This window comes from Phascolarctos cinereus, unplaced genomic scaffold (assembly GCF_003287225.1).
Source record: "Phascolarctos cinereus isolate Bilbo 61053 unplaced genomic scaffold, phaCin_HiC Scaffold_3;HRSCAF=262, whole genome shotgun sequence".
NCBI lineage: Eukaryota > Metazoa > Chordata > Mammalia > Diprotodontia > Phascolarctidae > Phascolarctos > Phascolarctos cinereus.
In genome coordinates, this window is record NW_027555736.1 from 197,188,966 (window position 1) to 197,333,144 (window position 144,179).

Consider the following 144,179-nt stretch of genomic DNA (forward strand, 5'->3'; position numbering starts at 1 on the left):
CTTTAAATCTACTGATTTAAATGCTTAAAACAAATCAATAAATATTAGATGTACTGCATCTCTCTCTCTCTCTCTCTCTCTCTCTCTCTCTCTCTCTCTCGATATATATATATATATATATACACATATATATGTATATATATATATATATATATATACCCAGACTATAATATATTATATATATATAAAATATATTATATATATATGTCTCTGTCACTTGAATGACAATGTAAATAAAATCCAATTTAGAAAATCATCTTCAGAGACTGCTAAATTCTCTTACATTTTCATTCATTATAAACTATAATTATATATAAATTCATCAAATAAATATACTTTTAAAAATCTTGATAGCCAGAGGTAAAATGGTCCCTTCCTCATTCCCACCCCATGCTGTATATGCTACATTTACATCTTATCAATATAATTCAAGATTATTCCCAGATATTTCTCTGAGGTTTTCCAAAACCTCAGTATCAGTAAGCATATGAGATAGAAGCTAATGTAAACTCTGTGTATTCCATTAACAATATGTCAACAATGAACCAAAAACAACAAAGTATCACTAGAAACCAACAACTTTCATGGAAAGTAGATGAAGAATTTCAGCAGTTCCTTCGTCTTCTGTTCACACCAGCAATAATCAGGAAAAAAAGTCAACTTCATATTCTCACTCAGTTAATGCTCTGCAGCAAGACAGCTTTTGACTAGGCTAAACAGAAGAACTGATGATATTAACTCTCTACAGTTGCTTTTTCTCTTAAAGTAAAATGTCACTTCATTTGAAGGTGACAGTTTTATCACCTATAAAATGGAGTAACAACCCCAAGTTACCTCTAAGTGTCAAAGATTATAAAGCCATTTCTAAATGTGAAGTTATTAATAATAGCAATCACAGGCAGATTTTCACTATTAGTCACCTCCTCTTAAATAAAGAGAAGAGTCCTTATTTTAACTTCTGCATCACATAGTTCTGGCTACTGAGGATTATACATAAGTTCGTCTTTCAGGGTCAAGGATACCGAAGTGATTAATGTGGAAAAGGGCATCCAGAGGGATCATATCATTCAAAATCATATTTCAGAGAATACACGCTTCTGATAAAGTCCTAACCGCATGCCTCTATAAAAGTCCTACTCAGATGCATTATTAGGATATTACAGTACACACTCACAGAGTGGTTTCTCAGGAAGCACAAATTCTAACAGTTTCTATCAAGGTAAAGAGCCATTAGAAATTATCTAGGCTATGAACGGTATCTGCTATTTAAAAGACAGGCTGGAAAAGTCTTAAAAAGCTCATCTCCAGTGAACTGGTTAGATACCAATGTAGTTCAATGAAAGAATACTAGCGCTACCATCAGCAAACCTGGGTTAAGCCCAATCGCTCATGCTTACTTACTTCCTGGGTGAGTTTAGGCAAGTCACTTAATCTTTCTTGTCCTCCTCTTTATCAGAAGAAAAATGAGGGAGCTGGACTAAATGACTTCTGAGGTTCCTTCCAGGTATAGATATATGGTACGATGAGACAAATTCTTCAGCCATGGACACCCATAAAAGAAAGAAAAAAATTGAATGGTCATTAGAACCAAACCGTGCTTTTTTTTTTAGTGGTCATTAGCGCTAAGTACTAACTACTTCCATTTCCAAAATAATGGTAATGAAGTGGTTAAAAAGGAGGAGAAAGGAAGAACCAGAAGAACAGAGTACTATGGTGTATGAAAAAAAGAATTGGAAAAGAATGGAGAGTCTCATTGATTTACTTTTGTCCATTTTTCTCTCAAGAGAAAGTCTCTTGAGGCCAAGGACTATTTCATTGTTGATTTTATATCCCTAGCACCTGGCACAATGCCTGGACATAGAAAGCACTTAATTGAAGCTTATTGTTTGATTGACAAGAATTCTAATGGAACTTTAGTGCAATCAAATGCAATATTCTGGTGACATTTTATGGGTTGAATTTCATTTATTCAAATGCAAGGAGTTGCAAAGTAAATTTAATTGATTATATTGATAACTGATATTGTCTGTGCTGAGTCATTTCTAATTTCACAAAAAACATGAAAGATACCGGGACAGATAGACATCTATAAACAGTAATTTTGCTATTAGTGCTGTCATGGAAGTATTTTAAACATGAAAAGTTTTAAAATTTTGTCTTTGTATTCCAACTGCCCAGGATAGGATCTTACATATTATAGGTGCCTAATAAATGCTTGTCTAATGACTGAATGACCAAATAATGGATTTGGCCTGTAGGAACTGAACTACATCTTTGTAGATCATTTGTGACATAAATGAAATCAAAAGATGTAAAAAAAAAGTTGAAGGTAAGTGAAAAAAAAACACAGCTTACAGAAGTTTTTAACCCTGAGTTCATAAACTTTTTAAAAAAATTTATTAACTGTATTACAAGGTTCCTTTGTAAGGTGTGTGTGTGTGTGTGTGTGTGTGTGTGTGTGTGTGTGTGTGTAATTTTATTCACTTAACAACATTATTATAGGAAGGGATCTATAAACTTTTCTAGACTGTTAAAGGGGTCCATGACACAGAAATGGTGAAGATTCCCTAGTTTATAACTTCTCAAGAAGGTAAACAAAGATAATGTACTCAAAGGCAGTATAGAAAGCATTATTTCAATAGATAGCTCCCCTTGCATTGCTTATGATAATATAAGCAAAAAGACCAGAATCTGTTGCAAAGGATGAAGAAATAGAAAAATTATATCAACTAAACAACTAAATTACATTGAGCAATTATTAAGCTCCTATTATGTGTAAACTCTACTCTTAGGGAGGAGGATGCAAAGATAAAATTCAAAAAGTTCCTGTTCTGAAGTCATTTACTAATGGAATTACATGCATGAGAGGTAGTGTGGCATAGTGCATAGAGAGCTGACCTCTGAGTCATGTAAAGAAGGTTCGAATTCTCCCTTAATAACTTTAGTAAGTTGTAGGCTCCCAAATTAACCCTAAGACTCAATAGTGTTTCTATATAATAATAACAAACTCCAAGGGGACTAATAGAAAGAGAAATTCCATTTTAAATAATTACAAAATTCATAAACTCTCTGGCAATAAGCTGCCAAAACACACAAAATACTTACATAAATTTAATTATAATTTAAAGAAATAAAGGACAATTTTAAAATAGCTAGAGAAATAGTGTTCATGGCTGGAAGGAGTACCAATATAATAAAAATAAGTATGCTATCAAAGTTAATTTCTGCTTTAATGTGATGCCAATCAAATTATCAAAGATCTATTTTATAGAAATAAATAAATAAGAAGAAAAGTAATTTGGAGAAATCAAAGTTCTGGAATTTTGAGGGAAATAATGGAAAAAAGGAATGAAGAGTAGCACTTCCAGATCTCAAATTAAAATCATCAAAACCATGTGGTATAAGTTTAAAAAAATATATAGGTAGGTCAATGGAATAGACCACACAAGGGAGAATCTGATATTGGTGGAATGCCATAACTCATTCTTTAATAAGCTGAAAACCACAAATTACTTAGGTAAAATCCCCTATTTGATAAAAAAAAAATTGTTGGGAAAACTGGAAAATGGTCTGGGGAAAATTAGGCTTGGACCAACACAACACCATACCCCATAACACATTCTAAATAGAGGTGTGATCTTCATATTAAACATTAAAGGTAATATAAGAAAGATTGGAAAAGATCTTATATCATTCACAGCTACAGGCAGACATTCTTAACCAAATAAGGAATAGAGGCAATAATAGAAGATAAAATAAACAACTTTGATTACATGAATTAATGTACTTAAGATGAGAAGGAAAGTGGTTGAATGAGAAAAGCTTTTGTGCCAAATATCTCTGGTAGGGTCTTGAGATCCCAGATATATAAATAACTAAAACACAGAGGGCAGCTAGGTGGTACAGTGGATAGAGTATCAGGTTTTATGTCTAGAAGACTAGAGTTCTAATCCAGCTTCAGCACTTACTGGTTTTGTGTGACCCTGGGCAAGTCTTTCACCTCTGTTTGCCTCCTTATCTGTAAAATTAGGATAATTGTAGCATCTACCTCTCAGGGCTATTGTGTGGATCAAATGAGGAAAAAAAAATGTAAAATTCTTAGTGTAGTTCCTGGCATCTAATTAAGTGTTATATAAATGTTAGGTATTGTTAGCTATCCTATTTATATGCATTTAAACACATATGCATATACACACACAAACCTTCCTCCACTAGATTAATAGTCAAAGGACATGAAACAAGTTTTTAAAAAATTGCCAGGGGCAGCTAGGTGGCTCAGTGGATAGAGCACTGGCCCTGAAGTCAGGAGTACCTGTGTTCAAATCCGGCCTCAGACCAAACACTTCACACTTACTACCTGTGTGACCCTAGGCAAGTCACTTAACCCCAATCGCCAAAAAAAAAAAAATTGCCAATGATTAGCAGCCATATTAAAGGATACTCTAGATCACAAACAATAAGAGAAATGCAAAAGAAAAGAATTCTGGGATTTCACTTCACAGCCTGCAAAGCCGCAAAGTTGAAAAAAGATGGGAATAGTCAATGGTAGAAAGATTGTGGAAAAGTAAGCATATAAGCATATTGTTGGTGAGTCTGTGAATCAGTCTAGCCATTTTGGAAAACAATTTATAATTATGCAGATAAAATGAATAAAATATCCACAACATTTGACCAAGAGATTCCATTTCTAGACTTCTATCTCAAGAAAGTCCTTGATAAGAAGAAAGTCTCCATATACAACAAGATATTTACAGCACCACTTTTGGTAATAGCAAATATTTGGAAGAAAAGTGGATATTCATCAATTGGGGAATGATCCAAAGGTCCCCACCCCTTTGGCAGAAGAGGTCTGTAAGTATTTTGCATTGCATATATTTTCAGGTTTTTTGAATTTTATTAATTGTTTATGGTGATTTACTTTTCCTCTTTTTTTTCAATAAGAAAACATTCTATAGAGTGGCTCTGTGGGAGGGGAGGAAAGAAGATATTGGGAGAAATTTTGGTGATGTAAAAAAAAAGATATTAATAACCACTTTTAAAAAAAGTATTGAAACCATCCTTTGTGCTTTATTTGCATGGGAGCTGAAGGTTCCTCCTGTTGGCATCATTTCCTGGTTGCCAATATAAAACCATCATGAAGAACTTTAACAGTGCTTTGATACTTGGTTGGTGGACCACGATGGGGAACTCATGCAAGGAACCTTTGCTTAGGTGAATCAACACAGCGTATCTTCAGTGCCTATCCTTTTGAAATATCTTTCTCATGCTATGGCTACATAATTCTCCTTTCATTAATCATTGAACAAACTATGAGTACCCCATTTTCTTCTAATATCTAACATAAACTGCAAGGGAAATGGCCTAAATCAGACCCAGCCCAGGTAACTATCTTTCTCTGAAATCTTCATTTGTGGTTTCCCACATCAACATATTTCATTGTTTTCATTTACCATGATTTATTCAATTAGTATGAGGACTGAGAAAAGGTGAGCTTATGTAGTAGTTAAAAATCATCTACAAATGGAGAGATCAGCTTAAGTAGAGGAGATAAGATCTTAAGTTGTAAGACTCTGAGAAATGAGTGGATGGTGAACTAGAGGAGGCAACATGCATAACCATTTCTATGAGTTTGATAATGAAACTGAGAAAAGAAGAGATAATTGCATAAAAATATGTCAGTTCAAAGTTGTTTTCTTTTGATGACTGATGAGACCTGTGTATGGTTGTAGGCTGTGGAAGAGGAACAGATAGTGAGAAGTTGAAAATAAGTTGATAAAGAATGATCAATTGGGTAAGCTCCTGAAGGAGACAGGGGTGGATAGGGTTAAGGGTATGAGTAAAGTGGTTAATCTTGCCAAGGAGAATATTTTTCTCAAAGACTGATGCAAAAGAATAGATGGAGAAAGAAGTAGATGATCTTTCGGTGTGGAGATGGCAAAATGAATAAGCTCACAAGGGATGACCTTAGTTTTCTCATTGAAGTGGTACATGAGGTCATCTGCTGAAGAACAGTGATAGAGTGAGATTTTGTGAGGCTTTGTAGAGATGAGGAAATAGGAGTAATTTTGGAATGGTCAGTTTGGTGAGAATGATAGATAGTAAATCAGGGCATAATATAAGGATTGCTAACAGCCCAGCTGACGTTAGAATGAATTTTTAGTAGTCACAGTTGTGATGGACTGTGCTACTATTTCCAATCATATTCAGTAAGATAGGAGTAGGAATAGAGAACATAGATGATGGGAGCATATAAGGGCTAAAGATTAATAGGGTCTTAATCATGGTAAAACAAAGAGAAGGAATTCAAAGGTAGAGGACATTGCATCATTAAACAAGTTAACTACAGGTAAATATATTGAAGTGGAGAAATTTAATTCATCACTTAGGAGAATAGGAAGGAATAAATACTATTTGGGGTCATGATAAGAATGAAAAATAGGTTTAGGAAGCATGAATGAGGAGGAGGGAAGGAAAGATGAGAGGTTATGATAAAGAAGGGAAATTCTAGAGTTCCAGATTTTGGTGGTGTCATAATTTTGGGCATTGGTGAAATTTGTGTTATGACCGCTATAGGTGACTAAAATGCAGTACAGATGTGCATGGTAGATAATGAGATTAATAAAATGGGGGAGAACTGAGTTCATATGATCATAGAATCATTGAACAGCTGGGAAGGGACCTCAGAGGACATCAAATACAGTCCCTTAATTTTAGAGATAAGAAAATGGGAGCCTATATGATTTTCTCAAGGCCACACAAGAAAACTTATGATCCAGGGAACTGAGGATAAAATTCCTGAACTACTTAAAAAAGAATGCCGCGTGCCCTGGAGAGTGATATGTTGTATCAGTATGTAAGTAGGCCAAATGATACAGACAAATTGCATGATACTTGAAGGAGCAGTTTTTGCCAAGACATGAAGCACAGAGAGCATCTAGGGGTACAGCAGTGAGTAAGAAATATACTAAATCATATTTCTTGTATTGGGACATTAAGACGTAGAGCAAGGAGACAGATAAAAGAATCAATCTGTTTTGGGAAATGATGATACCCTCTGGGGAAATCTAATTTTCTTTGAGTACAAGAAGATGTGAAGAATGTGAGAGGAAGGGATCTAGACTTAAAGACGATTTGTTAAAAGCATGGCTGTTTAAGACAGTACAACAGAAAGGAGAGAGACAGAGAGAGAGAGAGAGAGAGAGGAGAGAGAGAGAGAGAGAGGAGAGAGAGAGAGAGAGAGAGAGAGAGAGAGAGAGAGAGAGAGAGAGAGAGAGAGAGAGGAAAGGAGAGGTAGGACTGAGTTGGATGGGGATGAGTGCCAGGAGAGAAAATAGCAAAGGACTGTTTGTCTTGTCAGACAATGATAAGGATTAGGGGAGAAGGAAGTGAGAATTTTCTGAGTTATAGGAAATGAGAACTATGACATCACCTCTTGGGTTCTCTTGCAATCAAGGGCAAGGTAGATTCTGAGACAGGAAGGGACATTGGCACTCATGATACGTTCTTTCGTCAAACACAGGGGAGCTTAGATTGGGAGTGGTGAGGAGTTGCAGCTAGGTTTCTGAGCCATTTGATAAATGACTGTTGGATCCCACAGGACTAGAACAAATGATACCAGCTCCATAGATTCTCCCTAAGATGAAGGGAGTGAGACGATACTAGAAGATCCTTTAAGTGTGTAGTGTGATCTCAGACCAGATCCAGGTTGGGCAACTATGGTAGGTAGCTGTGGCCTGGGTGGCTCTTAGACCAGGTGGTTCAGGTCTAAGTTATAGACAAATAACTCTGCGCTAAATGATTTTAATCTAATCAAGAAGACTCCAAGAGATGATATTCCCCAAATCAAATCAAAATATCCCTGGAAATAAGCAACTTCAGTACGAAGATGAACACAAAAATCGGGTGGAAAAGCTGAATCATCAAGTCAAAATCAATACCCAGTTAGAAAGAATGCTAAAGGTCAGGGGACATTTTATACAATTAATGTAGCTATAAGTCAATATGTTTAAACACACTGTCGAATGGGGAAAAGACAAAGGAAAAAATGTGCTCTGTCACCATTTCTAATTGTTTAACCAATATTTTTTCCATCAAGATGAAAAGATCCAAAGACAGCCCAAACTACCATAGGCAGTAATCATTTGATTTCTATGTCAGGTGCCAAGACATGACAACTAAGTGCAACACTAGTTTAGAACACTGAGTACATTTGTAGAACATCACACACTAGGATGGTGGAGGATCTTGAGCAGTAGCAATGCCTCACAAATCAGAGAAAAGCAGTAAAGACAAAAATGAATCTACAGAAAGCTTGGTGTTACAGCGATATAATTCAGATCATTCCAACAGCATTTATAAAATAATAACTGACATGCAGTTTGCAAAGCACTTTACATATATTAGCTAACCTAATTCTCCCAAGAGCCCTGAAGTAGGCATACATAAGGAAAATGAGGCCCAGGAAGGTTAATTGACTTGCACATGCAAATGTCAAAGGTTTTATTTGTTCCCAAGTCCCTGTTGATTCCAGGTCTGTCCTTTGTTCCACTACATAAGCTGTTTCTCCTATAGGTGAAACTAAAAAAGAAAAGGAGGGAGGAAGTACCACAAAGAAATATGGTTTGAATGGGTTACCCAGCATTTTGCAGTGATATAATTGCATCATTGATGATCATCTTGGGCCTTTATCTAGGTTTTAATTCTTTCAATTCTTTTTGTTTTCACAATCACAGCCTTTCTCTTCATAAGGGGAATGTTTCTTAGTTCTACACCTTTGTTTTATGAATGAGGAAAATGAGGCGCTTAAATGTTGAGTGATTTGACTAAGGTCACAGAGGTTAAAATAGTAGAGTCAGAATTGAAACTGAGTTCTATGGACTCCAAATCCAATTTTGTTTTTAATATACTATCCTCCTTGATAATCATGACAGGCACAAAATTGTATATGAATTGTTCTACTTTCTCTGTCTTCTGTCAATAGCACTGTGCTTTCCACATAGCCAATAAATATTTGTTTAATGTTGAAACTATTATCTTCATGTGATCAGCCCCTAAGAGTGTGTACATATATCCCTTCCCTCTGCTTCTTGCTACAAGATAGCTAAAGAAAGCCATTTTCCTTTTCCTCAGCATTTTTTAAATCCTTAGCTCCTACTGAGCTTTATCCTTCCTGATGCTATTCTTATAAGTCCACGCCACATTTTTGTATTCATTCTCATTTGTCTGTCCTTACTTCCATCTTTTGAATATGACCTTTTAAAATCTGAGCTCATCAGAGAGCTCCCCATGGAGCAATATTGTTCTCTTTGCATGCCTCCCCCTTTTCTTTTTCATCAAAATCATTCATGGCTGCCTTGTCAGAATTTCTTTCTCAAGATTTCCCATCCCTTATAAGCTTATTTCCCTTTTAGCATTTCAAACCGTGGGCTCAACTCTTTCTTCTCTGAACGTTCTGAAATCCACAATACAAAATCTAGGATACATGTCAGACAATGTCCAGAATTCCCCTCGGCTATCACAAATGCTCAGATGACATAATTGATTTCTCACATTGTTTGCAACTCAAGAGGTAGTTTTTCCTTGTTATCCAGAGTTAGGTTCAGAATACCAGTTTCCTTATTTACTTCTTTTATCTTCTGAGAGATGGAATTATCAGCAAGGTACATTAAGCCACAAATGGATCAATTGCTTTTATCTTAGCTGAGAGACACCTCCCATAGATATTCATAAAATTGTGGTCTCCCATTAAAACTAAATGTTTCCTCTGTATCAGGGTTCTGATCTACAGTATTCCAAGAATTCATCATCAATTTCTTCCAACTGGCCAGGCAGTTTATAATTTTGTAATATACTCTTAGAGCTATATCATTTCTTTTCTCTTACTAATTGTTGGACACCTTCCCTCCTTCTTTGTAAGCTGTTTCAGCATTACTCTCCACTGGATCTAATTTAGTTATTGCATGTGTGCACCTTTTTTAAAAAACATTTCATTTTATTTTTTCAATGAACAAACGTCTATTTTCTCTCCCTCCCTGCTCTGCGTAAGATTGATTTTCCTTAGCCAGTGCCTTATTTTGGCTGCTGTGATACACCTCATAGTTTGAGATGGAACTGATGGAATTTCTGCCTCTAGAAGTGAGGCAAAGTGATAGATCAAGCCTGAATTATTTTGTTGTTATTATTGCTATTGTTGCTTATTGTCTACTGTAACTTCTAACGCAACCCCCATTTGAGGAGACTTCTTTCCTAAGCAGAAGAAACTTTTATATTGAAAATATAGTTTATTATGATCTTTTTGCTTTCATGCTAAGAGTTAATCATTTTCTCTGAAGACACTTTTAGCATCATAAATTCACCTGTCAAAAGTGCTACAAGATACTTTTCTTCTAACTTCTGCCAAACAATTTGCACACACATCTCTACCACACCCACACTCATACTCACACACCCACATCCCTACACTCCCTCACATACATACACAAGATAATATTAGCACTTGATGAAATTATTTTCAGAACGTTTATTGATATCTAAGCTGAGCATACTTACCATCCTGAGATGACTCTCCCACCTCCCAATGTCACTGATCATATATCATCCTTAGAAAAATTATGGGAACTATTCCTTAATATCTACCCCTCCTATAATAGGACCCTACATGTAAGTTACTTGTGGTTAGAGACCAATCATGGGTACAGATTGGACTGTTTATAAGCTAGGCTTCTGTACTCTCACCAATTAGCATTGAGAATAGAAAAGTTCAGGCATAGAGCATATGGTCAACAAGCAATCATAAGTCTCTAAGAACACTTGCAGAGCGAGGGGCCTCATTCATAAAGATTGATATCAAAGGCAGAGTTGGGGTTTCCCCCTCAATATAAGCAGATCTATATAGCTTCAAATTATATTGCTACCAAAGACTTAGATACCGGTACTTATATATTTAAAGAGAATGATAATACAAAGTCAGGATAAACACTATAGTCCAGGAACAGTAAGTACTTCATCTGAAATCACCTGATTGGGCTGTTGGCAATATTCTCATCCCATGAGCTCATTATCTATCTAATATCTGACTGTCTATAATTCATCTCTGCAATATTCTATGTTCTATAGTAAATCTCCCTACAATATGTGTGAGGTGTTTATTGGATTTTGTTTTCATCTTTTAGTGGGATGGTGTTAATGATTAACATATTCACATTCGTTACCATATTTTTACCATATTTATTTTTTCCATCATTACCATATTCAATTAGAGCATTAAGTATTAAATGTGGGGAAAGAGTAAGGAGATCCTGATCCTCTCCAGTGCTTGGTATTAGTCCCACGACCCTAGATCACTTCCTCTCCATTTTCAATTTAGAGCTCTTTTGCTTAGATCACTAAGCCTCCCAAGAAACATATCCTTTCTGGCCTTCATTATTTGTGCTTCATCCATGGCAAAAATCTCAGCATTCCTGTACCTTAAACCCATTTACCAACATCCTGTTAGCCTGGCTGCTCCTATTGCATATGGTCTTTCTTCCAACATACATACAGTACCTTCATTTAGAAACAAGAAGACACTGGACATGTGCCCCAAGTCATTCGGTTTTATGGAAATTCTTTCAAGATTTCTTCTGGTTATAATTCTTCCGCATAAGAGTCAGGAGAATTGAAGTAGAATAATATAATTTGGTAAATCTTGGGAACCTATGAATCACACTCTAGATACATGAGCCCTAAAGAGGGTAAGATCCTGATAGACAATATTAGTTCTAAATTCAGCTACCATGATAACCTAAGCCAGAATGTCTTTCATGGGGCTGATAACATATTTCCTTAAAATTTTCTGATACCCGTGGCTCTTCTTTATCATTACCTAGATCCTGGGACGCTACTTCCTTCTCAGAAGGTCCATATCTACCCTTTATGGCAAAAGTCTCTTACTCATTATAAAACTTTAAGGTATAATATTATTGTCAAAACTGGCACCATTTGCTGAAATAACAAAGCCACAATGAAAAGTAGGTTCAGGGGAAAAGATAGAAAGTTAGTCTTTGAACAAGTTGTATTTGAGGCATCAAATAGAAAGCCTGAAGTGAATGGCTATTTCTAACTAAAAATGTATACCTGGAAGTTGGGAGAAAGGCCCAAAAGTGATGCAAATTTGGGAATAATTCATATAGAGTTGATCATTGAAATTGTAGGAGCATATTAAATTGCTAAAGGAAATGATATAGCAAAAGAGATAAGGAGGCTAAGAATAAATACTCCATAATAATCTAAATTAAGGGAATGTGAGTAGAAAGAAGAACTATTGAAAGAGGAAGAGAAAGAGTAGTCAATGAAGTAAGTGGGGCAGCATGATGTAATGGATTAAGTGCTGGACAGGAAGTTAGTAGAGATCTTGGTTTGAATTTTCTTCCAACATTTGAAAGATGTCGGACTCATTTCACTCTTTCAATTTTAGTTTCCTCATCTGAAAATGGGGATAAAGAAGCTGTAGTATCTGCTTCACAAGGCCATTGTGAAGCTCAAATAAGATAATGTATGTAAAGCACTTTGCAAACATTAAAGCATTATAGAAATGTAATTAATTAGTATAATTATCTATCTACTTGTCTATTTTTTTATTATGTGGAAGAGGAGGAGGAGAACCAAGAGACTGCAATGTCATAGACGCAGAGGAGAAAATAGTTTCATAAAGAAGGGAATTGTTCCACAGTGTTTAATATTACAGGCAGTTCAAGGAAGATGAAAGTTGAAAAAAAATGACATTGGATTTGGTGATTAGAAACTCAGTGTTTGCCTTTGAGAAAGAATTTCAGTAGACAAGGGAAGGACAGTAGAAACATAGTGTCCATTGCAAGGGATTGAGGGAAAAGTGTGGTGAGAAAGTGGAAGGTGTTGGGTGTTCTTTAACCAAACTTGGCTGTGAAAGGGGGCAGAAATTGTCACTCTACAAGCAAGACACTAACTAGAAGCCATAGGTAGTGACTGAGATTTGAGTGTGACTTTCACATGTCAAGTGGCTTGATATATCTGGTCATCATCATGCCCCATCATGGTTTTCCATATTTGGTCTCTGGTTGGGCACTCTAGCTCCCACCAGTGGCCCTGGGTTCCTGAGGGGTGAGTGTTCTTTATTATCTAGCCTAACTCACACAAAGTACACTGCTTTCCAGTCACCCTATGGCTATGTTGACATATTTATACCTTTCTCCCCAGAAACAGCACTTCAGAAACAGCGAACAAATCAACACTAGCATTCCTAGAAAAATACTTCACAATCTATAAATCCTATAGATATACTCTCTATCTCCTGTAACTTCTCAAACCAAAATTCCCCTTACTAGTTACCAGGCCCTCATCTGTACTGTCTTCCATATGTAAAATATAAGCTATGTAAACACAAAGACTGTCTTACTTTTTGTATTTGGATTCCCAGCACTTAGCACAAAGTTTGGCACATATACTTCATTCATTCATTCATCCATTCATGCATATCTCAAAAAAGACAGTTATTTTTCTATGAGAAAAGATCAAACTGTCATCATCATGAATCCACATATGTTTTATAGGACCAGAGAAATATCTCAAAATGCCTCTGTTCCCACTGGATGTATCCACTGCAAGAATGATAACCTTATACCAGCTACTTGCAAAATTAATGAGTTTCTACTTAATTCATTGAGTTTGATGGATTTATGGACAGGAACTTTATCTGAGCTATCATTTTTTGCCTCACTATATTCAAGCAAAAGTTCAGACAACAGGGATGATGGAAATTACTAAATATGCCACCAAAATGGATTTTTTTCAGGAGATTGACCAAGAAGACTCATCCAGTTTTTCATTGTTCAAAATGTCTCTCCCTGTTCAATAGGAGACAGTACCACTGAATTACTAGGGAGGTGATGTCTCAATATTTTCTTCAATTGTCTCCATCTAGATTTCCTGAAAACATAAGATAGTTAAGAAAATATTGTAGATATTACTCTGTACACTTTTTGTTCATGTTTGCTGCAGGAGTTTCATTGTTTCTAGCATCTGTGGGATGGATGGATTAAGAAGGATTCTTGTCACTATAAATAGTCATAAAACCTATATTATATGAAGTTCATATTAGAGAATAGTTCAATATAGCCATATTGATCAATTGTAAAATCCTTCCTCCTAGGATAAATTAAAAATGCATATTAACAAATTTCAAGTTATTAGGAGCATTTCATTTAATATTTTGGCATTAATATTACCTGACAAAGTACACTTTAAAATTATTATTATTATTCATAAATATAGCATGTAAATTTTTACCAGAAGTTTTCTCTATTAAGTTCAGGAAAGTAGATAACCACTCAGTTATTCTCAGTTCTCCTGAAAAAGAGACAACTTTTTGTTCTACATTTTATGACAGAAAAGAATAGTAATTAAAGTCCACATAGATATAAGATCATAGATTTAGAGGTGAAAGGAATCTACAAGGTTTTCTAGTCTAAGCGCTTAATTTTTGGAGAAGAATAATGAGATCCAAAGAGGCTGTGACCTTTCCGAGGTCATACAGGTAATACAATAAGTAGTAGAACAGGGATCTGAACCTAGGTCCTCGTACTGCAAGTTCAGGACTTTTAACATTACACTGCGCTACCTCTCAGTCAGAAAAGACCGTCTTGTTTTGAAGAATGATTTCCTTTTGAATATTAATAAGCAAATATAAATGGAAGATTTTCTTGTTTTTGTTTCAGCAATTAATTTTATGATTAAATTTAATTTGAGAATGAAATATTTTATAAGCTAAAGCAATAAAGTACTAGCTAATAAAAATATTTTCAACTCAAATGTTTTACTGACAATGACTAACTACTCATCTTTAGAAATTCTTTGTAAGACAGGTAAATACTGTGTTTTTTTTCCCCTCAGACTTCAGTTGTGCATAAAATTTTAGGGAAAAAAATCTATTGCAGTTATTATGGACAATTGGTTAAAGACCCATGATTGAGAAGTTCCGTTATTTAATTTATAGAAGGTGACAGCTGTGTATTACATGAATAAGTAGTTATGGACTTTAGAACATTTATTACTTGCTTGATGGTCTGTAATGGCTCTGAATGGTCTCCTACGTAAGTACATATTTAGTCATTTTGAAAAACACATATTATTTACTTGGTAGATCTTGTACCAAAGTACGATAGAAGAGGTATTGTTTACTCAGTACTGTTCTGGGGCCATGCCAAGTATTCATAAGTGATTCTAAAACATGTATTATTTACCTAGTACAAGGTTTGAGGGTTTATGTAAGTGCATTTAAAGTGTACATTGTTGCCCAGACTCCTTTAAATAACTGCATAAGCTTGCTGACTTCTTTATAGCAAGAGAAACTACATTCATTTTCCTTAACTTGGGTTGTGCATTTCAACCTTGTCTTTTGACAGTAACAAATATTTAATTGTTATCTTATTTCCTCCTTCCTCTTAGTTCTGTTCTTCTCATGCATATCATCTCTACCTATAGTTTTGATACTCTCTTTCCCAGATCATAGCATTTCTTCCACCTTCTGCAATCTGACTTTCAAGCCCCTCACAGCACCCAAACAGTTTCCAAAATAGTACGTTATGTTACATTTCCTTGATCTCTAGAACTCCGTTTTAGTGCTAATAATTCCTTTTTTACTCTTTAGAACTTTTATTCCAATTTCCTCATCATTGTTTTAAAAAGTCTCAATTCTTTACTTTTTTCTTTCAAAATGTTCACTAAACTGCACTACTCACTTTCATTGCTAACTTATCTGTGCTAATATATGCAGGAACGCATTCATAACTGTACCTGGAATTACAGACTGTGAAAGAAAGATGGACAAGAACTTAAGACCACACAGTGCAAATCCCTCCTTTTATAAAAGAAAAAAAATCAGGTTCTAAAGACTCCGAGTAAGTTGCCCAAGGTCATACAGTGACAGCTTTCCTCATCCTTAACCCAGTGCTCTTTCCACCAAATGCTGCCTTAATGATCTATTATAGAAAGTTAGTGAAGGCAATTTTATATTATCTTTAATTTGTAACCAAATTCAAAATGATTGTTGATAATTCTTTGGTATTTCTTTCCTTGACCTCCCCCCAAACCCCCATCATTATTTATACATCTCAGTGGAAGGAACAATAAAAAGAAGGATGCAGTGTTCACCACTAAGAGATAGGGGAAAATGAAAAGAAAGGCAGATCTTGAAGATTTAATTTGACAAAAGATACTTCCATGGGGCTTCAGAGAATGCAAATTAAGTATTTAAATAAAAAGGTAGATAGATAGGTAGATAGATTGATAGAGATAGATAGATTGATAGAGATAGATAGATAGATAGATAGATAGATAGAGATAGGTACATAGAGATAGATAGGTAGATAGATAGATAGATAGATAGATAGATAGATAGATAGATAGATAGATGGATAGTAGTAGATAGATAGATAGATAGATAGATAGATAGATAGATAGATAGATAGATAGATGATAGCTAGATAGATTGATAGAGATAGATAGGTAGATAGGTAGCTAGATGGATAGATAGACAGATAGAGATAGATATAGAGATAGATAGATATAGATAGATAGATATAGATAGATAGATAGATAGATAGATAGATAGATAGATAGATAGATAGATAGAAGATGGATAGATAGATATACTAGGGTCATAGGATCATAGGTTCATAAATTTAGAATTAGAACAGACCTAGAGGTCAATCTAGTCCAGCTGTCTTACTTTGCAGATGAGAAAATCCAAAAGAAACTTGCTTAGGCTTATACACTTAGTTAATTGAAGAACCCAGTTCTTCTGACCCTAAATCCAATACTTCATTCATCACAAGACAAAGTATGCGTTCTGGTTGAGTCAATATGTTATTACCAAGAATACATCATTTGCTTGCTATTTTGGCCTCAGACTCATAAATGCTTTTTGTTTGTTTTTTGTTTTTGTTTTTGTTTTTGCAGTACCTTTCAAAGAGGGGTTTTTAACCTGGAGTTCACAATAGATTTCAAAGGTCCTATAAACTTAAATAAGGGGAAATATATACCTTTATTTTACTTTCATTTCTTTGGTAATAATATATGTTTTATTTTATACATAACCTGAACCCCAAAGCCCATTGGTACAAGACTCATTATTGGTGGATATCAGTGCTCCATGCCTGCACGAGGGATGGGATGGGGGAGGAAATTGGGAGTGAAGAGATATGCTCTTGAGTCTCTTTGTGCTCTGCAATTTCTTTGGGCTCTTCTGGCTTTTAGCTTTAAGAGAGAAGGTGGATGATATCAACTCTATTTCAGGTTGCTGAATGGAGAAAGACTCTGGGAAGAAGCTGACATAAGAGGAGTTGGCTGTCTCCATCATATCACTTTCCCCAGTGTGCTATACTAGAGACTTAGGGGAATTTCCCCTTTGGATGAGACCTAGGACATTGTCTCTCTTGGTTGAGCTGAGTTCTCTCACTCCCAATAGGAGAGCTTCTTCACTCTGTTGTCTGGTATATATTCTCCTATGTACACAGCTATTCCTTCCACGTCTTGACTTTCCCCATCATGGTTTCAATGTATTGCGGATTGGCATAAGAAATTAAATGGGAATTTGGGGGGATTTCTGCAGATGACATGCAAAAACCAGTGGACAGCACAGAAAAGTGTGGAAACTCAGAAATGTATAAAACATATGTATAGTATTGTATAATATCAACATATTTTATCTTTTAATGCCATCATAATTCAGACTTCTTCTCTGGTACAAAAGGAGGGCCAAAAATTTGTGCAGATTTTCCAGATTGTGGTGACATCATGCTCCTAACCCCTGTGATGTGGAAGAGATAACTGTACTTTCATTGATTTCTATATTCTATGTATGAATTTAAAAGCATTATTCTGAGAAGGGGTACATAGGCTTCACCAGACTCCCACAGGAGAGTTTAAAAAACAAAACAAAACAAGAATCTCTGCTTTAGAAGATCCATTCTCTCTTTATAGGTAAGAACAAAAATAACATTTATATATTATTCTGTCTGTATGTGGGTTTGAGTTTTCATTTTGTCATTCCCTAGTTTCTCTTTTTCATCCTATAGAACCAGTAAGTTTTAATATATCTTGAGTTGATATAATGAGAACCATGTCTCAAGGAAAGTTTAATCAGAGGATCTGTGTTCAAATCCAATTGCTATCTTTTACTACCTATGTGATCTTGGGGGAAGTTATCTAACTTCTCTGGGTAGCAGTTTCCTCATCTGTGGAATGAGAAGATTTGTCTAAATGGCATCTAAGTCAATTTCTAGTTCTAAATCTATACTCCTATGATACTGACTGAATTTACATTTAAGAAATGTAGATGTTGGTTGAATGAATTTTTGCTTCATGTATGTTTTACTTTATCATATGTTTTCTATTTCTTTAAATAGTATAATTTTTAACAACTTTAAAATTGAGATTTATAATTTTTAAAAAAAATTGACAAACCCATATCTGAGACTTAATTAATGTACATAAGTGGCCATTTTGATCATATGTAGCTGTCATATTGTAAGTTAATATAGACTTTCTCACAGTTAAAGTAAATTACTCTGACATTGGCTGTACTGGCAAGACTAAATATACTTTCCCCTAAAAAAAAGTCCTGTCTTTTCTATTAATTTCAATGTGTAACTGTATATAATTAACTGAGAATCAAATTTCACATTTATATCTTGACAAATTAGTTTAATGCTGCTAAGGAGATAATGTAAACACAGTAGTCTGAATCTGTGTTGCCTTCTCAAATATAACTACATAAAACAGCATTTACTCAAGGCAGTGGAAATTCACTTTTCTCTGGTACAGGGTACTCAAGTAAAAGTTCTGGAATTTAAGAAGCACTTAGTAGCTGCATTAGGCCATTTAGGTTGTTTCAGCCTCTCAAATGACTGTAATTCCAATCTGCTCAAGTGCCCTGTTAATGACCTTCCATCTCAAAGCAAGCGGAGGAATTCAGTGTTTATACTTTAAAAAAAAATACTATATCACAAACAGACTGAAGGACAAGTTCTTTTCATTCTATCTTTACCATAGTAGAAGGGTGTAAACTGTTACCACTATTTCAACTTGGAAAAGCTAACCTTCTGTGGCTCTTAATGAAAGCCCTCATTGACAAAACAAAATCGACTTGTCCAGGTAGAAGGGAGCTACATAAGTGTTTTCCATTTCTTATTATCTAACATCCAGTAATTATATGCATGGAGTTTATATAACCAGTGAAATTTAGCCATGTTTACACACTTTCATTCCAGTGAAATGAAGTAAACAGGTAGGTCTCTAGGCTTCCTTCAGGCATGTCATTCTAACATCTAAATATATACACAGTTCTAGGGAAAATGTAAAAAGTTGACCACTGGGGCACTGTGACAAAGGAGACCCATATACAATCAATATACTCCCCTCTTCTCTCCCGTCCCACTTCCCCCTCCCCCGCCACTACACCGGCCCTTTGGATATGGCAAACTCAAAAAAAATTTGTATTTTGTATATTGGACTTTTGGCATATGGAAAACCAGTATCTACTCAATGCTTACTGTACCAAAATTAAGTTTAAAAAAGCATCTATTTTAGTTTCTCCTAAATTGAACAAAACAGACAACAAATGGATATTGAAATTGTATGCAAAAAGCCTTTGTGTTCCAGAGCCAGATTCAGTTACTGAATTTAATGGGAACCTTTAATGTCAAGCTCTAAACAAACAGTGTCGTCTTTCTTCATAAGTATTAAAGAAGAAAAAATATATTTTCTTACATATTTACTCTACAAATGATTTATTTTCAGTAAGGCACAATAAGATCCCTTCAGTTTTCCAACCTATGAAAAAGAAATCCATTTCCCTTTTGTTGAGCATGATTTTGTATTCAAAGAAAAAAATATGAAGAAAAATATCAGAAAACTTAGCATAATACCCTGCACCTTGTCAGGAAAAGTATCAAACAGAATATGTGAACTTTTTTTTTATTTAGTAGTTACAGTGTTTTGTCAAAGAATAAAACAGTGATACCATGCAATTTATTAGTGTTACGAAAAAAAAAATTTGTTGAATTCTGGAGATCAGCTGAATTCTCCACAGAATGATTATCTTCCACGCCCACCCCCTACACACTCTTTTCACATCATAGAAATGAAAAATGAGAAACTAGGTATAGAATTATAGAATTTTACAGCCAGAAAAAAAATCTTGTAGAATAGCTAGTCTGGTTCTTTCATTTTGTAGAAAATACATGTATAGAGTTAGAAGGGTTCTTGGGGATCATCTAGTCTAAACCCCCATTGTACAGGTGAAGGAATTGAGGCCCTAAAAGATTAAGTGATTTGTTCATAATCCAACATTCAGTAAAGTATCAGATTCAGGATTCAAACCTGGGGTGTGGTTTCCCTCCTTTTTTCTACCTCCTGGCTTCCATAGCTTTCTTTAAGTCCCAGATAAACCATACTTTCTAACAGATGTCTTTATCAATCCCTTTTAATTCTAGTGCTTTCCCTCTGTTAATTATTTCCTATTTATCCTGTAAATAGCTTGGTTGTACATAGTTGTTTGCAGGTTGTACCTCCATTAGATGGCTAGCTCCTTGAAAGCAGGGACTACCTTTTGCCTTTCTTTGTATCCCCATGGCTTAGCACAGTGCCTGCCACATCGTAGGCATTTAATAAATGTTTATAAACTAACTAACTCTATGTTGAGTCTACTTTTCTCCAAAATAATATTTTTCTTTCAACAACTTGCATTTATAAAACACTTTAATACAGTTTTCTGTTTGAACTGCCCCCCATCCTATGTAGTAGTAAAGATATTATTATTATCCCCATTTCATTGATGATAAAACTGAGGCTCGGAGACCTTAACTTACTTGCCTATGGTCACATAACTAATAAGGATACGGAATCTATACCCAGTTATTGCCAGAGCTAAAACTTCAAGACAAGGCTTCAGAATACCAATTTGGTGTACTTTCCACTTAATTAAAACAGTACTGATTCTATAGTTGAGGACCTGGATCTAAATCCTGACTCAGTTACACTGGACAGTGATTCAACCTCCCCAGACCTTATTTTTCTCAAATATGAAAAAGGAGGTAGACTAGATTGCTTCTAGTGTCCCTTTTGGTTCTAAATCTATGATCTTATGATCTCATAAAATAACATTACAAGAAAAAATATCACTCATGGAATTAACATCACAAGTCCAAATAACATCACAAAAAGTCAAAAAAAGACTCATCAAATTAACAACACAAAGAATAAAGAATAAACCCTAAAAGAAATATAGAGGTTATAAATAGGAAATTATCACTGTGGGTTGTAGTGATTGGTAATATTTTCATGGAAGTAAGACTAGGGTTTGGCCTTAAAAATACGTAAGATATGGATAGGTAGAAATGTGGAGACAGGAGCTATGAGTCAGAGCGAATTGTTGAGCAAAGCTAACGAGGCTGGAATAGGTGGACAAATTTTATACATTAGTGAATAGCCAGGTAAGAGTCAAGAATATGGTTCATGTGGAAGATGAAGTCCTATCTATGCTTTATTGTGAAGTTAAGATGGCATTTGGGGTCATAAATGTTACGTCAGTGAGGATTAAACTCTGGCATTTTCTATGAAGTTTGATAGACTTGGAATATGATACTAATACTTAGGCAGAGTTTAGGATAAAATGGCATCAAGATTACCAATTGGAAATAAGAGGACAGACAGGAGTCAAAGATGGTTCCTTGACTTTCAACTTGGGTAGCTGAGAATGATAATGTCATTTATGAAAAATAAAGAAGCAAAGGGAGAAAGCCATGTTAAATTTAGATGAAGTTTGATTATTCTTTTTGATATGTTGAGTTTAAGTGATAACATGACAGAAAAGAGAAAATGTCCAGTAGGCATTTGGAGATTTGGAACTAGATCTTGAGAACAAGTTCAGGTATGTAGATCCAGATTTGGAACCACCCTCTTTGGGGTCAATGTTAAAGCTTTTGAGTCTGAATGGGTTTTCTGTAGGTAGATCTGTGAAGAGAGAACAGAAAGTCACTAGATAAGTCTTTGTAAATGCCTATAATTGTTGGTAGAATTATAAGCCATTGAGAAAATCAGGAAGGAGCCATCAGAGATAAGAGAAAGCAGAAGAATCATGATAGTGTAGCACCAACATCTCCCAGCTCCCCACTCCTCACCCTCCCCACCCTGCCAAAATCAAGGAAACAGTGAGTTTCAAGAAAGTGGTAAGTGATAAACAATCAGAACAGTTCATAGAAAATTAGAATTAAGAAAAACCCAATTGACTTGATAATTACATTATCTTCAAGAATGGTTCAATTTATTGTTGAGATTGGAAATCTCAATCTTGGTCTAAAAACTAATTCTCACTAGATCAGCCCCATCATTTAATGTTTTTTGGTTATATTGTTAACATTTATTTCTTGTTTTCTCCCCTAGATCCTTAGCAGGACCTGAGGACCCCACCATAATGCTTGACAATTATGAAATTTGAAATTCTAAAGTGGGTGTAGTCATTTAACCTAACTTGTTAAAAAGCCAGGGTACATAAAATGAAATCCTAGAATGGGCCAAAGTATTAGAAAAATAATTTTCAAAGGGGTCTTATAGTTAGAACTCTCTATCCTACTGATTTTATTTTTGTATTAAAGGAAAAAAAAATACTCCTAAAATAGAGTCCCAAAACAACGTTCATCTAATACTTATTCTAACACCATATTATAGAGACATAGTTGAGATGCTCTTAAGAACTTTTTACTTTACCATAAGACATTTCTGATTGATAGAAATCTCAAATAAATCTAATAAAGAAAGACCTGAGGATCTTTCTAACTATGTCTGGTGCCAGGAAGAATAGCATGAATCACTATTATATTTACTCAGTGGTATGACTACATAATTCTCATGCAAACCCTGAAGAACCCTTCTAACTACATGTAATATTTCAATGCATTGGATCTATTTCTATTAAGCATGGTTTTGAGATATACTAGTCCACCTGGAATAATAATAGGATCATTGAAAAAAAACCAAACCTGTGTACTGTACTTCGCCAAAGATTGTCTGAGACAATTAATTTATTAATATAGTAGCATTCTTGCTTGGTGAGAGGTTCAAATGGGTAAAGCTTCCACCTATTCAAACACATTTTATAGTAATCAAGAAACAAAAGACAAAATTCCACATCAAAGTCAGACAAGAGTACGATGTTTGGTTTTTTTTAATTTGCTTACGAAGGATATTTATTATTATTTTTATTATTAGCTAATATTAATATAGTATTTCAAGCAAAACACTTATAAAGCAGTTCACACATGTTATTTCATTTGCCAACATTTCATGTTGGCAAAATTTTGGAGAAATTATCTTCAGAAAAATCAATTATTCATTTTTTTAATCGCTCTTTTTAAGAAATCCCATTTCAACTTGTCAAAGGTTACCAAAGAGATACCTTTCTAAATTATATTAATCAAAAGATGATTCTATGTTTGGTCCAGGCACCATAAGTAAGATTAAGTTCCTTGGTTATAGGGAATCTAGTTCCCTCCTCTCTGAAACTGATTGGCTTCTATTCAAGGAAGAGTGATTAAGTCTTTGATTCTAGTGAGACCAAGGACTTCAGGTCAAGACATTGTCATAATATTATTTCTAAATATTTTATAACATGACTGAGGCATTAGTGAATATCTTTCATATAATTATATGGATAAAAAAGAACCCAGCTGTCTAGCACCATAAACTACTGCTGGCCCAAACCCAGAAGGTTGGCCTACATAGGGAAGCTATAAATCTAAAAATAACATGCTCTGGTTTTGGTTCTCAACAGTCATTCAGTTGGGACAAGCTTAAGCCAACTGCACTGTTGCTTGTTCGTTGTGTATAGAAATAGTTACAGTGTCATGCAAACTTAAGACCTGACCAGCGGAATGGTACAATGGAAAGAACATTAATCATGGGGTCAGAAAAAATAATAGATTTAAATCTTGCCATTGATGCTTACTACCTGTGTGACCCTTGGAGGGTTATTCTCTCTGGTCCCAATTACCTCATCTGCAAAATGAGGGGCCTGGCTTAGATATAGTACCCTCTGAAGTCCCTTTTAGCTTTAGATAATAATGTAAGGGTATGAATTGAATTCAGGAAAGAAGAAAAGAATAAAGGAAGGAAGGAAGGAAGGAAGGAAGGAAGGAAGGAAGGAAGGAAGGAAGGAAGGAAGGAAGGAAGGAAGGAAGGAAGATTTATTGTCAGGCAATATGCTAAGCACTTTACAAATCTCTCATTTCATCCTGGTCACAATCCTGTGTGGTAGATACTATTATTATCTCCATTTTACAATTGAGAACACTGAGGTAAACAGATTTTAAGTGACTTGCCTGAGGTTATACAGATAATAAGTGTCTGAGACTAGATTTGAACTTGTCTTCCTGACTCCAGGCCCAGCCCAGGCCCCTGCAACACCTAGCTACTTCTGCTTAATTTAGTTTATTACATTGTTGTTGTTGTTGTTGTTGTTATCATTGTTAGGGTTTTGGGGACTGAAGTTGTGGGAAGATGGCAAGGAGAAATATTTCACCTCAAGTTTAGTGATAGAAAGAAAATGGAGCTTGGGATTGGGAGTTCAAAGAAGACCCTGAGGATTGTGTGCCAAATGAATTAACAGGAATCAAATCTCTCTAAAACTTCAAAATCTTGAAATACATTGGAGTCTTGTCTGAAAAAACAGTAAAAGACAAGATATAAAGAAAATACATCTCAATTTGTAATGCATTTTCCTGTGCTTTAGGAGTAGCTAGAGAAGTTTTACATTATTTAATACTGCATGAAATTACCTTGAGGAGAACAGGGTTCACAACTCATAAATCAGCCATTTTTTCCCAAGCCTAGTTTTCCAAGAACATTTATTGTTGTTGTTGTTTTTAATAAAACTGGAATTAACCAACCAATCAACAAGAATTCAGTACCTTCCTAGGCCAGGCACTATACAAGGTACTGGGAATGCAAAGGCAAAAGTAAAACTGTCCCTGCCCACAAGAGGCTTCCATTTTTTGAAAAAATAGATTTTTTAAAAAAATCCTATCTTTTATTTTCATATTACCTAAATTTTGCCCTATCTTCTTCTAAACCATTCCATAAATATAACCATTTAGAACCATTCCCTAAAATGAATAGTTTTTTAAACAAAGAAAAGCATAATGGGGGAAAAAAATCAATAAAAGCCAATTAACATAATGAAAATATCCAGAGTCACATGTGATATTCCTCACTAAGAAGCTATATTTTAATTCAGTAAGAAATAGGTATATGAAAAAGTATACATAAATCGTATACAAATCAGTTACGAGGTAACAAGGGAAGGGAAAAGGGGGAGAGAAGAACAAGCAATTTTTTGGAACCAGGAAAGGCCTCAAACAGAAGGTTATATTTGACTTGAGTTTTTTTTTAAGGCAACTAGGGTTAAGTGACTTGCCCAGGGTCACACAGCTAGTGAGTGTCAAGTGTTTGGTCTAAGTCCAGATTTGAACTCAGGTCCTCCTGACTTTAGGGCCCATGCTCTATCCACTATGCCACTTAGCTGCCCCCTTGACTTGTGTCTTTAAAGAAACTAGGCGTTCCAAGGGGCAGGAGTGACAGTCAGGGCAAAGGCATGGAGGTGGGAGATATAGTGCCGTATGTGAGGAATAATCAAATGCATATAAGCAGTAATTTTATTTATTTGAAAGATCCAAACTGATTATGAGAAGGTTGTTTCTGAACATTTCAGTAGGTATACTATGTTCTTTCAACCACACCTTCTACATTTTGACTTTGGCATAGGTGTGGGTTTTTATTGATGTATGATGAAGTATAAAGGAATTTTCATTGTTGAAACTTGGTTCATTAAGAATGGTGGGTCTCTCATCTCTCTATAATGCTAGCTGTGTGACTCCAGGCTTAACCTCTCTTAGCCTCAGTTTCCTCATCTGTAAAATGAAGAAAATAATCATACTTACCTCCCAGAGTGGTTATGAGGATAAAATGAGATAAGACTGTAAAGTTCTTTTCAAACTTTAAAGAAACTATATAAATGCTAGTTATCACCATCACCCTCTTCCTCATCCTCAGCCTCATCATCATCATTAGGAAGTATTAGGCTGACATTGTCAAAATCCGGTCTATCTAAAGATAGAATTAGTCAAACTGTTGCCATCTTTAGGGAGGTAAGGAGAAGGATGAGAGAGAAGCAGAAACTGTTTCCTGACACCAAGCATTTCTCTCTTTGGGCCTTAGCTGAAGCTCTTCTACCACTAGACTGGCTTGGGATTGAACTGAGTTAACTTCTGAAAGTACTTCACTATTTAAAGCCCCCAGGGAAGTGTTAGTTTCTTTGTCTAGACTACCTTGAGTCATTAAAAAAGAGTTCCACCTCATAAAGTGTTCACAGAGCAGAAGACTTCTTGTTCACACATTTAAGACTTCCTCACTGTGACCATCTTCATATTTCACGTGTTGTAATTGGGACTGGGGTGGACCCCAGTTTTTGTTCTGCAAAACAAAATAAAACAAAAAGAGGTTAGTATATTATTTGACTTCTAAACCCCTTCCTTCAAACAAGAGCATCAGAAGAAAGGTAGATAGGAACAATTATTAAGAGAAAACGAAGTACCAGATTCAATTCTCTCCTTGTGTTTGGTGGACTACTGTTTTTGTTTTGTGGTTGTTATTGTTATTTTTTGTTGTTGTTTTTAATGATAAAGAGAGATCTGTGGGGTAAAAGGAAACATAAAATTCCTTTTTACTGAGGGATATTAAAAAAATTATGGACTCAAGATTTAAAGGAAGTTTAAAAAATAAGGAAAAGTGAAGGGAGAAGTGTTTATTTATAACTAAATTCCCTGACACTTTAAAATCCTTTTTTGGGGGGGGGATAAGAGGGAGGGACTAGCAGTGCAAAATTACATAAATGTGAGAAAGCATTAAAAAGCTGACAAATACTCCTAGCAAGTTCATGGGTAAACAGTAAAGAAATAAAATTACTTTTATCTCTCAATATCGAGAGAAGGAGCAGGAGAATTGAATAAAACCATTGGAATGGAAGGACAGAAATGAGAAGACTACAAGGGTGAGGTCCTTGCAGCAAAAGGAAAAAAAGAAAAGATATTACTAAAAAACAAAACAAACAAACAAAAAAACCTCAAACATTTCTATGGGGGGACATGCAGGTGAGGCGGTGGGTAGAAAGTCTACAGTTAGTAAGACTCATCTTTGCAAGTTCAAATCCAGACTCAGACACTTACTAGCTCTTATGACCCTGGGCAAGTCATTTCATCCTGTTTGCCTGAGTTTCCTCATCTATAAAAAGAGCTTGAGAAGCAAATGGAAAACCACTGCAGTATCTTTGTCAAGAAAACCATAAATGGGGGTCACAAAGAGTTGGACATAACTTAGAACCCTGAAGAACAAAAATGGGAGTGTCAGTGCATATCCGAAGTAAGACACTGGGACCTTATCATTAGTTTTCTTTGAGTTCAGAGTAAAGATTTGCATGTTAGAAGAATACCTTCTATGATAAGGTCCTATGCTTCTTGCACAGCATATCCCTATATGTGCTGTAGACAGCTCCTACTTGTTATAGAGAGCTGATTGTCAAGTTTTTGGGTGAGCATTTGTACATTAGAAATCAGCAAACACTACAAATCAGGGTTTAAGTTTTTGTTTTCTTGATTATCTGGACGTAAGAAACTGATAAAGGATTTTTCTTTTTCTTCTTTTTTTTTTTTGCCTAAAGAAAGTTACTAAACATTTATTTAGCACACCAATAGTCCTATACTTTATCATTGTTATTCTAGAATATTCTATGTATACTTCTGAGATTATCCTTCAAGAACACATGAGAAGGAAACAGACAAGTTTTTATGGATTATTTTCTACAACAATTTACATCCTCACCATTGTGGAACTAGCTATGAGGCATAGTGAATACAGGATCTTACTGTATTTATTATCTGTTTAAAAAAAATTGATTCAATTGAAGAAAATGCTGTCCTCAAATAATATATACAAATAGATAAATAATATACTTCTCAGATCACAACATATGGTCCATTGAATTAGTCCCTCAATATCTAGGCAGTCTCGTTGAGGTAAGAAATGAGTGGCTTTGAAATTTAATAGGAGTAAGAGGTTAGACCATATCACCCTTGGAAAAATGCCACCATGTCTTTCAGTGACTACCAAGCTACTCACTTCTATAAAAGGCCATCACATAAACACCATTATTCTTCTAGTGACGCTATACAGCAACAAATCAGGGAAAAGTATGATTTCAGAATAATCTTAATTTCTGATGACCCAGTCATGCAGCAAAAGGACAATCCTATTAGTAATCACCCATGAAATAGTAAAAGAACCTGAGGAAGATTTCTAGCACATTGTAATACAGTTTGAGGGTTCATACTGCTAACTTTTTTTCCTCCCCACTTTTTTTTTATTATTTCTCTCGAAATTCTTGAACTTTTGTTTTTTTAGATGGTTTTGTTATTATTCTTTCTGTCTATACAATCATCATTTGGTAGTTTGATTGTTAAGATACTGAATAAGTAAGTTAATTTAGGCAATATTGTCATTTTTATTATGGAGACAGAAAAATGGAGGGTATTAGAAAAGCGAGAGGTTAACTATGGGAATTGAGTGAGCCACATTGAGTATCTGGTGATTCAGTTCTGAAGGTAGTTCAGTTTCTGTTCAATTACAGACCTAGTCCAGTACCTGTCTTGTGAGAAATTGATTCAGTTGTGGGAATTGGGAGAAAACTTTATTGCATCGTTTGAACCTAGCCTTGCGTGGCTGGGAAGCTGGACCACCTCCACCTACAAGGATCTAGGTTATACTGACCAGAACCCCAGTCAGATCCAAAGAGTGATGCAAGGAGTTTTCTCACAATTGTGCATCTCAAGCAACTCACGTGTCTTATCTGAAAACGTGCCGCATACTGAGCAGTTATTCTTACAATGTTGCTTGATAGTTTATAGAAACTTGGGGAGTAGAAAACCTTTCTTGAATTCTGGAAATTGAACCTGTTCAATCTCTCCCTCTCAACTTGGAAAGTCCCTAATACTTCATCCAATTAGAAATTAGATTACCTAATGTTATATTGCTTCATTTTAATTAATTGGCCTTATTTGATTAATTGTTTTTAATGTATAGAAATCTGTCTCCCCCTGTATTCAGGAACCAAGCTTAAGCTGAGGAGGTCTGGTTCTGATTTGTCAGTCAATTGACATGCATTGTTTAATAAATTAATATGCTCAGAAGATCAAACCTTTGTTTCCTCAGTCATTTCATCTTTCACCCACAACATGACCGTTCTCAAATTGATAAATAGTCAAAGACGTAAAAAGAGAATTTTCAAGGGAAGAAATCCTAGCTGTCAATAGATGTATTAAAATGCTCAAAATCACTTATAATTAAAGAAATGTACCTACTTGTACATGTTAGATTGGAAAAGCTAGCAAAAAAAGGAAAATGACAAGTGTTGGAGGGGCTGTAAGATAATGTGCATTAATAAACTACTGGCATAACTGTAAATCGGTAGAGCTATTCTGGAAAGCAATTTGGAACTTTGCCACCGAAGTTATTAAATCATATATGTTTTTGACTCCCCAATACCATTATTTGGCTTATACCTCAAAGAAACCGGAGAAAAGGGAAAAGGACCCATAAGTAAAGAAATATTTATTTTCATAGCAAAAAAAAAAACCCAAACAACTGGAAACAGCCATTCCCCAGTAATTAGATAATGCTGTAAGAAATGATGAAATGAATAGGTTCAGAGAAATATGGGGAAACTTGTATTAGCTGATGTAGAGTGATGTAAGCAAAGCCAAGAGAATAATTTATACTAAAGTAACAACACTGTAAAATGCAAACCACTTTGAACGACACTGATCACCACAACGGCCAGCTATTATTCCAGAAGTCTGATGATGAAGAGTACTACCAAATTCTTGATACAGAGGTGAAAGACTTGGTACGTAGAATGAGGCACAACAATACACATTTTTAGATATGGTCAATGTGGGAATTTGTTTGCTTGACTATGTATATTTATTATGAGGTTGTTGTTTCCCAGGGAAAGGTAGAGCTGAGAAGAGATAACAAAAATTTGTTAATTTTTAAAAATTAATTTAAAAATATATAAAATCAGAAAGGTCTTATTAAAAAATGTATGATGTCTCACTTCTGGTGGCAGTGAGGATTCATTTTTTGCCTTGCTTCCTTTAGAAGCAGCCTCTTGTAGTTTCAACAAAACTTTATGTCTGAATAATCAATGTGTTAGGTGTTTACTTTCAATTATGTCTAATGGCAGTCAACCATGGAAATCAATAAGTTTATTTGTCATAAAAATAACATAGGATATCACTTAGATTTGGAATCCAATCCTGTGTTAAAGTACTTTAGGGAAAAGAAAAAGAAATAGTACATGCGTAGCACTTCATCTGAGCAGTGAAAGTTGAAGAGGCGTGCATCACCATTAATCAATTTGAGACAGCTGTAATAGATGCTATTCAGGTTAACTTCTCTTCATTTAAACAATGTCTTTTAGAAGCCTATTTGGGCTTAACTAGGTCTTAACAAAGAGTATTTTGATTAAAGAAGCCAGAGACATGATACCAAGTCTTTGCCTCAGATCCTATCCATATTCTAAATGGCCGCAATTGCCTCTATCAACATATAACCTTCTTGATTTTGAAGTGGCTGGATGAAACTGCCTATGTTTACATTGGTATGTGCATAGAATGAGGCACAGAAACATACATTTTTAGGTATAGTCAATGTGGGAATGTATTTTCCTTGACTATATATGTATTTGTTACGAGGTTGTTGTTTCCCAGAGAAGGGTAGGAATGGCAAGAGAAAATAAATATTTACGAGTAGCTATTGAATTATCATTGATGAGTTAATACTGGTTTTCCTATACCTGACAGTGTCTGGATTTTCTTTGTATTGTGTGATGTCCTCCTGAAAAGGGAAAGTAGAAAGACACTTAAAATGTGATTCAAAGGTTAACTACCTTAGGGTCTCACATTCTCTCAAGTAACTCCTTCACCAGTGTACGATGGCATTGCCCTGTCCTCTGAAATAATTATCATTGAAGTCATTCCTTTGGGATAATAGAAAAAAGCCAGAAACATTGCCCTTAGAAGGCTACTGTTAAAATGATCATATGCTACACAGAATTGATAGGATGTCCTAAAACTCTCACCAACAAATTAGCTTAGTTTGTCTGACCAACTAATTGTTGTTGTCTTGGGAAAAAAAGAGAGAACCATAATCAAAAAAATAATAATAAAATTGGTTATTGGAGTCAGGCAGGAAATGAGGGAACACAGGAAAATTTCATTTCGTGTGGGTAGTAATCGGTAACCTCCCTAATTAAGAGACAACTATGATTAACCCTGGGAGGATTGACATTGGTATAAGAATGCCGGGGTAGGAAGTTTAGATTCTCAGTTGAAGAAGGCCCAAGACTGGAATGGAGAGATGCTAGGCTCCAGAAAACATAAAAATACTTTGATAGCCAGAGTCTGGTAAGGATGTCAGAACCTCATCCCACAACAAGCTAAAATATGTTAAGATGTTCTGATATGATTTCTTGGGCATTGTAAACATCAAGAAATTGCTTTTCATGTCAATATGAAAGACAACTGTTAAGCTTCCATATTTTGTCTTTTGGTACTTTCCATCCATCTAGAAAACATCATTTGACCGAAAATTACATCAGAGTTCTATTCACTGCTTTGTAACTAATTGTGTGACTTTGAGTAAATCACTTAGTCTCTCCATAGTTTCATTTTTCTCACTGGTTAAATGATGGCTTTGAACAACATGAGCTCAAGTACATCCATTTTATAAGTCTGAGAGCTTCATATGTATTTATATGGCAAATCTTGGAAATGACAAAGAAATAGGTTTCAGCAAACGAAGTCAATGCCTTAGATAACCCATGAAGTAGACTCTGATTTATCTAAGAATTAGACAAAACCTTATAAGTGTCAGTCCTCCAGACAACTTCTTTGTATTCGCAAGGTCCTACTTGACTGGACTAGCCATTGTCCATATTCTTGACTGCTTGCCATTTAAAATTCAGGTTTCTGTGGACTATACAAAAATTCACTTATGAGACAAGAAGACAGAGAATTGGAAAATTATTTCTCAGGTCATATTTCACAAAATATGACAAACAAGTTATTCTAGAGCTCTTGAATATTCTCATACCTCCTTAAGTTCCTCATGAATTCAATTTGTGTTTGATTTAGTAATTTGGTGTCATGTGCCAATACCTACAGAAATAAAACTTGAAATTATGGCTTTCAAGTTTCCATTGTTCATGTGTGAATTTAATATGCAGTTGGGTTTCTTACTTGAATTGTAATTCAGAAAGCTTAGTGGCAGTGCCCACTTTTTCCATCAATGTGACATCCAGGTGTAAAAAAAAAAATAATTGAAGTAGCTAAGCTACTTTGCAGAGATGGTCTGGAACATGTCTGAGAGATCAGGTATTCAGGGCCCTCTTCAGTGTCTGAGATAATACGGGGCTTCTTATACTTGCAAAGTTGGTGGTCTGGTAATTAACTTTCTATTGGCAACTCCTGTGTTTTCATACAGTAGCTCTCAATAAAGGAACCTAGATGGTCACTTGACTTTTTTTCTTTTTTGGCTGGGGACCAAATTCTACCTGGGGATACCAAAAGCAACTCTGTTGCTGCTTTCACTGAGCATTAGTATCAAAGGGAAGGACCATTTTCCTCTCTATTTAATTGTGGAAACACTACATGAATAATTTTAAAATCATCCTATAATACTTACACAGAATAGAAAGAATTGTTTTGAATATCGATGAAGGCCAGCAGTGGTGTCATGTAAAAAGGAATCTGAAAAAGAAACAAGATGAAACGATTAGACTTTCCTTTTTTTAAAAAAAAAATTTAATGAGAGCTTGTGTTTAGATAATTACTTTTCAGTAGCTTCACATGTTTTCTCTTCCTTTGACTTTGAAAAGCAGCTCCAAATTCTTTCATTTAATTTTAGCCTTAAACTACTGTGTTGTTGCTGATAAAACAGCAACTTAAACTGTGTCTTTCCTACTACATTATCTAACTAAATACAGTTTACAAAATATACTTACAATGCAATGAGTGGACAAATGCTGAGGCAAGTTTGATCTAATCTCCATTATTTTTTTAAGGTCTGTTTCAAAGATCATTTCAACTTCTTAGGTTACTTCTCTCAAATACCCTAGACGTCCTCTAGAAGCTACTTTATTGTGATAAACAATTTAATCAAAGCCATTCCCGAAACCAGTTGGCTACTTTTCACTATTTATTTTGCTTTGAATGTACCAGACATCTAAGATGTCAGGCCCTTGCAGGTACTTGGATCAGAAGTGTTAGAGAAATCAGTACAGTTGTCTCCTTCCTTCAATTTGTATGTTCGAACAAGTAAGACTAAAATAAGGAATCCAGTGTCGAACAATAGCATAATAAATTCAAATCATCACTCAACTAAAAACTGCTTTCTCCAAAGTTACTAACAATCTCCTAATAGAAAAATCTGATGTTTTTTTCCCCACAATTCTCATTCTTCCTAACCCGTTACTTTTGATACTGTTAACTACCTTATCTTCCTTGATACTCTCTACTCTCTGGGTTTCCATGTTACCATTCTCAGTTTTTTCTCCTACCTGTCTGCAGAGGCATGCTGCAAACATTTAACCACTAGCTCTCAAACAAATATACATATGCATGACATACTGTTATGTTTAACCTCCATTATTAACATTTTCTCCATTATTTTCTTAAGTCTAGACAACCAACAAAACAATAAATTAAGCCCCAATTTGTACTGTTTGCCAATTTCCAACATATAAATGCTCTCATTAAAAATTAGCCAGTCTGAGTTGTCTCCAGCACTCTCAGACCTGGCTGACCAATTCTTAGTTTTCTTTGTTAGTTCATCCATATCACACCCCCTAACTGTGGGTTTGCTTCTGTCTGGGACTCTGTTCTCTTCTCACTTTTCACTTGGTCTCTTGATAACTTCGTAAGCTTCTATGAGTTTAATTATTATCTCTTTGTAGCTACCCATGGATGTGTGTATGTGCGCACACACACACACACACACACACACACACATATATACATACCTATACATGTATGTATGTATACACACATGCATAAGTTTATACATACATGCATACATACATACACACACATACATATTTATATAGCTCCAGTCTCCCTCCTGAGACAAACTCCTATATCACCAGCTGCTTACTGGACATTTCAATCAGAATATCCCAGAGATATCTCAGACTCAAAATAGCCAAAACAGAATGTATTATCTTCTCCTCTTTTCCTTTCCATCAAACTTCCTTGTTTCCATAGAGGGCAACACCATTCTTTGAGTCACTGGGTTTGCAAAAGTGTTATCCTTGATACCTTATTCTTCCTCACCCCACATATCAAATCAGTTGTTAAACATCTTCTCTCTACTCATGTCATCACCTTAATTCAGCCTTCATCACCTCTTGCATAGATTATTACAGTGACCTTTTAATTGGTATTTTTGCCTTAACTTCCAACTATCTCTTCCAATTTTTCCTCCACATAGATGTCAAAGTGCTTTTCCTTAAGTGCAGATCTTACCATGTCATTCCACTACTCAATGAGCTATAATAACTCCCTTTTTTCTTTATGATAAAATATAAGCTCCTCTGATTGGCTTCTTTTTTCTTTTTTAGCCCTGTACTGGTTCCATCCTAAGTTTTCCAGCTTCTTTATATTTTATTCATATTCCCACAATATAATGTCCAGCCAAGCTGGTCTTTTCTCTGTTCTTCACACATGGCACTTTCTCCTCCCATCTCTAAGGTTTTGACTCAGCTATCTCCATGTCTTGAACATACTCCCTCCTATCCTCCATCTCAATGATTACATGACATTCTTCAAAATATGACTCAACACCATCTTATACATGAAGCCTTTCCCAATAACACCAACTTGTACTGATCTCCTTTCCAAACTATTTTGTATTTATTGCATGTTTATTCCCTATATATCACAGTTCCTGCCATGTAGTGGGTGTTTAATTAACATTTACTGACTGAATATATTTATTCTACATATATTTATATGTATATAAGTGTTCCTTCCTCTGATATATATAACGGAACATATATATGTTCCTCCTCTGATATAAAGTAAACTACTTGACAATAATGATTGTTTCTTTTCTTTTATTGCTTTCTTTTTCTTTCTTCCTTTTTCTTTTTTTGTCTTTGTATCTATAGCAACTACCATGCTGTCTGAACATAGAGATGCTTAATAAATGTTAGCAAATTGATGAATTGGCTAAATAAGAGTTTAAAAATGTAAAACCAACCCCACCAGAGGGAGCTGGGTTGAGACAGTCAATATTTAGGAGCATTTCTAATGTAGGGCAGTGAGGGAAAGGTGAGGTTTTCTTTCTCCTCCCTACACTGGCAATAGCTTCTTGCAGCAACAGAAGTTCTGTTCACAGAAGATGTGCTTGTATGTTGTCTGGGAGCAGACTTCAAACATCCCAATTTCTATATATGAAAAGGTAGGAGGAAAGGAAGGAGAGGAAGAGGAGGTGTGAGGGGGGACAGAGATGAAGACAGAGACATGGATAAATGGAGGGAGAGAGAGAGAGAGAGAGACAGAGAGACAGAGAGAGACAGAGAGAGACAGAGAGACAGAGACAGAGAGAGCACGTGCACATGGAATAGGGATCTTGATGCTAAGGAGATAGGAAGCCACAGAGTCAAAACTATAAGAGAACAGAACTAGCACAGCTTCTTATTTGTTCTAAGCTTAGAGTTTTGGCTTCTTATGCTTATGAAAGCCTCACCATGCCCTAGCCAAGGATTTCAACTTGACTAGACTACAGACAACCTGCAGAGCAATGTTCTCTGCAGCTGTCTGACCCAGTGAACTCAGTAGATCAATAAACCCAGCCAAAACACCCTGACCAGGGAGGAGCAGCATAATGTCGCTGTGTGAAGATATCAGGCACCCTGTAGTACTGGATGTGGGAATCCTCATCCACATATGTTTCTCATGTGTTGGCCACTCATGTGCAGTTTCTGTACTTACTCTTGCCACTGATGATGTATATGGTTGTGGGAGAGCATGTCCTAAGTTTATGGAGAGGAATATTCTATTGCAATTTATTTTACTATACTTTTTCATAAATGCATTTCTTTTTAGTTAATTATGACTTCTAGCCTGCTACTAAAAGCAAAACAGATTCATGAGCTATATTTTATAGTGAGTGGACCCACCCAGTATCTTATATCTATGGTAGCCATTCTCTAAAGGATCCAACCTATGAGTTCAAGTAGGGGCATAGTCAAACAAGGTGCTAGATTTGAAAACATTTTGATGCTGCAATTTGTAAATTATGAGACATTGTACCATAATATGATTGTAATGGAATACTATTGCACTACAAGAAATGATAAGCAGGATGGTTTCAGAAAAACTTGGGATGACACATCAACTGATGGAAAATTAAATGAGCAAACTTAGGAGAAGAACATGTATAGTAACAGCAATATTGCAACAATGATCAACTGTGGAAAACTTAGCTATTCTGATCAAGTCAATGATCTAAGAGATCAAAGTATCTGCAATGAAAAATGCTATCCACCTTCAGAAAGAGAACTGATGAACTCTGAATGAAGATTGAAATATACTTTTTCCACTTTCTCTATTTTTCTCGTTTGTCTCTGTGTGTTTTCTTTTACAACATGGAAATATGTTTAGCATGAATTCACATGTATAATTGATATCATATTGCTTGTCTTCTCAAGGGGTGGAGGAGAGACAGATGGGAGGGAGAGAACTTGGAACTCAAAGTTTTATGAAAATGAATGTTAAATTATTGTATGTAATTGAGAAATATTTAATGAAATAAATACAAATATGTAAAAATAAAATAATAAAATAAACACAGAGAACTATGGAATGTTACATATGGAAGGGACATCAGAAATTATTTGTAAACTACCTCATTTTATAAAAGAGGAAACTGTACCCCAGAGCAGTTAAATCATGGTTATAGTCATCAGCCCATTCCCTAGTCTCATAGAAATGTTCTGCATCATCCACACAAAATAAGAATTCAGTATCAATAGTGAGGCTCTCCAAGTACTCTAATTTAAAGATACCACACCAATTTTTTCAACCCTACAGTGTTGTACAGTCTGCCTAGTGAAATCCTCAGCAATGTAAAGAAGATAGGTCTAATCACCCACCATGGAAAAATAAAGTGGATAATATACACACATTTCCCAAATATGTAGGCGGATCAGTGAATTATTCTATTTGTCTGTCTCTTCATCCATCTTGGGAAGGTACAATAGATGGATAATGAGAAAGATTCTAAATTAAGTAGAAGGAGATCAGGTTGGATTGTACTTGAAGAATTGAATGGTGCTTTCAATGATATCAAACTGCCTACAAATACAAAAATTCCATCACTTGAACATCAATACACTACTATCTACGATACTATACATATATGAATCATGGATCACAATGATCTCAGAAAAAGCAAAAGTGTAAGCAACCAAAGATTAGCAGAAAGACCTATGGTGATTGTTTACAGGCTACAATCACTTATGATGACAAGTGCTGCAAATTAAATCATCAAAGATACGAGTGACTAGATAAGAAGATGGCCTTGTCATAAGACAAGAAAAAGAAACATGGACAGCCAACTTTTACCTTGATACCCATCAATATATTAAAAGAACTTGAGGACAATTCCCAGAATGTTGAGTGGACCTTCTATAAACAAAAAAAATCATGTGATTAAGTTGAAGGTAATCAATATTGGTGGAAGGAATACTCCTATTTATGATATCACAGATCTATTGAAATCTCTATGTTTATGGGCTAATGAAAAATAGAGTCTCATATGTGTTGGCCCACAATAAGCAGAGAGTCAACATGGTTTAGTTGAAAATCAGTAGATTAAGAATCAAGAGACATGGGTTCTTGGCCCAAGTCTGGCACTAATTAGCTATATGATTTGGGTGAGTCATTTAACTACTTTGGGCTTCATCCCCAAGATAAGATGGTTATATAGATGATCTCAGATGTTTCTTCTTGTTGTAACATTCTATGTTTCTATAACCAAATGTAATATATGTGTGTATTCATATAGTATCACACACTACACACACACACACACACACACACACACACACAAATGAGGCTAATGATGTTCCCTTTATTTTCTATCCCTCCTCTTTCATCTCCTAAGAGAGCTTTCACCACATAGTATTCTCCATTCCTCTACTATGCAGACAGTTCAAATGCTACATCAAAACTGAGGAAGTGAAGCTGGCTCAAAATCTCCATGCAGCAAAATCTGTACATTACCCTCCATTGACAGTACTTCACTCAATCATGCCCATGGAACTTAAAAGTGAAGATCAAATTAAAAGAAATAGGTGCCTGGTGGCTCTTTTGAGGTATTTAATATTTGTTGGCTGAAAATGGACAATGCCTTTCACAATGCAATATCAAGTCGAGACTTTAAGATCGCCTTGCCAATAATGGTCAATACATTATTCACCGAAGTACTGACATTTTCAAACTGCAAAAGCACAATATTCCAGTACCTCATTTCTCAAAGGGGTTGATTTTCAGACCACGAGGTACCACAGCCTTGAGTTGAGAGCAGGCTGTATTAAAAAGGGGGAATAACCTGAGACAATACAATCATATAGTAGTATGGAGTATATTAGTCTGGCCAAAAAACAGTAACTCCAAACCAAGATAGAAATGTTTACATTTGCCTTCCTATAGCCTTTTACTTTTCATCTCTGTATTTCTTCAGGAGCTGGGTTCCTCTTTAACTGATAGATAAAGCTAGTGAGCTGGCTTCTTTTAAGGGCCATCAAGAACTAATTTTTCAAAGCCAATTCCAAAGTTTTATTCCAACTCAAAAAGGAAAACTTTTCCACACTCTCTAAGGTGGTAAAAGAGACTGCGGGCAGGATATTTGCACTTAGTTAAACATATTTGTACTGCTTTATCTCTGTTGTCTGACTCTAACTTTCGATGATTATTTCACCTAAACTAGAGTTGGGAATCAATCCAATTGTCAAAATGTGCTCCTTCTCCACTAAATAAGGAAAAAAGCTCTTAACCTTTAGATATAGCCAAAAATGAATAAAATTCCTCAAGAAAGTATAGGCTTACTTTTACTAGAAGTTTTCATGTAAAGACCAGTTGGTCATTTGTCAGCTATGTGGTAGGGTGGTTTTCTGTCCGTGGATGGTTTGGTTTAGATGACTTCTGTAGTCCCTTCTAGGTGCAACATTTTATGAATCTTAAGTTTTACGAAATAGATTTGGGAGTCATCTACAAGAAGGTGGGAGTGAGTGGCTTTAGCAAAGGGAATAGAACAGGAGAAACCTGAGCAACACCAATATTGAGGGGATGAAAGAAGGAAGAGGCTGCAATGGAGAGCCACTGGTGAATCAGGTATAGTGGAAAGAGTGTTAGTCCTAGAGTCAGAAAGCACTTCAGTTCACTACCTACCTCCTTAATGAGTTATATGACCAAGGAGAAGTCACTAAGCCTCAATTGTTTCATCTATAAAATGGGAATAAGTATTACTAAGTAGTACTACTAAGCTATAGCAGGGTTTGTATTAATTCTGGCACCAATATGGTAAGCCCACGAGGGAAAGAGGGTCGTCAGACTGCCTAAGGAAGGGCGAACCAATCCAAGTCAGAAATAAGCAGATTAAAACTGCCGTACAGATCAGCAATAAGGTCTTCTAATGAGCAACCACTGTACATAATGATGATGATGATGATGATGATGTTAGCTAGCAATGCAACAAGGTTTGCAAAGCTCTTTGCGTATATTAACTCATTTGATCCTCACAATAACCCTTTGAAATGAGTTCAGTTGAGGGCCTTATATTCCGGGTTAAGGAGGTTTGTTTTGAATTGTTTCCTATAGGCAACTGGAAACCACTCAATGGTTTTGAGCAGGGAAGTAACATATATTTACACCAAATGCCGACATCGTGAAGGAAGATGGGAGATCCATGTGTGCAGATGTATCCACAAGGATGAAAAGGTTTGAGAGGCAGCATAGTACAATAGAAACTGTTCTGAAGTTAAAGCACCTCACTCCAAGGACCTCTGACATTTACCAGCTATATGTCCTTGGGAAAATAACTTAACCTCCTCAGGCCTGAGTTTCTATAAAGTGAATGAGTTGGACTGGATACCCTGCAAGGTCTTTTCTAATTTAAAACTATGAGTGTATGTGGTTATTGGAAAATAGTAGAGGAGCAATGATCCTATAGAGTCAGTCAGGAACAAGGATTATGCAAACAACTGACCTGTCTTCCTGATCTGGGAGGAGTGGGAGGAAAGTTCTAATGAGACATGTATTTCAATGAAACAGAAAGTTATACATTTTAAAATGAATTTAGGCATGTATGTATGCATAGAATGTATGCAGTCTATCTCTAAAACTTTTGAAAGTATTCAGTGGTTGCATTCAGAATCTCCATAAATGTTTTTAGTATCTCATCTTCTAATTAAATTTTCCTTGCCAAGTACCTTCTTCGAAGATCTCAAGAATTATTTTTATTCATTTTTAAAATCATACATTGTTTCTTGGGAGGTACAAATGTATGTCATTTAAGCTACATTGTTGTGTTAATCTAGAAACAGTCTGCCATAGTGAATCTATAGGTAGGCTTGGAGACAGGAAGATCTACGTTCAAATGCCACCCTTGACACTGAGTAGTCTAGGCCAATCACCTAACCCCTGTTTGCTTCAGCCAATTCTCCAAGATTTATTTACCAATCTGTGAACAGGATGCCCATCTGCACTAATGAAAGGAGCTCTTATGACAACAATTCCCTATGCTGAAGAAATCCCAGATACCTTTAGTATTCAAGAAATAGCCAATGAGGCTGAGAGGGCCATCCTAGCAAACCAAACATCATACATTATTCTGTCTGTGGAAAAATATGTCTCAACTTCTGAACTACCAACTAACAAGCAAACGCTCTAACAGTTTGTCTATATGTGTTGGACTGCCTGTGTATGAACTTACACAAGGAAAACGTACTGTGTGTCTGTTTTTAATTCAACTCACATGTTTGAATTCCTGGGAAATTGCTCAAATGAACCAATTGTGTTGAAATCATGATAATAATATTTAGAATTAATGTAACACTTTACCAGCATTAATTAATACTCACACTATCGTTGCATTGTCATCTCTCTTTTACAGATTTGGAACCTAGGGGATGAAGAAATGACTTGCCCAGAGGCACTGAGGAACTTGGTGTTGAGATTAGAACTCAGAGATTCCTGGCTTTCAGATGTGTGCTACTACCACCAGGCCACACTTTTCTCTCCGGAGAGAAAATGTGTCAGCATAGAACTGCCTGAGGAAAGACATGTGAAATGGAACCCTTATATGTCTTCTAGAGTAAGGAGGAACTGGAGCTGAAACTACCAAACTATATTTGGAGAATAGGAGCAAGTCAAATGATTTTGGAATCCCATTACTGATGTCTTCCAGTGATTAAATTTAGGGGAAACAAGCTATTATTCAAAGTACAGAGACAGTTCAGACCAAAACCAAACAAAAATTGCTGAAGTTTTCATCTATAAGAGATTTGGCTTTTTTTTCCTCATATACGTGAATAATATGAAAAATTACCTCAGTTCTCTGCTTTGCCTACTCTGGAGAGATTGTTAAATCAAATGGTCTGTTTCTGACTCCTCTAAGCCAGTCTTGACCCATAAAACTATCAAGATCAAAGTTAGGCAATCCAATTTTCCTTCCCAGAAGTAGAGCACAAAAAGTTTAATCTCTAAAACCTCTCTTCATTTCTCTGTTTACTATTAAAAACTGCATATGTCACCAGATGGGTAGTCCTCCTTTATAAAGTAGTGGTTTTTTGTACCTTTCTCCTTGAAAATACACCCACGCTTCCTTAAAAATAAGTTGGGCAAACCCTGAATGTGAATGTGTTTTTGTTTTCCTAATGGAACTTCAATGGGAGCTGTACACACAGATCAAAGGCTGTACACATATTATTATCTCCAAATAATTAATATTTGCATATTATTTCCCATGGGCTTGCTATACATGAATGTGGAGGCATGGGTACTACTCGTCACAAAGTACATTGTTAGCTGGTTCCAGGGGTGCCTTTGTGAATGTTCCCTGCCAGTGGTTGAAGGGACTAAGGAAGCACCCCTGCTGTGTCCCCTCCCAGCCTCCTTAGGGGGTATGGGATAATTCTACCCTCTCCTATTGGGAAAGCAGCCAAAGGCAAAAGCAGGAAGGACAGTATTATAGTTCCTAAAGAGACTGAGGTACTACCAGTCAGAGATGGGGGGAAATGTGCATTTACTCAAGTAAGACTAACAGAAACTGTAAATTAAGGTTTGAATCAGCCCATGACAATGGAATGCTGAAGTTTGCCTTCCATGGCTGGCAACAATTAAATCATCCAACTTTCACCTTATGCTTGGCCCCCAGAACACAAAGGAAGCTAGGAAATATGATCTAATGACTTTAAGCTGCCTAGCTGAGGCTATGCGGCCAGCCTGAGGCCTTAAAAGAGAACTCACTGGCCTGATTTAACCACAACAGAGATGTAACATGATGTTTTGGAAAAGAGACTCAAACCAGGTTGTAAGACCTGGGTTGAAGGCCTATCTTCATCACCTGCTAAGCTCATGCAGCCTTCAGCAACTACTTCACATCTCTGTGACTCTCCTTATGGAGAAAATAGGGATAATAATACTTAGATGGTTATTCACAGGTTTGCAGTGAGAACCAAAGAAATTCATATATGTAGATGTATGTATGTTATAAACCATAATGCACTATTTAAATGAGAAATAATATTTTACCTTCAATTACCATGGCCTGTGGCCAGCAGACCTTTAGTAAGGGTCTCACTTCTAATGCCTGCTGTCTGTATGAACTTGGACAGGACACTTACCTTTCCAGGGTCTCATTTGCCCAATTAAAACCTCTGAAGTTTCTTTTAGCTCTGTATCTGTGATCCTACAATCTATTTGGAAAAATAAAACAGATATTTGTTAAGTTTCTACTATGTACGAGGCACTACAAATATTCCAAATTCTTCCTTTGCTTCCAATGTAGAACCTTAGATTTAATCTAACTCACCTTAGAAAAAGTAAATGAAGCTAAAGGATGTTTGAAATGATGATGGTGAGGCAGTGCAAAGTGAAGAAAACAGAAGAGGTAAGTAAAATTACTAAAGTAATATCAAGGAAAATAATATGAAAAGGCATCTAACTTACATTCAGTGCAATGACCAATTTTCATCCCAGAAAACAGATAATCAAACAGGCTTCTGCAACTATTGGTGGAGAAGTGGGTAATTATGGATGAGAACAACTGCTGAGATAGCATTGTTTTGTTGGCTTATTTTTGCTTAACAGTTTTCCTTTGTTACAGGTGGGGTTAGTGGGCAGGGACAGGGGCTGAATTATATTAAGAAATGACTGTGTTGTAAAACATAAGTAATTTTTCGTTTTACATAAAAAGTACAAAATTTGGGAATCAGAAGACCTAGGTACAAATACTGGCTCTGCTACCTGTTACCTGTGTGACCTTGGGCAGGTCATTTAACTTCCTTGTGCCTCAGTTCCTCATCTGTAAAATGAGAGGGTTTAACTAAATGTTATCATTGTCCCTTCTAGTTCTTGACCTGTGATTTTATGATCCCAATGAATGAGACTTGTACTGAAACAAATAGCAAAGACAAGATGCTCCTTTAAAGTCTGGGGGGAAATCATATCATTACTAATTGTGGTTATTTTTTTCTTTAATGGGAAAAAGCCATCCAATAATAGCTTTTCTTACATAAACAACATCATCCTTTTGGTAAAATTTTCTGCCCTATACACGCCTGTCTGTACAGAAACACATTTGTGAGCACTTAACCTTTTCATTACGGTGTAAAAGAAATCTCAGTGACCCTGCTGAACCTTTTTCTATGTTTATGGAGGAAAAGGCAAGGTGAATATTAAATAGAGTTTGGAAATTATATCAACATTCTTTACAGAGCTAAAAACTCCTATCACTCACAAGAACATTAAATAGAACCCACATGATCACTGTATATTCAAATATATTAAGGTCATAACCAGAGTGACATTTATTCTTAAATGTGTCTTAAAAAAATAAAAAATAAGAAAAAAAAAACCTCACACCAAAAATGAAGAGAAATTAATATTGTGGAAAATTCTTTGAAAATTAAGATCTCCCACTTCCATGGTAACAATGCATTATAAAGTTAAGCAGCAATCACATGTATAATTAAAGCAGTAATTATATGTATACTTATAACATCAATATACAATCCTCAATTTGTTTATCATAAAACAGACAACATTATGAAAATGAAAAACTTGTTTTTTTCTCATTTAATATCAAGCTTTAAGACCCTACCTCTTCCCACCAAAAAAAAAAATGTTGCTTGTCATTTTTATACCTTATAACCCAACCTCAAATCTAGAAGAGAAAATATTTGAGAGGCGGAGAATGAATTCAAAGAAGGCAAAATATTAACTTTGTCATATTTCCAAGGCAATAAAGGAATGAAGGCACTGGTATTTGAAAGTGAAAATTATCTATAATTTCAGGCTTTTAAATGAAAAACTGAAAAAGAGAGAATGAAAACTTAAAAACTATCCATGGGAACTGAAATGTCTTTTCTTTATTTTGACCTTTTCTGCATGGTTGTCAGGGCACCTAAACCTGGCTCTGTTTCTGACCATTTTATCCTTTGACACATTGCCTTAAAAGTTGGGCAAAAGTTGCTATGGGCTGTCTATCATTTTAGACCCCCAGCATACAGGATTTTCACAATGCTGGGGGGAAGGACTGCGACAACTAAATAACTCCTTGGATTTATCAACCTGAAAAGATTTTCATCATGTCAGCCCAAGGGGGAGAGCTTTGCAGAACCATTCCGCCAAGGGCTAAAGGTCTGTTCAAAATAGCCTTCTTCCAGTATGCAAAATTTAAATCAGCTGGGAACCAGCAGTTTTTCAGTTTGTTCAGGGAACCTAGTAATAATTACAAAGAGGAAAAGGAGGGAAAAAGAAGTAATAAAGTATTTATTAAGTACCGACTATGTACCAGGCACCGTGCTTAGTACTTTGCAAATATATTTTTTGTTATCAGGAAATAGAGCTATTGATTCCAGTAGATGCCATTTCTTCCCCATGCCCTACCGCCTCTTTTCATTTCTTCCTCTCTCTTCTACTTTGTCAATTCCCTATGTTATTAGTCATGGAGGTAGTCATCCTCACTCTAATAAGGCTATTTAAGATAGTGCTTTAGTTACATATGACCGTAGTAATGAAAGACATACCCATGTTTAACTTCGTAAGGTAATCGATTCAAAAGAAGTCCAGCAGAGATGCCCACCAGCTCTGCTGAGATATTTGCATATTATACTGAGCATATCTACAATGTTCTCTTCAGAAAGTGGAATTCATATTCCCACGTGAACTGGAAATGCTAAATCGTTAATTGCTTCCCTGGGGTTTTGGCTTTTGCTATGACACCTGAAACGATTTTTGTCATAGTTTAAGCATAGTACACTATCACAATTTAGCCTTACAAGCATGAAACTTTAAAACTGCCTCTACAAAGCACAAGGCAAAGGGCAATTGTGTGGTTAATATACATGTGATGGATGATCCAACGAGACAACACAGGCTAAAAGATCCAATTTGTGGCCTGAATTATATATGGACTGATTTTCTGCAGCAATCTGACTTGAAATAAGGAAGACCTAGGTTCAAATTCCAGCTCTGACACTTAATATTTATATGACTATGAGTAAATTACTTAAGCTCTTTGAGCCTTAATTTTCTTATCTGCAAAATGGTAATAATGATACCTATAATAACTAACTCATAAAGTAGTTGTGAATCTCAAATGAGATAATACATGTAAATCCTTTTGTGTTAGGAATCTGTAGGACGTTGAGGACCACAGGCTATTCATGAGACTTCACTGATGGGCGAAGGCCCCTCTCAGGTGTTAGTACATGTGCAGAATATCCTGGCTCGGTTCTCCATCCAAGGACCTTGCACCCCCAATCAGCAGAACTCTGATACCAGGCAAACTCAACCATAAACAATGTTGCCAGCTCAAGCACAGTCAGCTCTAGCACAAGTATGTATCAAGTATTGCCAGCTCACACATCGAGTATTGGGAACATTCCAGGAACAAGAAGTACGTGGTGTTTTTACGGGTACAGCACAGGGGAAGGACACAGTCAGGACAATGTTGCAAAGAAATGTACTTGCTGATACTTTGATTGGTATTCGCATGCGAGAAATTCTCGGTGTTGCCTATTGGTAAAGATATGTAAACTTTGTTGCTTTATTCACTGTTACATTGGGGTATGTTCCCATTAGTAAAAGATATAAAACGCTGAAGGCAGGACCAGCGGAGTTACTTACCCGCTTGAGACAATGGCTGAATAAACCTTTTGAAACTACATCTCTCTGTCTACTCCACTCCTTCGTTATCCGGGGACCCGGAAGACTGCAGGTGAGTATGACCCAGGCAGCCCTCCTCAAGTTACGAGGATGTTACACTTTTGTATAGCAGTATATCCATCAATAATGAAACAACCTGCCATTTGTAAGAACCCTTAATGGGTTAAGTGATTTGTCATGGTCACATAACTAATATAGGTCAGGGTAAGATTTGAAGATGGGTCTTCCTTATTCCAAATCCAGCACTCTACCCACTGTGCCAACTAGCCTCTCGAAGACCTATATAAATACCAGTTATTATTATTTTTGTTGTTATTCAGCTCATTCTCATCTTCAAAAAAAAGTTCAGATAGAAATAGCCATAGGACAAATTGTTACACTTTAAGTGACTCAAATGCTTTTGTGATCTCATTTATTTATGAATAATACCCTCATATCTCACTCTATCTGTGCCTACACATTTAGTGTAGCTCTTCTGTGTGTCCTCCCAATATTTAACACAGAAGGTCCCCCCAACATCCCAACATCTTCCTTCTGTTCTTCCAATGTTATGAGCATGGCAGTGGACCCTTTATTCACTGATCATCCTTCATTATAACTACTTAACCTGTTCTTCATATTTTTCTTTCATATACTTCTTTCATGACATCTCTTATTCCTGTTATTTAGTTTCTTGTTGCTTATTTGTTGCAGCCTCTGCATGCCATGTGCTTTTTCATTGCCCTTTGTGTGAGGCTCATTTTTAGGTTTACAGATGCAATGAGATTCTAAGTCTTATCGCTGTACAACAATACAGGTATCAATGTTTCCATTGAAAAAAAAACCAGACCCATAAAATTTCCCTTTTATGAGAAAGTTGGGGTCAGTGCTTTGCAGTTTTCTGAAAGCAATCCCACTCTTCCTCTTTTTCAATTATGAGCCTAGCTCATTATCTATCTGTACTGTCTGTCCCAGATAAACATATTGTTCAAGGCCTATAGAGTATCTAGTCAGATACATGTTGAAATACAAGCAATAGATTTTCTTCATCCAATGAGCATTTCCTATGTAGATAGACAAGTCGAAATCCTTTGATTGATTACAAATGTCTTCCAAGAGGTTCTGTGATATTGAGACACAATGTAACCAGCACAAAGTTATCTGCAAAAAAAGGCATTTGAAGGACCTCACAAAGCACAGGGAATCTGTCCTAGACTTGTGCTCTGTACTAGATTTCCTCCATCCCAGTGGCAAAGATCTTTGGTATTACAAAAGATGGGATCTCCCTGTTTTATGCCTCCCTGTGGTTTATTATCCCAGAGTCAGTGAATAAACATTTTTATTGTTACATATTCCAAGGAATCTTGAATGATTTTGATATGTAAATGGTAACACTGTTTTAAAAGAGCCTGCAAAGTCAGAATTTTTGTTCTACCAAGTTTCTCCATAACAAAAAATAAGCACAACGGGATCTTATGTTCTCTGATGATAAAGCTGTGGTTTATTATTAAGTATCACTTATGACAATATTATTTCCTATTAATGCCCTAATAAAAGGTGACCTCAGTTCATGTATAGATGAACCTTATAAAAACTTTATATGGGTGGGCAAGTAGGCATAAATATGTTGATAATTATTGAAGTTCCCTCATTACTTTAAAATTTTTTTGAACTAATATATGGGAGCACCCCCTCCCCCAACATACACACTTATCTTCCTTGACTACTCTGCAGCATTGTTTAGCCACTCATTCACCCTGGTACTTCACCCTTCCTGAAATTCAGAAACAATGCACTCATGTGATTCTTCTCCAACTCTTGATTTCCCTCTCTTAATCCTCTTCATTGACTTCTGATTCTTTTCCTAATCCCTTAAAATGATTTCCTCCTAAAGAGCTCATCATAATCCTCTTTTCTTTCTCTCCTTTGTCAATTTCATTCATTCATATAGCCTCAATAAAGAAGTGACCCTTAGATTCTAATCTCTCATCCTGATATCCCAGAATTCCACATCTGCATCTGTAAACCCTTACTAAACATCTACACTTGAATGTTCCTTTACATGCTGAAGTCTATGCTTATTATTGTGATTCTTATGTGGCTGCATTAGCTTTCCATCAATTTTGGTCCTATCTCTGGCTTCACTTTTTTTCAATAGAACCAACTACCATTTGTCTCATCTTCCTTGTTCAAAACCTTCATGTTACCTTTGAGTTATCCCTTTCCCTTGCATCTCCTTTATTTCCACTGCTACCACCCGAGTATAAGCCCTCATGTCCTCTCTCTGGACTATATCAATGGCCTACCAACAAATATTCCCATCTCTACTCTCTCCTCTAATCCCACTAATCCATTCTTTGTGACACTGGATAGCTCTTCATAATTATGGTCTTGTCACTCTTCTGCTCAAAAAGCTTTGGTGACTTCCTATCGTCTATTGAATAAAGCACAAATTCTCTTGGTTGAACCTTTAGGTTTCATCACATACATTTTTGTAGTATAGCCACCTGCCCTCAGAACACACCCTGTGGCTCAACTCTTATAATCTAACCACTGCTCAGATTTTTACATTCTAGCCAATAACTCACAGGTGCTCAGATTCCTTAAGAGTCTAGCCAATATGGCAGATCTTTAATAAACCTTGTCTTTGGCTGAAAGAAGGATTTGTGATGTTGGGGTTCCAGCACCCCTAAATCTCTAGACCTCATCATATAGTTTCCTGCACTGAGAATAACTGTCAAATCCCAAATTCTTCTCCAGCCAAGACTGGAAGATATGTAAGCCTCCCCCTCTCCTTAATTCTTTTCTTGCCCTGTGGTTGGAGGGGATTTCCAAGTACCTAGCAAGGCTTGGTTTGGAAGTGTTTTTCTGAGCCTGACCTCTTAGGTCGCATTAGTTCAGACAGCTATCAGGCTATCTCAAACTCAGCTTGATGCTCTCAGGCTCTTTCTCCAGTGATTCTGTTCAAGACCATGGACCTGGGCACATCTTCAGGCGCCCTATCCAGGAGCATAGGCCCAATCCTCTCAATCCTCTCAGCACTAGGGACTTGGGAAACTTAAGGTACTTCTTTGGGCTTTTGGTTTTTTTGTTTGTTTCCCAAGGCTTATTCCCATATCCTCCTTTAAAGAGAGAGGGACTTCAAGCCTCCAGGCCACAAAAGGGCCGGTCCTCTTAAATTCCTAAAGATTTGCCTTTGGGCTGTGTTTTACAAAATTGGGAAAAATTTAGTTTCTCTAAAGAACTTAAAAAGAAAAGGCTGGTGTTATTTTACAACACTGTTTGGCCTCAGTATCACCTGGAAAATTATGAGGGATGACCGATTTTTGGGACATTATAGCAACATACCCTCTCAGAGCTAGAACAATATTGTAGCAGAGAAAGAAAATGGGTGGATATTTCCTACATAAAGACTTTTGTCAAACTTTCTTGTGATGCCATTCTCAGAAAAGATTGTAGGACGCTTGTAGCTAGAGCTATCCCCAAAATGGGGAATGGAAATCAACTAGATTTTTTGGATGACCCTCTTATGGCCCCCAGTGCTAGAGTATGGCTTTCTTCCCATACTCTGTTCCCCAGCTCCTATCTTCACCCCATTCTCCCCTGGCCACCCCTCTTTCCCATGCACCCCTCCTTCCCTTGGTTTACCTTCCCTTTTCCTCTAGCCCACCTCCCTTCATATCCTGCCTTGTTCACCCTCCATGTATCCTGCCTTGCATTTCCTCCCCAGGCCCCTGTTCTGGAGGTGATTCCTACTCAGGTTTAGGACAAGTGCCTTGCCTCAGCACCACCTCCCCAGGCTCTTTACCCTGAGGCAAGGACTACCCAGGCCCCAGTCTCTATGGCGTCTCCTCTCCTGACCCCTCCCCTTCCTCCTCCAGTGCCAGCTGATTTTTCCCCTTGCCAGCCAGATCCCCTGGCTTTGCAGTCCAGTCCAGTTCAGCTAGCAGTCCCTCACTCACAAGAAATGAGACTTCATATCTCTCTTCCTCCCTAGCCCCACTTCCCACAGGGCCTTCAGGGCTTTTTCCCTTAAGGGAAGTTCTACCTTGCCTAACAGGACAATTACGGTGCATGTTCCATTCTCCATTTCAGACCTCATTCTGGTCAAGGAGAAACTGGGGCAATACTCAGAAGATCCCACTAAGTGTACTGAGGACCCAAAAATTTGGGGACCATTTGGCTAGCAATGACCCCACAAAATACCCCCTAGGAACAGCTGCTGTTCCCACTACTGACCCCAGGATGGGATTACCCAAAGAGTGAGGATAGGGCAAAGAGAGACCACATGGTAATTTGCCTGCTAGAAGTCCTAAGAACTGCATTTCATAAGCAAGAAAATTTTCAAAAAAATTAAGGAAATTACTCAGGGAGAAAAGGAAAACCCTGCCATTTTCCAAGACAGGCTAGTAGAAGCTATTAAAAATTACTGGAGATGGCCTTTGGAGTTTTTAACAACAGAGACTTAGTAGCAGCAGAGGAAAGAACAAGAAGTGAAAGGGATAGAGACAGAGAACATGCTCAATTCTTGGCTACTGTCAAGGCCAGGAAAAGACCCAAGGTGCTCCTAGCAAATCCTTCAGTGGGTAAACCTGCTTTCGATGCCACCAAGAGGGTCACTGGTCCAAAAAATGCCCCTCCAGGGCAACCCCCCCCCCGCACAGAGGGAGCTCCCATGACCGATGCCTCTGGGACCATGCCCAAGACGTGACCAGGAAGGATATTGGAGGAAGGATTGTCTCCAAGGTTGGAAAAGTGGTGGAGTTGCCCCCAAGTACCCCATCCTCCAGTCTTCTCAGCACTGGGAATGACAGGGGAGGCTGCGGCTTGGCAGCACATCCACTTTCTCCATCTCTCTTGTCAAGCCCTGGGCAAAAATCAAGGCCAAAGGTTACTCACTTTATCATAGCTCCATTCTCTATTTTAACCAATTACTCTGTCCCTACCTGCCTTTTGGCCCAGTGGGCATTGAAGGGAAAACTAAGAGATGTTTCCAGATATACCCTCTCCCCTACCTATTTGAGGATCTGTTGTTTGAATATTCTTTCCTCTTGCCCTGCCCCTTTGTTAGGAAGGGACCTAATGGTGAAGTTGGGGAGTCAATCTTCCAGTCAAGCCTCCCGTCTCCCTTTTCCCTCTGTGCACCAGAGTTCCCCATATTCCCCCAGAAGTGTGGGAGAAAGTTGAGATAATTGTTTTGCATCAGGGAATTATGTCAAGCAACTTTTCATAATTTGTTTACCATCAAAAAAATTTCACTATTATTGGTTATTGTTTTAATGTGTAAACTTGCCAAAAAGCTCATTTGGGTTTTGTCTTGCTGAGAATTTGCAAGTATATAGAAATAATCTCTAATGATTGGCTTTTTACATTAGGACAAATCTAAGTTTGAGATGTAAATCTTGGAAAAGTTTTTCCTAGGCTATGATTAGTTAAACTTGCTGTGTGATGGATCATAATAATCCATTGATAATTAATAATCCACCATCTGAGAGAAATGCCTCAAGCTACTCAAAGAGAATGTGAGACTGTTGGGAAGTTAACATCTGGCAAAGCTGAGAGGACAACTATAGCCTCAGTCTAAGATGGGTTCCTCCTGGCTCAGTTTCCCCATTATGTTCCTTTGAAAAGGAATGTTACCTACCTGGCTATTCCTGAGTCTGGCTATGAAGTGGATTTGATGGAAAACTAGAAATGGGAAAAATGGAAAATATGATTGGAAAACTGAGTTACCTGAATCCAAACAAAGGTAAGGATGTTTTGTCTTATCATATCTGGGCCCTGCAGTCATTTCTGTCAGATTTGTGTCTTCCAGACTACAGGCCATTCATCTATAGTTGATAGCAAACAGCAGGTATGAGCCAATGTCCCCCCATTGTGCCCTAGATGTAGCTTGTGCTTTGTTCCAACCAACCACCTCTTTGGGACCCCTTCAAGGCAGGGACAGCACTGTGCCCCTTCTGAAACTAGAAGCAGTTTCAGAAGCCAAGATTTGCACCCTTTACCCCGCAGCTATGGGTTCCATTTGTTTGAGGGGGGAATTATGAGAATGGGATCTAGACTCCAAAAAGGAAAACCCTTGGACTGTCCTTGAATTCTCACACTTGATCAAGAAGGAGGTTTCTGGCATTCCCGTGAGGCCATAATTCCATCAATTGGCCTTTCATTGTGGCTACACTCATCTCCCAATTCTCTGTTACCCTTGACCTAGCCTAGTCTTCCATTTTCTTACCTCCCTATGGCCCCAGGCCACTTCTCACCCTTAATCCTATCTAGACTCTTCTCCCCTGGCCAAGTGGTCCAGGTCCCTGGAGTTCTATTACTCATAGACTACTTGGCCACTCCTAGATCCCTCTCATAGTCTTTCTGCATTTAAGGTCTATCTTGTCTCCATGAAGATGCTCAAATTCTTATAATCTAGCCACTGCTCAGATTTTTACAATTTAGCCAATAGCTCACAAGGTGCTGGACACTATGGCAGCTCTTTAATAAACCTTGTCTTTGGCCGGAAAAAAAAAAGGACACACCCTGAACATCTCCATGCCTTTTGCTTATATGATTTCTGGAATAAGTTTCTTCAACCCATGTGAATTTGTTTCTGTCCCTCAAAGTCTAACTCAAATGCCTTTTTCTAATCCCTACAAGTCAGTTTTTCTTTGTTCTTCAGACCTCATATTAATGGGGTTTTTGTTGTTGTTGTTATTTTTATCTGTTTTATAATTGGGTGATCTGGAAAACTGTAATAAATGATCCATTCAATGAACCTAATTAAATTACAGGATATAAGTCTTTGTCAGAAGGGAGTACCTCCCAAGGAGCTAGACAGTCCCTTGCTAAGAAGACATATGGAATTCCTCTAATTGGTCCTCAGCAAAAGGGGCTTCTGTTTGATTATTAGTTGAATGAAACACAGGAAGATGTACTCTTATCAAAAGGCGTATCTATAAATATGTCTCTCGTAGGTCTACGAGAATGAGCTGTGGGATGACCCACTTCTTTAGCTCTTTTTCCTTTCATGTATTTACTTTTCCTTCCTTGACTCAGCAATAAAAATACTATAGCATGACTATAAAGCACATAGTGAACAAACTATGGTTTCTCAAAGGAGTCTAAAAGGAGACATTTTAGATACCTCGTTCATGGATGCTTTCTTATGCCATTTTGATTCCTAATAGGTTTATTATTCAATAATGTACATACAAGAATTCTGTATTGGTGTCTTATCCTCTTTTGTTGTTGTTGAGTCATTTTACTCAAGTCTAACTCTTCAGGCCCCATTTAGGGTTTTCCTGGCAAAGGTATTAGAGTGGTTTGCCATTTCCTACTCCAACTCATTTTGCAGATGAGGAAACTGGGGCAAACAGGGTTAAATGACTTGCCTAGGGTCACACAGCTAGTAAGTGTCTGAGGTCAGATTTGAATTTGAGAAGATGAATCTTCTTGACTTCAGGCCTGGCACTTTATCCACTGCACCATCTAGCTGCCCCCCTTATCCTCTTACTGAACTATAAATTAGTAGATTGTAAACTTTGTGTTTTCTCCAGTGACTACCATAAATCTATGCATCAGGTAGACACTAAATAATTATTTTCAAAGGTAAATTACCTCTTTTGTCGTCTCTAGTATTATGTAATTAAATAATATATCAAGGAGTTCAAAAGTCAGAAGTCTACACAGATAGAGAGAATAGAATTTTATAAGGTTGGTTCTTAGCAGAGATGCATGAGGTATCATTTTGTCCTAAGCAAATATTTTAAGCCTGATTCTTCTTTGTAAAATTTTTGTTGTGAATCTTTAATGAAAGGGACTTTGTAATAATTTGCTTAACAATTTTCGTTGCTGGTACTACCCATCATAATATAATCATTTTCACAGAACAAAAACAAGGGAAAATATATTTTAGTTTTTGTTATCTGAGCTTTAATAATTCTTTATTAGTGAGTCACAGAAATAGAATAAAGCATAAGTTTTTAAAATACATACATATTATATATGACATATGTAATACATGTTTTTTCAAAGACTTGAGATGATGTTTTATAAGGGAAAGTACTGAATGAAATAATTATTTGCTAAATGTCTTTTAAAAAATGGATGAATTGCCCTCATTGCTGCATACCACATTTTATTAAGGATGTTAATAAACTGGAAATAGCCAGAGGACAGTAGCAGGCAGACGTAATTAGCAATTTTCATACCTGCAGAAAGCTACACATGATGGGTCTTGAAATCAACTTTTCAAGACAAATTCAGTTCATAGCATAGATTTTAAAAAATAAATGACCTTATATGTCATCTACTCCAGCCTTATCATTTTATATGTTAGTACTTTTTAAATAAATAGCTATATTGACAGATTCTAGCTATTACATACAAGAGGTTAAGAGATTATGTAAGGTCACATAGGTAGTAAAGGGCAGAACTAAGAATTGAACCCAGGTCTTCTGACTGCAAACATAGTGCTCATTTCACTTTACCATGTCAGTTGAGGCAGATGGGAAAGACATAAGGTTACTGGTCCATGAGAGAAGGACTAAGATTCCTAGAATACCTCAAAGCACCTACTAGGAGGTTACCACTTAGTGGGGAAGAGAGTTGGGCCAAACCATCATATATGTATGTGTGTATATATGTAGTCATAGTGGAGAAGTGAGATATATGGTAGTTTCAGTGAGGTCCTTCTGGAATAACTATATCCTTAAACAACCACTTGGAAAAGCAAGACAAAAAGGGTACATTCAAATAACAATGGATTAACCTTTTCATGTTGTTGGATTTAAAACTGTCCAGTTAAATTCAATTCACAGGACATTTATTAATTTTCTAGAAGTGGCCAATACACGTCTTAAATAGGGCAGATGTGTTGTTAGGGATATGACAAGTGAGTGTAGCATGAAGACATAAGAAATGGGGGAAATCATACTCTAATGTATTTTATATTTCAAATATGTCTGTTCTTATATTAAGAAAATTCTACATGAGAAACACAGGTCTTAAAAACAAATTATATTTATGTACATGTATATGTACACATATGTATATATCTATATCTATATCTATATGTATATCTATCTATCTATCTGTTTAATTTGCAAAGGAATTCATCATGGGGCAGGGAGTGGAGCCAAGATTGTAGAGTAAAAGCAGTGATTTGCTTGAGTTCTCCCCCAAACCCTTCCAAATACCTGTAAGAAATGGCTCTAAACAAATTCTAAAGCAGCAGAACCCACAAAAAGACAGAGTGAAACAAATTTCCAGCCCAAGACAACCTGGATGGTTGATCGGAAAGGTATATTGTGCCCGGCTAGGAGAGGAGTACAGGCCTCAGCGAACCTGAAGCAGGCCTCAGAGGACTGAATCATGGGCAGTTGTGGTGGTTTCCAGACTTCTCAACCCATGAACGCCAAAGACAACTTAGAAGGTCAGTAGGAAAAGTCTGTGGTGAGAGAGAAGTGCGGTGGGGTCCCAGACCCAGTCCCTGCAGGTGGCTCCGGTGCAGCAGCTGCCTCCCAGAGCTTCCATACCACAGGCTGAGGGGGAATAGAGTGGCTGATCAGAAGGGGATTGCAGGGATCTCTCTTCTGGTGCAGGATTCTCTTGCTTTGCCCATGCTTGGATCTGGGTCACAGTTTGGGGTGATAGTCCTGAGGCAAAGAGGAGCATTGGCGTGGTGGAGCTTTTAGTGGCAGTGAAGAGAGAATCCTCTTCACAGTTTCAAGACAGAAAAGAGTGCTTGTGGTCACTCATTTACCAGAGCACAGGCCAGGAAAGGAGTAAACACCTTGCCCTTGAGCATACCACCTTGGAAAAACTGAAAATTTACAGGTCCCTAGAAGTATCTCTGAAAACAGTTGCACAAAACCCCCAAAGCTTGGGACAGTACATTCTCCACACTGGAAGTAGACTCCTACCTTAACAAAAAGTGTATAACTCAAGTAATTGGCTGGGATCATAAGCAAGCAATGCAAAAAAGAGCCTCTATAGACTCTTTCTTTGGTGACAAAGAAGATCAAAACATACAACCAGAAGACAACAAAGGCAAAGCTCCTACCTCCAAAGCCTCCAAGAAAAATATGAATTGGTCCCAGCCCATGGAAGAGCTCAAAAAGGATTTTGAGAAGCAAGTAAGAGAAGTAGAGGAAAAACTGGGAAGAGAAATGAGAGTGATGCAAGAAAATCATGAAAAACAAGTCAACAACTTGCTAAAGGAGACCCCAAAAAATACCGAAGAAAATAAGACCTTAAAAAATAACCTAACCCAAATGGCAAAAGAGGTCCAAAAAGCTAATGAGGAGAAGAATGCCTTAAAAAGCAAAATTGGCCACATGGAAAAGGAAGTCCAAAAGCTTACTGAGGAAAATACTTCCTCAAAAATTAGAATGGGGCAATTGGAAGCTAGTGACTTTATGAGAAATCAAGACACTGTAAAACAAATTCAAAAGAATGAAAAAAAGAGAAAACAATGTGGGAAAAAAAGGAATTCATCACATGGTTCCTTTGTTAAATGAGATTACATGCGATAATGCTTTGTGAAGCACTTAAAAAGTACTACATAAATGCAAATGATTATTAGCTATTATTTAATTCAATTCAATAAGAATTTATTAAGTATCTAAAGTGTTCCAAGAACTTTGATAATTGCTAGGGATACAAATGGCAATAGTCCCTCCCTTCAAAGAGCTTACATGCTACTTGATAGAAAGATTTAAAATATTTGTATTTATTTATTAGTATTTGAAGGATTGTGTTGTTTTCAAGATTGCTATTTCACAAAATTTAGGGAAGATATGTTCAGATAAAATGTCAGGAACTATTGCCAGTTGATCTGTTCTGATTGTTATTCATCCTCTTAGGAATGGTGGTAAGTCCATGAGAATATGATCCTATTATCCTCTTCAGAAGCATATTCCCTGCATGAAGCAAGGTGATAGGATCACCAATGTAGGGCTCATGGGAATTTATGGGTGATGTAGACCAATCCCCTCTGTTTTCAGATTGAGGAAGTGAGGCTGAGACGAGCTTAGTGATAGCCTGTCAAGTCTACTGCTTTTGATTTTGGTGTAATTAACATAGAAGTGTTCCTCAGGCAGTAACCAGGCAACAAGTACAACCACTTCCTCCATACAGCTAGTCAAAGGTAATTAGACCATGTCATTCCCAGTAGAATGGGACTCTTGTCTTTTTTTTTCTGTAGCTTGGAGGCATGAATACAATTCACCTAATAGCCATAATAGTCATGATAAAACATAACTTTGTTGGGTACCATATATAATTAGAATTGTGTCTAAGGTAAAATCAATCCTACCCATTCTTTGATACTTTCGTGGATCAATGATCTCATACTGTGGATATTCACTCCATGGATCCAGATAATCAGCCATCCCTGTCTTTTTATCTTGTCAAATTCTTGTTCATTTCATTCTCTTAATACTCTATAGATGATCTACCTCAGGGCCCTGACCTGTTTAAGCCAAGCAAGTTTGTTTTCCATTATCCTAATTTTCAGGGTGTTTGTTTTTTTAAAGGAAATAGTGCTGGCAATTTTCCATCTTTCTCCCCTATTTTTTTTTACAAATGAACTTGTACTCTAAATCAATGTTGCCTTTAGCTGCTGTGTTGCTTTGCTTGGAATGAAGATCAAGTGTTTGTTGGTTGAGGTAGTGATTGTTTATAACAATGAAACTTCTTTAAGACACAGTGACAGTCAAGATCAATGCCTTGTCTTGGTTTATCATGGTAGAGAAATGACTGGCTTTTTAATAACTATGCCAATATAGTACTAACTCTGGCATATCCTATCAAGCTGGAAAGTATGTAAGTACAATACAATAAACTGACTTTATGTATTGTCTGAGAACCAGCCTAGGATAAATTCAAGAAACTCTACAGAGAACAAGACATGATCCTCCAAATCAAGTTAATACATACTTTAGTATATTGGCTGAAATATGAAATGGGTTTGGTAAAAATGCTGTTGGAAAATATGGCTCAGGCTTAAGAAGTAAGAGCACAATGGACAGATTACTTAGAAGCCTCACACCCTCTACATCATGAATACTTCTAATAAAGTCAGAAAGCACTAGCCATGGCAAATAACATCACCCTTCTACTCAAAATATATATATACATACACACACACACACACACACACACACACACACACACACACACACACACACATATATATATACGTATATTACATACAAACAGAAAGGAAACAATTAGTTGCCAAAATATGAAGTATTTGAGAATCAGTTTTCTATTTATAGTCAGATCTTTGGGTAACGCAAAAGCCAAAATTATATATGAATTTGAAGAAAAATAAGAGTGGGAAGAAGACATTGTATTTAAAACAATTCCAAACTAATCAAATTAAACAAATTACTGACTTTGATTTGAGTAGCAGGACTTTAATATAGACTCTGAAGAAGTTTTAGCAATGACTTTGTATACTTTGATTAATAGATGGTGTGTAATAGATCAATTAGTTCTGTAAATAGCTTTTAAATTCCTTTCAACTATTTTCTCCTAAGATAAGATAGGACGTAAGAGGGATCAGCAGTCAAATAATTGTTTCTTAGACTTTCTTCTTCTTCATACAAGAATTTGTCTACCTAGGCCAAAATCTGTTGAAGGAAAAAAAAAACCTAGCATGGATTGTTGTATTTGTGCTTCATTCTCAAAGAGGACCATGACATCAAAGAGAGGATAACATGACTTGCAATTGACTTTGTTTTGAGTGACGGAGGGCTATTCAAGGTCACAAGCCTCACTTTCTTCTCCAGAGCCATCTGGGTCCAATGGCCAGATATTCATCAGGTTGACTGCAGATAGCTCAAGATGCAATGGGAAACCTTGGCCCTTTACAGGTTCTCACTTTGAGTGAGGCAAATTCAGTGAATAGGCCTCTTTAAGAAGTGAGTCAAGGGAAGGCCCTTTAATTAAAATAAAAAATCAGATGGGAGGGGAAGAGCCTTAGGGTTGCTGGCCAAAGGAGAAAGACTGTTCATATTCACTCTGAGTCAGGAGAGCCCAAAAAACAACCATTATGTGGTGCTTGGGCAGGGACCTGTTGTTGTTCTATCTAAAAGCTCAAGCTGGAGCATGGGATTGTAAAGGTATGTCCAATAACCAATCTGTAATTTGGCAATAACAAAGTATTTCCATTTTTTAAAAAAATGAGTAGATAGCACTTTGTAAGGACAAAACCTGTTGCATTAACAAATGCAAAGACTTTGATAAAGATTATTGCCTGCCACTTAGGATCCATTCTGAATCATTCTAATTGCAAAAGTTTTACTTCTGTGGGCCTTTATTAATTTCACGCAATTAATCATGTGATTAACAATTAAAGAATGAATTAAATTACAGGCTTCTAAATGGGAATAAGCCGGGAGTTTAGAAAATACAAAGACTATCAAACATTATCATTCAGAGGTGATAAGCTAGGGAAGAACTAAGCCACTCAGCTCTGCAATCCCAAAGACCAAGTGTCCTCATCCTCACCCTTGCTGTTTTCTGCCCTATTAATAAGCATTTACCCTCCCTCCTTTTCTTCTCCTCCCTGCTTCCATTTCCACCTCTTTCTCTGAAAACCGTAACCAAATCACTACTGCCATTGTCTCAGGGGAAAAAAAAATGTGTTAATGGGCTCCATTTTTGTTACTTGTGACATTCCCTGTCTTCCACTTTCCAATACAGTTTTATTTCCCATCAGAATATAAACTCCCTGAGGGAAAAGACTGTATGTGTATCCCCAGGACTTAACACAGTGCTTGGCACATAGTGCTTATTAACTGCTTTTCATGTCTTCACTTGTTCATGCATTCATTCATGTGAAGTCATTTGTTTGGTGATAAACAGAGATTTGTGTTTCTGTAATATCTCTTGTAAAAACTCAATGATACTGCTAGGAGATAAACTTGCTACAAAAAATGTTTCCTAGTTGTTTCCCTTCTAATCTTAGCTGCATTGGTTGTAAGGAATGTAATCAAATTTATAAGAATAAGAGTCATTCTCTATTTTCTAAATGGTCAAAGAATATGAATAGGCAGTTCTCAAAAGAACTCAAATATCCAATGGTCAAATAAAATGCTTCAAATAATTAATTAGAGAAATACAAATTTAAGCAGTTCTGAATTTCTACCTCATACCCATCAGATTGATGTTGAGAAAAAAAAAGGGAAATAGCAGATGTTGGAGGGGCTGTGCCCAAAATATTACCAGCCTGTGCATATCCTTTGACCTAGTGATATAAGATAAGGCTTATATCTCAAAGGGATCCAAAAAAGGAAGAAAAATACTTTTATGTACGAAATATAATAGCTTATTTTTAGTGGTTAAAAAAAAAGTAAATTAAGGAGGTACCTTTCAAATGGGGAATGGCTGAAAGGATTGTATTATATGTATATGAATGTAACGGAATACTATTGTTGCATAAGAAATGAGAAAGGAGGTGGCTTCAGAAAAACCTAGGAAAACTTGTATGAACTAATGCAGAATGAAATGAGCAGAACCAGGAGAACAATTATACTATAACAACAACATTGCATATAGGAACAAGTCTAAAAGACTAAAGAATACTGATTGACAAAGTAACAAACCATAGGTCTAGAAGAGCAATGATGAAGAGCTCTCCCACCTACCTCATGAGAGAGAAGTTATGGTCTCAATATGCAGAATGAGACAGATATTTTATGTTAATATGGGAATTTGATTTTGAATAAATGCCTATTTGTTAAAAGGATTTTTTTTTTGTTTTTTTTTTTTTCCTAGTGAGAAAGGAGGGTAAGATTGGGAGAGAGAGAAAATAATTGCTAGTTAATTGAAAAAAAAAGTTTATTTTTAAAAAAGGCAAAAAGTTAAGTTATAGGAAGCTATATCTCCAAGGCTTTCTTTCCTGCCTTCCAAAATAAAGATTTCACTGGGATCTATTTAGTCATTTTTTAAAAAGGGCACATTATTTATAGAAGTATACATACCCTATAAATGTTTGTGCAGCTTCAAGTTACTTCCATTTCTGGTGGTGTCAGTAACTTTGACTTTTTTTAAAAAATTGCATTCAAGTTATATTTTTCAGACTAAGAGATAGGAATATCAGTTCTCTGCTATTCAAGACAAGGAGCATATAATGACTGGTTTCCACCTATGTTGAGTCTGTTAATGTGAATGGAGAACTATCAGATCTTTAGACCCCATGAAGTTAATCAAGAATGAGAGAGATCTTTACTTTGTCTTAACCTTCTTGTTCTCATCATCACACTGTTTTAATTATGGGTATGGTGGCACTAAGGATCAAAATTAAGTTCATAATCAGACAATCAGAGAATTTTAGAGTTGGAAGGGACCTTGTCAAGACTTTACAGATTGGTGCCATCTGTCATCACATGTTTCAGCTACTTCAGTCAAGCTCGTCTGTCCTTCATGTTATTACTTTCTTCTAACATAGGACTTGTATATGTCATATCATGAAGTAAATATTTGTGAAAAGTTGATTACATAAATGAAAATTGTGTAGATTTAATTGTAATAGGTTTACATGAACAATTTTTGTTACTGATAAGTTGTCCATGGATCTCATCATTTTTACCCATGCACTTAGTCACTTTCTAAATTGCATGATTTCTCCAAAAGCTCTGTTTTTTAAAGGGTAATGTTTCAGTCAGTCCAAGTGGAACTAGGAGGAGAAAAACCCAGCTCTTGACAGAGGTGTCGTAACTATGAGAAGCTATGTATGGATCTTTCTGCCTCCATTTTCTGTCTGGCCAACCTATCCCTTCATATGATTGCCACATTGATTTTCCCTTTGCATAGTCCTATTTTGTTATTCTCACTCAAAAATTGTCAGTGACTGCTTACATTCCCAAAGTGCGGATTTGATTTTATATCCCTGCCCTATTCCAAAGTTCTAGTGGCTTTCTATTCACTCTGGCATAAAGTACAAAAACTCTTTGGTATTTAAATTTCTCCACCCATTTTAATGGACTCATTTTACTCAAGCAGGTTTTTGCAAGCAACATTTCACAATGTACCACATCTTTCCACTTCAAGATAGGATCCAACTGTTCTTATTGTTTGTTGATTAGAAGAATAAAAAAGAGTGTTTTATTCAACAAGATAAAATGCTGCCTTGTAGTTCATTTATTGCAAGTTGTCTCTCATTACTACTACATTAAGGTCATTCAAGATTCCTTGAAAAATATAACAACAGAAATAACCCTGTTCAATGACCTGATAACATACAATAAGCAAGACATAAAACACAGAGATGCATACTCACCAAAGGTATTCACCACTGAAGGAGGAGATCCAACATAAAATCAAGGCCAAAGAAGAATTTTCTGTGGATGACATTGTGCTAATCACTTCAAGCCCCAAAGTACTATAGACCCTCCAGAAAGAGATCCCTTTTCAGTCAGACTTTGGCCTATCCATCCACACAGAAAAGACCAAGTGGATTAACTATGTCTATAGCCCATATGCAGTTGGATTGTTATTCTAAACAGCTTATCCAACCCTACCATATCTTGTATAGACAAATTAACCAACCGTATGCATGTCTTGGATAGATAAATACAAATCGACAATGAATTGGGCCCAGAGCTAAACAGGAGAAGAGTGGGCTGGATTACCTCTGTGAAATTACTAAACTCTTTCACTTATTCCAAGCTTCCCATGAAATAGAAGTCCCAGCTTCTCAATACTTGAATTTTATCAGTGTTGTTATATGGCAGTATGAAATGGAACACTATTAAAAATAAGTAGCACAAAGAATACAATTCAGAATGCAAGCTGCATTATGTAGTCAATGACGAACTCTAAAGGACAAGAGTAAAATACATCAAGGATTTGCATGAAAGGAAGAGAAAGGTTGGTCATATGGCTAGAGCAAGGGATGACATCCAGAGTGCTCCATTCTTTAGTGATGTTGAATGCAAAGCAAGGAAGCTTAATTCACTGCGGTAAAATTTTAGGGAGTATGGATAAGAGTTGCACAGGATAAGTAAGCATGGCAGAGTGGCAGTCTGTGTCCTTGGAGGGAACTAGCAAATCACTAAAAGCACAGATCTACTTGAGTATTTGAGTACTGGAGTGTTATAGCCAAACTGGCATTCTTGCTATTCCCCGTACACAATATTCTGTCTCCTTCCTTACCTTTACAAATAGCTCCTGTCCCACTCCTACCTCTACCCCACCACCAAATGCCTGAAATGCATCCCCTTGTTATTGCTGTCTATTAGGATCTTTGATTTCCTTAAAGGTTCAGCTCAAGTACCACTTCATTTCTGAAGCCTTTCCTGATACCCACAGTTTTTAATATGCTCCTTCTCTACTCCTAACAGTACTTTGTATGTACTTATCTATGCATATGATGTTTTCCCCAAAATAACGTAAGTTCCTTAATATGAGCACATGACTGAATATTGTCTTCACATCCCCAAGGCCTAGCACAATGTCTTCTTGCATAGCAGGCATTAAATAAATATTTAGTGAATCAATCTTGAATACTTCCTTGGCTGACTCAAGGCAAAACTTGATTACTCACTTTCATAGAATCATGCAGTTACATTGAAGGGGACCATAGAGGTCATCTAGCCCAACCCTTCATTGCATTAAGTGAGGAACTGAGGTCCAGGGAGTTAAGGTCAGTAAGTAATAAGCAGCATCAGAGGGAGAATTAGGGAAAAAAAGGAAGGAAAGAAGGAGGGAAGGGAGGGAGGGGGGGAGGAAGGCAGGAAGGAAGGAAGGAAGGAAGGAAGGAAGGAAGGAAGGAAGGAAGGAAGGCAGGAAGATCTCCAGCCCCACATCACCATTTGCTTATTGGGTATTTCTGATGGTGTGTCTCATAGACATTTCAAACTCAACATACCCAAAAGAAAACTCACTATTTTCCAAAAAAAAAAACCCCTACCCCTCTTCCCAACTTTCCTATTTTTGTTTAGAGAACTTTTATCATCTCTGCTTTCATCCATCCTTCAATCTTTCCAGATTTGTCACCTCATTCATCCTCAACTCCTCATCTTCCCTCCCCATCTTTAATCAGTTGTCAACTCTTGCTAATTCTACCTCCACAAACCTGTTTCCTTCTCTCAGCTCGAAGGATAACCACTGTAGTTCAGATCCTCATAATCTCTTGCCTCAGGTCATTGCAGTTGTCTTCTTTTGGGTCTCTCTGTTCCAAGTTTCTTCCCTCTACAATCCATTCTCAATGCAACTCCCTAAGCAATATTCCTAAAGCACAAGTCTTACCATGTCACTCCTATTTTTTAAATTCCAATGGCTCTCTAATATCTCTAAAATCAAATACAAATTCCACAATCTGACTCTAACATTTTCAGACTTATTTTATATTATTCCCCCTCATGAATTCTACTTTCTCAACAAACAGGCCCTCTTCTGACACCCCATCTTTAACCCAGAGCCTTTATACAGGCTTATGCCTGGAGTGTAATCACTCTTTGAATCCCTACTTTCCTTCAAAGTTCAGAAGAGAGTGCAAGCCCCTTGAGGGCAAGGACTATTTCTGTTTTGTCTTTATATCCCTGACACCTAGAATACTACCTAGGCACATAGTAATCAATTGATAAATTATTGTTGATTGTTGGGTTATCTAAATTTAATATCTTCCCTAGCACCAAGTTCTGCATGTAGTAGGTACTTAATAAATATTGGCAGACTGAGAGCACTTGCAGAGGAGAGTCAGATTGCTCCCTGGGATTGTGAGTGGAAGAATAATAACACCTAATATTCACATAGCTTAAAATTTTGCAAGTTCCTTTATATATGGTATTTCAATTTGTCATCCCAACAACTGTGGAGGTGGAAACCGTAAGTTTTATTATTTCTGTTTTACAGATGAAGATATTGAGACTCAGATAGATTAAGGGATTTACCCAAAGTTATGAGGCTAGTGTCAGACATAGGATTTGAAACCAAGTCTCCCAGTTTACAAGGTCAGCCCACCCTCTTTCCATCATATTATGATACCTCTCCTTGACTCAGATAGGAGATAAGATACAATTAATTGGTCACATCAAAGTCTCTGTTCTAGCCAGACCTTATCCAAATAGAAATTAGTGTTCTCACCCTGGCTTAGGCCTCATCTCAGGAGAAATTTATTTTATACCTAAAATACAAAAGAAATATAAGGTCCAAGAACACTTCCAGAAGAGTTCACTCTTTGTTTCCTGGGAACATAGCAATCTACTTAACCTGTACTTCTAGAGTGGCCCATATTTTTCTATCAGTAGTAATTGAGATAGCCCAGGGAGGACATGGTCTCTAAGCAATACTGATATCTGAAGGTTGAAAATGTTTCTTCATTTCTTTAATTTCAAGTTGCATTATGAGTTTTTAGTTCACCCAAATTTCTTGCTATCTTAATCATTTGGGCTCTTGAGCATGTCTGCCTAAAAGAATTTTACAGAAGATTTGCATTTCACCCCTTAAAGCCTTTTGTTAATTTTAATTCATTTCAGAAAATGTCTAAAGTCTTTAATGAAGTACTATCTTCATTTATTAGTGCACTATAATTTGGTGAACTTTAGCAGCTGAAAGTGGAGGGATGACATAATCAATTATAATTGTTTTAGAAATGTTTTTGTCTTATTAAAAAAAAGCTGTAAGGTAATAATAGCACTTTTCCTCTAAAAAGTGCCTCACAAACATGAACTGAGAGAAAGTAAGGAGTGTTCTCTGGTGGTTAAACAAGAAACTGAGAATTCAGAGTCTTGGCTGCTATTTCTATTGCTGCTTTGGCTTCGATGACTTTGGAGAAAACCCTTAACCATCTTTATTGTTCTCATTTAATTTTTCCCACTTTAAAAATCGACTAAGAGTTCCTTCCAAGCTACATTAAAAAGTGGTTGAGTAGAATTCTGAGATCATTCTCCTTCACTTCATCTTCTCAGTCTCTCTCTGTCTCTGTCTCTGTCTGTCTCTGTCTGTCTCTCTCTCTCTCTCCCTGCTTCCCTCCCTCCCCATCATATTTTACTCTGCCATTCTTTTATTTTTCTAGACTTCAAACTTCTCACAGCTAGGTGGTGCAATGAGTAGTACACTGGGTCTGGAGTCAAGAAGACCTGAGTTCAAAGCCTGCCTCAAACACTTATAACCTGTGTGTCCCTGGGCAAGTCACTTAGCCTCTGTTTGCCTCACTTTCCTCATTTTACAAATGAGAATAATAATAGCTCCTACCTTCAAGGGTCATTTTGAGGATCAACCAAGAAAATATATGCAAACTGCTTTGCAAACTTTAAAGCACTATATCAAGGTGAACTATTATTATTTATTACTTACATGCTGTCCTTTCCATGTTTTGTAGTAAACCACTTTTTGTGACAGCTATGAGATGGTATTCTATTTTTGAGGAGCCAAGGAAGGAAGCAGATTGCAGAGAATAAGGTAGTTAATTTTCCAATTTTTTTTTTACTTAGTATCTGGGATTTCAATTCAAAAGAATCGGGACTAACTTCTACAGCTGCTAGCAGCTCCCTTCCCAAAACTACCTTATATTTATTTTGTACAGATTGGTATAAATTTTGTAATAAGAGCTGCCATGCCTGCTTCTAGATGAACATGTGTGCTAGATCAGGATTTGGGTGATTTGGGGATGATGAAGCCCCTGGTTACCTCTTGCTAGGCATGTGTAACTCAGCACTGAAGGACTCAGGAACTTTGGGGATGAGAAAACAATTCCTTTATTGGCCACTGAACAAGAACAGCCAATGACTTAGGTGATCATTTGAAAAGAGAGAAATGACATCAATTGCTTTTCTTCTTTCCCAGCAGTAGATCATGTCAAGGTCATGTCAGGTCTCTTTCCCTGAATGGGGGGAGCAAGAGGAAGCCTATCAAAGAGATTCCTTGTTTGTGTGAACTAAGCCTGTGCCTTGGGACCACTGGCCAACTTTTCCATTTATTGCGTTTCCTTTCTCCAGTATAGGTAAACAAGAAGTGATCCTGAGATAAACTTGTTTTGTCTTGGATGTAACTTTGTGAGTTGGAGGGATCAGGAAACTAGCTCCCTTGGTTAGAGATGACTGACAACAAGAGAAGCTCCTGAATTAGAGAGGGTGATCACCAATGGATGGATTAGCCCAAAATATGACCTAACTTGCCAGAAGAAATGGATTTTGAAGAGAACATTGCAGAGGGAGGCTAAATATAACAATGCCTCCTCAACAGAAACACAAAATACTTCATGATCCAATGTTTAAGTCTCACTCTCAAGGGAGAATGAAATGATTCTTTTCTAAAAGAATTTCATGAATACTTCATCTTCATGATCTACCCTTGCTTGCTCTAGACTTTCCTCCCCACCCCCCTGGAAATTGTAGAATTTTATATTCTATGGAAGGGATCTTAGAAACTGTCTAGTCCAGAGGTGGGGAACCTGTGGCCTCAAGGCCACATGTGGCCTTCTAGGTCATTGGGTGCGGTCTTTTGACTGAGTCTAAGTTTTACAGAACAAATCCTTTTATTAAGGGGATTTGTTCTGTGAAGTTTGGATTCAATCAAAGGGCCACACCTAGAGGGAGGGCCACATGTAACCTCCATGCTGCAAGTCCCACACCCCTGGTCTAGTCTAACCTCTTCATCACACAGATTGGGAGACGGAAGACCAGAGATGTTAAGTAACTTGCCCAAGATCAGAGAGTTGGTTTTAGCAGAACCAGGACCAGAATCTAGGTGACCTGACTCCATGTACAATGGGCCTTCTGCTTCATGAGGTTACCTTTTCCTTGGCTTTTTACCTTATTTTCTCCTTTATGATGATAAAGGCTGGCTGTCAGATTTAGACACTGCCTCATAGCTATTGGCATCATTTCTCCATAAGTAAAAAGCCCCATGATCTCCTTTTTATGGTTCTCATCAATTACATGAAGGTAATATATCATCAAATTTCAGCTCAAGGGACTTCCACCCCACCTCCCAGTTTGAACAGTTCTATTCAAATTATGTTTCTCCAGTTTTAGAGACAGAAGGCTAGATTCTAATCCTAGGTTTGTCACTATCTACATGGAGTTGGGCTAATCATGCTAGCTTTTTTAAACCTCAGGTCCTCAGCCACAATATTTTTGAAAAAATATGTTAGACCATGGAAAAGTCACTCAAAATCCTGGACTCTAGTTTCTTCATTTGCAAAATGAACTCCAAGGTCCCTTTCACCACCAAATCTACCATTTCTAAAGACTTCCAAATCTCTGCAATTTCACCTTACTGGGGAGGGGTGACTGGTTTTACTGTCAAGAATCCAGCACTTAGTGATCTCCTTCCTGAAAAAGAGAATTGTGCTTATAAAGACATAAATTTGCCAATGATTTTATGTCAAGAATACCTGCTGAATAATACCTAGGAAAATCACAAAGATAAGTCATCACGAGAAGACCAACCATCATAGAAACAACATGTTGTTCACATTTGAAGCTAGGCGAGATTCAACTAGAAAAAAAATGCACCACATGAAGATCTCAAAAGATATTCCTCAGGTCTTTAGCTGTTCTAAAGAGTAAGTGGCAAGTATGGAAGGAGAGGAAGAATGCCAGAAAAGTTCAGAAACTAAAGTCATAAAAATTGTATCTTAATGTAAATGGAATTTGGAGAGCCTAAGCATCCAATTAGTCTCAAACTGTTAAAACTTAACAAAGAATGAATATTCTTCATAAGTAATCCTTTGACCATCTGAAGTAAAGCAACCACAATTATCCAAGCCCTTATTACCAAATTAAACTGGTGATAACATACTCACAAAATGTATTAGTAGAAGCCATAAATATTGATCTTGAACAATCTGACACTATAAAATACCTCTATGATAAAGGAGGAATATTTTTCAATAATTCAACAATACAAATTCATTTTCAGAACTTTTTCATTTTATGCAAAAAAGCAGGTGTCAAAAGCAGCAAGGAGTTTTTTTGAAATTCTGCATTAGTTTTCCCAGAAGTCACTGATATGTGAATTGATGTCAGACATAAATATTAGACACAAGCTGGTTTTCCTCCTGGTCATAACTATTTAGGTGGTCCCAGGTGATTGGCTCTAGAGTTCCTAAAGAATAGCTTTTTAAAAGCAGCTGTCATTTTTTTTTTGGCTAGGCAATGGGGTTAAGTGACTTGCCCAGGGTCACACAGCTAGTAAGTGCTATGTGTCTCAGGCCGGGTTTGAACTCAGGTCCTCCTGACTCCAGGGCCGGTGCTCTATCCACTGCGCCACCTAGCTGCCCCTAGCAGCTGTCATTTTTGAAAGAATTGATTTGGTTTATCCAACAAAGTAAACATTGAAAACAAAACACAGACATATTATACAGAATGTGTATTTGAGTAAATTTGGGGGCGGGGGGAGAGGAGAAAATTAAGCCTATTTTCACAGTGAAAAAAATTTCACCTGACTATTTTTATACAGGATCAAAGGGCAGCTAGGTGGCACAATGGATAGAACCCTAGCACTGGAGTCAAGAGGACCTGAGTTCAAATCTAGCCTCAGACACTTACTAGCTGTGTGCCTCTAGGCAAGTCACTTAATTCCAATAGTCTCCAAAAAAGAGAAAGATAACTTAATATTATATTTCATATTTTAGAGGGCAAATAATCACCAGCTGTAATGTTATCTCACAGAACTCCTATATGCTTCATATGGAGGCTAGTAGAACACATTTTGTGAAATACAGTCAAGTAGGCCAAGATGGCGGAGTGAAAGCAGAGACTTGCTTGAGCTCTCCCCCAAACCCCTCCAAATACTCATAAAAAATGGCTCTAAACAAATTCTGAGGCAGCAGAACCCACAAAAAGACAGAGTGAAACAAATTTCCAGCCCAAGACAACCTGGATGATTGATCAGAAAGGTGTATCGCACCAGGCTGGGAGCGCAGTGCAGCGTGGGTGTGCAGGCCACAGCAAACCTGGAGCAGGCCTCAGAGGACTGAATCATGGGCAGCTGCGGAGATTTCCAGACTCCTCAATCCACGAATGCCAAAGACAACTTAGAAGGTCAGTGGGAAAAGTCTGTTTCTGTCGGTGGTCAGAGAGGAAGGCGGGGTTTCAGCTCCATTCCCCAAGAGCATGGCGGGGGGGGGGCAGCTGCTTCCTGAGCTTCTGGCCCACAGACTGAGGGGGAATCCAGTGGCTGATCAGAGAGGGACTGCAGGGATCTCTTTGCCAGTGCTGAGTCAGGAATCTCTTGCTTTGCCCGTTTGTGGATCTGGGTCACAGTTCTGGGCGGCAGTGCTGGGGTGAGGAGGAGAGCTGGTGTGGTGGAGCTTGGAGTAGCTGTGGAGAGCAACCCCTCCTCACAGTTATGGGACAGAAAGGAATACTTGTGGTCACAGGCCAGGAAAGGAGTAAACACTTCACCCCTTATCATACCACCTTGGAAGAACTGAAAATTTACAGGTCCCTACAAGTGTCTCTGAAAACAGCTACACAAACCTCTGAAGCTTGGGACAGTACACTCTCCACATTGGAAGCAGACTCTTACCTTAACAAAGAGTTTAAAACTCAAGTAATTGGCTGGGATCATGAGCAAGCAGCACAAAAAGAGTCACACTATATTATCTTACTTTGGTGAAAAAGAAGATCAAAATATACAACCAGAAGAAGACAACAAAATCAAAGCTCCTACATCCAAAGCCTCCAAGAAAAATATGAATCAGTCCCAGGCCTTGGAAGAGCTCAAAAGGGATTTTGAGAAGCAAGTAAGGGAAGTGGAGGAAAAACTGGGAAGAGAAATGAGAGGGATGCAAGAAAATCATGAAAAACAAGTCAACAGCTTGCTAAAGGAGACCCAAAAAAATACTGAAGAAAATAACACCTTAAAAAACAGCCTAACCCAAATGGCAAAAGAGGTCCAAAAAGCCAATGAGGAGAAAAATGCCCTAAAAAGAAAAATTGGCCAAATGGAAAAGGAAGTCCAAAAGATTACTGAAGAAAATACTTCCTTAAAAATTAGAATAGAGCAATTGGAAGACAGTGACTTTATGAGAAATCAAGACACTGTAAAACAAATCCAAAAGAATGAAAAATTAGAAAACAATGTGAAATATCTCATTGGAAAAACAACTGACCTGGAAAATAGATCCAGGAGAGAGAATTTAAAAATTATTGGACTATCTGAAAGCCATGATCAAAAAAAGAGCCTAGACATCATCTTTCAAGAAATTATCAAGGAAAACTGCCCTGATATAGTAGAACCAGAGGGCAAAATAGAAATTGAAAGAATCCACAGATCTCCTCCTGAAAGAGATCCCCAAAGGAAAACTCCTAGGAATATTGTAGCCAAATTCCAGAGTTCCCAGGTCAAGGAGAAAATATTACAAGCTGCCAGAAGGAAACAATTCAAGTACTGTGGAAACACAATCAGGATAACACAAGATTTAGCAGCTTCTACATTAAAGGACCGCAGGGCATGGAATATAATATTCTGGAGGGCAAAGGAGATAGGATTACAACCAAGAATCACCTACCCAGCAAAACTGAGTATAATCCTTCAGGGAAAAAATGGTCATTCAGTGAAATAGAGGACTTTCAAGCATTCCTGATGAAAAGACCAGAGCTGAATACAAAATTTGACTTTCAAATACAGGACTCCAGTGGAACATGAAGAGGTAAACAGGAAAGAGAAATCATAAGAGACTTATTAAGATTGAACTGTTTACATTCCTGCATGGAAAGATGATATTTGTAACTCATGAGAACTTTGTCAGTATTAGGGTAGTTGAAGGAAAAAAATTGTATGTATGTATGTATATATAGATAGATAGATAGATAGATAGATAGATAGATAGATGGATAGAGGGCACAGGGTGAGTTGAAGATTAAGGGGTCATATCTGGAGAATAAAATTAAGGGATGAGAGAGGATGATACTCGGAGAAGAAAGGGAGAGGTAGAATGGGGTAAATTATCTCACAAAAGAAAACAGAAAAGTATCTCACAGTGGAGGGGAAACAGGGGAAGGTGAGAGGGAATGAGGAAATCTTATTCTCATAGGATTTGGCTTAAGGAGAGATTAACATACACATTCAATTGGGTATGGAAATCTGTCTTACCCTACAGGAAAATAGGGGGAGAAGGGGACAAGAGAGCAGGGGGATAGAGAGGAGGCAGATTGGGAAAGGGGCAATCAGAAGCAAATGCTTCTGAGGAGGGACAGGGTCAAAAGAAAGAATAGAATAAATGGGAGGGCAGGATAGGATTAAGGGAAATAGAGTTAGTTTTTCGCAACATGTCTACTAAGGAAGTGTTTTGCATAACTGCACATGTACAACCTATATTGAGTTGCTTGCCTTTTCAATGAGGGTGGGTGGGGAGGGAGGAAGGGAGAAAATTTGGAACTCAAAGTTTTAAAAACACATGTTTTTAAAAAAATGTTTTCACATGCAACTGGGAAATAAGAAATACAGGAAATGGGGGTACAGAAGTCTATCCTGCTCTACAGGAAAATAGAAGGGGAAGGGGATAAGAGAAGGGAGGGGGGAGAGATAGAAGAGCAGGCAGACCAGGGGAAGGGGTATTCAGAATGCATGCCATCTTGGGGTGGGGGGGAGGGGTGAGAAATTTGGAACTCAAAAACTTGTGGAAGTGAATGCTGAAAACTAAAAATAAATAAATTTATATTAAACAAACAACAAAGAAAAAGAAATACAGTCAAGTAAAACTCTAGGATTAGAATCTGGCTATACTAATTACCTATTCCCTTTTCAGTCCTTTTCAGTCAGGCTTCTAATTCCACTACTTGACTGAAACTGCTGCAAGTCTTTTAATTACTGACTCAAATGGATTTTTGTCATTTTTCACCCTTCTTGATCTTGCTGAAGCTTTTGAAATTGCTTACCACAACCTACTTCCTAGATACTTTCTCATTCCTTGGCTTCTCCAAGGATATTGATTTTTGTGGTTGTTCAGTTATTTCAGTCATGTTCAACTCTCCATGACCCCATTTAGGATTTTCTTCATAAAGATAATGGAGTGTTTTGTCATTTCCTTCTCCAGCTCATTTTACAGATGAGGAAACTGAGGCAAACAGGGAAGTGACTTGCCATAGTAAATGTCTGGTGCCAAATTTCATTTTGAGAAGATCCATATTCCTGATTCCAGTCCCAGCACTCTATCCATTGTACCACCTAGCTGCCCCATCTCCTTATTTAACTCTTATGTACATGGTTTTTTGGGGTGGTGGTGGGGAGGTCTTCATCTATCTCCTGCTCTCATAGCCTAGATAGTCCCCAATACCTCTTTTCATGATCCTCTTTTCTTCTATGCTATAGTATCATTTCTTGGAGACCTCATCAGTTACTAGAGATTCAAAGTATCATCTCTATGCATATGACTCAAATTTCATAATCAGCCCTAATCTTTCTCCTACACTCCAGTCATTCATTGTCAAATGCCTGCTGCATATCTCTCTCTGGATATTCTACAACCATCTCAAACTCAAAATAACCCAAACATAAATCATTTTCTTCCCTCTTAAACCTGTTCTTCTACTAAATTTTTCTTCTATTGAGAGCGTAACTATTCTCCCAATCAATCTTTGTAATCTTGGAGTTGTTATAACTCTTCCATCTCCCTGTCCCCTATACTTGTTTATATCTATTGATTCTGCCTACTCAAAAAAATTTTATGCATTTGCCTTTCTCTCTACTGATACGGCCAACATCCTTGTTCAGGCCCATGATCAATGTTTTCCCCTTAATTTGTTTCAGTGGATCTAGATATTTCCCCAACCCCCAATCTAATTTGTCCTCAACACAACTACCAAAATAATTTTCTTAAGACATAATTTTGATCATAAAACATCTTTACTCAAAAATCTTTAGCAGCTCCCTATTGCCTATTGTCTATAGGACAAAATGAAAATTCTTCAGCTTGTTATTTAAGGCTCTTTACAATCTGCCTCCCACCAACATTTCCAGCATCATTTGATGCTATTCGCATTTATGAATTCTATGTTCCTCTCAAACTGGACTTCTTAACTTTTCCCAAAATCAATGCTCCTTCTCCTGCCTCTGTGTATTTCTATAAATCATCCCTATGCCTGGAATATCTTTACATGTGTTTAAGTCTACTTCCTTCAAGGCTCAACCTACATGCCAACCCTTCTATAAAGCCTTTCCTATTTCTCCACTACCAGCTGTTAATGTTTTCTCTTTTTAAAAATTCTGCTTCTATTATATTTTTTTGGTGTATTATTGTATCCTCTTCATAGAATGGAAGCTCTTTGCGGGTAAGCAGTGTTTCCCCTTGATCTTTTTTTTACCCTTAGTATCTAGTACAATGCCTTGATCATGCGAGGTGTTTAATAAATGTTGATTGAATTCAATTAGATTGATTTTCCTGAGGAGACAAGAGTAAGGAAATTTGTTTGAATCTTCATATTACCTGTTTCCACATTCCTTCCATCCCTGCTCACATATGCACATATAAGAGGAAATTAGGGATTTTTATATAGTAGGCGTGTAGATAGCCCAGTGAATAGAGCCCGAATCTGGAGTCGGGAAAACGTGAGATCTGACGTCAGACACTGACTAGCCATGTTGACCCTAGGCATATCACTTAACCTCTATCAGGCTCAATTTCCTCAAAATGGGGGTGATAACAGCTACTTTGCTAGGTTGTCAGGAGGGTTAAATAAGATAATATTTGTAAAGTGCTTAGTACAGTGCCTGGCACATAGTAGGTGCTCTCCATTTCATTCACCCTCGCAATACTCAATGAAACTATGTGGCATTCTTCTCGTTGTGTGCTATAAGAGCAACTGAGGCCTAAGGAGATTAAGTGACATGCTCTGAGTCACACAGCTGCAAGGCAGCATATTTATGATTAACAACCAGAAACCATGTCCCCCTATAGAAAAAGGAAAATAAATATTGAAATGAATACATTGAGAACAAAAATGAATTATATCAACCACGAAATTAGAAAAAAGACAAATGAGCTCAATATTATTTTTCTTTTATACTATCTAGAAGATGGAACAGATGAGTGGCTGAGGAGAATGTAGGGAGCTCCAAAGCAAACAATATTAAATTATATTAATTGCATTAAAATTAATCCTGGGTAAGATGTAACAGGTATAAAATTCACTAAACCTGAAGAGCAAAATTAAAAAAAACCATAATGTTTTCATTAAACCTGAGAAATAGGAAGACTGAAGGAGAAGCCCTTTTAGCAAAGACCATGGTTTCATTTAATTTAGACTTAGATTTATAAGAGAATGAGACAAATATAGTTAGGCTAGAGGTAGCAAAAAAGTGTAAAAACAGTCAGCAAAAAATATGCTAAATAAAAGCTGTTATTTACATTAGCACTTAACAGAGTAAACAAGAAAAAAGATTGTTTTGCTAATAAAAACAAAGGTAACAATGCAGTTGTAACAATTCAGGTTTTGTGAACTATATTTCAATCATTTAGGAGACACTAATGACAAGTACTAGCAATCCAAAATAGAATTGTGAAAGGAAAACAGTTCTGTGGTCTAGGAAGAGGGCTTTGGATTGTGAATCCCCAAATCTGGATCAACTATTTTGTTGGAGCACCAATTCCATACGTGATTTTGGAGAAGTCCTTTCACCTCAGTGACACTTCAGTTTGTGAAATGCAGCAAACCTCTCTGTGGCTAATTCATTGGGATGTTGTGTGAATATATCATGGAGTGTGTCCATATGAATTGAAACATACTACCATAATCTAGATGCTTTTTTTTAATCACATGAAAATTTGAGATATTGGGATAATCCAGATGATTAATCAAATAGTTTTCATTGTAAACAGCACCTTTAGTGAAGCCATATCTTCAAAGGACCTTAACTGGCAGTAAGTATTAGCATTACCAGAGTTCTAGTGCATTTTTACCACATTTTCTTCTCTAATGAAACTTCAGATATTGAAAACTAAAACCCTACAGCTAGAGAGATCGTCCAGGAATGATCACACAAACCATCCATTGAAGGCCCTGTTACCTTGTTCTAAGCTACCACTCCACTTTGACATTGTCCAGCTTCTTAAAGAACAGCCCACATTGACTACTTCCATTTCCTCAGCCCTCACTTACTTCTCAGTACATTATAATCCAGATTGTCTCCTTCTACCATCACTCTTTGACCAAGTCACTAGTGACAGAATTGACAAATCTAAAGTTCTTTTTTAATCCTAATATCCTTAACCTCTTTGCACTCAAATACATTCTTTTCATTGGTTTCTATGACTGTCCTCTCTAGGTCCTCTTATCTCTGACTATTCCTCTTCTAGTCTTTTCTGTCCTGCTACCACCTTAACATATATAGGCTTTAATCCAATGTAACTCTATGGCCTCCTCTTTCATATCAATTCTTTCCCCACTGGTGATCTCATGTGCTCCTATATCTTCAGTTTTTCCCTCTATGTGAATTAATACTAATCTTTATTTATAGAGAGAACCTTTCTCCTGAGTTTTAGACCTGAATTTCTACAAGACTACTGGACATTTCTATTTATATGTCTCATTCATACTTCAAGCTGAAAAGTTGTGAAAACAAACACACTCTTTCATCTAAAATCTACTCCTCTACCTGACTTTACTTCTGTTAATGGCATCACAATGCTACCAGTGACTGTGGAGTAAATTTTGCCTCTTAGGATCATCGAGTCAAAGATAAAGTATATTGTAGACATCATATAGTCTAGCTTACTCATTTTAGAAATGAGGATACCAAGGCCCAGAAAGACTGAGTGACTTGTTCAAGGTACTGGCAAACCAAAATTTGGATCTAGGTCTTCTGATTTTAGATCCATCACTCTTTCCAAATCTGACCTCATGTCTGACTGATTTCAAAACTAACAGTACTTGTCTTCTTCTTCACTCTATACATCTCCATCTCTTCCTTTCTATTGCTGATGCCATGACCCCACCACACACATAAGAGCAGCAATACCTGCCCCATGACTAAACCTATTAAAAATTAGAAGAACATTGCCATCATTATTGCAGGTTGTATTATAGAACTTTATTAACCAAAACATTCTAAAATGAGCATTTATCTTCCAGTGGGAAATGGCAAATGTGCATAACTTGAATGCTAATCATATTCAAGAAATCCGATTTTAAAATTTTAACTATTTGAAGTTAACTGCTAGTGTCTAGATTCATTGGGGATTTAATTGTATCAATAAAGACAAGGATTTTAGTTCAATATAGGAATGGGGAAAAGGAGTGGGAAGGTCTAGGGAGGGTAATCACATTATAATTGTAATTCTATACAAACTTCTTTTTTCCTATTGGTCTTCTAGAAAACAGTCTTCTAGCATCATCATGAACTAATGTTGATTACTAGATTTTGGGGTTTATTTATTGAAAGATAAAGGGCCTTCATTATACTCTTCAAATTATATCCAAAAGAAATTGGAATGGTCTGGAAAAAAATGGAGTTTTTTTTCTGACATATGGGTCCCAGTCTTTAAAGTAGTTAGATATCTAAATGGATTCCATAGGAAATTCAAGAATTCTATTATGCCTCAAACATGATTAATTTAGACATGCTGCCTCTATTTTTGCTCTGCCCTCCATTACTGCATATACCCTTCCAACAATTTCCCATTGGGATTTTCTAGCACCCATGTCAAAGGTAAATTTGTTCATGACTATACAGAACATTCATAGTTGGCACTTACTTAAATTTGCCCACATAGTAAAAATATAACTTCTGGCCATATCATTATACTCAAATGTTGAGCATATTTAAGGCAGTTAAAAGAATTAATGCATATCCCATTAGATAAGAAGCTATTAGATGAGTAGAAGCAAAGTGGGTGTTGGCATTCCTACACTTCTCTACTTAGATTCCAGGAAATTAAAAACCATCAAAAGAAATAGCAGTTGGGCTGTCAATACTGCATTACTGATATCCTGGCCAGCTTTTCTTAATGCAATGTTCATTTTGGTGTAATTATCACTAAAGAAAAGATTTTGCATTAGCACCCATTTTTATCAGATCTTTAAGGATACTTGGAACTAAATGCCTTAAAATTGTTTGAATGTAAAAATAAGACTTATTTTGATTATATCAATGACATCTTTGTCATCTTCAAAGTATCAAAACAGAAAATTCTTAAACTTTCAACTTAAATACTATCTTCTATTCAGTGCCAGTGGAAGTGAAACATATTATTATATTACTTTATTTTTTCTAAGAAACCCTGGCAATCTCTTGTCATATTCCCTATGAAATTACTTCATAATCTAATACCCTGAGTTTTTTTCCTGATAAATAATTCAGCTGATTAAAAAAAAATTCCATTCTCAACCCCAAAAAGCATCTTTAGTAACATAATGCTTTTATTTATAAATTGAGTGTTGAAATGCAAAATTATGTTGCCTATTTTTTCAGCAGTGATTTGGTTTTACATTGACTATAAATTATATTGTATGAGATTTTGGCCATTTTCTCAGATCTATTCTCTTCTTACATGTACATAGCTTTTAAGGACTTTAAACACCTGTTGGCACTACAGAGAACATTACACCTCAGTGGCTGGTGTCAATCCTTCAAGAAATACATCAATTTAGCATAGCCATGCCTTATTTACAAATATCGCCATCTGGATTCATTCATTTTCATTGTCATTTTGAACAGTGTAATTACAGTGCCCATCACTGTGATTCATGTGGGAGGAAACAATATTAGACTCAGCTAGTGGGCAGCTGACAGAAATGGAGCAGCTCAAAGTTTGAGCCAAGAGGCCACATGTTTTGTGGAAGCTAGGATATGATTCATAGGACTTGGGAAATGGGCAAACTCTGTATCAAATCTTCCAAGGCAAATGTAGTATCAGTGCTTCCTACCTTCCAGTATGGAATGGAATGGAATAATTTTTTCCCTTAATAACAATGTACACATATTCATGTTTCCAGTTCCTCTTTCATTCAATGATACCTACAAAGACACACGTTTCATAACTGCCTTTGTCTCTTCAGTATGCTTCAGTTCCATTCCCTGGGAGGGTCCAGGGGTAGAAGAATGGGGAAAGGGCATTTTCCAAGCCCATGTAATTTCATGCTGAGGCATAGTGCAGCATCCATGAAAAAAAGGTAGCACAGAGAATACATCCCACTTCTCTTATTCTCCATTATGAGGGAATTATCTCTCAAGATGACTTAGCCTTTGCTTTGAGCTTCTAGAATTTAACTAGTGAGCGATAAGGTAGTCTTTTGCTTCCCTACTTCCAGATTTTTACTTAAAGATCTTTCAGTCTCTTACTCATAGCCTTGTTTGTGGGATGGCCCCTGAATGGACTTGGCAAAACTTCTTCTCTGATATAGGACAGGACTTTTTGGAAGTATGTCAGCATATTGTCAAGCAAGTGAAAATTTTATAGAAGTATTCAGATGTGTATTTTTTTTTTTTGGTGAGAGAAAGCATCACTCAGATGGAGGTATGCCTTTCTTGTTAAATCAGATAAGGAAAAGCTTTCTTAGTGTTCTAGATACAAAGGTATGGTTGTTCATAAGTCAATCAATAAGCATTTATTAAGCATTTTCTACTTAACAGTGCAAATAAAGGTAAATAACATGGCCCCCTTCTCTTGTTTTCTAATGGAGGTGACAACTTGTAAATAACTATAACTATATACACGCACACACACACACACACACACATACACACACACACAAGAAATGGAAGGAGTAAATGAAGATAATCTCAGAGTGAAGACATTAACAATGCAAGTGTTTGTTGGGAGGAAGGGGAATTGTTGAACAGGAATGCTCACCTGCACTTTCAGGGGAGTGCTTTATGCCTTCCATGAGACTCATTTAACAGTTGACATCATGCCTTAATCATCTATCCTAATACAGTAGGATGCACTTGAATCTCAAAAACTAGCCTTTTCTCTTCATCTTAGATATCTAGTCTTCTTTTATTCCCTTATTCCATTCCTACTGTGAGGACTTCTTTCACACAAATCCTTAGGCATAGATCAATCTGTCACTTTGGGTGTGACAGGGTACTTCAGCAATTTTGCTTAAAGTTGTCTTCTGATTCCAACATATCCACCAGGCACATGACAATTAAGTAGGAGCAAGAGGGATTAGACCTGAATCATCACTGGAAATGAGGCTTTAGAGGACAGTGAACATTTTTGCATTGTCCATATTTCCAAAACCCCCTAATACACAACACCCCATCTAATCCAATCCAGTAAGAATTTATCCCCCTTCTCACCTCTGAAGCAAGGATTTTTGAGGATAGGGACCATCTTGTACTCGTCCTATTCTGTGCAGCACCTAGCACTTTATGGGTGCTTAATAAATATTGAACAATACAGCAATCAAACCCTCCAGGCAATGGCTGCAGTTGTTACTCAACACATACGCAGACTGTACACAGTAGGAACTGCCAATCAAACGTCCAGGTCTGAAGACACAGAAAATAGCATCAAGAGCGGCAGCAGCAGCATCACCTTCAAATGCAAAGGACAATCTATATGTATATGGTGTTATGTATGAATTTACAAGTATTTATGGTTGTCCTTTGCATTTGACTGAGCATTTACATAAAGCTTAAGATGTGGAATTAGCCAAATGTTCAGTCTTCTGTTCAGTGAGTATGTTCACCAAAAAGGCCTGCAGACTCACATTGTTTTTGTGCAAATAAATGTGTGCTTTTGCCTGAGCTAAATGAGTAAATGTTCTGTTTCATGCATGACCAACTGATTTTCACAATCAGGAGATAGATTTTTCTTCATATCTTTGGGTGAGGATTCTCCCTAGATTCATTGCTAAACAGTTTGGACCCCATATGCTGGATTTCAGTGTGAAGTTTCTCTATTAACTAGAGTGTCAGTCTAGGAATGACATATTTTAACTTTTCAGTTTGTAGGAGAGGGTAACTTGCATTTTATTTAAATTCTTTATGATCAAGAAGCATTTTGAAGAGTCAGCAGGTTACAATGGAAAGAGTATTGATTCTAGAGCCATAGGTTCTGGGTTCAAATACCACTTCTTTTGCCTACTACCTATGTGACTATGGGCAGTCACTTAAACTCCCAGTACCTCAGTTTTCTAATCTGTAAAATGGGAAGAATATATTAGATGACCTCTGAGATACCACTGAATTCCATATCTATGATTCTAGGAACTAAGTTTCTGGATCAGCATATCTATGTGTGTGTGTGTGTGTGTGTGTGTGTGTGTGTGTGTGTGTGTATACATATATATGTATTATACGTATGTATGTATGTATGTATATATATATATATATATATATATATATATATATATATATATAATATATATATATATATATATATATATGCTCATATACTAAGTATATGACTTAGGAATTGGGCAGAGTATTTCTTTTCATAAAATACCATCCTGATGTCCTGAAGGAGTTAAAGGAAGTTGATAGAGGGATGGAGTTTCCCAATGTTCCCCCCCCCCCGAAAGAACTTATTTTAAGGGATCTAGCCCACTTTTTTTTTTTGGCTAGGCAGTTGGGTTAAGTGACTCGCCCAGGGTCACACAGCTAGTAAGTGTCAAGTGCCTGAGTCCGCCTGACTCCAGGGTAAGTGCTTTAACCACTACACCACCTAGCTGCCCTGATCTGGCCCACTTTGAAAGAATAAGAACTAAACCACTTACAAAGAACAAGCTATATTAGGGTATGATTGAATTAAGGTGATAGGAAAAACCTTCTTGTGCTTATCGTTTTCCTTCTCACCTACATCTTCCTGTGATCTTTGTTCTTGTGTCAACTCTTTGGAGAATTAAGCCAGAGTTGTTTAAAATTCTGCATTCCATGTCAGCGTTATGCTCTGAGGAATATTTAATGTGAGGCATCATTCACTTTTGCATCAAAATTAGCTCAGCAGTGTGAAAACTGGCTTCAGGTGAATTCTACTTTAAAAAAAAAGATTGCAAGTGAGAACAAGAAGGACCAAAAAGCAAATCCTCCACTTATAAGTGTCTCCAGCAGCTGCTGGAGGCTCTCTACTCTATTTAAAGGATTTCTTCTTTTTTTTTTCTCAATCTAAATCAGTGAAGTGTATCTATTCCGCAGAGAATGGTTCTATTAGCTTGGCAGAAAGAAGAGTCTTGAAAGACACATGATGTTTTGTTTTGTCTTGTTTTGGTATGATAACAAGAGACTTTTATCTGAACTCTTTTTTTTTTTTACCGGACCTATGATTTCATTAGTATAGGGAACTGGTGATGAGGAAACTCCTTCTACCAATAAAAAAAATCAGCAACTGCTCTGCAACTTAGAGTCTTAGTATTTCCTGAGGCAATGAGAGATTAAGTGACTCCCCTGACTCATATAACCAGTATGTGTCTGAGCTAGGATTTGAACCCATGAGTCAACTATATGATGTGGTAGCCCAAATTAGTAATGTGATCTTTAGTTAGATAATGGAAGTATGTTGTTCAATTGTGTCTGACTCTTTATGAGCCATTTGGGATTTTCTTAGCAAAGATCTTAGAGTGGTTTGTCATTTCCTTCTCCAGCTCATTTTACAGATAAGGAAATTGAGGCAAATATGGTTAAATGACTTACCTAGAGTCATACAGCTAGTAAGTATCTGAGGCTAGATTTGAACTCAGGGAGACAAGTTGGCTCAGCACTCTATCTGCTGTACCACTTAACTGCCCCTGTGAAAGTACACTAGTAGTGAGCCTGAAGGACATAATGTCCTACCTGTACTCTTGGCTGGCCATTTAATGTATTGTTTTTCAGTGAACTCTATCTATTGGACAGGTCTGCCCGGTTCCCAGAATGTCTTTCTATTGACTACTTCATATTTCCTCTTTCATTTTAGGAGAATACTAGCCATCTACCCTTTAGGGATCAAAGCAAAAAAGAAATTGCCTTCCATTATCTTGTGCTTCAATATACCTTTTTCCCATATGAAAAGACAGTGTAACCAAATCATATTATTATAAAAATGCATACTTCTCCCTGAACTCCAGACTTCATCACTACATCCTTCACTTTTTCTTTCTTCCTTTTTTTTTTTTTAGGCAACTGGGGTTAAGTGACTTGCTCAGGGTCACACAGCTAGTAAGGGTCAAGTGTTTGGTCTAAGTCCAGATTTGAACTCAGGTCCTCCTGACTTCAGGGCCAGTGTTCTATCTACTGCCCCCATTCTACACTGTTGTGGCCCTTGGCAACAATATATTTGAGGAAACATAGGGGACCCTACTTTTTTCCACACACTATAAAGATGAAGGAAAGGAAGCTAAGGATTTTTCTGTGTGGCTTTATGTTTATTATTTTGCTATTACAACAGAGAAAGAATTAAGTGCAACTTGATTTTTGGGGAAAAAACTAATTTATTTGGGTTCAGGCACTCATTAGGAAAGATTTTATCTTGATTTTGCTTTTAATTAAATTAGACCTGTGATTTTTATTGGTGCAGGGAACTCCTGCTCCCCAATATACTGTTTTAGAGAATTGCCTATGGCCCTGAGAGAGTAACTCACTTATTCAGGCACTACAGGCTGAATTTGAACTCAAGTCTTCTTGACTCTTAAGCTGACCCTAAGCCTGCTACATCACACTACCAAAGTTACTTGGAGTCTCAAGCACCAAACTCTCAAGCAGAGGGAACAAGCGATGGTCAGAAGCAGAATCAAACGCATGGACTTGTGAACTAGATGAAACAGATACTCAAAACAGGAATGCACAATGTAAGAAAGAGCTTGCCAAATTGTAGACACAGTCAGAAGGACTATACGTGACTGGTCACAACAAATCTTATTCTTCTTGTGCTTCTGCAGGGGAGGGAAGGGAACTATCTGGGAGTCTTCATTAATGACATTCAGCCACCTCAATTTAGAGATAAGGAAACAGGAAGTTTAAATGACTTGCTCAATGCGCCATAAGGAGTCAGGATTAGCTCGGAATCTGAAGCTAGGTCTTCTGATTTCACCCCCATTGATCTCTCCTTTGTACTACACTATTGTATACACTATCTTCTTTGGCTTTAAAAGGACTTATATTGGGGAAATTCTATCTGGTGATAAAATATAGCTCTATTTATTTAAGACTTCAGTGTACTTGAAAGCAAAATGATCGAATAGGAAAATATGGTATAAAGTATATTTGCCAAGCACTCAGGCTATTTGTACCAAGAGCTAGCCTTGTTTAGGGGTAGTAAGGTGGCTCAGTGGATAGAGCACCAGCCATGGAGTCAGGAGGACCTGAGTTCAAATCTGGTCTCAGACATATAACACTTACTAGTATGATTTTGGGCAAGTCAATTAACTCCATTGCCTACAAAAAAAAAAGAAAAGAAGAGCTAGCCTTTTTTAAACCTCAAAGCAAATTAGAAATGCCAGATTGTCATTATCATTAATCAATCAATCAATCAATCATTATGTATGTAATAAGAACCTACTACTATCTGTTGTAAGTATTGCGCTAGACAATGTAGATATGAAGATAAAAGTGAGATAGTCTCTGACCCCAAAGAGCCTTCCTTTTATTGGGGGCAAGAGAGGACAACAACATATAAATATATACAAATTAAATACATAAACATAGGGAAATTTGGAGGGCAAAGGTATTGACAGCTGGAGGGAGTAGTCAAGAATTGTTTCATATACAAGAGGAGGTTTATCATTATCATCGCTGTCATCATTGTCATCATCCTCATCATCACCATCACCATCTTTTCTACGATTATATATTTATTTATCTTTACAAATCACTTAATCTCCTTTGACACTGTTTTAACCATATATGAAATGAGAACTATGTAATGCCAGAACTGTGTTGGGGAAAAAAAAGTTTATAAAGAAAAATCACCCTTCAGAATAAGTATTATCATATACAGATTTCAAATCTGCTAGGTTATATTGCTAGCATTAGTTAAAAAAAGATTAAAGGAGCCTAGAATGTCAATAGGTTCTTTTCTTTAATCCCATTGGTAAGTCAAGAAGAAAGATAAAGAGAGAAAGGAAATAGAATGTGAGAGTGAATGGGAACTGATGACCCAGTAGACAAACTGGACATGGTGGGGTTAATGAAGAATGGATATGATATTTAGCATAAGTACGCAAAATGACATAACCAAGATGGAGGGATTGTTCTCATTAGTTAGCAATGATGATCAGAAATAATGGCTATAGACTGAAAGAAGAAGCACTTATTTACAAAGTAGAAAATGGTTTAACTGAAAGATCAACAGAGTAATAGGGAGGAAAAAACTCTGAGAGGATGTGAAGAAATGAAAATAGCCTGAAATGTTCAAATTGTGGCATTGAACACCAATTGGACCTATTCTGTACATATCAGAATTCTTCAAAATTCAGCAAGAGCTGCTGAGAGGTGGTGCCTTAATAGGGGCCCCTTGCTGCCCCAACTATTCAATGATGCTATGATATTATATCAAGTTTCACTAAAATACTGTCCAGGAAAACGGTTTCCTGCACTCTATAAAAGAGCAACATTGTGTCAATAATGGCTGACAATTGAAGGAAATGACTATTACTCTTGAACACAAAGAAGACCTGCCCCTCCCTTTTCCTCTTTCCCAGAAAGAAATGTGGAAAAACAAAACAACAACAAAAAAAGCTATTGACCATTGAAACGGGAATTAAAGAATCTGCAGGTGTTGGGGCATTCTTTGTGCATTATAGGTGTGCCTCTCCTGACCAGTAATTGATCAGACCTAAGAACTTGAAAGAGGTTTAAGGAGGCGTGGAGATGAGGGTAGGGGGATAAGGAGAGGATTTACTTGTTCTGATTTAACACATGAAAACCCTGTGAATTAAAGTAGGATTTGTGTAAGATAATATCCTTTCTGAGATTTTTCCATGAAGTCAGGTTACTATGGATTCACTTTAAACTATAAAAAGAAATACAAATTTGAACCATCATTGCCCATACATGCATACATATTTATGACTTTCTTCAAGGAAAAAAAATTCTCAGTGGCACCAAATGGGAATTTCTATTATGACATAGAGGCTTTTCTTTTCTCAATTACTGTGTGTTACAAGATGAGTCAAAAAGATCAGAAGTGCCTGCTATGAATGTCTACTGTATGTGAGTCATTGCTTACCAATGCCTACAATGCAGAGTATAGCCCATGCCTTCCCCACAAAGAGTTTGCATTCTAGTTGGAGTATCAGCCAATTAATCAAGAGGCGTTTATGAAGTGCCAAGTATGTTCTAGGCACCGTGGGAAACCCTGGACATATGAAGTCAAAAATGAAACTGTCCCTGTCCTCAATAAGCTTACATTATATTCCATCAGTGCATATAACATTTTCACATATGAGTATATATGTATCAAGAGTTTAGAAAACAATGTCAGATGTTGCGATCTGAAAGGTTGAGACCTCTCAAAGACCAGAGTACAGGATGGGGTCATCTGGAATGAATTCACAGACTCAAGTCAAATTGGCAAAGATTTATTGTTACATACAGTAGGCAAAGATTCTTAAGGAACCTGTGAGAGACTGAGGATGGTGCTGACATTTATATGGAAAAGGAGCATGGGAAAGGAGTGCCAGGGATACTAATTAGGTACTATAAAGGTCCAGGTGTCTTTGGGAGCTAGGATGGGAAAGTGTAGGGAGTATACCGGACATTGAGGGAGTTGTTGGAGGCATGGAGCTTGGGGATCTGGCAGGAGGAAGAGTCCTTGGGTCAGCCAGAGACAAAAATCCTTGGGCCTAGACACCTCTCTCTCTGTCCTGATAAGAGAATGTGTTCCGCAATAAGAGAAAATTTTCCCACAGGGCAGGAGACTACTAAGAAATTGGGAGGCTTCCAGAGACATGATCTTAGGGCTGGGGTCTGAGTAGCCCATCACTCTTTCACCCAGCTTTGTGTAACTGTACCAGGGAGAGATAAGTGTCTTGCTGGGGCCCAGTCATGAGTAATTGCTAGGCACAGTGCCCTTGGGCTAGGAGGAAACTGCCAGGGATAGTGTTTCTGAGGCTAGGAGAACTATGGTTTTTTGAATTGGGATCCCAGTACAAGCACCCAAGCACCCATCACCAGACACTAAAGAACCATGCAGAGAATATAATAGATATAATGAATCAGTCTTTTTAGACATAACTAATATAGAAGTATTGTCAGACAAAGTGTAGCAACAATATTAACTTCTGTTATTGCACAAAGGACTTATGTAGATCCATATTGAATTGCTTGACTAAGAAACAATAATATTTCATTACTGATCATCTAAACCTGGCTGGGTTGTGATCCTCCTTTGAATGGAGGTCATAGGGATAAGGCTGAGGTGGAAGTGGTGGTGTCAGGTCTCTTACCTGAATACCATCTTGACTCAACAATCTAACTCGAATAATATAAAGCTGAAATCGATTAAACTAAGGTGAAATGCAAACCCCCCCCCCCGGTCTATGTATCCTTCTTGATGTCAGGATTTTTGTGATGGTGTTTTTGTTTTTTTATCATCTTCCACACAGTGTTTTGCATATTGTAGTTGCTCAATGAATATTTGAATGAATATAATTAAAATGACATGCTAACATCAGAAAACTAATACCAGTATTGATCTGAAAGTCAGAATTCAGAGGAAAAGAGAGTGGAGGGGAGGTGGGGATCAAGTCAATTTAATGCAGGTCAAGGCTAGTACATAAGAACTCAGAGTTCAGGACAGGCTACAAGTACTAAGGCCTCAGCATGTGCTGTTTATTTCAAGGATTAGAGCTTGGGTTTGTGAATGACTTGGGCTTTGCCCTCCAGTGCTAAATTGAGAGGAATCAGACAGCATTTGCATTCTTTCTATTGCTTAGAAACAGAGCTCAGGGTCTAGTTAACAAGAATACTTAATTAAAATAGGAATCATCCATATAATTGGCATGGGTGAACACCTCCCTATCTTGCCCTACTCAAAACTGAAGGGCTTTGCACCATATGCCTTAGCGCTGTTTACCGTGCTTGCCTTCAGTTTGGTAGGCAGCCTAACACCTCTTATCTCTTACTATTTCAGAGCCTCCCAAATGCTGAGCTAGCTCTGGCAATTCATGCATCAACCTCATCCTTTATGTGGACATCTTCTCTATCCTTCATCACCTCCCTATTTTCCAACATGGCCATGAGCACTTGGTCAACAAATGACCCTGTTTACTGGCCCTGGCCTGCCTGTCTACCTATGCCCATCAGCCTATGTGGATACTTTGACATCTTGACCATTGACCCAGCCCATAGATATACCACTGTCTGGGTATCAAGCACTATAAAACTAAGGCCCTAAAAGGGGCATCTCAGATCATGAGGAAGATCTGGGATCCTCCTATTCATTAAAGGGGGCCAGGCCCCTTTAATAAATGGTTCTTGTAACAGAGCTCTGCCTCAGTGGTTTTTCTTGCAGATTGGACATTTTGAGGCCCATAATTATGCAGGCCCTTGAACTGAATGTTGAAGGGGAATAGAGATGTCAAGATTCCAAGAGACAATAATGAGGTAGGAATCCATTCCAGGCAATTGAGAAAGCCTATCAGGAGTGGCACCTGTTTTATGTGGGCTAGGCTGGTTTCTCTAGAAGGGCGGAAGGAGGCTGTTCTTGGGATCATCATTTGTTTGGCTTCCTTGCTACCTGAGGCATAAAAGGGGATTTGGTGTTTGAGGGGAATTTAGAGAAACTTGCCAATTGCCCTTGAGGAATGTCTTTCTTAGTGTCTCTGATTGATTCTGACTGCTGTCATTAAAGCAGAGGCAGAGGGAAGTAATCTTTTATTTGAACTTAACTAGAAAGTGTGTCCTTTTAAACCATAAGTAAAATTGTTTGTTTGCTTTTTTTAAATTACATTTTCTGGTCCAGGAAGATCTCACTGCATTCTAAACCTTAGCATGAAATGTTGGATGGCTTGAGCTAGACCTAGCTAAGAGTTCCTCTCAAGGCATGGAGGGAGGAGACAGAATGTTGTGCACTGGGGACAGTGAGTAGGCCAATTTGTCAGGAAAGTAGAATATATAAGGGGAAATATCCTTTATTATTACACAGACTCATAATGTATCAAAGCACCACAAAAGAATGCAATCTATTGGTAGTCTTGACTGACCAGCCAGAGAATCAGTGAGAATAAATATAAAACAGTATTATTTTCTTAATTTGTGGTAATCATGTTGTTATTTTAAACCGACACTGCCTATGGCATGAGTACCCATTGTTTAATTGGGTTGAACATTGGTACCTTTGATGGAAAATATACAAGTGTGTGATGGTGAATTTACAAATGCATAAGCATAATGAAAAAATTGATTTAATTAATATTTTTGAAAATAACTATGTAAAGTGATAAATGTTGGGAAAGATACAAAGTTTAGATAATATAAGCTTATTTACCTTTAAGGTTTGCTAAGCATTTTGAATTCATGGTATCATTTGACAAGCCTGTGAGGCTAATATGATCCTTATTTTAAATACTTTCTTGTATTTTGTTTCAGTTAACAAGTATTTATTTTTTCTCCCACATCCTTCACTTAATTTTTTTTTAAATCTTGTAATAATTTGTATAACCAAGTAAAATACATTCTTTCATGGTCATATGTTATATGTGTATAATACAGAGAGAGTATGTATATGTATATGATGTACATATAGATGTATATATGTGTGTGGGTCTTATTCTACATCTTTATATACTCTGTAAACTCTGTGTGTGTGTGTGTGTGTGTGTGTGTTCCTGTGTGTGTCTTATTCTGCACCTTTAGTTTACTACCCCTTCTGTCAGGAGCTAGACAGCAGGCTCTATCAGTGGTCTCAGGAATTGTACTTGACCATTTTACTTATCAAATTTCTTAAGTAGTTCACTTTACAATGTTATGTAAATTGTTCTCCTACCTCTGTTTACTTCACTCTGCATTAGTTTGTATAGGTATTCCTAAATTAGTCTGAAATCAAGCCATTCCTCACTCCTTATAGCACAGTACCATTGCATTCCATTCATATAATTTGTTGGGCCATTTCCCAATTGATGGGCAAATCTTTAGTTTCTAATTCTTTCCCACGCATGCATATTTTACTTTATTGCACTTCACTTTATTGTGGTTCACAGATACTGAATTTTTTAAATTTAATTTAATTAATTTCTTTATTTGCTTTACAAATTGAAGTTTTGTGGCAGCTCTGTGTCAAGCAAATTCTATCAGCACCATTCTTCCAACAGCATATGCTCACATCATGTCTCTGTGTCACATTTTGGTAATTCTCACAGTATTTCAAATCTTTTTTATTATCATTGCATCTGTTATGATGATCTGTGATCAATGATCTTTGATGTGACTAGTAATTGTTTTGGGAGGGCCATGGTCCTGCCCATATAAGAGGGCAAACTTAATCAATAAATGTTGTATGTGTTCTGACTGCTCCACTGACCAGCTGTTTCCCCTTCTCTCTCCCTCTCTTAGGGCCTCCCTATCCCTGAGACACAACAGTTTTGAAATTTGGCCAATTAATAACCCTACCATGGTGTCTAAGTCTTCAAGTGAAAGGAAGAGTCAATCAGTGGGACAACCTTCATTGTTGTCTCATTTTAAGACATTGCCATAGCCACCCCAATGTTCAGCAACCACTGACCTTATCAATCAGCAGCCACTCACTGAAGGCTCAAATGATGGTTAGCATTTTTATCAATAAAGTATTTTTAATTAAGGTATTAAATTTTAATTAAAGAAAAATGCTATTGTATACTAAATATGGTGTAAACCTAATTACTACATGTACTGGGAAACCAAAAAAATTCATATGACTTCCTTTATTGTGATAGTCATTTTATTGTGGTGGTCTGGAACTGAACCCACAATATTTCTAAGGTACTCCTGAACCCAAAGAAATGTTATGAATATTTTGTACATATTGTCCTTTTCACTGTGAATTTGGGTCAGGGCATTAAAGAAGGCAATTAGAAACAATGCCCCGAAAGTCAAAAATTATACACACCATTTAACCCAATGATACCACTACTAATCCTATACCCCAAAGAGATCAAAGAAAGATTATTTTACAGACAAGAAAATAGACACACAGAAAAAGTAAATGTTGGCTCTATAGATAGACAGCTAATATATGTCAGAGGTGGCATTTGAATCCAAGGCTTTCTGATTCCAAGTCCAACACTTCTACTACTCTTTGTTGCCTGTCCATGATCCTTTTTCTAGTAGAGGTTACAGTCTATTATGGAAGATATTATGTACACATGCATGCATGTATGCATACACACACATACATTCACACACACATACACATGCCTTTATAGATATATTACAAAGTTACATGTGATAAGCACATTAAAAACGTACATAAGTAATTGATACATAGATTCTAAAGGGAGAAATAGTTGTTTCTGTCTAGGTTAGTCATGGAAGAAGAGGAGATGGCTTTTTGGAGGTGCATCCATACACCCAAATTATACTACATTTGTATTAAATTAACAAATACAGCAAGGAAAGATTATTTCTTTTATTACTGAATGAATATTTACCTATTTCTTGAAACACTTGAACTGCATACCTATCTTCATGTTGTTGTTGTTGTTCATTTATTGTTTTTGAAGACCAATGACATCACAGATGACTTCTTATGTGTTATTAAATTTAAGTGAGGCAGAGTTGTGTAAAGTCATCAATTTCACTCTCTTCTTTAGTCATCAAAGTCCAGTGGCAGGATAAAAGTCAAGATGACTGGTGATGGCCCAGGATGTGATGGATGACTTTGGCCTGTATTGTCTGCCCAGGCTCTAATCATACAGTTGCCTTCATGGCCATTGGAGAAGTTGTTCTCATCCACCCATTCCCACATTATTACTCACTGAACTGGACATTTTGTTCTTTGGTGAGAGTATGTGGTCCCAATGATAGACACCTCAAATTTTCCCAGATTTTTCACTACTATTTTCTTAAAACAAACAAACAACGACAACAAAAACCCACTAGTTTTATTCAAGCCCCTGGAACAGTCTCTATTACTACAAATTATATCCATGGAAGCCCCTATAATACTTGTGTCTACTGTAAATTGATGTAGACATTTCTCCTGGACCTTACATTTGTCGGCTATGATGCTCCTTCAACCTAATGGGAATTCATGGTTTTGTAGGAGGTCTGTTGTGGCTGATAGCATCTCGGATGCTTTGGCTATTCTGCCTAAATCAGGTTTGAAAGTATGTGTAGTCTTTTAAGAGGTGAATAAAGATGGCTGGAAGTTCCTTAATGAATGTGACCTACTCACATGGTAGAGTGAAAAAAGCACTAGATTTGAAATCAAAAGACACTGGTTTAAATCCTGCCTCTGATAATGTCATCTGTGTTACTCTGGATATGTTGCTTAGCCTTTCTGAGTCTCAGTTTCCAAATTTGGAAAGTGGAGATGGGGCAGGAGTGGACTAACTTGCTTCCAAAGTCCTTTTCAGTTCTGAATTTATAAACTTTAATCCTATTTAAAACAAAACAAAACAAAACTGCAGCTAGTTAAATTCTACAAATACTTAAATAGCACTCAAATGCAAGACATTATGGGGCCAATGGGAATAAATTGATTGAAGTAATTACAAAATTTTTGCCCTCTAAAAGCTTACAATCTAAGGGGGAAATAATATACACACAAATAAATGTGAGAAACAATGCAATGACAGCAAAAGTTTACCAAACTATAAAATAGAAGATACAATGTCATCACAGTGTTCATCCTGAATTATCCATATCCTACCTAGTGCTAGTTGGACGGTAGAGTGGATAAAGCCTGGCCATAGAGTCAGGAACATCTCAGTTCAAATCCAACCTCAGATACTTACTAGCTGTGTGAACTTTTGCAAAACTTACCCTCTGTTTGCTCCAGTTTCCTCAAATATACAATGGGAATAATAATAGTTTGTACTACCCAGAATTGTTTACAGGATAAAATCAGATATTTGTAAAACACTTTAGAGCATAGTAAGTACTATAAAGGCTAGCTATTATTATTATAAAAATTGATTAATTTTACAGTTATATAGACTAGAATACATTTAAAGTAAGAATACATTGTGTATGTAAAGTACACATTCATTGCTTTCATTTAATGAACTTCATAATTTGTTTTTTCAACCAATGATTCCAATGACCTTGAGTCAAGAAGACCTGAGCTTAAATCTGGCCTCAGACACTAACTAAGCTGTGTGACGCTGAGCAAGTCACAGAGAGGTTGTCTCTGTCTCAGTTTGCTCATCTGTAATATGGGTATAATAATAACACCTACCTCCCAGGGTCGTTGTACAGATGAAATAAGATAATATCTGTAAGTCACATTTCAAACCCTAGAGCCCTATAAAAATATTAGGTCTTATTAGTAGTGGTATTAGTAATTAAATAAAATGTGAACATTCAAAATAAATAAAAATGAAAAGATGAAAGTTAGAAGCACTCAATAAATCTCTGATCATTTTCCTTTGCACGTGTTTTAATTTTAGCTCGAGCCTAAAATAGCAAGTATTTTTAAAGATACCCTTAGTTACCACTGTGACCACTCTGTTATAACTCTAAAGTAGCTTGGAGGAAAAAAATTCTACCATTCTTGAAAAGATGGGTTTTTTTTTAGGGAAGAAACTCCTTTCTTAACTTTTTTCTCCTACCTATTCTTTTTTAATGCACTTCCTGATATGATAGATAATGTCACTTATAAGTTTTGAGCATGTAGTTATGTACCAATAATTTCAAAGGTCAGAACATTCAGTCAGAATGCTCATTAGATTATTGTGGCCTACATCCCCTTCTATAATTTTTCAGATATCCAGACATTTGTCTGCACACACAAGACAGTTGCGGCTCTCTGCAGAGACTTAAGCAAAATCTCCATTACAATGTATTGTCTCCTCTCTGAATGCTCTACATTTTCACTTGTCTTCACTATATTAACTGATGTCATCTCATGGATTTTTAGTCTTGTCTAAACGCCTCGTGCAGTGACACTAATATAAAAAGGCATATCATGAGGTGTAGTTACTAATATATAACACTAATTAGATAAAACATTGTTTTGTCTGGTACTACCATGTTATATAAAAAAATGCCCTCATATATTCATTTAAAGTCAACATGTTCTATACGTACAGTAATATATTTTGAAAGGGAAGTTAGTTAACTCCTTTTAATGCATATGAAAAGTGGCTTCACAGTTGCCATATATCACCAAGCTATTATACAAATCTAATTTCATGAATGAAGCTTTGTTTGAGCAGCAAAATTTTAATGATTAAAATGAATATAATCACTTGGGAAAGGTAAGAATGTTAGTTTCCTTTTAGCAAAAAAAAAAAGCCAAAAATAAAAAGACATTTTGTCAATTCATGGCGCTTCACGATTTTGTTTCTCACACGTATTATCTGGAGGAGAGGGGCAAGCATAGAAAGCGCCTCACAGGCATGATACTAACATGAAATAAATCAATGCGATGTCATTGACTGATAGGACCTTTACTGAATTTCATTTCCAAACATCTCAGGTTCAAGGTGTAGAATGAGAAAATGAAATAGAAGAGAGAATGGGGCTACTTTATCCAATCATATCAATTCATATATATTTATTCAACACATATTACATCATGTTTTTAGCACTGCAATAGTGGAAGAAGCAAAGAACTATAAGATTAAAAAAAATTGTTCTTGTCCTTAGAAAGCTTATGATCTAATCAGAAAAGTCTAGACTAAGCAATAGATCGGATGATACCTATAAGTCGAATATTTGGTAAATAAGAGTGAGATATAAAACCAAATAATAAATGTAAAACAAAATGTAATTAGGTTAGAATTGCAGCATAGCAAATAGAGAGCTAGACTCAGCAAAGGAAAGTAGGTTCAAATCTTGCTTATTACACATACTAGCTGTGTGACCCTAGGGAAGTCACATTACCTCTCAGTACTCTAAGCAACTCTCTAAGACTATAAGTTGAAGAGAAAAGCATCAAACTACACTGGTAGAAAACATTTCCTTATCCCTACCCTTCATCCTATAGTTAGGTCATAAATTGTGTGCCATTGACTCTGAAGTGCTATAGGACATCAGAGGGGAGGAAGATGAGGGCTGAGGCAGTCTAAGAAATCTTCCTGTGTGAATTTTAAAGAATTTTAAAGAATGACTAGAGTCATTAAGGGGATACCCATCAGTTGGGAAATGGCTGAACAAGCTGTGGTGTATGATAGTGACAGAATGTATTATGCTGTATAAGAAATGACAAGCAGGATGATTTCAGAAAAACCTGGAAAAAGTTACATGAACTGATGCAAAGTGAAGTGAGCAACCAGAAGAATGTTGTACACAGTAACAGCAATATTGTATAATGAACAACTATGAATGATTTAGCTATTCTCAGCAATGCAATGATCCAAGATAATCCCAAAGGACTCATAATTCAGTATGTTATTTGCCTCCAAAGAAAGAACTGATTTTGTCTGAATATAGGCTGAAGCATGCTATTTTTCTCTTTCTTTTTTTTTGAATCTTCTTGTACAAAATGACTAATATGGAAATGTTTTACATGATTGCACATGTATAACCTATATGAGATTGCTTACCATCTTAAGGAGGAAGGAGGGTAGGGAGGGAAAAAAGAATAGAACTTGGAAGGCAAAACTTTAAAAAAAATGTTAAAATTGTTTGGACATGTAATTGGGGGAAAATATTATTTTAAAAAAAGAATGACTAGAATCTTCATGAAGAGAAAGAAGAGAACAATTCAAAAGAAAGGAATAACATGACTGAAGGCATGTTTAAGTATGATATATTGATTGAAATCATCTGATTATGGTACAGTGTATTGAATAGGCAGGTGAGATGAAGCACGTTATTAGGGGTCTTGAAATCTACTCAGGGGAATGTAGATCTGAAGTATAATTGATAATATTTATGCAGCACTTTGAGATTGCCAAAGCACTTTACATAAATGGTCCCCACAAGAACTCTGTGAGTCAGATCTTATCCCCATTTTATGGATAATGAAACTGAGACTCACACAGGTAGTTAATGTTGAAGAGGATGTATAAACTTAAATCTCCCCTGGGTCCCAAATCCAACATCCTTTCCATTACATCACTTAGCAAACCTGAATGATAGAGAAATTAATAAAAATTCTCAAAGGAGAAACTTGAACTAGAGAAAAGAAATATATTTGGTACAGAAAGAACCTGAAATATGGCTCTTCCCCCTCATGTACTCCCGGGGAGACTGCAGCTCCTACTGTGCTCACAGTACTTGGTGTAGTGTTTTGGCATGTTAGTGACTGATCATAGACATTCAAAAAACAAGTAGAGGCAGCTTGCCATGCTGGTTCTGCTACCACCTTGTTGTATGACCTTGGGCAAATTACTTCACTTTTCTTGGCCTCAGTTTCTCAGCTGTAAAATGAAGAAGTTGGGCTAGGTGATGTCTCTTGATCAATTTAATCAATCAATCAGCAAGCATTTATTAAGGGCCCACTCTGTGCCAGCTGCTGTGCTGGCACTGGTGATACAAAGACAGAAGTGATAGAGTCCCTGTCCTCAAAGTGTTTATAGTCTTCTTTTTTTTTTATCATTTTTTAAAGTTTTGTTTCTTTAAAGTGGTTATATTCTAAGTAGGTGAGACAATATGTACAAGTATGGAAATAACATATAGAAACTAATGCAAGGTAATTTTGGGAGGGTGAGCATTAGCAGATGGAGGGATCAGGAAATTCTTCATGTAAAAGGTGCAATAGAGCTCAATCTTGAAAGAAACTATGGAATCACAGATACAGAAATAAGAAGAGAGCTCTCTCCAGATATGGGAACACAGCTAGTTCAAAGACACAGAGGTGGCAGATGAAGTGATGCATAAGAGTTGAACATAGGCAAGTATGGCTGGACCATGGAGTGTCTAGTCTCCCCTAGTGTTAAAAGTGTACTTGGCAAGATAAGAAGGAAGATGGCTGGAGCAGAACAAATGAGCAGTGTGAAGGCATGACTTCATGCTCAAGGGCCTGGAAAGTCAGATCAAACTAGGGGAATGGGATACAGCTGAAGGTCAATGTCCAGGTAGGCAGGCGGGAGACAGCACACAGAAGGAAAAACAGGAGGAGGACATAGGTTGAGGTATGGCCATGGTGACAGGATTCATTGTCCAAGTCAAGCATGATGAAGGCAGGGAAATGAATGTGGAACATAATTCTAGGGCTCAGCAAGCCAGAATATGGACCAAACAGCAGATCCCTTGCAGCAGAAAATCCCAACAAAGCTCTCTGCCTATAAAGGCTCGTAGATTTAACTCTGGGAGGGACTTAAGAGGCCATCTTCCATACCCTCATTTTTTATATTAAGAAACATAATGAAAGAGGCTAAGTGGGAAGGGAAGGGGATAGTATTTATATAGCATCTACTCATGTCAAGCACTGTGCTAAACACTTTAAAAAATGTTATTACATTTGATCCTCACAACTACTCCGAGAGGTAGGTGTTATTATTATGCCCCTTTTACAGTTGAGGACACTGAACCAGAGGCTTAGCTAGAGTTACATAGATAGCATCTGAGGCTAAATGTGAACTCAGGTCTTCCTGACTCCAATCTGGTTGGAAACCACAGTGCTATTATTGGCTGCCTCTAAGTGCCTTTCCCAGGGTCCCAAAGCTAACAAGTGCCTGAGGCAAGATTTTAATTCCTAGCACAGTGTCCCCTGCACCACATAAATCCTCTTTTTAAAAACAATTTAAGTTGGTTTTTTTCCAGTACAAATTCTATAGTAGTCAAAGAAGATCTAACTGTTAGACTCTAACAGATGTGATCTGATCTCCAGAGTAAGGCCTGGTTAACATATGGTGAAGACTGTAGTTCAGAGGACTAGATAGTCTGAAGTTCTTAGCCTGGGATAGAGTTCATGGGGTCTGTGAATGTGGATGGGAGAAAATACAACCTCTTTCTTTCAATATATTTTATTGTCTTTGTAAGGCTATGCATTTTATTTTACACATTTTAAAAACATTATTCTGGGAAGGGTTCCACGACACAAAAAAAAGTTAAGATCTTCTGCTCAGGACAGTCATGAGGGAGTCTCACAGAATGAAATAGTTCCTTAATCAATACTGATTGAAGTGCATAGAATTGAACTGAGTCAAACATATACACTACTGATGTAGAGGGTGAAGGTATCATTAACTTCTTCAAAAGTCACATAATGTCAGTAGCTGCAGCCTCTGTAGGTAAAAAGCTATCAAAATAGTTGTTGTTCCTTCTCCCCTTTCCCTAATATCACAGTAAAATTAGTGACAGCAACAATGAAATATGTGCTACATTTGGAGTATGATCCAGACAAGAAGGTTACCTCAGAGCACACGGCCCATGGTGGGTCTTAGTAACAACACACCTGAGCACAGAGCACTGTCAAATATCTGGTTATGAGACAGGTAAGACCCTAAAAAAAAAAAGCTGAAAAGGCATAAACAGACACAATTCCAATCATCACTATCTATCATTCAAAGACAATTCCAATCATCAGTATGAGTATAAAAGCAAATGCTCTGCAAATTAAAAATTGGGAAATTGGGAAAAGCCTTGATCATTTTGTACAGGAGATAAGGCAAGAAGATAATAACAAGGCCTGTATGGAGGTCTAAATAAGGCCACACAGGGTTGTTAAATCAAGTTGGGGGGGAGGCGTAAATGGAACCAAATCTTGAAGTGAATGTGACACAATACACTATTCTAGCCATGTGAGATTAACAATAACTTTCATTTATTCTGTACACACTGAAATCTGAAAGACAGACCTAGAGAGGCCAGAATAGTTCAGCAAAAGAAATGAATATATGGGCTATTGAAAGATCAAAGAGTAAGATAGTCTGAGGTTGGATTCAGAAATACACTAAGAAATATAAGATCCTCCAAGGAAATCGTAACATACAGCAAATTTACTTCAAAAACTGGAGTCTGCAATTCAGTTTTAGAATTCAAAGAGTTCCTCCCCAGTAACTAAAGAAGAGATGTAACTTGATCAACCCGATCAGCCTTGGGTCAGGACTGATTCCCTTGCTATTTATTGTATTAGTTCATTTGCTATTCATTGCTATTTGTACTTTTATCATCATAACTTTGCATTAATTAGCACAACATTAAAATAAAATGTCATTGTGATTCCAAAGCTGGGTTGTAAATGTCTCCAAGCAAATATCCAGGCTTAGTTCTCCATTTCATCCATCAAAGTGAAGTTGATTAATGCTTTAGAGGTCATTCCAACAGACAAATAGATTGATTGTAGAAGTGCATTTTTCTGCCAATTAATGATCATTTTAATTGTCTTCTCGTGGAGATATAAAGAAACTTTTTTTTGGAATAGAGGAAAGAAGATTAGGAGAGAAGCATTTTCATTATTTGGAGCAAAAGAGTTAATCATGAGACCAAAAAAAAAAAAAAGGCTACATTTGAGAAGGGCTTTGGCAAAGTTTGGGTCCAGGTCCAAAACCCTTTCGACAGTAAAAAGATATGCAGAGTACAGCATCACTGCAGCATAGATTTAGAGCTGGAAGAGACTTTAGAGGCCACCAATTCCAACCTACTTATTTTACAGATAAGCAAACTAAGGCACAGGGAGATCAATTGATTTGCTCAGGGTAACACAGTTAGTGTCTGAGATGAGATTTAAACCCAAGTCATTTTTACTTGAAGTTCAAAGTCCTACCAAAGGGAGGGGTTTTATTAGTGAGCTTGACAGCTATTTGGTGATATGTTTTGGTCATCTGACTAGTTCACAGTATTGCCAGTTTGAGCTAGAGGATAAGGAACTTAAGTTGTACCATCCTTTCTGGCAAGATGAACCTCAGCTGGAACTGTGGGTAGCAGGTGACTGCAAAATGTCAGAACCACAGCTTAGAGATGTTTGGAGTCAAGAAATGGAAGGTAATTGTGCATAGTTATATACCTCTAGCATAAATAGATGTCACCATGGGGAAAACCCTGACTTTGGCACAGTGTTATTCAATTCAGCAGGCATTTAAGCACTTATGTGCAAGGAAGAACAAAAATAAAACAGCCTTTGTCTTCAAGGGGCTGTGGAATATATCATGATTCCAGACAAATATAGTAGTCAATAGTCGATAAACATTTATTACGTGCTAGGCACTGTACCAGTGCTGGAGATACAAATAAGAAAAAAACAAAGACAAAAACAGTCCCTGCCCTCAAGAAGTTTATAATCTAATAGGGAAGGAAGCTGGAAAGGAAAAACAGAGGGTACCCAGCATGGGGACATGATGTTTGTGGATTTGAAACCAAGAAGAACAACTGGTAGAAAATGAAATCAGTAGATAATCCTGAGCCCTCTGTAAAGGGAGACTTTGGGAGGAGATTTTTGTTTTGTTTTGTTTTTCATTCTACTCTCTAGTCCTCTAATCAGAGAGAGACAGCTGAGGGTACTAAGCAGGTATTGAGTATCAGAGATGAAGCAATCTGCATGATGAAATTTCTGGTGTTGAGATTATCCTGGGAAGCAAGCATGAAGTTCCAACAAATTTAAAACCAAACAGAGCAGTTGCTCTGACCCCTTCAGACCTGGCAGTCAGGTGAAGCCTATGGATCCATTCTTAGTGTATATATTATATACACATGCATACACACACATATATATATCTACACACACACACACACACATATATATACACATATATATACATATCTATACACACACATAGATTAAGTATATGTGTGTGTGTATATATATATATACATATATATATACATATATACTAAGTATATATGTGTATACATATACATATATACTAAGTATATATGTGTATATACACACACCCACATATATATACACATATATATACACACTTACATATATACACACACATATATAATACATAAATATATATATTTTTTTCAATACTTGAAAAGAATGGTAAATTTTAATTACAGGTTAGTGAAAATAAAGACGTAACTTTTTCTTTTTCCCACTCAAGTTCACTGGCCTCCTGAAATCTACCCATGGACTTCTTGGGGGTGAAGGAGGTTGTTTAAGACCCTTCCTCTAGAAGAATGTACATGGACAACAGTTAGCACAAACAGTTTAGGTAACTAAATTCAACCTGACATCCAACCAAATATAGAGTATTTGAAGGAAAGTAATATAAAACAAAGCTAGAGAAATAGATTGTAGGCCATATACGAAGAGTCCTGAAGGCCAGAGGAGGCAATTTGTATTTTCAACTAGCTAACCTGTGTTGTTCTCAATCTTAATCTGGTTTACTCTCTGGAGAAATATCTCTTGCTGAACTTTTCCTCTGATTTCATGTTATCCTTGATTAGAGAGCCTCTGGACTCAGCTTTGGCTGTTTTAGCCCTGACCTTTGTTTTGGATTGTATTTCCTATTGTTGTCTCTCATCCAAACAATGCAACCGTTAAACCCTGGATTTCTCTTTAGTCTGCCTACACTGCTCCATGCTCTCTATTTTTTATTTGTGATCGTCTCTGCTATTATTTGTATTGGTATCTGTTAATAATTGTTGACTTGGGGCCTACCATTGTCTGGGTTCAAGTTACTCCATGGACCCAGCTGCAGTTCAAACCATAGACTTTCTTGTCTAGCCTACAGCTACTTGCCTCAGGTATACAAGGCAGGACAGGATGTTCTTTTTAACCTTCCTTTTTTAATCCTCAATTGCACTAAGTGAGGGAGCAGTCAAAGGGAATGCTAGTGACTTAGTCTCTAATGGTACCTACCATATACCGAATGCCTCCAATCAATAACATGTGAGACTGCTCGACTCTAGGGCAAGAACACCATGCTTCCAGGAACAATAACTTCATGATGGGAGGAAAGCAAATGGTTCAGGAAACAAATGAACAACTGTATATTAAGCTAACATATATTAAGCATAATTGACCTACTAGAAATATTCTTCAGGCAGCATAATGCCTGGCACATAATAAATGCTTAATAAATATATGTTGATTGATTGAATGATTGCTAAATTTTTCCAACTTACTTCAATAATAATTTACTAATCATTAACTATGTGCAAGGTACTGTGTTAGGTGTCAGGAACATAAAAACCTGCGCCCAAGAAACTTATATGTTACTAGGTCATTCATAGGGCAGCTAGGTAGTACAGTGGATAGAGTGCTAGGCCTGGAGTCAAGAAGACCTGAGTTCAAATCTGGCCTCAGATCCTGAGTAGTTGTATGACCCTGGACAAATCACATAACCCTGTTTGCCTCAGTTTCCTCATGTGTAAAATGAGCTGGAGAAGGAAATAGCAAACCATTCCAGTATCTTTGCCAAGAAAATCCCAAATGGGGTCATGAAGAGTTGGACATGACTGAAATAGCTGAACAACAGGGCCATTCATAGACTAATGTCCTTGGAAACTTTAGACTAGGAAAAGTTGGCATTTGTAACCATGCAGTTTAGAGACCTGTAGGTGTCATTGAGTCATTCTCTGCCTTATTGAGAATAGCCCCCTATTGAACCATTAAACTTCTCAGGGACTTAGTTTCCCAATCTGTAAAATATGAGTGTTTGAGTAGTTGATCTCTATGATCCCTTCAAGATTTAAATCCTGAATCCCATCCAGTAGAAATTAGACTAAACAGAAGCAGGTAACACCCTGCCACCTATCCAATCATGTATTCAAATTGAGACTCATTTTTACCCCTACTGTAGCTGCTGGACCTCCTCATGAACACTCACTGTCTTGATTACCAAAGGCAAAGAATTCATGAAACCATCTGGAGGGCCTAGTAAATAGCCAAGAATCTGTTACTGTATTATGGGCTATCTATACATTTCTCAGCCTATTGCTTTCCAAAAAATGCAGGGGTTCATAGCATTCCTCCCACAGACCAGCTTGCCCTCCAGGACCCTCAGCTACACAGGCTCTCCAATTTCCTATATTTTCCTAGTTATAACTTTCATCCCATAAAGGCATGTAATGCTATGAACTCTTATGTACTTGAGTGTTTCTGAGAACCTCTTGAATATAATTGTGGCTCAGGATGAACGGTGTTATGGAGTAGAAAATGGAATAGATTTGTCAGGAGGCCTGGGTTCAAAATCTGACCCAGCCATTTATTAGATATGTGCCCTTAAATAAATCAGTTAACCACTGTGAGTCTCAATTTCTTTATCTATAAAATGATGCTATATTAATAATATAAAATATAATAATGCTAGTTCTGCCTGACCAATAAGCTTTTATAAGGATCAAATGAAATAATGTGCACAAAAGACCTTAGAGGACCAGACAAAGAAGTTATCTTTATCATCATCATCATGTTAATGCAACATAGTATAGCAGATAAAACATTGAATTTGGAATTAGGAAGAATTGGGGAGTTTAATCCTATCTCTAACATTTACTAGATGTGTGACCATGAGTAAAGCAAGGCAAAAGGCATTCATGAAGAGCTTACTGTGTGCCAAACACTGGTCCATACTTTCTTCATCTATGAAATTAAGGTTTGGAATCTGTGACCTCTAAGCCATGGATTTTGGCCTTCCAGTTCTAAATCTACAGTGCTATGATCATCATAGGCAGCTAGGTCGCTCAATGAGTGGAGTGCCAGTGCTGGAGTCAGGAGGATTTGAGTTCGTCTGGCTTCAGACACTTACTAGCCATGTGACCCTGAGCAGGTCACTTAACCTCTGTTTGCCTTAACCTGCTAGAGAAGGAAATGGCAAACCACTCCAGTATTTGCCAAGAAAACCACATGAACGGTATTGGCATGATATGGTCCATGGGATTAAGAAGAGTCAAACATGCCTAGACCACTAGAAAACAACAATATGATTATCATTCCCTTTCAAATGTATGTGGCTATTTTGGAAATTAATTGACAATCCTTCTATTCTAATCCAATCAATTATAAAACTAATCCCTTTGGGATCTGACCTTGGGCATTGCATAGTTTCCTCTGCTCCCCAAGGTGGTAGAGGCCAAATGGTTGCCTCAGGAAATAATGTCCTTAAACTGGGCTTCCAAGTAATTTGCCAATAGTTACAAATCTAGAAGGTGTTGGAAGTAGAATTTGAACCAATGTCTTTCTGAGTTCAAGCCCAACACCCCTCTTCTATATATTGTTGTTCAGTTGTTCAGTTGTGTCCAATTCTTTGTGACTCCATGGACCATAGCACAACAATACTGCCTGTGGAGTTTTCTTGTTAAAGATACTGGAGTGGCTTGACATTTTCCTTTCCAGCTCATTTTACAAATAAGGAAACTGAGGCATGACTTGCCCAGGGTCACACGGCTCATAAGTGTCTGAGGCTGGATTTGAATTCAGATCTTCCTGACTCCAGGCCTAGCACTCTTTCCACTGAGCCACCTAGCTTCTTTATGTATATTAGAGGACCACAATACTATTGTATATACTCCTACAATAGAGGACTATTATCATCTACCCCTAATTCCTGATGCGGTTCATTTATCCTGTTCATTAAGCTATACTTGCGGGGAACTGATAGTCTGGTACTTGGGAGGCCAGCAGGAAGAAATAGTTTCCTAAAGCAGCTATCACTAATATAAATGATCAAAATGTGTGATGGAGTGAGGTAGAGCATGTACTGCTTTGATAGACTTTCAACAGTTTGGGGATTATGTCTTTTGTGACCACCCAAAAGACCAGAAAAATCTTTGGCTAACTGAAGCGGAAACTTTATGATAGTCTGACTGACTCCATACATCGTATGCAGGAAACCCAACTGGTTTATACAGTCCTTAAGTCCGTACCTGACCTACCATTTATGATTTACTAAGCTAGAAAAAAATGTAAATTCAAAAACGTAGATTAAATTCCTAGGACGCTTTATAGTTAGGCAAGGGTTAAAGATAGACCCATGGAAGGTGAAGGTTTTCCTACAATGGGAGAATCTTTAATAGAGGGAGAATCAACAACTCTATAATGGTTCTTAGGAGTATTACGACCAGTCCATTTGAAGATTCTCCACACAACAGCCTTACCAATACATCCAAAGATTTTCCATTGGACATCTACAGCAAATATACATTTCAACAAGTTTAATCAAAACTTTATGGTCGCTCCTGTCAATCTAGCTATACTCTCACCAGCCTTTGGTGGTAGAAGACTATGCTTTCAAAATAATGATTGGGATGGTAATCTTATCATCCAGTAGCTGCTCAAGTCTTCCACATTCCTGAATGCAAATTTATTGAAACTTTCTCCAATAGAAAAAAAAAGTTGTATTTATTTGGGAAAGGCAACTCCTCATACTGCCACAGTCAAGACATAGAGATGTGAAGAGCATCTGCCATCCTATCATCTTTGAAATGGATTACAAAAAACTAGAACATCCATGGACTGCCTATAAATTCAAACACCATTAAATCCCACAGTCCCTATTTTTTTTTAAATTTACCCTCACCATCAACCCAAGTCATGGAAGTCAAGTTAGCCAACACCTTGTCCAGAAGCCTGAACATAAGTCTCTCACTGAAAGCCACCACTCCGGGTTGCACCTACTATTGAGAAACTTTAGGGCAGCCAAAGCCTGCAGTGGCCCCACCACGAATGCCCTTTTTCATGAAATTGTTTCAACTTTATGGTCTTAAACATCATAATTCCAGAATTGGAAGAGACCTCAGAGGACACCTAGTCCAATCCCTTACTTTACAAGTAAAGACACTGAGGCTCAGTTAAGTTTATACAATTAACAAATATCAGAGATAGGATTTGAACCCAAGTCTCCTTACTTCAGAGCCAGTGCTCTTTCCATTGAGCCATATCACCTCCTTTCTTATCCTGCCTCCAGTCACGTTATTCCATCTCTTTTGTGTTTTTGATCAACGCTATTTAGTTACCTTTTCTTTGTATGGCATCAGCAATAAAACAGGCAGATAAAATATACAAACTATACTCTGAGGCAAAACCTGAGATACTATACCTCTATACCTCAAGAAAACTAGTTGAAATTTTTTATTCAGCATAATTTTGCTGCAGTAATTCACTTCACTCACCCATCTGCAATTTACCATTCTATGCTACCTATGCCCGACATAATCACTTTTTCTGTGCCCACATACCCTGAATCATATATGACCCTGTCAGCTTACAATTACCTAGAAGAGTAATGTTATATAGCAGAGATTGTATAGGCTGGTGTATGAAGCACTTTATGTATGACCAAAGGCACATACAGACAGGATTCTATCTTCACCACTCATCTAGGAAAGCTTTTAGTAATTAGTAGACCAAGTTTCATTAAGAGTTCAGAACACCTTATGGAGTAATTCTGTAAAAGATTAAAAACTAGTTGTTCATCCCATTTCCATAGCAAAAGTGGTGAATCTTACATCCTAGAGGCAGCTAAGAAGCACAATAGGCAGAATGTTGGGCTTGGATTTAGGAAGACCCAAATTCAAATCTGACCTAAGATACTTAACTAGGTATGTGACTCTGGGCAAGTCACTTCACCTCAGTCGGCCCCGGTTTCCTCAACTGCAAAGTAGGGTGATAATAGTATCTACCTCCTAGGGTTCTTTTAAGGATCAAGTAAGATAATATAAGATAATACAAATGCTTAGCATAGTACTTTGTATATCATAGGTGTTTAATAAATGCTTGTTCCCTTTCATTTCCCCACCAATGGAATCTGTTTGCCCTCCCCCCCCTCAGATCCTCTAAAATTTTCATAGATTCTTGTTCTAATAAACACACTGGAATCCACATTTGCATGTTTTACACTAATATTCCTCTAACATCCCCACCAATGATCAACAGCCAGGAGTTGGTCCTCAATAATACCTCTTGGCTATCTTCAAATCGTGAATTACAATGCTTCCCTTTCTCAGATCACATAGAAACAAAATCTCTCCTGTCCTACACCATAACATAATCATTCCTTCAGATATCTTACGTCTTCAAGCACTCGGGAAAATTCTGCTTTGTAAGTGTAATGCAGTTGTCAACATTCTGTTGTTTCTGAACTAAACGCATAATCAAATAATGGAAAAGGTTGTGAAATCTGGACATCGTCAGGCATCAACTGAACCAAATGTATTCCTAATGGATTTTTAACAGTGACCAGCTTTCCCAAGCACTCAGAGTCTCCTCACTGTTATACATTACCTCCATATACTCTCCAGGGCGCCTCTTCTATGAATGGAGTACAGCTAGGTGGTGCAATAGATAGAGTATGGCATTTTGATTAAGGAAGACCTAAATTCAAATCTGACCCCAGACACTTGACTAGTGGTGTGACCCTTGGCATGTCTGTCTACCCCAGTTTCCTCAAATACAAAATGGGGGTGAATAATAGCACCCACCTCCCAGGGTTGTTGTGAGGCTCAAAAGTGTCAAAATATGTAAAGCATTTTGCAAACCTCAAAGCACTATGTAAATAATAGCTATATATCATGCACTATCTCTACATGACATACGATTGCTAAGGTTTTATACCCATTTTATGCATGGGGAGGTGGGGGACAGGTAAGTCAGATAGACTTCTGACTTGTTTATATTTTTGTTGGTGAACCTGTGTTATTAGCACAGTGCCTGGCACATAGTAAGTGTTTTAATAAATGTTTGTAGATTAATTGATTAATGATTAATCCTGAACTATATCTAATGTGTGGTTTCCCCAGTAAAGCTAGCCATTAGGCATGTGTGTTTAGAGTAAAATGTGGTCGTGGGTTCAAGCTTCATGAGGTTTCAGTCAGGCCTCAAATCCTTTTAAATCTAGGGGAAAAACCACAGAAATCCGGTGACTGTTTCCCTTCCCACAGTCACTTTGGATCTGTCCTAGAGCAAATTCTAAACCCTGAGATGGCTTCCCAATGGCCTTTTTTAGGTTTCTGTGATTCAAAAGTGTTCCAAGTTAATTCTGAAGAAATGAAATATGTTTCAAGGCATTTAAGTTAAAGAAGCAATATTAATTGACATATATTGCAACCTTCTATAGAGCACAGTGTGAAGATTTACACTAAGCGTGTGTGAATTCATTCATCAGGCCTGTCACTTCAGTTTTAAGATGTGTTATATGCTCTGATTTACAGGTACAAGGGCCTAAAAAAGAAGACATCACCATTTCACACTAGGAAATGTTCCAATTATACCCTGTTACCTGTATTAGTAATTGACAATTGCGGAGACCCAAAGATATGGGCCTCCAGATCTGTGTTGTTAATTGATTTATGTGTGAATATGCCAACACAGCATGATTTTTAGGATTCTTAATGAGTGGAGGTGGTTCTAACATCTATTAATTGTTTAAACCTTACACTATTTTAAGATAAGTTAGGAATTCTTAAGCTGCCACTGTGATCATGTGAAAATGATTTCACTTATCATTCCTGAAGTATAAATGAGATTTAACTATCAGTCACGTATGTATGTCCAATTAAAACAGGTAAAACAAACATCACACTGACTACCAAGAGGAGCTAAAGCAATGCACATGAATAGGAAATAAGGACAAAGAATCTGTTCCTGAGGCCTATTATTACTGATTTATTATGAAATTGAATTCATAACAATAGCTAGCCCTTATTAAGTACTTTAAGGTTTGCAAAGTACAGTACACGCATTATCTTATCTGATCCTCTCAATGTCCCTGGGAGGAAGGTGCTAGTATCATCATCATTTTGCATTTGAGGAAACTGAGGCTGAGAGATGTTAAATGACTTGCACAGGGTCACACAGGCAGTAGCTACCTGAGATGGAATTGGAACACAATTTTTGTGACTCCAAGTTCATTGCTCTTCCCCACTTTACCACCTATATGCCAAATGTATAATGATGAACATTAAAATGTTGGTTTCATATTACTCTCTCTTATACCCAATATATCTCAGCTAAACTGTCTATTTTCTTTTCCTGACACATGCTATTCTACCTCTTACCTTGATACTTTTATACTGTTTTTTTTTCCCATTTGTGGAATACTCTTTCCCACTTCAACTTCATCTTTTGGAATTCCTAGTTCTCTTGCAAGGCTCTGTACAAGGGCTACCACCTACATGAGGCATCTCCTATTTTCTGTAACTGTTATTGATCTCTATAGGTTGTAACCATTTTGTGTATACTTACCAGTTTATATATTATTTGCCTCAGAAGAATGTAAACTCCCTGAGGGAAGCGATTCTTCCCTTTTTGTCTTTAGATCTTCAGGATTGATGCAGTTCCCGGTATAGAGTAAGTATTTAAATGCTCGTCAAATTGAACTGAACATATTCTTCAGTCCTTTAAAAAATCAGAAGTAATGCATACTTAAAAGGTAATCAGTGCATATGGAGACAAATATTTCCAGTAAACTCTGCATTTTATCTGGAATTATATCTAGAGAAAGGAACACTCCATCAATATTTACAAATTTTGTTATAGGTTGATGGGATGAATATCAGCGCTTTCCACAACATTTTGAACCTAATTTGGAGCAAAGCACCTGGAAAGAAATCTGGGTTATCCAGTCAGTCAGTGATTTAGGACAGAATTAAAATGACAATGGGAGTAGAGAAGAGGTAACAGATACAAAATGTATTTCAGAGGTAAACTTGCAGAGAACTTGGCTTGGGATGCAGATGGTAATAGAAAGGAAAGAATTGAAGATGACCCCAAAGTTTCAGTCTAGACGATTGGCAGAATGGCCATGCCATCAACAGAAAAAGGGCTAATTAGAAAGGGGAGTACTGGGAGGGAAGGTACTGAGTTTAATTATAGAAATGTTTAATTTGAGGTGCTGGTGGGACATCTAGAAGGAAATGCCCAGTTATAAATATGTCTCTGGAGTTCAGAGTTAAATAGATAGTTTTAGGAATCATCTGCATAATTGAAGCTTTGGGAGTGGATGAGATCATTAAAAGAAAAGTAAGGAGCAAAGAGAAAAAGACCAATGACTGAACTTTGGGGAACAATTACATTTAGTGGGCAAGAAATGGGAAAATTAACTAGCAGAGGACAACATGAATGCTCTATCAAATATTAACTGAGAGAGCATTGTTACCTGTACAAAAGAAGGAGAGCAGTCAACAATATATATAGAAAGGAAAAGGAAGATGAGGACAATATCTACAAATTAAGCAGTCCTTGGAGGCCTTGTAGATAGCAGGGTAGTGTGGTGGTGGCTTATGAGAAAGCAGAGAGCATAGACTAAGCCTTTTGCAAATTTAAGAGTGAAGAGGAGACAAGATAAAAAAAGTATGGCTTGAGCGGACAACAAGTGAAGTGAAGGTTTTTATTTTGTTTTTGTTTTTGTTTTTAGACAGAAGAGACTTGAGAATACTTGTAGGTAGAACTGAAAAAGGAAAATAGAAGAAGATATGGAAGGCTTGTGAAAATGAAGGAATGACTAAAGGATTCGGGTCCCAGAAAAGCTTAGTTGCACTAATAACTAGTGAACAGTTGGTAAAATTAGCCTTGTCAAGGGAAAAGACAATTCTATCATCTGAAGATGAATAAAGGAATACATTGATAGGTCAGGGGAGAATTGTAGACATAGAATACAAGGTTTTGAGAAAAGCATGTAACAGAATCTCTCATGTTATCCTTTGGAAAAAGATGGCGAGTAACTAGACACCAATAACATTGAAGTGGATTCAGAAGAGCTTGATGAAGTAGATCTTAAGACAGTCATTAATGGACCTGTGTATTTGTCGTTCTGGAAGGAGGTCTTAAGTGGGGTGTCTCCGGTGTCTGTCATTGGTTCTGCATGGGTTATCAGTTTTATCAGATTTAGAATAAAGCATAAATGTTATGGTTATCAAATTTGCAGGTTGATGGCACAAATATGGGAAGGTATAAATAAAACTGGACAGAATCAGGATCTGGAAAGATGTCAATAGTCTAGCCTAACAGATAATCTTAACTGTGAGGTTTTGGGAGGAGTCCTTCAATCATAGGGGAGAGGCAAGTGAGGTTACTGAGGCTGTATTAAGTATCCAAGCTGGATTAATTTTCATAAGGATGAGAATTCCGGTGATAAAAATATCCTGAGGAAAGCATGAGGTTTGTATAGTTGAAACCAAATGGAGCAGCTGATAGAAAATGAAGAGTTGAGGATAAAAAATTGCAAATATAATGGCCAATAAGCAGAACCAGGCAAACAGGGTGGAATAACTTTTTAGTAGATTTGCCTTGCTGGGACAGAAAACATAAATCAGTTGAATAAATAAAAATGATTAAGGAGTTAAAGGAATGAAGGAGACAAGTGAAGGTAGATCTTGATGTCTATGCTTTAACTTGTTCCTGAGTTAATTAGTATTCATTTTAAGCTTTTATAAAGATTTTGACATAGGGTTTCATTTGAACCAGGGGTTATCAGTCTGAGATATGAGTATGAACAAGAAGTTTAAGAAGCTCATGAAGGGGCAAGGTGGAATATTTAGTAAAAAACATATCATCCTACTGAAATCTATTCTATTTCTTATATACGTTTGCATGACAATCTCTAAAATTTATTTTCTTTCATGTTGAATAGGGAGTACCAAAAAGTTTACTGAAAGCCAAAGAATACAGGGACCCAAAAAAGGGGAAATCCTTAAGTCCTATAATGAAGATCCATCTTGTTTTGAGGGACTCATAATGAATTCTCCACCTTCTTCAGTAACACAAATGAGCATCACCTGATACTGACTATGTGCTGGACACAAAAATGGCTTTAAGATGGAGAATACTGGGCCAACTAGGTGGCAACTTGGAGTCAGGAGGACCTGAGTTCAAATCTGGCCTCAGACTCTTGACACTGACTAGCTGTGTGACCCTGGCCAAGACACTTAACCTTGATTGCCTCACCAAAAAAATAAAAATAAAAGTAAAGACAGAGAATGCTGATTGATTTGTCTAGGATCACATGTAGTCTACAATTTTCAGTAAGATTTTTCTTTTTACATCCAGCTTTCCAAATGGATTGGCACATGCACAGCTAGGTCAATGACTTCCTCAAAATCAAAATGGCAGCAGCTCATTCTTATTCTGAACCCTGCTACCTTGGCTTTACTTGTGACACCACGTAAGCATGTTTTTGGGTTTTTTTTGGATTCCAGCTTCATGCAACAATCACAGTTCGTTACTTGCCATTTACATGTCTCCTATAATCTGCACATTTATCAACAAATGTTGACGCCTAAAAAGCAACAATGCATGAGCAGAATAGATGTTTTCTTAGTATAGGATTTAAAAGATGTATAAAAGTACACAGATATTGCAATTTGACAGCTTAGCGGAAAGCTGATTGCCTAAATAAGGATATGTTAATTTTTAAAGGCTCAATTCAGTTCTTGAAGATCAAACATAGTCTCTTCATATAATAAACTACATTATGCAAAACTACTTATCCATCTTTCCCTCTATCCTACCAGGATAAGGCAAGAATGTCAGGTTCTATTTTCATGATTTCACACCTTGGCTGAAGTGGAACAGTCTTTATTATGTGCTGGCATTCTTGAAGTGAAGAATAGCATGATGTCATGGAATGAGCTCTGAATTTAGAGTCAAAGGACCTGAATTTGAATCCTGGCTCTGCCTCTTTCTACCTGGATAACCTGGGGCAAATCACTTGACCTTTTGGACTTCAATTTCCTCATTCATTAAAACTTTTATTTTGGACTAGAATACCTCTGAGTTCCCTTTTAGCTGTAAATCTATTGCTCCATAATCCTAGGGATGCCATGAGAAAGTGAGGAAAACCTTTAGCATAATGGATGAACTCACTGTGGTGAATTTATGGCGGGATAGGGGATATAGACAAGTGTCTTACAAAATGGGCAAGCATGGATGAATTTCAGTCTTCATAATTGAAAGAGCTCTCTACATCAATGAAATCAGAGATCTATTTGAGTATTTGAGATATTTAAATATTTCTGTAATTGTCCCATATTCTTCCTGGAAAGCTTTATTTATTCTCTGGACTTGGATATAAAAATGACAATATCTCTCTGGACAGTTGCCTTGCATCCAAACTTGTGACCCATATAACTAGTCAACAATATTGTGGGGGGAGCCTCAATTATTTGGTAACTAATTATCTCATTTACAGATTATCCTGCCCTCTTTCTTCTCTCTCTATCTCTCGGTTTCTATTTCTTTGTTTCTTTTTGTATCCCTATCTATCTGTCTCTCTTCCTCACGGAAACATACAATAACATAAAATATATGAAATTAAACACAGTCTGTTATGTTACATAAAAGCATAAAAACCACAGGACGCAGGAAGTGGGCAAGAACTTAGTTTTCATATAATCCCTTCCTTTGGCAAATGTGGAAAATTATACTCAAAGAGTTTGAATTTCCCATAGGCCTCAGGATTGAAGCTATGGCCTAACTAGTACCTGACACATAGCAAGTCCTTGTAATTCACAATTGATTGGGGGGAGGGGAAGAGAGGTGGCAACTGCAATTTATGTACACACACAGGATGGTGAAGCTATTGGCAAAAATATTTTATCTATATAGTTCAACCATTTAAGTTTCCCATATTCCTACCTATTTACTTTGGGTAGTTCCAGACTGTAGGCCTCAACTGTATTATGAAAAATGAGGTAACAAAATTAAGCAATTCAGAAAAGAAAAATCTAACTAGTTTTGCAGATACTTTCACTCTGCCTTTTACTTCCCCATATTGTATTTTTTAACTTTATCTTCATAGTCTCATAAATTAAAAGTTAAAACAGACCTTACAGACTATTGAACCTGACAATCACATTCTACAGATGAAGAAACTGAGGCACAGAAAGGTTTAAATGGGTTAACCAGGGTCTCATAGTAAAGTGTCCCATGTGGTATTTGAAGCCAGGTCTTCCTTAATCTAAGTCCAGAATTTTATCTAGTATTCCAGGCTGCCTCTTTCTTACCTTTGACCCATGCCTTTTCGAGTACAATCATAACTTCTTCCTTTTACTTGAAATTAAAATTTGGACAAGTGTAACCTTAATATGATGCCTAGATCTATACAACAACAATTAACTGGGTAATAAAGGAGGGGAGAACAACCAAAAGTCAACCCTCTAATTTTACCTGAACATTTGTGGAATACAACAGCTTCTATCCTTAACTAATCCATTTAACCTTTGAATTTCATTATCTGCCTTTTAGTGTTGGGGCAAGAAAGCAATTTTATATAAATAGTGTCCAAAATGGGAAGGAACAGTCATTAGTGTACTTCCTGGAAATGCAAAATACTCCTCAATTTCCTATTAACAATACATTTCATTAACTTATCTTTTCCTAAAAGGCCACCCTGTGCTCAATAATTATTTGTTGATGGGCTGAAAAGCATATCATAATTGGGGGATCTTTACTGGGTGGTTGAATAAGTATTTCGTATTTCTTCAACCAAAGCAATGCTTTCCTTTAGGGGATTTCTGACAACTTACAGAACAGAAGCGAATTTTACCAAGAAATTACCTCTAAATATCTTGGAGCAAACAGTACTCACTGTGACTTCATGTTTTCTCATTCCTCTGTGTCCACAGACAGCAGGAAGCCCTCTTGTTGACTATGACAGTGTTTGATAATAACCTTTCTCTCCTTGCTGTATTACTTGGAGTGCTCATCATTTGAGATATGTAATGTGTTGGGAATCTCCTACAGTCCACTTCAATTGCCAGGCACCATCCCCTCCATATTCTCTCTGCACGCCATTTTTTAAAATCCAACTTTCCAGCTGAGTAGATTGAGGCACAAACTATTTTCTGAGTATCCCATGAATTTCACATATGGAATTGGCAGTAAAATGTGTGCTGACCTGGATCCCCTCCTGCCTACAGTTTTAACAGGATGGAACAACTTTACCACACATGCCATTTTCCTCTTTACCCAGAGTGTCTCAAAACACTTCAGAAAAGTTAAATAACATACCAGGAACAGGAAAACAAAATTGAAACCAGAAAGAGAATTAAGATGATAGGAGGTAGGAGATAAGATAGAAGAGCAGTGAAAGGTGAAGTCTTAGGGTGCAGAGACTGCTAAATTTTGATGCTAACAGTAATGAAATTTTATGAAGAGTTCTAAGATAGTATAGATTCTGGGAAGCTGACAAAAACTGCAGGACTCTATAGAGACCACAACTTGAGCTCACTTGGAATAATGGGTCAATGGGGCATCATTTTAAACTAGATCCTAAAGTCAGAACTATATGGGCACTCTCCAAACTTACAAGAACAATTTGTAAATCCCATCTTATGAACAAATGTCACAAGTCTGAATCTACATCTCTACTACAAAATCAAAACTCCAGCACAATACCCGTATAATTACCCTTTGTTTCCCAGTTCAGAGCCTTTATGTGGCAGGTGGAGAGGGGACAACTGGAGTGCAATAGTTAGCTTAAAGTTTTATATCTCTTCTGCATATATGAAGATGTACCTTACTTGTGATAATAAAGGATTAAGTTACCAATACTATAAGACTTATGTTTCACATGAATTATATGATCAGTTATTCTGGGACTCTGCACACATTTATATTGTACAAACAACTGACTTAAAGAAACTTTTGAAATGTAATTCCACAATCATTTTTAAAGCAGTTGATATTTTCCTATATATAGGCATCGTGGGAACCTCTGAGAATAATCGCAATTCAAAGTAGTCCTTTTCTTCAATGTACTTACTTACATTCTTTTGGTGGAGGGCTATAAAGACATTTGAGAAAGAAGGTCTAGGCAGACCAAAAAGCTGGCTGCAAAGTAGAACTTTTCAGGAAGCTAAGGATTTTCAGTAGACATGAAGACAGAGGGCAACCCAGCCTCAAGTGATAACCTATGCAAAGGTAAAGAGGTAGCAGATTAAGTGATGGATTCTGACAGCAGCCAGTTGGGTTTGCACATAAAGGGTATAAATTGAAGTAATGTGAAATGTCAGGAAAAATAAACTTGGCACCACATTCTGATATGTTTTAAATATCAGGCCAAGGAGTTTAAATTTTGTCCTAAAGGAAATGAGGAGCCACTGAAGATATTTAAACCGGGGAATGATAAATTAAATTGATATGATAAATTGAATGTTAAATTAATTCCTGTGAAGTATGGAAGTTATTTTGGCATCAACCTGGAGGGTAGTCTGGAGAGAGGAATAAATGAAATCAAGGAGATCAGTCAGGAGGCTATTACTATACATATATAGTTGGTAATAGGTGACAAAGGTCCTCAGCTAGGTTGGTAGAGACAAAAAGGGACACAACCCATTTGTAATTTTACAATTGCCTATAACTTTATTATGGTATAAAACAAGAGTTAATTCTAATTCCAACATAATCTCCTAATTTCTCAGTTTTCCCTTTTTTCCCTACCACAAGACCCCTTTCTTTTAAAATTGGGGTAGTGGTTTATTGCCCCATCTGCCAAGTGATAGCTAACTGTTAAATAGTAATTGCCCAACATCAGTAAAAAAATATTGAAACTGAAAAAGCATGATGCAAATGTCATTAATATTATTTTCTCCAAACAGAATTGAAGCACTCCTGGGAAATAATGTTCTTCATTTGGATAGCCAGATTGACTCCCAGGCTAGCAACCACCTCATTCCCCCAAGGTGTGTAATTATAGTTTGAGACCTGTATGACTGTCTCCTTAATGAGTAGGCTAAGGAAATGAACAAGTCCCACTACATCCCTATTAGCCTAGACTAATACAACTACATGTTCAAGAAAGAATATTTTTGTGGCAAGAGAGCCTGATAATCAGTAGTCTTGAATGAGTAATGAATAGTTTTCTTTTAAATAATAATACCTAGCATTTGCATGATGCTTTAAGGTCTGCAAAGCACTTTATGCATGTTACCTCATTTTATCTTCACAAAAACCTTGCAAGGTAGATGGTATTACTTTAATTTATCTGTGTAAGAAAATTATTCAGTAACAGTCTTAGAAAAATAAAGAATATGATGAAATTCAATTATTCATTCATTCACCTACCCACTCATTCAATTTTTTTCTATTACAGCTCTAGATGATATTCATTATTTTTTCATGTTCAGTGCCATATTTCATGGTATTTTCAGACATCTCTACCAAATTATTTTCCTGACACCTCAAGATTAATATGGAAAAAGTCTAAACAATAGCTCCATCATTATTTGTAGCACCATAGTTCCTTTTTTTCAACATCATTTAATATGTTACATATATGTCATCTCTTCCTTTTTCCAATGAAGAGGCATCAAAGAGATATTTTAAAAATGCAAGTGTAGAATTTATTTTTTTTCAAAAATTAATATCTGGAAGGTATATCTTTGAGTGACAGGTAATGCAAGAATTCTTTAAGTATATATGAAAGATAAATGACCAAATTAATACAAACATTTGGAAAATGAAATTTCCTTTAAAAAAAAGAAAGTAAAGGAAGAAAGGAAAAAAAAGAAGGGAGGATGGGAAGAAAGAAGGAAGGAAGGAAAGAAAGGAGGGGAAAAGGGAAGAAAAAAGGAAAACTCAGTAATTTTATGTTCTTCACATATATATTGAGTTCCAATTGGAGGTGAGACCAGGAGAAAAAAAACAACAGAGATCATACTGTTTTTGAAAACTGCTCATACTCTTTGGCCCAGTGGAAAATGGCTCTTGGTCTTATATATTTGTGTTGATTGACTATATATTTTTGTATCTTTGATGTTAAGCTATTACAAGAAATATTTCATGCAATTTTTTTCCATCAATATTTTTCCTTCTTATCCTCTGCATAATTTGTTTATACAAAAGATTTTCCATTTCTTGCAGTCAAAACTATCTATTTTATTTTTTCTGGCATCTTCTATTATTTGTTCAATTAAGAATTTTAACATCAGCAATAGGAAAGATATGAAAACATTATATATACATATATATGTAAGCATTATGAATATACGTGTGTGTGCATAGCATTCATTTAAAACATTTTTTTTTATTTCGTACACTGTAAGTAAGAGATCAAAACCAATTTTCAAGTTTTCTTAGTAGATTTTGTCAAATAAACAGTTGTACTCTGAATAGTTTATGATCTTAGGTTTATAGAATACTGGCATAATGGAGAGGAGGTGGTGGTGGTAAGGTGTTCCACACCCCACCTTCCAAAGCAGAGCCAGACTTCTCTATCAAATCAATCAAAAGCATAAACTAGTTGTGAACAAGTCCTAGATACTTCTGTCAATCAATCAAAAATAGAAACTAGTTATTGATAGGCCCTTAGTCAATTTGGGAAGAGTAAAATGCTTTGATCATTTGATTAAGCCAGATATCAAATGTATTGGGAATGGTATAAGGATTAGACATACCTTTGGGTCTATTTATATCACAATAGGCTAGTTTGGAATTTAGCATTCCAGCAGGATAACTCCAGCAGGAATTTCCAACAACAGATTCCAGCAACCAATCACTCTAGGAGAGGTCAAGGGAATTTTCCTTGGGTTTAGGGGAAGATTGAGACTTTTCTCTCCTTTCTAATTTGCCAGAGGATGACCTTGAGGACTTTGAAAGATGAGAAATATGTACTTCCCATCAGCATCAGGAGCAGTCTTCTCAGAAATGCAGTTGCCTGAGAGAACCATATTAAAGCTGAAATGGGAGCTGAAAGATATGCCAAAGACAAACTAGACATACCACAAAAATGAGCTTTGAGAAGAAATCACCTGTCACAGCCTCACAGAGGACTGCATCTGAGGGGAATATCATAAGGACTACAGAAAGGAAGAAAAAAAGACTACAGTGAAACCAGGAGCTACAAACCACTCATTTACCACCTGTTCTCTCTAAGCTTTAGTACCTGTGGAATTGTGTGTACCAGATTTTGGGGAAGGAAAAAGTGTTGGTATAAACTATTCTTAATATATATCATTAGCAAATACATTGATGTTCTGAATCTTTTATTCCTCCAAATGAGGAACAAAATGTTATTATTTTGGACTTGGTAATTTGGCTGGTATGGCACTTTAACATAATTTTAGCACAATTTTTATTATATTGGCATAATCCAAGCATAAACAATCACAATTCCTTCAAAATACAATTAGCTACGATAATTATCTAAGGATTGTCATCATTTTTAAAAATATTGTTTTGTAGTTGTATATATGAAAATCTTGAATGTGTTTTGATAGATTGACTTCCAGTTAAATTTGGCATTTTTAAACTACCTTGAATAGAATTTATCTTGCTATCCCTTATTTTTGGTCTGTCTTTTCCTAAATAAAAAAGGTTAATTTTTTTTTGGTCTTTATTTTGTATCCTGCTACTTTATTAAACTTACAATTGTCTCATTTAGTATATTTGCTGATTCTAGGGGGTTTGCTAAGTAAACAATCATTTCTACAAATAAAGATAGCTTTGCAATTTTTTTGCCTATGTTTACTTCTTTAAAGTGTTTTTTCTTATCTTATTGATATTACTAATATTTATAGAACTACATGAAATAATTATGAGACAAGAAGGTATACTTACTATATTTACCTTTATTGGCTAAGTTTTTCTAGTTTTTGTATCACCTATCATATTAGCTTTGGAGTTTAGACATACACTTTTTGTTATGTTAAAAACAAAAGGCTCTTCTATGTCTATGTTTTAAATGAGTTTTAGTTCAAGTGACTGCAATAGTTTGTTAAAGGCTTTTTCTATTGATATAAAAATGTGGGGTTTTATTATTTATTTTAATAGGATTAATTATGTTAATTTTTAACTAACATTAAGTCATCCTTGCATACCTAGAATAAATCAAACATACTAATGGATGTTTCTTTGATTATATTGCTATAATTACTTTGAACAAACTGTTTATGTCAATGTTCCCTAATGATATTAGACTATAATACAGTTTCATCTTTTCCTGGTTTCGGTATAAAAACATTCGTCACATAAAAGAAAATTGATAGTTATTCTTCCTTGATTCTTGAGAATAGTTTGTGTAGTAATAGCATTAATTGCTCTTTAAATGTTAAAATTCACCTATAAATTCAATTGGAGAAAGTCCCCCCATGCCAGTTTTGTTTCCCTACTAGGTTTTATTACTTCTCCAATTTAAATTTCTGAGACAGGGTTGTTTATGGTCTTTCTTTTTTAAATTAGGTAACATGCATGTTTTAGATTTTTAAAGATACTCATGAATTTCCTTTGATTTTTGAGCTATTGACATATAATTCCACATACTGGTTATCTCATTTCATCACTTTCTGTTTTGAATTCAGCTTGGTCCTTTTGCATATTAGAGCACTTTTTTTTTGAAATTAGGTGAGTTAAAGTTTTATGATTTTTTGATCCTTTAGAAAAACCTGCTTTTTATTTTGTCATTTCTACATTCTTTTTTATTTTTCATTTTATTAATTTTTCCTTTAATATTAATGGAAGTTGTTATTTTAAAATAAAAATTGCCCACATTTTATTACTACAGGTTTTATCCATTTTAAAATTGCATGTTTACATAGGGTTTTTGTTGTTTTGGGGGGGTTGTTTGCTTTTGCCATAAGGACTATGCTAGCTGAATCTCTAAAATTTTTGAATGCAACCACATACTTATCATTCAATAGCAACTTATTATTAGATACTTGTTATTGTTTGAACCACTCATTATTCATTATGTCATTACTATTTTCTTTAAGTCTTTTTGTTTTTGTTCTTTGCATTAGTTGCTGTATTTATTGTTCTACCATCAATTAAGTATGTATTTATTACTTTCTTCTTTTTATATTTATTTATAATTTCTATGTGGCCTAGTACATGCTTCCTTTTTTGCAAGGTAATGTTCCTGAAAACATGTTTATTTTTCAATTTTCTCATTCAGAAAATGGTATATATAATTGTCTCAAATCTAACTGTTTTGCAAGGGTCAGTTTGATTCTATATCTCACTTTTCAGGAGTTTTTTTTTTTTTTGCTTTCTTTCTTTCTATAGATTTGTCCAGCTCTGAGACAGGAATAAAAAAGTCTACTATAATTATTGTGTTATCTGTCTTTTGGAAATTTAATTAGATTTTTCTTTATTAATTTAGGTGCTCTGTTATTTTCTATTTACCTATTTAGCAATGATATTGTTTAAATATGGATATGAAGCACATTTTGTCTGTTCACCTGATATATTAGTAAACTTTATTCCCATCTCTCATTTTTGTTCTGCATATGTCCTTATTTTGAAATGTGTTTCTTATATGCAGCAAATTATTACATTTCATTTTCTTATCTATTTTGCTATCTTCTATTGGATAGTTTAAAACATCCAAATTTAAAATTATAATTTTTAGGTTATTATTTTCCTCTTCAGTTTGCTCTCTCTTCATTTATTTTTACTCTCATTTTCTATTGTCAGAATGTTATCCCTTTAATTAGGGTTTTTTTACTCTTAAGTTAAACTATTCCCATGGATTCTCCTTTCCTTTACTCAATCCCTGATCCAATTTGCTCATGTTCAGCAAAATCACTTAAATTCTATGTTTCCTCTTACTTTAAGCTATTCTTTTTTTGTTTGTTTGTTTTCTCCTCTTTTGACTCTTCCCTTTTCATACCCAGATAAGTATGTGGTTCAAAGCCTTCCTTTCCTCCTAATTTTTGTGTCTTCTCTTCCCCAAATGTTTTAATTTACTTTATTTTCATACTTATTTCTCTCACCTTCTGGTCTATTCTGAATTTTATTCTCCTCTTCATGTATTATATTCTTACCTGTTCCTTCTTTATTTTATGTCCTTTATGGGAGTACCAAAATTATATACCCTTTTCTATCCCATGTCTATGGTAGCACATTTATGGGTCCCCCCATCTTTGAAATTTTTTTTATTGTTTACCTATCTATGTACTTATTTCTTTTTAACACTTATTTATTGTTTTTTGTGTGTTTTGTTGGGTATTTTTTTCTAACTGATATTTCCTCCACAGATAGATATTTCCTAGATATGTCTATCTTTGCAGTACCTCGTCAGAAGTGGAGTCTAGAGCACAATATGAAAAAGACCTGAGTCTGATTCTTGACTGTTACTTACTACCATATTGACCCCAGGGGAGGCATTGATCCCCTCTGCTGTTCAGTTTCTTCATCTTTGAAATGTGAAGGTTGCACTAGATCAGAGATGTTGATAACATGATCCATGGGCCACATGAGGCCTGCAACACTCCCTGACAGCTGCCCAAACTGGAAATATTTAACAAAATAAATAAAAAATACAATAAAACATAGATAGCATTACATTTTAAAACTAAGCCAACATGTGGCCTGCCAGAATCCTTAAGTGTTTAGTGACCCCCATTTCTATTTGAGTTTGACGCTACTGAACTATATGACCTACTTCTAAGGTCCCTCTAGCTCCTAAATCTATGATCTTATGAATCATTGTCTATTCTTCTGTCTTCATTCATAGAAATTTTTCTTAGATGTACAATCTGGAATCCTGACTGAATTTGTACATGATATCCTGCCAACCTCAGCCCCTGTTCTCACATAATACTTCTACTGTGTTCTCTGGAATTCTGTTCAACTGTTGTGAAAACTCCATTTATTTACAAATTGGCTATCTTCAAGGGTGTTGATGTGTTTGCCATTATGAAAATTTGGCTGCTACAAGACATTACAATAATCTCATCGGCCTTGGTTCAAGGGTTGATTTCAATTTTTGCCTCCTCTCAAACTAAATAGAGGAAAGTGAGTTAATTATTAAGCTTCACTGCCACACTAATAGCTTTAATACAGAATGTGACTTTGTCCACAAGATCCTTCTTAAAATTCAGCTCATTGCTCTTCTTCTTTTCTCTGGGCTCTGCAATCAGTCCTGAATGCTGAGCTCAAATCAGCTTTGATACATTTCTTAGATGCCTACAGTGTGCCTTGAACAATATAAAAAAAAAAGAGAGAGAGAGAGACAAGCTCACTCTGATCACATCACTCACTCTCTATTCTTTTCTGTACATACATGTGAGCTCTCCCTTTCTTCTTGGGCTTCATCACCTTTAGGTTACCTCTGTTTTCTTCTAGTGTTTCTGAGTCCTGTTCTACATCCCTTCATTGAGTCAGAAATAATCTCGCACTTCATATCTGCCAAACAATGATATCTCTGTGGAAAGGGAGAAGAATTGAACCTGCCAGGGAAGAGTCCCTCTATCAGTATAGATTGGTGCCTTCTCTACAACTGATAGCAGTCTTAGAGGGTTGTCTAGAGCAGTGATGTCAAGCTAGAAATAGAGACCTCTAATTCATACACAAGGGTTCCTTCGGGCTGCCTATTGACTTAGTTTTAAAATGTATTATTATTGGGGGAGCTGGGTGGCATAGTGGATAGAGGACTGACCCTGGAGTCAGGAGGACCTGAATTCAAATCTAGCCTCAGTCACTTACCAGGTGTGTGACTCTGGGCAAGTCACTTAACTCCAATTGCCTTCAAAAAATGAAATGTAATATTATTTATGTTTTAAATTTTTTTCCAAATATTTCCCAATTATATTTCATTCCAGTTCTAGCCACATTCAGAAGCTCGTGTTTGACACTTCCAGTGTGCTGAGTGGTTGAGTGATTGCCCAGGATCACAAAGTGTGTGAAAGGCAGGACTTGAACCCAGGTCTTCCTAAGCCCAATTCTTTATCCAGTACACTTCACTACCTCTCTTGAGCCTGATGAAAAAATGACCTCATGAAAATGAATTCAACCAAAATGATGAAAATCTCACCTCATTCTTTTTCAATAAAAATAATTAATTTTTCCTCTGATCAGCAGGAAAAACTATGTATGTCCTTAGACATTGAGTCATGTTGGAAAACTGCCTTAAGGCATCAATAATGTTGCCATAGATTTATGAAAAGTTGCAATATCCTCGATAAATAAATATGTCCTTTAAAAATCAATGAATAAACATTTATTAATGTTTCTTCTCTTGTATTTGTTATACTTATACAAATAAATAGGCATGAAATAATACCATACTCTTCAAAGTATGAAAAATTCCTTCTAAGATCTCTGCTGGTTTCCTTCTACATTTTGTGTATAGATGTTAGCTATCCTTTATTGATTATGTATCTCTCTCTCTCTCTCTCTTCTCTCTCTCTCTCTCTCTCTCTCTCTCTCTCTCTCTCTCTCTTTTTTGGTGAAGCAATTGGAGTTAAGTGACTTGCCCAGAGTCACACAGGTAGTAAGTGTCAAGTGTCTATTTGAGACCACATTTGAACTCAGGTCCTCCTGACTCTAGGGCTGGTGCTCTATCCACTGTGCCACCTAGCTGCCCCTGATTATGTATTTTAAGTACATTGAAGGAAGAGAGTTGAAATTAAGTATAAGCAGAAGAAGAGGGGCATGGTAAAGAGCTGGCCTCAAAGTCAAAAAGGTTTGTACCTCTGACACATTCTGGCACTATGGCCTTACACAAGTCACATTTGGGAGGTATAGTGGATAGAACACAAGACCTGGAGTCATGAGAAATTGAGTTCAAATCGTACCTCAGATACTCACTACCTGTGTGACCCTGGGTAACAACACACTTAACCTCTGTCTGCCTCATTTTCTTTATCTGGAAAATGAAGATAATAATAGCACTTTCCTCTCTTTAACTGTTGGTATTAGCAATAAATGAGATATTTATAAAGCACTTTGAAAACCTTCATACACTGCATAAAAGTTAACTGACTCTAAATTTCAGAGAAGGTACCATCTACATTGGTAGGAGGGGTTCCTTACTGGGGGCTTCCTACATTAATGAAATGATGGGTCCAGTCTCTATCCTATCCTAAGTATAAGCAAAGAAGTGAAATTTAAATTTCTTTGACCAATTCTATCTTAATTTCAGGTTAAAAAAAAACCAACCACCTCTTATTTTTGAATGCCATGACCACACTAAGTTAAATGTTATTACCTAGGGATTACAAACTGCCACAGAATAAGTTGGGTCAATAAGGAGAATCTAAGTGACAAGGTCTTTAAACTCTGAAACAAGAGTATAGTCAAGGAAAGCCAATAGGAATGTCTCAGATGGTAACATCAGGAAGACAGCCACAGCTGTGCCTGAAGGAATTCAAATTGACATTGACTGATTCCCACTTGGTATTGCATGTGCCCAGACCCCCAAGCAACTCATCAATGGGGACGTAACTGAGGGAACACACAAGAAACGAGCCCTGCTGGTCACCTTCCCCATATGAGAGGCACACCTGCAGAGAATAGATGTAGCAAGAAAAACCTGGGGGTTCTATACTGCTGTGGCTCTACTGCCCCCGGAAACTACATCTTTTCTATCACCAACTGCTCCCTCTGCTTTGGCACAATTATGGCATTGGTTTAGGAAACACAAACAGTGCCTGATTGCTCCTCCTCTCTTTAAATAACAGGTTAATTACATCTCTTCCATTGAAGAAGCACAGGTGTGCTTCCTGGGGCTATGAACCATGTTTTCTCCATCGTTGCATTCCCCAGGGGTCAGCTGTGTTTGCTCACTGTGTTGCTAAAATCAGGTCCAATGTAACCACACACACCTTACACCAGGAAAGCCAGGTCATGGACAAACATGGACCAGAGTTCAGATCAGATCAGATTAGATTAGATAAAATATATATTGAGATTATTATATGCCAGGCCCTGTGCTTAAGCACTGAGAACACAAATACAGGCAAAAAAATGGCAGTCCTGCCCTTAAAAAGCTTACATTCTGAAGCAAGAAGACAACACATAAAAAGGAAGAAGAGTTAAGAAAAGCAATAGATCAAGAATTCTGGTAGGGAACATTAAGGTTAAAAAAAAACAATAAAGAACAAATATCAAAACAGGCAATAGGTAGATACTCAAGATAAGATTTATGAAGTAGTCTAGCACCAAGGGTCAGAAAATGTAGGAATCCAAGAATATAATGCTAGAGGAATAGTGATAACCTTAATCCAGTACAAGGAGAATGTCAGGAATCCAAGCAGTCAGAACAAGAGCTAAAGAACACCTCAGCAGATGTAAAAAATCTGGAGAGATAAAGCTACCAGTTAGGCGGCAAATTGGTATTAGAGACTAGGATTGTCAAAGTTTTAAATTACAGGCATGCAGGAAAGTTGCAACAAGCAAAAGCAATCAAAATGTCGAGCAATGAGCCTAATTTTAAATCAATCTGTCTACTACCATTTACTTTTGTACTTCCTGCCAAGGACAGAACTAGTCCAAAGGTGTGTATAAGCAGGAGGCTAAACATGTGGGCAGCTAGATGGCACAGTGGGTAGAGCTCCAGACCTGGAATCAGGGAGACCTGAGTTCAAGCCAGCCTCAGACACTTACTAGCTATAACCCTGAGCAAGTCATTTCATTTAAGCCTGTTTGTCTCAATTTCTTCATCTGCAAAGTGAGCTGGAGAAGGAAATGGCAAACTATTCTAGTATCTTTGCCAAGAAAACCCTAAATGGGCTCATGAAAAGTCAGATAGGACTGAACAACAACAACAACAACAACTGTGTGAATTGAAAAGTAGCTGCTCCTGGTCAGGGAAAAGATGAGAGAGCTGATCAATTAAAACTAAGTTCAGACTAGTGCCAAGATCACGCCATTGATATTTTACAGAAAATTCAGACAAAATTGTTGTCTTAACTACCCAACTGGAGAATTACTTGAAGAGCATTTTATTTGGGGCTGCATATATAACCATACGGTTAAGAAATTTACCAACTGTACTCTCTTTGGCAATATAGTCACGGCATATTAAATGTGTACTGTTTTCTTAAGATCCGTTTTACAATTGTCATCCCTGCAATTAATACAAAGGTTCTTCTGGACTTGATGAAAGAGTTATACCTGGGCATCATCATAAGTTCAATGGTAGTATAGAATGGCTATTACCTGATATAAGTATATAGATATTATCAAAGGCATAATCATAATAATATTTACTCAAATGCAAGATAAAACATGTTTAATGAATTCTATTTCATTAACATGATGACATCAAGTGTTTTTTGATAAAGTATTTATGCTGACAACCCGTGTGCTTTGAGAAGCTATAGAATGTACTTATTGGAGATGAACAGAAACTCCAAAACTCTTCTAATTAACATAATGGTTTAGCTAAAATTTTTGCTCAGCTTCCAGGATAAAAATCATAATAACAACAAAAACATTTAATAAAAAAATTGATATATTGAAAAGATAAGACCCAGAATGAACTCTCTCCACACATCTACCTTTTAGAATCCTTAGCTTGCTTTGGGGCTTCCCTCAGGTGCCGCCTCCAGCCTTTCCTAATCCCCTCCCTTCCCTTCTCCAGTTTCTAACGCCTTCCCAATTCTCTTAAATTGCCTTGAATTACTTTGTGTATACCTTGCATCTCTGTATGGGTTTGTGTTGTTTTTCCTGATAGAATGAAAGTTCCTAGAGGTCAGAGATTGTTTAATTTTTGACTTTGTGTCCTGAGCATTTAATATAGTGTTTGACCATATTAGACCTAGATTCAAAAGTCTTGTTGTCTACTGTAGCACATGTAAACAGATCAGCATACAGGTACAAATTTAAGGAGTGACAGAGCAATAGCAACTACGGAAATAAGGAAAGGCTTTGCATGGAAGATGACACATGACCTGAGCTTTGCACAAACAGAAGGAACCTAAGAAACAGAGTAAAGGATGGAATGTATTCAAGGGATGGAAGACAGCTGGTGCAAACTCATGGACATGTGCGATTGTATGCCAAGTTTAGGCAACAGTCAATAGTAGGCTTGTCTGTCTAAAATATGGAGTGTAAGAAAATGAGTAATGTGAAATTTGTTTGGAAAGTTAGATTGTGAAGAGCCTTGAATGCCAAGCTGAGGAGTTTGTATTTCATCATAGAGAAAACAAGGAATCATTTAACATTCTTGAACAAAGGGTTGATGTGGCCATTTTTCTTTTTTGCTTTCAGAAGATTATTCTATCAATTATGTGGATGATGGATTGGAATAGAGAAAGATCAGATGATGTTCTTTATAAGCCTATTCCCATATTCTAAGGCAGAAATGATGAAGACCATATAGAGTTGATGTGGAGGTAAAAGATTTAGCAAATGATTAAATTTGGATAGTAAGATAAAGGAAAGGGTCAAGGATCACTCTAAGATCGCAAACCTAGGTGATTAGAATGATGGTGCAAATAAACAGAAATATAAGAGTTAAAAGAAAAATGGGTTTAATGACAAAAAATTTTGAGGCTCATTTGGAACATAATAGGTTTGAAATACTTATGAGTCTTACAGTTGGCGATGTCCAGTGGTTAGTGATATGAGGCTGAAATGCAGGACAATCACTAAATATATAGATAGGGTAGTTATCTGTATCAAGATGATAGTTGAAACCATAGGAGATGATAAGATTAGCAAGGGAGGGAATGTAGATAGAAAAAAGAAGAGGGCCCATCTTGAAACAAATTTTACAGAAGGATGAGGTCTACCTTAACACATTTGGAAGAGGAAACCAGGATGAACAATTATTATTAACTACTTTTGTCACCAATAACTGCCTCTATGTCAAATATTTCTAGAACGTAGAGGTCCCAATGGAAAGACAATCAAACTGATTTTATTCCTAGAAATGAGACAGTTCTTTTCTGATATATTTGTCATTAGAAGAAGAATCAACTGCAAAAGATCCAGCCAATTACTTCTCAGAAAAATCAAAGCACATCACATTTCTCAGTCAAAAGGCTTGAATTTTAATCACATCTCTTTCACTTACTAACTCTGTGGTCCTGAGCTAGTGATTTAACCTTTCTGGGCTTCAGACTCCTCAGTTATAAAATGGGATGGATGTTGGACTAGATGTCTTCTAGTTCTGAACTCTAGTTAATCATTATAATCTTCCAATATCCTAGGAAATTACATCAAACAATCAGGTATACTTAGAGCTAGATGAGATCTTAGAAGTTATCTAGCTGAATCTCCTTATTTTAGATAAGAAAATTGTACAGTAGAGAGTTTAAGTGACTTGTCCAGGGTCACAGAGCTAGAATTCAGTCTCAGGGACCCCAGACTCCTAATTTAATTCTCCTTCCTACTACTCCACAATGTTCTATACAGTGGCAATGGCTGTGCATTAAAAATTACTCAAGGAATAGGTTGAGAGAGACTATAAAAACTTCATTAACATTTAATCTTAACCCTCATCATATCCATTGGAATAATGTTGACAGGGCAAGAAAGGCTGAGCAGTGAAGTTAAAAAAGAGGAGCTGGCAAGAACACAGATGGACACAAAAGGAAGTTTGGGAGAGAAGAGTTCAAAAGATTCTGGCAAGAAAATAAGGATGGGTCTGTGTAGAGACATGGAGAGTTTAGAAGGTTTCAGCTCAAAGTGACAGTTGAGAAGAAACAGAGCCTGGTGAAGGCAGAAAGAGATCTGGGACCAAAGCAGAAAAACACACACCCAGCTCACTAGCAATTGAAAGATAAATTTTTAAAAATCACATAATGATCTTTCTATCTCTTGCATCCACATTAGATCCCAAACACTATACATCAATGACAAAGACATTCCACATATTATGTGGAATGAAGTGGTAATGGCAATGTAACAGACAGCAAGATGGAAAATGCCTAGGAAATGGCAGAATTTGTTCAGACTATCTTAAGGCAGGTGGAGATACAATTACGGAAGGCTCTTGCAAAGTGCTCACATGTTACCTCATAAGCAGCTAGGTCCACCATGCATGGAGAACATTGAGAACTGTTCTGTGTCAGAAACAAAGTAATCCTGAAAATTACCCCATTATGGCCCTTTCACAGATATGTTAAGTCTTTCACAAAAAAAGGAATTCTCCCATATTGAGCAGGTGGGATTTCAAGCCAGATTCCCATCTATCACCCATGTATATAAAATCAACAACATCAAGAAAAAAATGTAAAGTTCCCATATTGTGTGTTTGTAATCTGCAAAATAGCATTCAACTTAATGCAAACAGTGAGAGTGCTTAACAATCTATCAGGTCAACTGCAAGCCCTCATTTTCCTCCTGAGAGTCACAAAGCCCTCCTTCTTCCATCAAAGCTCGACTCAAGGTGGTGAGATCATAGGAGATTTAAAGCTGAAAGTGAATTTAGCAGTCTTCAAATGCAACTTTCTCACTTTACCGGTGAGGAAATGGAAGCTGAAGAAGGTTAATGGCTTGCCTAGGGTCACACAGCTAATTAGTGTCTGGGATAGGAATCAAACTTAACTCTTCCTGATTCCAAACCTAGCCTTCTATCTACTATACCACCCAGCTGCCATGCAAACACTTCAAAATAGCAACATTCCAAATGCTATTTCAAAATATGAGATGATTTAGTTGTACAAGTATCTTATTGGCCAAATTCTGCTAATGGAACATGCTATAACAGTCTTTCTCCTGTTGTACTGGTTTCTCATTTCTGCTTATGTGGGTAGCTAGATAGTGCAGTGGATAAAATGTTGGACTTGGTGTCAGGAAGACCTAAGTTAAAAATCCTTATTTACCAGGTATGTGACCCTTGGCAGGTCAATTAACCTCTGTCTGCCTCAGTTTTCTCATCTGTAAAATGAAGATAATAAGAACATGTACCCTACAAGGTTATATACTCCTACATCTCTTTCCAAATTTTCATCCCTATTCTAAACACCTTACTCCAAAATCCTCTATAGCAAAAACCGCTATAGCTGCTGAACCTATAGAAAGTGTCTAAGCTAATTGATTTGGAAATAAAATTGGATCATCTTACTCACTGATCTCTTAGCACATTCCACTTGGTTGTCTGAATCACTGAAACACCGTCCTCTCCACATCTCCCCTCCCCTCCCCCACCATATACACATTTCTACTCTCAGTGAAATACATAATTTAACTTTTAATGAACATTCCTTCTACTTTCTCACTAAGTGAAATCTGACTTTCCTCTGAGGATAACATATCTCTTGACAGCCTCTCTATTGTAGAGCTCCCCTGTCACCAATTCCCATTCTTTTACTCTCCCAATTCACAAGTCCAGAAGCTAGTGTGAGCATATTCTTCACTCCCCACTAACACTTGCAGACCATTCCTCTATCAACATCTTTCTTTTTAAAAAATTAAATTTAGGATGTTTTCAAACAAAAAATCAGCCTTCTTACCCTCCTAGTTCCCTCCTTCCCATAGAAAAAACAAAACCCCTGTTAAAAACATGTATGGTCCTGCCTTCTACTCTATTCCTACTGTTCATACCCTAAGAAGACCTTCATTTCTTTGACTAATACAATTGTCTCATAACATATATTTCTCTTTCCCCCTCCCAATTCATCCTTTGTCCAGTTGTCAGAATAATATCTCATATGCATTCATCTGGTTATACCACTCCTTTGCTCAAAAAATACTCAGTGACTTACCATCATCCATTTTGTTTTTATAACTTTTTCTTTGCATCCTAAATGCTTAGGACACTGCCTTGTACATAGAGTAAGAACTTAATAAATGGCTATTACTGATTATTGAATACAGTTGAGGCTCCTTCATCTTCCATTCAAGGGCCTTCAAGTACCCTCTTATCTTTTCAACTTTATCTCACATTACCTCAGCTTAATGTACTCTACAATCCAGCCAAAGTGTGATAGTCTCTTTATTCAAATTTCCCCTGCTCCTCTCCTTCACCCTCCACCCAACCTACAAGCATTACTTGTACACTTCTACTTTGAGCTTCTGTTCCCACTATTTCCTTTGCCTACAATGCACTACCTCCTCTTCTGTGAATCTTTGAATCTTTATCCTTCCTTTAAAGCTGAATTCAAATTCCCATCTCAGTGAACAGTCCCTGGTCAGTATGGAACTCCCCTCAGACCTCAAGGGTACTCTGTTTTGTATCTTTCTGATTCTCTCATTTTAAAAATGAGTGTTTTGTTGGAACTTTCTTTAAACATCACTTTCACTGAACACATAGAATCCTCTCTTGTAACAGCAACAAAAAAAAAGAGAAATAAAGCAGACACATTAATCTTATTTAAGAGAGCATGAAGCATTCCACGTTCATAATCCGTACCTTAGGCCGATAAAGAAGGAAATCAATTTTGTTGTCAATCCTCTGGAATCAAGAATGTTCATCATATTCTGGTGCATTTTGCTTTTCTTTTCTTTTGCTTCAGAGTGCTTATTTATATAGAGTTTTCTTAGTTCAGCTTTCTTCCCTGTGCATAGTAAATGCTTAATAAAGGCTTTGTCTCTCTTGTGTATTTGTCATAACACTACCTGTTAACAATTTGTTTATTAAAAAGGGCTAGGCCTGGAGTTACAAAGATTTGAGTTAAAATTTGACCTCAAACACTTGCTAAGAGTATGGACCTGGGCAAATCACTCTGCTTCACTTTCCTCATCTATAAATATGGGAGTAATAATAGCATCTCCTTCACAGGTCATTGTGAGAATCAAATGAAATATTTGTAAGGCTAGCACAGTGCCTGGCACATAGTAGGCACTTTATAAATGCTTATTCCCCTCCCCCAAACAGTCACTAAACTATAAATTCCACGAGGGCAGAGATTTGAACCTGACCTAAACTTTGCATCTCACCCAATTCACAGCACAGTAGCACAGGTGCTTAATGGATATTTGTCAAAATAAATAAATACTAGTGGAGTAAGTTCAGTGAAGGTTGACATCAAGGATAAAAAGCCTTGCTGCAGTCATGAAAGTTGAAACATCCCAAATGAGCATCTACAAACGTATTTGACAACAGACACAATTTTCCTCTAAAGTTAAACATAGCTACATTTGAGGCTATATTCTAGTATCTGGAATGCATAAATATGTTATCACAGAATCTCAAAGCTGGAAGGTGCCTCAAAAGCCTTATTCAACTTATGCTGAATAGGAATCCTTTCTGTACCATCCCCAATAAGTCCAGCCTCCTTCTGAAGCTCTCCAGTGACAAGGAAATCACTACCTCCAGAAACATTTGACTGCAATTTTGGCTAGTTCTAATACATAGAAAGTCTTTCTTGTATCAAGCCTAAATCAGCCTCTGTAACTTTGAGTGCTGGAGTGAAGGGAAAATATAACACATACATAATGAGGAAAAAAAAGGCAGATGCCAAAAACCTACCAGCCTGTATGGGAGTTGGGAGAAAAGACCCACCAGGACAGAGGTGGCAAATATGCCTTTACAGTAGCAACACTCTCCAGTGTGGTTCAAGGCAGATTAAAATGTATTTGGGAAATATTTAATAAAATAAATACAAATAAAATAGAACATAGATAATGTTAACTTGTGGCTTTCCAAAAGAATATGGAACCCACAGAGATTCTTCTCTGCAGTTTAGTGATCCTCATTTCTATTTGAGTTTGTCATCACTGCATTGAGAGGTATAATAAGAAATACCCACAATCTCCCAATAAGCCTACCCTGAGACTACAATAATTGTGCATAAAATAAATAAACCTAATGAACAGAAGTGTGGTATTTTGAGCTATTAAAAAACAACAACAACCTCAAGACCTAGTACCATATAAAATAGGTTAGTGAGTGGTTCCTTAAGGAAAGAGAATTTATGCCGTTTCTTGGAGGACAGCTGAAAAATGGAGGGTGGCAAAGAAAATTGTCAGAAAGCAGATAGAAGATAAGTACCATCTGCTAAAGGAAAGTCAATTTGTGGCTAGCAGAAAAAGAACTAAGTACAGTTATCCCTTCTACCTCATGACTTTTGCAGTATGGTTTCAATATCATAGGTCAGTATAAGAAATTAAATGAGAATTTTGGAGGGAATTTTGTGTAAGCCACAGATGATATGCAAAGGCCAGAAGATGACATAGAGCCTATGACAAAATACTTAACCCAAATTTTACAATAAATATTGTAAATGCCATATAAAAGAAAAAGAAAAAAATCAGACTTCTTCTGTGTTATGAAGGGAGGGCCAAAAAAATTTACTTGGATTTTCCATACCATAGGAGTGCCAGGACCCTAACCCCTGTGATGTGAAAGGGATAACTGTAGCATGAAACAGATGATACAGAGGATGATGACAGTAATGGGAACACGATGTAAACTATGGGAAATAAAGGATAGCTAGCTAAGGCAATGAAGTGGAGGATAATAAGAAGAAGACCATGAAAGGGGAAGTAGTGACCAATGATGCCTGTTAAGAGTGGAAAATACCACAGGCAAAATAAATTTGCAAGAGAGCACTGATATAGAGGGGGAAAAAAATCTCTAACTGGAACTTTATGATCAGGAAAACCCTGTAAGTCATAGGAATTATATGTCACTTACTGAAGTGTTTCTCACAGGGTATGATGGTATTGGAACCTTCTTGAACTCAGATGTGAGTCCTATCAATTACCACTAACACGCGAATAAAATTTCTCAAATTTTGAGCCTTGTCAACCTACGTACTTATAATGTGTTTTCTCTTGGGTGAGTGTTAAACACTCAAATTGCCAGATCATCTGGGTTTTGGCAAAGACTAGAAAGTAAGAGGCCCTAAAATTTCATCCATGCCCTTTATGTCAAGAACGAGCCTTTGATATAAAGGTTAAACATAAGTTTTCTGCATAACATTAAGAACAGAACTAGAAAATATTAAGTAACTCTCTGTGTTGAGAAGCAGTTTTGCTTAGTTTATGCATTTCCCTCTATTGAAAGAAGTAAAATATAATCTCATTACTTTGTATACATTTTTTAAAAGAAAAATTAAAGGACCAATTTTGTAAATCTATGACACCTTTCATAAATATATGTAGCAGATTATGAAAAGTCTTTTTCTAATCTATGAAGTTAATATTCAAATTTTTTTCAACAATTGAAAAGATAATGCCTAATAAATTATTACAGATCATATAATATTATAGATGATTACAGATATGTTTATGATATGTCTGTGCTAATTTGAAACATATTTTCTCTTTCTGGATCTTGATTTCATCCTCTCAAGATAAGTAAATTTTCTTTGACTGTAAATGATGTAACCATGTGATCCTGGACAAGTAACTAACTCTCTGACCCTTAGTTTTCCTATCTGTAAAATAGGAATGATAATGGAACCTATCTTAGAGGGTTTTGAGAACCGAAAGAGATATAAAGTACAGGATTTAAAATTCTTTACAAAAATTAAAATGCTACTATATAAATGTTGTACCATTTCTGGGCCATAAGCCCAACTCAAACTGCACTGGCAGCTTAGGTGAGGAGAGAAGAGAATACTATTTCTCCCCTCAGGGTTCTAAAAGAAATTGTAAAGAGCTATGACTTCTAATGCTGCTAGTAGCTATTAAGCCCCGACTCAATATCCTTCCCCCAAGCATCAACCAGTCAATATCAATTAGCTTTTAGAAAAGCATTTTTATTGAGATGGCATATCAAGAATAATTGTTACAAAAAAGCCATCTCCCAACCTGAAGGCACATTCATCCCTTACACATAAGATTCCTGGGGAGTGTGGGGTCAAATCTGAAGTACAAGTGTAGTGAGGCACATATGCTGGAAACATTTCCGACCAAGTACCTTCCAGCTTCTTTCCCTGAGAGCCTTTTCCTCTTTTTGCATAGTCTACATCAAGTTCATGTCTGATGTTCTCATCCATAATAGGTGAGTTGTTCTCTTGCTTAGCTTAGCTGCCTCCTCTCAGGGCATGATGTCTCCACTGCATCTTACTTACATTGGCTATAGTTCCCTTTTCTAATTATCCTCAGAAACCTCAATTGCTGCTGCAGATGCTTCCAGTGGACATCAGGTACCATTTAGTTCCAACTGCTGGTTCAACCTCTAATGGATCTTAGTATCTTCCAAACTCATCAGCTGTCTTATCATTCCTCTTTTGGAATTTGTGTTCACCTATAATCTGGAAAAAAATATACAAAAAAGAAACAAAGACACTATAGCCTGAGGGGAGGGAAACAGCTAATTTCCCTATCCCCAGTTCAAAGCAATCCCCCTTAACTGGAAGCTGCCAGAAAAGAGAGGGAGAACTTATCTGCTTGAACTTGTAACACACATTTATGAGTCCCCATTCTTTCTGGCTCTGAATTCAATTAGATGGCTTTTCACTATCACATAGTATTAATACTAAATCATCATTGCAGAAAACAGTTTTGAAGTTCCATGTGCCAGACTGGCATCAAGCAGGTACAGCTGGGTGGTACAGTGACTAGAGCACTAGTCTTGGAATCTGGAAGACTCATCTTCATGAGTTCAAATCTGGCCTCAGATACTTGCTAACTGTGTGACCCTGGGAAAGTCATTTAACCCTGTTTGCCTCAGTTTCCTCATCTGTCAAATGTGCTGGAGAAGGAAATAGCAAACCACTCCAGTAGCTTTGCCAAAAAAAACCCAAAATGGGTCATGAAGAGTTGGACATGACAAAAACAACAACAAAGAGAATATCTGGGCATGCTCTTTATAGCCCATGAGAAAGGATGAAATTGAGTCTGCTCTCAGGACTGAAAATGAGAACCCAAAAGAGCTTTTGATTATGCCAGAAATATCTATTAGCATTTATAAATTAAAGCTGGTGATTTTAAAATACATTAATTCATTTTAAAATAGCAATAATAAACCTCATTGCATATCAATATAAATAACATTTTATGAGAAATTGTTAAATTTTCCAAAACAAACAATAGTGAGAAAGTGGCATTGTTTCACATAATTTTGCAAATGTCTTTAATGTCTGGCATAATAGAAGACAACCAAATTCTTAAATCTGCTTCTGCATTAAATCTGTTGCAATATGTTGTTTTAATTGAAGAAAATCCAGCCTCACATAAAAAAAGGAGAGTATTTTAATAGGAAAATAGCATCTTTTTTATTATCATGACCTTACAGACCCCCAGAAAGTCTCAGAGATCCCCAGGGGCCCTTGAATCTCACTTGAAGAACGAATGCTCTAAGAACTTTTAATCCAAAGAGTTCAGGGCATACATATTCCTGGCTGAAATCACAAAATCATCCAATCTATAGAGTTGGAAGAAACCTCAAAAATCACTTAGTTTTATCCATGTTTAAATAAGATTCTTATCTACAGTACACCCAACAAGTGGTTATCCAGACTTCATTTTTGGCTTGAAGCTTTCAGTGAGGTAGGACCTGCTATGCATTTTCTATGAAACACCAAGCAAGTTTCTTACATTCTTCATTTGTTTATATGGAAAATGTGCTTATCACTTACTTCCTAGCCCCCCCCCCAAAAAAAAACAACAACCCAGCATCCTCATATCAGATGTTATCGTAGGAAACATGAAACCATTTTGATATTATCATGAAGTTCAAAGTCAATTTGGAAGGATAAACTATTAAGATTATCATAGCTTATGTATACCTTACATCTTGGAACACATTTAATACATTTTTCACCATTTCAGCCAGAAACAATAAAGTTGTTCTCAACTTTGACTGCAGTGTTTGGCCTGGGCCCACAAAAAAGTATTAGGCAGTCACTTCAGCAGTTGTCATATCTGGAGAAAATGCAACAGTAAATGAGAGCTATTTCCTTATCCTTCATTTTCATAAGCTTTTTACAGAGTAGTTATAATGAAGACATTATATAACTTCACAGCCTTTTATCCATACAACTCCATGCCTTGGGCTATTTCCATATATGTGTACATGCCCCCCAACCATAGTTATTCAGGTTCTTGAGAAACAACAGGGATTTTTTTTTTTGAAGAAAGGAGAAATGAATGTAAATTATTAAAAATTTAAACATTTAATCATTCTCATATTTGGGTATTGTCTTTTATTGGCACGTCTTTAAATGAAGGTGTGTGAGTGATGGTGGTTAGAAAGAAAGTACAATAATGACCACTGAAATTTTTCTTCTACCCTGTAGGATTTGAGCGGATTTGAAAGGAATTCAAAGAAAATCTGCATTACAATACCTTGAGTCCTGTAGAGAGGAACTCACAGAAAAATAATCTTTATCCACCCTTGCCACAGTATGTAAGAGTATATGTATAGTAGATGAATATGGTGTGTATGATTTGAGTCTAAAAAGATTGCCTGCTACTTAAAGAAAAACAGGGGGGGAAATCTCCCTTTTTTACTATTAAGGCTAAAGCCAAGATCATATAAATTAATGATAATCAGAGTCATTATTCCTTAGGTACTAGTTTTTTTTTTCACTCATTTATTTCTGTTTTCCAAGGGAAGGATATATACATGCTGCCTTTGCCCCCATTTTAAAGTTTTAACTTTTTTTCTCATTAGAATTCAAGTATGTTGTGATCATAGATTTGATGATATGAGGAACCTCACAGTCATATAGTATAGCCCTCTAGTTTCTAATTCTATAAACGAGCACATTGTGGTCCAGGGAGTTGACTTACCCTAGGTCACGCACATAATAAGTGACATGGTCAGAATTCAAACTCAGGTCCATGACTCCAAAGACATGACTCTTTCCACTGAAAAATGCTATTCATTCATTTGGCAAGCCTTTATTTAGTTCTGTGTAGAAAAGCAGCATGGTATAGTGGATAGAGACTTGGCATGGAAGTCAGGAAGACCTGGTTTCAAGTTCTACTTTATTTTTTATTTGTTAATTTTTTATGCATTTATTCATCCATCTATTTATTTATTCATGCATGTATTTACTTTTCCATTTTTAAGTTTTGAATTGTAAATTCTTTCCCTTTCTTCATCTCCTTCTCCACTCATTGAGAAGGCAAGCGATATGATACTCATTTTACATGTGAAGTCAAATGCAAGACATTTCCATATTATCTATGTTTTAAATTTAAAAAGCAAGAAAAATAGAGAAAATAAAAAATATACTTCTATCTGCACTCAGAGTTCATTAGTTCTCTATCTGGAGTATATTCCACCATGCATTACTCCATTCCATGTTTGGAAATATAACATGTGCGTATATTTATATACATATTCATAAAATGTGAATATATGTTTATAAACATATGACTAAGGATATGAATAACTCAGTTCCAGGTAGAAGACAATATTTCATTAATTTTACGTGATAACAAAAATGCATATAACATTAAATGGAGTGTAAGGTATACTTTGGAGTATGTAGTATATTCCATCATGAGTCCTTTGGAATTATCATAATGTAATTAATTGTCATTGTATTGATCAGAAAAGCTTAGTCTTTCATCTGATTATCATTAGCATATTCCTTTTACTCTGTACAGTGTTCTCCTGGTTCTGCTCAGTTCACTTTACGTCAGTTCATATAAGATTTTCTTGGTTTTTTCTGAAACCCTTCATCGTACTGTTTCATGACAACCCACAATTTGTTTAGCCATTCCCCAACTGATGAGCATCCCCCTAAATTTCCAACAGATTGGGTATGAGTTGGTATCTCAGAACTGTTTTAACTTGAATTTTTCTAATTATTTGTGATTTAAAGAATTTTTTCATATGACTATTGATAGCTTTGATTTCTTCTTCTGAAAACTGCTTGTTCATATTCAGATTCCACTTCTAACTTCATAACACATCCACTATATGACCCTAGATAAATCATTTAACCTCAGTGCTCTAAACAACTCTTTAAAATAATAAACTGCAGACAAGTGCTGGCTCATGTTACTTGAAGTAGTTTCCTGACCTGGTAGTTCCCAATACCATTGAAATCCCAAGTCCAGCCCATCTCTATCCTACTATGTGCAACACTATGATAAAAGCTGGGGTACAAAGTCAAACACAAAATAGTCCCTGCTCTCAAGGAGTTTCCATTTTTACAGGGAGAAGTAACATATACAGAGATAAATAAATACAAATTATAGACAGAATAAATTCTAAGTACATTTAGGGGATGGGGTAAAGTGAGCAATCAGGGAAGGTCTGGTGTTGATAGAGGCAAACTTGAAACCAGTCTTAAAAGAAGCTAAAAGGTCTAAGAGATTGAAGGAGGTAATGCATTCCAGGTATAGGGGACAAGCTTTGAAGAAGTTAAAAAAAGTGAGGAGGACAGAATGTCCTATAAGCAGGCTAGTTTTGCTGGAGCACAAAGTTAGTGAGGGGAATTATATAAAATCAAGTTGAACAATATGTGGGAGGCATCTTCTGAAGAATTTTAAGTGGCGAAACAGAGAAGTTTGCATTTTATCCTAAAGGCAATAGAGAACAACTGAAGCTTCCTAACTGAGGAGGAGTGTTCTATAAATTAATTCTTCCTGGCAATGTTATATGCATTTTTGTCATCATGTAAAATTAATTAAATATTATCTTCTACCTGGGACTGGGATATTTAGTCATGTATTTACAAACATATATTCATATTTGTATGTCTAGGTAGATATGTATTTATATATGCATGTTGTATTTCCAAAATATATACAATATGTGTAGATATATATGTATAGATATATGTACCCATTTACATAGATGCATATATACACTTATTGAGCATGACTTATTGGATAGGAAATTGGTCTTGGAGTCAGGAAAAACCGGGGTCATACCCTGTTCATATATGTGCTTTGGACATATCAAACTGGATGTCCTCTAGACATCTTGAACTCAACATATACAAAACAAAAGAAAACTCATTAATGTTTTCCCATAAACCCTCCTTTCTTCTGAACTTCCTTATTATTGTTAAGGGTACTGCCAGTGTTTCAGTCATGAAGGCTTGGAAATTCAAAGTCATTCTTGATTCCTCACTATTGCTTATGTCATACCAAGTCCTGGCATTTCTACCTGAATAATAGTTCATAGATAGATAGATAGATAGATAGATAGATAGATAGATAGATAGATAGAGGATAGAGATATATATGGATATATATGTATGGATATATGCATGCATATATGAGCTATTATGCAGGTCTGTGTGAGTGGAGAGGTGTATATATATACACATACATATACACATGTGTGTATGCATACACATACATACATATATACACACATTTACATGTGTGTAATCTTCTCTCTACTTACACAGATACCACCCTACTTCAGACGCTAATCATTACTTCTCACCTGGACCATTACAATAGCCATCTAAATGGTCTCAGTTCCTCAAGTCTCTCCCCACTCCAGTCTGTCCTCCATTCAGCTGACAAAGTGATTTTCCTAAAGCACAGAGTCAAACATTTAGCCATCCTCCTCAGTAAAGTCAGATGGTTCTTTATTACTTTGAAAACTGAATATAGAGTGCTATAACTTCTTCATCGCTTGGCCCTTTCCCATCCTTTCAGTTTCTTTATACTTTACTCTCTTCCACGTATTCTCTAATCAAGCCATAATGGCTGGCCATTTAATGACATTGCTGTCCTCCTCCCATCTCTCTGACTTTATTTACACTATCCCCAGTGCTTGGAATTCTTTCTCTTCTCACCTCTGACTTCTTTCAAGCCTCAGCTCAGGAGTTTTCCTCTAAGTCTCTGCAAGAGGCTTTTCTTTCCTAGTCACCCCAGCTTCTAGAGTCTTCCTCTTTCAGATTACCTCCCATCTATTCTGCTATGTATACTGTTATTTAAATGTTATCTCTCCTGTTGGAATGTGAGTTTCTTGAGAGTAGGAACACTTTTTACCTTTGTATTTCCAGCACTTAGCATAGGTGACAAATAGCAGTTTCTTAATAAATGCTTGGTTGATTGAGAACCTTGGATTGAATAGATGCTTCCCAAAATCTCTTTCAATTCTAAATTTATGATCCTATGAAACAAAAACTATTATTAAATTAATACTTTAGAGTGTAATAAAACTGAGGATAACAGTTCCTGAATATGGTAGGTATTTAATAAAGGCTGGCTGGATTTACTTTACTTTTATTATATAAAGGTTGCTTCTATACAACATGAATAAGATGGTTGAGGCGATTGCTTGAATGATTCAGATAAAACTCCTTGGTCCTGCATTACACAGATTGACTTGACAAACATAGAAATGGACAGTGTCCCTCATTGTTTGGGAAAAGGTTCTTGGTGGGAAAAGATAAGATAGCCTTTAAAAAAATAAGATACATAAAATTCCAAATCAAAGTCTCTAAAAACAATATCAGCTGTTTTTAAGCATTATTCCATGCTTGAAAGTATTTTTTTCTCCTTAAATTTTCCTATAACGTATAGTCTGGATCAATTCTTCTGCTGAGCTCACCTTACCTATGATAGCTCTATACTTTTCTTTGTAAACTCCATAAGGACTATGTTCTTTTTTCACCCATGTTTCCTCAATGCCTTCTATAATACTTTGCTCACAGTAGATGCTCCTCATTCATAGAACTATATGATTTCATACCATTTCCTAATTTGAACAATTTAAGAGTACCTGTAACATGAAGTACTAAGATTTTATCATCATAGACAAGAAATTACAGGATAAGATGTTCTTATCAAAATACAGGATGATTTAGAGCTAGCAGAGACTTGTGGCATCATAGAACACAAAGTTTGGAAAGGACCTCAGCACCTATCCAGTGCAACCTGGACATGAACAAGAATCCCTCTCTACAATACACTCCACAAGAGGTCTCCTAATCTTTGCTAGAAGGCCTGGGTTATACCATCTAATTCAACTGCTCCCTTCTACAGATAGGAAAACTGAGGCTTAGAAAGCATATGACTTAACCAAGGTCACAAGGGTGAAAAGCAGCAGAGCTGGGGATTGAAGCCAGATGTTCGGCCTCCAAATCCGATGCTCATTCCCCTCTACCAAACTGCCTTTCCACCCACACCACTCTGTCTCTTCACTCACAATGTGCTGCTTCTACACTCACGCCATTGTAACAAATAGATCCAAATGCTAGGAGATAATCCAGATGGGAAAATACCAAGTCTGCATATTTGTCACAGCAGAGTTACACTAACGATGCAAAACCCCCTGATCAGTGCTGCATAAACAACCCCAGAATTATCCTACAGAATATAATTTGTAGCCGTTCCAATGTTCCCACTCTATGGTAAGTGAGTATAAGAGAGAGCAAATCAATTGTCATTTGTTTCTATTCAGATGTCCAAAAGAATTCTTTGGTTCACCATCACTAATATTTACAAGTCTTTGGAAGAGTTTGCATGACCTTTCTTTCCATATCATCATTTGAATCAACTGTCTATAATATACTAAATGATTTCCTTTTTAATAACAATTATTTTACATGAGCCTGAAACCAAAATATATTGTTTGTTTGCTTTCTTCTTTCCCTTCTGTGGCAATAGGAAAAAGTATTATATTGTTTTAAACTTCATTTTTCCTTTTTTTAAAAAACTTTTCTCCCCTGTAACTAGTGATAATCTATATTGCTTTACTATAGCTGTAGTTAAAACAGCTATCTTCCCTTTCCTTGGGGATTACTTTTTCTTTTCAGTATGTAGTAATTGTGGTTGGACATTGCCCTGGGTCAGTTGAGAACTAGGTTCTGGTAGTGAGTGTCTCTCCATTCAAGACAAAAAAGTCTTCATTGCCACCTACTGATAAGGATTCTGTTCTTCCTATGAAGCATATTCTTTGACCAGGTGTGAAATTCCATCCACAATGCTAAACCTGTCATAGATACGAACCCATCTTCCCCTCTAGTATTTATTCAATTCCCTTCTTAAGCTTTTAAATCTTGCAATTTTTAAAAAATAATAGTCACTTTTGTATTTATTTGGTTTGATTATTTTCTAAGGATTTCTTTCTCATTTGCTGGCCTACTCTAACGTTTATTGTATTTTCAAAAGAGGGTCTTTTTAAAAAATTCTTTACAGTGATTAGAATCATTACAGAAATTCTACTTCCCAATCCTGGCAAGTAAATTTTGTAAACATGGATACATACATTAAAATCCAAGAGGAAGATCTGTATAACTTTATAATTGTTTACTAGGTACCCATTGGCTTGTGATAATGCTATGCCAGATGCAATATTTCACAGTCTTTCCCCTTTGGGTATAAATAATTTATCAATGATAAACAAG

The 144,179-nt window shown here is 36.6% G+C and overlaps 1 long non-coding RNA gene across 1 annotated transcript; it reads left to right on the top strand.

The window, feature by feature from the left end:
- The first annotated feature begins 46,603 nt into the window (after positions 1 to 46,603).
- On the top strand, positions 46,604 to 91,154 carry LOC110220290 (uncharacterized). Its single transcript, XR_002327833.1, has 3 exons — positions 46,604 to 46,686; positions 52,245 to 52,362; positions 90,978 to 91,154. It is a non-coding gene; the product is annotated as an uncharacterized LOC110220290 (long non-coding RNA).
- Positions 91,155 to 144,179: the final 53,025 nt, after the last annotated feature.